This window comes from Saimiri boliviensis, chromosome 14 (genome assembly GCF_048565385.1).
Source record: "Saimiri boliviensis isolate mSaiBol1 chromosome 14, mSaiBol1.pri, whole genome shotgun sequence".
Taxonomy (NCBI): domain Eukaryota; kingdom Metazoa; phylum Chordata; class Mammalia; order Primates; family Cebidae; genus Saimiri; species Saimiri boliviensis.
The window spans coordinates 6,444,300-6,570,926 of record NC_133462.1 but is presented as its reverse complement, the minus strand read 5'-3'; the positions used below and the strand labels follow the sequence as shown (position 1 = coordinate 6,570,926).

At 47.0% G+C, this 126,627-nt stretch overlaps 3 protein-coding genes, 2 long non-coding RNA genes, 1 other non-coding gene and 1 pseudogene across 14 annotated transcripts; 4 read left to right on the top strand and 3 right to left on the bottom strand.

Moving 5' to 3' along the window:
- Nucleotides 1-6,402: 6,402 nt before the first annotated feature.
- On the top strand, nucleotides 6,403-6,506 carry LOC120362906 (small nucleolar RNA U13). Its single transcript, XR_005578697.1, has one exon. It is a non-coding gene; the product is annotated as a small nucleolar RNA U13 (small nucleolar RNA).
- An 18,978-nt stretch (nucleotides 6,507-25,484) lies between these two features.
- Nucleotides 25,485-41,512, top strand: SPACA6 (sperm acrosome associated 6). 4 transcript variants are annotated; one of them, XM_039466849.2, is made up of 9 exons: nucleotides 25,485-25,647; nucleotides 30,547-30,683; nucleotides 38,374-38,442; nucleotides 39,314-39,337; nucleotides 39,503-39,775; nucleotides 39,889-39,998; nucleotides 40,686-40,842; nucleotides 40,928-41,138; nucleotides 41,410-41,512. In XM_039466849.2, exons 1-9 carry the CDS (start codon nucleotides 25,553-25,555, stop codon nucleotides 41,441-41,443), a joined length of 1,110 nt encoding a protein of 369 aa, XP_039322783.1. In that variant the 5' UTR covers nucleotides 25,485-25,552; the 3' UTR covers nucleotides 41,444-41,512. The 4 variants fall into 4 exon arrangements, with proteins under 4 accessions (XP_039322783.1, XP_039322784.1, XP_074242112.1 ...); XM_039466850.2 differs by having other exon boundaries at nucleotides 25,486-25,647; nucleotides 39,698-39,775; XM_074386011.1 differs by lacking the exon at nucleotides 25,485-25,647 and adding an exon at nucleotides 27,000-27,733.
- Nucleotides 41,513-43,106: 1,594 nt separating this feature from the next.
- HAS1 (hyaluronan synthase 1) lies at nucleotides 43,107-50,542 on the bottom strand. Its single transcript, XM_039466389.2, has 4 exons — nucleotides 49,477-50,542; nucleotides 47,255-47,480; nucleotides 46,559-46,691; nucleotides 43,107-44,104 (listed from the first exon to the last, which is right to left on the bottom strand). The coding sequence occupies exons 1-4, from the start codon at nucleotides 50,338-50,340 to the stop codon at nucleotides 43,429-43,431; spliced, it is 1,899 nt and encodes a 632-aa protein (XP_039322323.2). The 5' UTR covers nucleotides 50,341-50,542; the 3' UTR covers nucleotides 43,107-43,428.
- LOC141581245 (uncharacterized) lies at nucleotides 49,792-63,350 on the top strand. 2 transcript variants are annotated; one of them, XR_012513756.1, is made up of 4 exons: nucleotides 49,792-49,857; nucleotides 57,840-58,000; nucleotides 58,306-58,344; nucleotides 63,022-63,350. It is a non-coding gene; the product is annotated as an uncharacterized LOC141581245 (long non-coding RNA). The 2 variants fall into 2 exon arrangements; XR_012513757.1 differs by lacking the exon at nucleotides 49,792-49,857 and adding an exon at nucleotides 50,526-50,601.
- LOC141581243 (uncharacterized) lies at nucleotides 62,480-77,481 on the bottom strand. Of its 3 annotated transcripts, XR_012513755.1 has the most exons (5): nucleotides 77,394-77,481; nucleotides 68,992-69,183; nucleotides 67,982-68,128; nucleotides 63,449-63,523; nucleotides 62,486-63,065 (listed from the first exon to the last, which is right to left on the bottom strand). It is a non-coding gene; the product is annotated as an uncharacterized LOC141581243 (long non-coding RNA). The 3 variants fall into 3 exon arrangements; XR_012513753.1 differs by having other exon boundaries at nucleotides 62,480-63,065; nucleotides 63,449-68,128; XR_012513754.1 differs by having other exon boundaries at nucleotides 62,480-63,523.
- A 5,107-nt stretch (nucleotides 77,482-82,588) lies between these two features.
- On the top strand, nucleotides 82,589-99,354 carry FPR2 (formyl peptide receptor 2). Of its 3 annotated transcripts, none has more exons than XM_074386010.1 (2): nucleotides 82,589-82,655; nucleotides 91,054-99,354. In XM_074386010.1, exon 2 carries the CDS (start codon nucleotides 91,065-91,067, stop codon nucleotides 92,118-92,120), a length of 1,056 nt encoding a protein of 351 aa, XP_074242111.1. In that variant the 5' UTR covers nucleotides 82,589-82,655; nucleotides 91,054-91,064; the 3' UTR covers nucleotides 92,121-99,354. The 3 variants fall into 3 exon arrangements, with proteins under 3 accessions (XP_074242111.1, XP_074242109.1, XP_074242110.1); XM_074386008.1 differs by having other exon boundaries at nucleotides 82,622-82,655; nucleotides 89,304-99,354; XM_074386009.1 differs by lacking the exon at nucleotides 82,589-82,655 and adding an exon at nucleotides 89,304-89,363.
- A 155-nt stretch (nucleotides 99,355-99,509) lies between these two features.
- On the bottom strand, nucleotides 99,510-101,109 carry LOC141581242 (large ribosomal subunit protein eL31-like; annotated as a pseudogene).
- Nucleotides 101,110-126,627: the final 25,518 nt, after the last annotated feature.

Genomic DNA, 126,627 nt, shown 5'->3' with positions numbered 1-126,627 from the left:
ATATATATATATATATATATATGTATTCCTCTAGCCAGACTGGGTGCTGTGGCTCAAGCTTGTAATCCCAGCACTTTGGGAGGCTGAGGCAGCAGGATCGTTTGAGCCTAGGAATTCAAGACCAGCCTTGGCAATATAGTGAGACGCCCCTGTCTCAGGAAAAAAAAAAAAAACAACTCCTCTAACCAGGCGTTTCCTCTTAACTTCATTTCGCACGTGGATCCCGGGAGTCCGGGAGTCGATTGTTGTCCAATTGTGCCCCCTGCTGGACAAGGCTCGCTCGTTCAGCGGTAACTCGTGGAGAGCGTCAGAGTCCCCGTGGAGACGCTCCAGCTCCCTCTGCCAACACGCTTTTTTGACAAGTAATAAAGTAGAAAAACAACATAGCATAAAAATAATTGACAAAAAGTATTTTAATCAATTGTATGAAACAAAAAAGGTGGTAGATTAGCAGCTCCCCACTTACAAGAAAATTAAACTTTCTGATAACATTATAATAAGCAACGCCAAGAGGACAGAAAACAAGGCCAAAAAAAAAAAAAAAAAAAAAAAAAAAAAAAAAAATCTAGCAGAAATAATTAAGGAGAAAATGATGAGAATGAAAAAATAAAATTGAATCCAAGGCGTAAAATATAATACTTGGCACACAGACGACAACAAGTCAGTGGTTCAGAGTCCAGGTTCAGGAAAATCACACAGGAGGGAGGAGAAAGGGCCAAAGGATGAAGTAACTAAGAGGAAAGTTCTCCGAAGGAGGCAGATTCTCAGGAGAATTCTTCATTTAGCTTCTTTCTAATAACTTGGACACTTGGGATAAATTGGTGATTTTTCAGGAACATGTAAATTACAAAAATATTCTCAAGGAGAGACACGCTAAATCGGTTGGCAACTTTGATATATGCAGACAGAATCGTATTAAATGATTTCAAACTAGCAACACACAATTCCGATACAATGTAAATGAAAGAGAAAAATAAAGAGCTTCATAATTATTTGTACAGAGCCAGCATCATATAACATAAAAACCTAGCAAGGTAATACAGAGAAGGAAAAGTATGCAGACAAATCTCCCTACGAATATTGACAGGAAAATTCCAAATATTTGGAATTTAGAGACAGAAACCGAGTGTGAGGGCACAATCTATAGTTCCACCTATTCAGGAGGCCAAGGCGAGAGGATCCTTTGAGCCCAGCAGTTCTAGGCTGCAGTGAGCTATGCTGGGGCCCCTGCACTGCAGCCTGGGTGACACAGCAGGGCCACATGTCCTTCTGAGGTCTTGGAGGCTGAAACACACACACACACACACACACATACACACACACACACACACACACACACACACACATGAAAAACCATATTTCTTTCTTTCTTTTTTTTTTTTTTTTTTTTTTTTTGAGACGGAGTTTTGCTCTTGTTACCCAGGCTGGAGTGCAATGGTGCGATCTCGGCTCACCGCAACCTCCGCCTCCTGGGTTCAGGCAATTCTCCTGCCTCAGCCTCCTGAGTAGCTGGGATTACAGGCACGCGCCACCATGCCCAGCTCATTTTTTTTTGTATTTTTAGTAGAGACGGGGTTTCACCACATTGACCAGGATGGTCTTGATCTCTCGACCTCGTGATCCACCCGCTTCGGCCTCCCAAAGTGCTGGGATTACAGGCTTGAGCCACCGCGCCCAGCAAAACCGTATTTCTTTAAAAATAAAGAAGCTATGTTCAAATGGATATTATCTATGAATAATGGTATGATTACATACTAGAAAATCTATTAAAACAAATGGTATATAGATTAAAAGAGACTATGATACTATTTTATCAGATGCTGAAAGGGCATCTCGTAAAATATAGATAACTTTCCCCCAAAAAAAATCCCTTATATAGGATTATTTGCCTAATCTAGGATTGTATTTACCTACCTGACTACCTAATCAATAAAGCCAAAAGCAAGTTAAATGCTGCTATGTAAAGCATTACATTGTCCCCCACCCGGGGACATAGTCCTAGGATCACTTCTCTGCCATCTTCACACATTCCCAAAGCAATCTCATCCAGTCCAAAGGCTTTAAATACTATCAAATACTGATAAGTACCAAATATACATCTTCATGCTAGTCTTCAGTTTGGAGCTCCAGATTCATACATTTAATTGCCTGTTTGGATATGTCCTCTGTGTCTCAAATTTATCATGTCCAAACCTGACTCCAGACACCCACTCCAAGCCTGCTCTTCCCACATTCTTCCTCATCTTGGTAACATTAACTCCATTTTCTAGCTGCTCAGGCCAAAGATCGTGGAGTCTTCCTTATCACCCTTCCTTCTCTTACACCCCACATTCGGTCAGAAATCCTCTCAGTTCTACATTCAAAATATATCCAGAGGATGGGCACAGTGGCTTATGCCTGTAATACCAGCATTTTGGGAAGCCAAAGTAGGTGGATCACTTGAAGCCAGAAGTTCGAGACCAGCCTAAACAACATCGTGAGACTCCATCTCAAAACATATATACATATATATATATATATAGTTACACATATATATTTTTATATATAACCCAAATATATATATATATTCAAAACTACTTCTTCTCTTCCTCCTCCTCTTCTCTTCTGCCTCCTCATTCTTCTTTTCTTTTCTTCTTTTTTTTGAAATGGAGTCTTGTTCTGTTGCCCAGGCTGGAATGCAGTGGCACGATCTCGGCTCACTGCAACCTCCGCCTCCCGGGTTCAAGCAATTCTCCTGCCTCAGCCTCCTGAGTAGCTGGGATTACAGGCACGCGCCACCACGCCTGGCTAATTTTGTATTGTTAGTAGAGACGGCGTTTCCCCATGTTGTCCAGGCTAGTCTTGAACTCCTGACTTCATGATCCACCCACCGCAACCTCTCAAAGTGCTGGGATTACAGGCATGAGCCACCGTGTCCGGCCACATTCTTCTTTTCTTCTCCTCCTCCACTCTACCCCTCCCCTTTCTTCTTCTTGTCCTTCTTCTCCTTCTCCTCTTTCTTCTATTCATCCTCCTCCCCTTCTTCTTTCCCCTCCTCTTGCTTTCTCTTCCTCACTCCTTCTTTTCCTTTTCTGATCAGTAGAGCCCTGAAGCCAACAGGCATGGCAGAGAAGACAGAGCTGTGCGGAGGTGATGTGAAATGAGGAGCTCCCAGCAGAGCGAGGAGGGTGTCCACCCAGGGATGTCAGAGGGGAGCGTCAGCACCTGAAGAAGGAGGGCACTTCCGCACACAGGGACGGGCCCTCATAGGTGTAAGAGCCTGATCGGGGCGAGTGGAGTTCTTTGCCAGAGGGCATCCCACCAGTGGGAAGCAGGACGAAGGATGAGGGCCCAGTCATGCTGGAGAGGAGCCGTGGCTGAGACGAGGGACTTGTTACACTCAGGGGGTTGATTGAACAAATGAGGAAATATATTATGATTGATGGGAACTGAGATATTTCCCATCAGAGAAGGGATTTACGCATATGAGAAGGCAGAAAACTACAAAGACCCATGTAGAACTGGATTGCAACTGGAGGCAAAGGAGTGAATTCATGGATTTCCGTGTTTCATGAGGGAACTAACACGTGAATGCCAATGAGAGACAGCTTCCAACAAAGTCAGGATCAAGACAGTGGCCCTCAACTGTCACAGTGATTCTTTAACATTCTAACAGTGGGGTTCTTGGTTGCAAAGGAAACCAATTTGGGTTAACTTAAGCAACAAAAAGGAATTCATTCATAGGACCTTGGACAGCTGACAGACTGGATGAAAAGACTAAAGTATCAAGTTTAGAAAGTGGGTCAGAACCCAAGGAATCAATGAAAGAAGAACCATCTCCAAGTTTCCCTAGGGACAGCCTAGTTCAGTGGCATCAAACTGAGCACCGAACCCTTCTTTATGTCTTTAAAAAGTCTCAGTGTGAGTTTAGTCAGATACCTGCATGCTAGCCACTAGGTTTCCAGGAAAGCATGTATCTAGCTTTTAGGTCCTCAGTGGTGGGAAGGAGAGCCTCCTATCACGACTCACACAGTGATGGAACCCCCTAACAGAGAAATGTGATTCAGCTGCGCACTGCAAGCAATGCTGCGAGAGGGCTAGCCAAATGCAGTTACAAAAAAGAACCATAAAAAGGGTATGAACACTGGAAGGGATCTATCTTAATTATCTGCAATTAGCATGATTATATATCTGGGAAATTCCAAATTAACTGGGAAAAGAATTAAGGCAAGGAAGGAAAGGGAGGGAGGGAAGAAGGAAGGGAAAAGAAGGAAGGAAGGAAGGAGAGCGAGAGAGAGAGGAGAGAGAGAGAGAGAGAGAGAGAGAGAGAGAGAGAGAGAAAAGGCAGACAATGTGGCTGTGATGTAACTTTCTCAGCCAAGACAAGAAACCCAAAAGCTGTGGAGAAAAACAGTGGTCATAAGTGACTATGTGGATATAAAAAATTTCTGTATGGTAAAATATACCAAAAACAAATCAGTGTACCAAGGAGTCAGGGATGGTAAATTTTTCAATACATGTGGCAGATAAAAGTCAAGATCTATATTCCAGCAAGAAGTCTTACGAATTGAATTTAAAAAAAAAAAAAAGAGACAAACATTCCAATAGAAAATGAGCAAAGAATGTAATTAGAGAATTCACAGAAAAGCCAATCCAAAAAGCTAAACATGAAACAACTGCTCAAAGTAACCAGCAGTTTGAAAAGTTCTTATCTGAGTCGAAATAAAATGTCACCTTACACCTATGAACTGGAAAAATTGTAACACCCTTAAGCTGGCATGGATGTGAGGAAATGTGACCACCTTTAAGCTGGCGTGAGTGTGAGGAAGGGGGTACCCTTCCCTGTAGAAGCAATCTGGCATCATCCATGAGCTGTACTCACACACATTTCCTTCACCCCAAAATCCCCCTCCTGAGAATCGCCATTGAAACAAAGCAGCAGCACAGAAGGTAAATATACAAGGAGGTTAATTGTTGCATTATTCATGGTGGCAAAACTGGAAATAAAGTTAATGTCCATCAATCTGATAATGGCTGAGTAACTTTGGTTTGCCATGACCACTGAGTACAGGACAAAGGTTTAAAAATCACACAAATTGAACAAAGAAGCAGCTAGGCAAAATCAATTTCCCTTAAGCCAGACATGAAAGAGATTTGCAAAAAACGTAAAACAACATCAGTCTTTACACTGATTTTTGTTTTTGAAAATGTAGGTATTTTTCATGAAATATATTAATTGTGTTAACAATTAACATATAACACGCACGGGGTCAGGTATGGTGGTTCATGCCTGTAATTCTAGCACTTTGGGAGGCTGAGGTGGGCAGATTGCTTGAGCTCAGGAGTTGAAGACTGGCCTAAGCAACATGGTGAAACTCCATCTCCACAAAAAGTAAAAAAACATAGCCAGGTGTGATGGCACACACCTGATGTCCCAGCTACTAGGGAGGCTGAGCTAATTAGAAGAAAATTAGACAACTTAATAGAAAAATTCACCAACGATCTGAGCTGATATCTTAGTCAATTCAGGCTGCTGTCAGAAAGTAGCACGAATAAACAAAATACCACTTCGAGAGATTCATTTCTCACAATTCTGGAGGGTGGGAAGTCCAAGTTCAAGGCACTGGCAGAGTAGGTGACTGGTGAGGGCCCACTTCCTGCTTTGCAGAAATGAGGACTTTTGGCTGTGTCCTCACATGCTGAAGGGGAACCCTGGGCCCTTTTTCATAAGGGCACCAATCCCATCCATGAGGGCTTTACACTGCGTACCTCATTACCTCCCAAAGGCCTCATCTCAGAATATCATCACATTGGTGATTCAATCTCGAGAGACACACACATTCATAGCAGTAAACTTCAGAAAAAGAAAATCCAGATGATCATGAACTATATAAAAGAATTCCAAATAAATTATTTTCTAAATGTAGGGTGAAATTAGCAGTATTGCACCAATATTAATTTCCTGGCTTTGAACATCATGCTGTGGTTATATAAGAGAATAACATTAGGAGAGTTCAGTGAAGGATTGGCAGGAATTCTCTGTACCATTTTCACAACTTTTCAAAACACTAAAATTAGCTCAGCATAAACAGTTAAAAATGTGGAGGAGTCAAATTTTAACATTTTACATTCGAGTATGAGAGCAATGATTTCTCGGTACTTTTAGCTGTTGCTTTTTTTTCTCTTTTCACCTTACTGCACAGTTCTGGTACTAAATAGATGCTCACTTTGCCAGCCAAAGTTCCTATGTTAGTGATATTGCCAAGTTATTAAGCTTCCTTCCTCACGAATAGAAACTAACGCAAAGAAAGGATTACTTCCTCTTTGAGAAGCTTTGGTCAAAGTTGATGATGCAATTTAATTAAAACAATACCACAGACTGAATATTCGTTTACTGCTTGAAAAGCTACTGCTACTTTCTAGATTCTTTTGTAGTTCGTAAGTGTGAGGATTGGGTTTTCAGGCTCATGTATAAGATGTGCCTCCCTCATTCCTTGTTACAGCATGGGCACATTACTCATCTGAACAGGAAAAAAAAAAGCGAGTTTCTGAATAGTTTCAGAAGTAGATGTTAAGAGTCATCTTAAAGTAGTCATATAGGTCAAAAAATGAAACATACACAATATTTCAGAATCCCCTGCACGTGGCTTCCCCAGTAACAATCCATGCCTCCCTCCAAAGTCAGCAACGTTCTAACTTTTTAAAAATTTTGCCCTCACTTTTCTTTTTATTGCTCTTAGTTATGTCGTTTCCTTTATCGATTTTTAAGATGACATATTTACATGCATGGAACAAGATTCTATGTGTTCATTTGATTTTGCAAATGTTTATAATGTCACATTGAAGATAGTATTCCATGTACTCATGTAGCCGTATTTCATTTTCATCTTTTTCATTGCTAAATAGTATTCCATTATGTGAATATACCACACTTCATTGATCCACTTGCCGTAGAAGTGGGAGCTAAATGATGAGAACACATAGAGGGGAACGACACACATTGGGGCCTGTTGGAGGATGGAGGGTGGAAGGAGGGAGAGGATCAGGAAAAATAACTCATGAATTCTAGGCTTAATACCTGGGTGATGAAGTAATCTGTACAACAATCCCCCAGCACACAAGCTTACCTATACAACAAACCTGCACATGCACCTCCAACTTAAAAGTATATTCAATGGTTGAGATTTAACACAATTAATAGCTTTTACTGTTTCATTAAGTGCAATCTTAAATAAGCTGGAATTTTTCTTAACTGTGAGTGTGAAGTGATAAAGAATACAACTTCTAGCGCAATTTAATGCTATTACCTTGTTCCTGCTAAAGCTACAGCCTTTCTATGTACCATTGCTTTTCCAGTAGCAACGTAATGTCAACACAGGGAAAAAGGCAAATAACATCTTTGTATTATTGCTCAAATAGTTTTGACCTTGAAGATGCCCCTGAAAGAATCTTGGGATCTCCTAGAACCCTGTCTTTAGAGTGTGCATCTTAGTGGAATTTCTGTATGTATGCGTGTATGTCTGTGTACAGATGCTCCTTAATTTATGGTGGAGTTTCATCCGGATAAATCTGACATGAATTGAAAATATTATAAGTCAAAAGTAATTTTTTACTTAACAATATTTTCCATTTGTGATTGGATTATATTGAGTGTGTACGCAGTATACTGAGTACTAAATGTGCATGGCTTTTGCACTATCGTAAAGTTGTAAAATTCTAAGTTGAACCATCACAGTCAGGGATGGTCTGTGAGTGTGTGTATACATGTCCTACTTCAGTAGATAAAGCTAAATAATTTTCCAAAATCATTGCATAAACTTACACTCCCCAAAGTGTACAATATGAGAGTCACTATTACCCCACATCCTTGCCAACCCTTAGACTTTCCATTTTTAGCAATCTGATGAATCTGTAATGATACCCACTATGATGTTGATTGGTTTCTACCTCTAAAGAGATCAAGGACCTTTTCTTATACAATTGGAGTTCATTGGATTTTCTTCATGTAAAATCACTTTTGAAGTCATTGCTCAATTTTGCCATTGGATTGCCTGATTTTTTTTCTAATTAGATTTGTATATTCCTCAGTTGATGAGAATTGTTTTGCATGAAGACAGAATTTCATCAGACTCATTTTTCCCTTCACTGGGATAGTCATATTATGTTTTTTCTTGTATTTGTGCTTGTGATAAATACACTAAGTGAGTTTCTAATGTTGAACCGCCCTTGCATTGCTGACATAAACACACATTGGCTATGATGCATTATCATTTTTTATGTCTAGTTCTATTTAATTTGCAAGTTTGCCTAAATATTTGTGCCGCTATATGCCTAATTCAGATTTGCCCATACTTTCGTTTTTTCATATTGTTGAGTTTGAGTATGAATTTTATAATTAGTCACAGTAAATAAGGAAGAGTTTGAATAGGAATAGAATCCTTTCTTCCTTAAGGTTTGGTACAGTTTGCTGGTAGACCTAAAGTTTAGCCATCTTGACCTAAAGTTTGCTTTGCGGGCTGATTTTTACTACTGAGTCTTCTGAATAGTTTTAGAACTATTCAGGTTTTCTATTTCTTTTCTGAGGCTATTATACTAAATTAAATATTTTTATTCATTTCTCCATTTAATCTAAATGTCAAAGTATGTGAAATTGTTCAAAACATTATCTTATTTTCTCAATGTCTGCAACATCAGTGGTTCTGTCCGTTATTTTATTTCTGACATTAGCTACGTGTGCCTTCTCTGTTTTCATTGTTGTTACACTCCCCAGAGGTTTATTAATTTTATTACTTTTTCACTGAACAAGTCAGGGCTTCGTTGATTCTATTGTATGCATTTTAAAACATGTATTATTTTCTACTTATTCTACTGTTTTCTTATGTCTACTCTCCTGATTTTTTTAATCTCTTGAGAAGAAAGACTGAATCCAGTGTATCTTATAAAATCCAGTAATATGATTTTAAGGTATTCATATCTATCTTAGTCCATTTGGTTTTGCTAAAAAAGCAATACCTAATGCTGGATACTTGATACAGAAAAGACGATTATTTGGCTCACAGGGCTGCAGGCTGTATAAGAAGCATGAAACCAGCATCTGTTTCTGGTGAGGCCTCAGGCAGCTTTCAGTCACGGAAGGAGGTAAAGGGGAGACGCCATGTGCAGAGATTACATGAGGAGAGAGGAAGCAAGAGATAGAGACGGCGGAGGCGCCAGGTAATTCTTTAACAACAGCTCTTGTAAGAACTAATCGAGCAAGAACTCACTCATTACCATGAGGACAGCACCAAGCCATTCATGAGGGACCCACCCCCATAACCCCAACATCTCCATCAGGTTCCATCTCCAACACTGGGGATAAAGTTTTAACTTAAGATTTGGAGGGGTCAACTATCCAAATATCTCTCTAAATATTTTCTAATTTCCAACCTGACTGCTGACCCATGGATTACTTAGAAGTGACTTCTTGGCCGGGCGCGGTGGCTCAAGCCTGTAATCCCAGCACTTTGGGAGGCCGAGGTGGGTGGATCACGAGGTCAAGAGATCAAGACCAACCTGGTCAACATGGTGAAACCCCGTCTCTACTAAAAATACAATAAATTAGCTGGGCATGGTGGCACGTGCCTGTAATCCCAGCTCCTCAGGAGGCTGAGGCAGGAGAATTGCCTGAACCCAGGAGGCGGAGGTTGCGGTGAGCCGGATCGCGCCATTGCACTCCAGCCTGGGTAACAGGAGTGAAACTCCGTCTCAAAAAAAAAAAGAAGTGACTTCTTAATTTTCAAGCTTTCAAGAGTTCAATAATATTTTTCTTTCAGATCTCCATCTTGACAGCAAAGTGATTAGAAAATATAATTTTTGTGATACGAATCTCTTAAGCTGTGTTGAGATTTTTCTTAATGGCTCAGTCTCTGATCAAGTTTTATAAACATTCTGTGTGTGTTTTAATAATGAATGTATTGTTGCTGTTGTGAGTGTAGTTCTGTCTTTTGTTTAAGTCAATTTGTTAATAATGTTGTGTAGATTTTCTATATCCTCACTGACTTCTTTCATCTAATTTTCTCATTAATGAAAGAGATATGTTAAAAATCTCCCACTATCATTATGAATTTGTACCTTTTCTGTAGTTCGGACAACTTTGGATTTACATATTTTGAGATTGCATTATTTAGTGTATACTAATTAGGTTTTTAAAATATTCCGATGAAACTGTTATCATTGTGATATGATCTTCATTATTGGTAAGTATTTTGCCTAAACACTTTACCTAGATAAAGTTTATTTTAGCTGATGTTAATGTATCTACCCGGGTTTCTTAGTATTTGCTGCATCATATACCCATTTTCATCTTTTTTTCTCTGATATTTTTGTACCATTATGTTTTAGATGTGCTTGTAAATACCATAAAGTTGGATATCTTTTTGGCCCAGTTTAGAAAACTGATTTTAACTGAAGCCTTACACTACATTTTTTTTTTTTTTTTTTTTTTTTTTTTTTTTTTTTTTGAGACGGAGTTTCGCTCTTGTTACCCAGGTTAGAGTGCAATGGCGCGATCTCGGCTCACCGCAACCTCCGCCTCCTGGGTTCAGGCAATTCTCCTGCCTCAGCCTCCTGAGTAGCTGGGATTACAGGCACGTGCCACCATGCCCAGCTAGTTTTTTGTATTTTTTTTAGTAGAGACGGGGTTTCACCATGTTGATCAGGATGGTCTCGATCTCTCGACCTCGTGATCCACCCGCCTCGGCCTCCCAAAGTGCTGGGATTATAGGCTTGAGCCACCGCGCCCGGCCCTACACTACATTTAATGCAATTACTAACACATTTAGTTTTGAATCTACCGCTTTTAGTACCTTTTTGCGTTCTGCCTTTTTTGGTTTTGTATCGTTTTTCCTTTTTCTGCCTTTTCATTGGTTCCTTTTTTCTTCTTTCTGGCCTATGTTTGGACTGCTGGAGTAATTTTTATTCTTCTTAATCCATTTATTTTCCACTAGCTTAGAAGTTTTACACTCTATTGCTAATTTTATTATTCTTTAAAAATTATAAATTACACAGTTAATAAAATCTAAAGATAGTGAACTTTGAAGCTTCTACAACGTAAGATAGGACATTAGAACCCTGTACTCGATTTGCACATCTCCAATACACTCCTATTTTCTTATTTTATATGTGTCTTATATTAAGCCTCCCACTTATTTTTATTGTGTTACGGTTACTCAAATTATTACCCCTGGTCAAATAACAGAGAGTGTAGGTGGAGGGCAAAGCATTGGGAGATTAAGTGGCATGCAGTCACCTTGGTGAGGAAGGTTATTATGAAGGCTGTGTGGCAGACAGCCTGCCTCTGACCACCTCGAAGACCAAACAAAAAAGGAACAGATCAGTGAGTCCTCACATGACGCATATTAGAAACATCAGAAAGCATCCACGGCTAACTTAAAAGAATCCCTTATTTTTGTTACCTGCCAGGTAAATGCACAACCCCTTCAGGTCCCACACATTGAACAAGAAAATAATTTTAAGGCCAATAAAGTACAATGGTTGGCCTCATTACCCAGAAGCAGGTGATTTGATGTATGTATGGATGACTTACGGAAGGCAAGTCATAGTGCCATCTGGAGGTGAACATTTGGTGAGGTCAGGTGAGGTGCTATCGAACAGTATTCGCCTTAAACCAGCACCAATATACAGTGCCATTTCTCCCAGAGCCAGAATACACCGTGTAAAAACCAAGAAGTGGAGGGAGGACTGGCCCCTCCTCCTATTCCATCTAATCACACACACATGCCATTTCTGCCTCCTAAATTTGCCACCTCGGAGTGGGTGGGTTTGAGAGTCTCAGTGTCTCAAGGAGAAACACCTCCACTAAAGGACCCGATTATGGTTTCAAGCGGAAGCAGAGACTGCCTTTTGGCCATTTTGGGCAATTCATGATGCTAAACCATCAGGCAGAGAAGGAGGTACCTTTACTAAGCTAGTAAAGGTATCAACTGATCCGATTATTGGGAGAAAAACGTGTCGTTGCTATATAGTGCAATCAAGAAGAATCAGGAGTGGAACCCAGACTATTCAGTGGGGAATCTCTTCATACTCTAAGTCCAGAATAATGGTCAATGGACAACTGCAGCCATGCAATAAAGAGGAAACATTAGTGACTTAGATCCTTTGGGTCAGTCCACCAGGTAAAAAATTCCAAGGAACCAAAGTGATGGAAGAAGGTAAGAGGGACATAAAATGGTTATCAATTTAGGCTTTATGACCAGCTATAGAAGCACGAACTGCAGCTATTATGTTTTGTGGTAATTAATCGTTTCTTTCCCACCTCAATTTCACTCTGATATCTTACATGAAGAGCACTTTTCATGGCTGTTGTTATAATTTCAGTTTCAGAAGTATAACTGGAATGACTTCCCTCTGCAGTGACAGGAGAACGAATACTGGGTGACTCTGTGTGAAAGCTGTGAGCTTATTCATCCAAACAAAAGAACATGATGATGCTCATGGGCAAGAGGGATGACCGGTCCCTCTCCAGAACCATTATTCACTCGCCTCTGCTCATTTCCGTGCACTGGGAGGCTGACGTTTCAGAACCGAATCATCAGCTTCCCCTTGCCAGTGGGAGGCACTGGACAGAGAGTGAAGGGTGAGAGAGAAGAAGTCAGGGTTTTTATTCCTCCCTGGTCCCTCCCCACAGTTCTGGCAGTGGCTGCATCCCCCTGAGCCACAAATCCTATAAGGCAGCCCATCCTCCAAGGATACTGCCCTTGCCCCGCCAGGTCTAGGTTGGTACCAGCTTCCCACGGCTGCTTGTCCTTGGACGCTGCCCTATCCCTTTTTGGACCTCTTTGTTTTTTGTTTGTTTTCATTTTTTAAATTACACTTTAAGTTCTGGGGTACACGTGCAATCACGTTTGTTACATAGGTATACTTGTGCTGTGGTGGTGGTTCGCCGCATGCATTGCTCCATCATCTACATTAGGTATTTCTCCTAATGCTGTCCCTCTCCAATGCCCCCACTTCCTGCTATTCCTCCCCTAGACCCCCACCCTCCAGGCCCGGATGTGTGATATTCCCCTCCCTGTGTCCACGTATTCTCATTGTTCAGCACCCACTTATAAGTGAGAACATGTGGCGTTTGGTTTTCTGTTCTTGAGTCAGTTTGCTGAGAATGATGGTTTCCAGTTTCATCCACGGACTTCTAACTCCTGTCTACATCTCTGTTTAGTCCCTTCATTAGCCTATGTTTATTATTTATTTCTTTGGAGATAGAGTCTGGCTCTGTGGCCCAGGCTAGAGTGCAGTGACACGATCTCGGCTCACAGCAACCTCCACCTCCCAGGTTCAGACGATTCTCTTGCCTCAGCTGGGACTACAGGCATGTGCCACCGGGCCTTCTTGTATTTTTAGTACATGTTGGCCAGGCTGGTCTAGAACTCCGGATCTCAGGTGATCCACCTGCCTTGGTCTCCCAAAATGCTGGAATTACAGACATGAACCACCATGTCCAGCCAAGTCTATGTTTAACTGGGCTCTTGAATGAGTCACCAGGTTCCTATTCAAATCCCAATGGATACACCCATATATTTATCACCTGCTTCCTCCTCGTACCTCAGACCATCCACCTGGGTACATTTTCATTCTATGATCAAAGTGCCTTCCCTGAAGGAGCCTTTCAGTTTGCTTTTGCCATGTGCCATAGTAGCACTTGGGTTCCCTCATCTCAGGAGACCGCTGAAAACTACAGCTGATTTTTACAGTCAGAGTTAGCCTATGCTCATCAGTCAAAAGCAGGTGTGAATGCTCTTGTTACTTCTTGGAGTTCTCACTTTCTAAGTTTTAGCTAGGAAATTCCTCACTAGATGGTCCTTCTGTTATTTCATAAACGCTGTTTTGAGTATTTTATCCCACACTTCGAACTACTTTCAGCAGAGGAGTTGATCCACATAGCCTTGCCTGCCATTCTCAAAAACGAGAAAGTTCTGCTCTCTCTTATTTTTTGTTCTCTAAGATTTTTGCCTTTGCTTGCTATTTCACACAGGCTCTTGGGAAGAATCTCTCCTTAAGTCTTGGATGAGAAATATGACAATAGAGAAAGACAATTCACTTTCAAGATATCAAACTAGTATTAATATAACAAACAAAAAAGTATTAACATTAGCCACCTATTATTACCTACGGAATTATCCAAAAACTAAGCATCTTAAAACAACACACAGGCCGGGTGCGGTGGCTCACGCCTTTAATCCCAGCACTTTGGGAGGCCGAGGCTGGTGGACCACGAGGTCAAGAGATCGAGACCATCCTGGCCAACATGGTGAAACCCCATCTCTACTAAAATTACAAAAAATTAGCTGGGCATGCTGGCGCGTGCCTGTAGTCCCAGCTACTCAGGAGGCTGAGGCAGGAGAATTGCCTGAACCCAGGAGGCGGAGGTTGCGGTGAGCCGAGATCGCGCCATTGCACTCCAGCCTGGGTAACAAGAGCGAAACTCTGTCTCAAAAAAAAAAAAAAAAACACACACACACACAATATCGTACAGTTTCAGTGGCTCAGGAATCTGAGCACAGCTTAGCTTGGTATTTGGCTTACAGTTTTTCACTACTGGGCTGAAATCAAGGTGTTGACTCAGGGTCTTCATTCTCATCTGAAGGCTCTACTGGGAAATGACCCACTTCCAAGTTTATTCATTGGCTTTCAGCAACATGCAGTTCCCCATAGGGTATTGGAATTCCTTTCTATCAGTTCTATCAATTCCTTCCTATCAGTTCCTTTCTAGCTGTTGGCAGGGGCTTCCCTCAGTTCTTGTCTCATGGGTCTCTCAAAAATGGCAGCTCACAGGCCGGGCGCGGTGGCTCAAGCCTGTAATCCCAGCACTTTGGGAGGCCGAGGCGGGTGGATCACGAGGTCAAGAGATCGAGACCATCCTGGTCAACATGGTGAAACCCCGTCTCTACTAAAAATACAAAAAATTAGCTGGGCATGGTGGCGTGTGCCTGTAATCCCAGCTACTCAGGAGGCTGAGGCAGGAGAATTGCCTGAACCCAGGAGGTTGTGGTGAGCCGAGATCACGCCATTGCACTCCAGCCTGGGTAACAAGAGTGAAACTCTGTCTCCAAAAAAAAAAATGACAGCTCACAATATAGCCACTTACTTTATCAATACAGGTATTGATCGACTTACGACCTATGCAACTTACGACCATTCAACTTTACGACCGTAATCGCTAGCCATGACTGCTCCGCGTCTGGCAGCTCACACGTTGCCCAGCTGGGCTTAGACAGTGCGGACCAGCTTCCGGCAGCACTACCATCTCCGCGTGCACCATTTCAACTGTTATCCCAGACTCGGAACAGCAATTTATGTTTTGTGTCTTGGATATTTTTCATCAAACCCCTCCCAAGATGTCTACCAAGAAGAAATTGTCTTTGTCTATGCCTCAGCCTGCCAAGAAGGAAAGAAAGGCCATTGATATCGACATGAAAATGAAGGTAATTAAGCAGTACGAAGGAGGAAAGAAAGTGAATGTGATCGCACGTGATACGAAGTTATCACACTCGACTGTGTCGACGATTTTGAAAGATAAAGAATTTGTGAAGCTGTGAAAGGTTCTGCACCCACGTGATCAACAGTTATAACAAAGCAACGAAGTGGGCCCATCCACGAAATGGAGAAATTGCTATATATTTGGATGGAAGATCAAATTCAAAACCGGACACCATTAAGTCTTTTTACTGTGCAGATGAAGCCGAGAAGTCTATTTCAGACTGTGAAGGAGCGTGCTGGAGAACATTACAGTCAATTTGTAGCAAGCACTGGCTGGTTCCAGAGATTCAAGAAAAGATTCCAAATGCATAGTGTTCAAGTGACTGGAGAAGCAGCGAGCACGGATGAGGAAGGAGCATGTAAGTTTGTTGATAGTCTGGATGAATTAATTACAGATGAGGGATATCTAGCAGAACAGATTTTCAATGTTGATGAACTTACAAATGAACAGCTAATCGAACTGGAAGAAGAAAGAGTAGCGGAAGAAGAAAGAAGAGAAGCAGAGAAAGAAGAGGAGCAGCCAGAAAGAAAGTTCACCACTAAGAGATTATCAGACGGTTTATCTTTACTGAATAAACTTCTTATACATTTCAAAGCAATGGACCCAAACATCGAACGATTTGCAAGGATTGAACGGATGGCGCATGATGTGTTTCGTCCGTATCGTGAAATTTATGAAGAAAAAAAGAAACATACAATTCAAAGTTCACCATGTTTATGAAAAGACCAACTCCGGTAACCCCAACTGCTGCCTCAGATGACGACATCAACGATCCGCAGCCAAGCACCAGCAGCCAATAAAATGTTTTGTACATGTTTATATATTTTGATATGTTTTGCAATTGGGAAAATGTTTCCTATGGTATTTTTTACACCTGTATTTTGTATTTTTGTATGCACCTGTATTTTGTAATTTTGTATGTTTTGCAAATATTAAACCAGCTGTACTGGTAATGCAGTGTTTTACTTAAACCTGACGAATGTAAAAATAAGAAACAAAATGGTGTAGAGATGATACAAATGGCATAAAATGAACAAAGAAAATTATGACATATAACAATAATGAAAGAAAATTATGATAAAATATGACTTAAAGATTTTTGTAACATCATTTCACAGTACTGTACTGTACTGTACATATAGCCTACTCAACGTATGACCAAATCGTGTTACAATCCGTCTGTCGGAACCAATCGTGGTCGTAAGTCGAGCACTAGCTGTACATGAAAATCAGAAAGGCAACAGAGAGAGTGTGCTAGCAAGACAGAAGTCACACAGTTTTTTCTGTAATCTAATATTGGAAATGACATTCCATCGCTTTTGCCATACACCATGCGTTATAAGTAAGTCACTAAGTTCAGCCCATACTTGCGGGGAGCAGGTTACGTAAAGACAGGAATATCAGGAAGTAGAGATCATTGGAAGCTATTTTGGAAGGCTGACAATCCCACAAAAATAATTCCTGAATTTCCATCTGTTTCTCAGCATTCAATAGCCATGCACCTACTTCAGCACATTGACGGGAGCAGAACAATACAGCATGTATCACCTGTGAAATACCTCAGCTCTCAAAGCTCCTTCGTTTGGTTATTTCTCCAGTAGGGTCATCAAATAAACCACTTTTTTTCAAACAACCCTCAGTTATCAGTACATCCTTCTAGGTGGGTATTGTAATCTTCTGAGTACAGTACCGCCTTTTTGTTTAAGGATCTCTTAGAGCATGGAGGAGCTGCTATGTCATCCTGTTTAAAAACCTCATAGGAATGCAATTCCAAGATCTCTTGTATGTCATGAGTTTGATTTTGGCTGAAGAATTATGAAAGTATGGCCCAACCATCTTTCTGCTTATGGATGGCAATTCTATTATCTGATACCGAGCTCTAATTATTCCTGGTCACACAATTGAATGTGTGAGCAAATAACATACTTCTAATTTCTAATTCACTCATAGCCGTTGCCATTTTTGCCACATGACTACATTCCATAAGTTATATTCACTATGTTGTTAATTATATGTAAGACCAAGAAATAGCTCTACCACTGAGTAGAAATACAGTGAAATTCATCATAAACCAAGTAGAAGATACCTGATTGTTTCTCTATGTCCAAATATTCAATTATAAGATAGAGTAGTAGTACACAAAATAATTTTGTGCACAGCTTAATATAATTTGGAATAACTTTTCAAAACGTGTTTTCTAGAAAGAACTTTTAAAATCATAGTTTTAGCAAATTTTGAAAATCCATCTTCTTCTACTTCAAAAAAACGGCTGACAGTGTTATGCAATCAATTTTGCAGCTTTAAGATTTTACCTTCACTAACTCAAAACTGTAAAGAATCTTTTTAAAGTATGCTTATAAAATCTGCTGTTTTGAAGTTTGATTAGTGAGAACAAGATGTGTTTGGGTAATCTCATTTCCAACACTTTTCTACTTTCTTTTTCATGCTCTTTGCACCCATTATGATGTCTGGATCAAAGATGATTTAGCACAGAAGTTGTTACACATGATTTTAGAGAGTTTCATCTCCACTTCAATAAATTTAAGCAAAATTGTTGATCTTTTTGAAATTCATCCTCACAAATGGGAACAATTTACAGATAACACTTTTTCTAAAAAGGGCACATGGCCTAAATGTAAATAAATAACTAAAAAACATCAAAGACAGTCATTACAGTTTATCTTCGTTAATAATATGAGTGATAGAATACCAAACAGTTCTACAAGAAAGGCTGCCTATCACAAAAGTTATCTCTGGATTTTCATGGAATCTAATCTTTGCTGTTCTGACTCATGTTGTGATTGATATTTTTACAATCAGTTGCCAGTTCAAAGGAGCGACAATATTCTTTCTAATGCCATTTAACTAAAGCATCCTTAATCTTCATACCAACACTCAGTCTGTTTCCTGAGTTGTATAATTATGTGGAAGTTCTCAGTAATTTGGTGGTGGGTGGGGGTGGCTCAAAGGCGTGGTGTAATGGATAGAGTGCACCCCCAGGACTGAAGCACTGGTTCATCCCAAGCTGCTTGGAATGTTGATGGCAGACAGCTGGCAGCCCAAGTTCTTCCTTGTAAGGATTGTCTTCAGAGTAAGGGAGCTGCCTCACCCTTATTCTGAAGTCACAACTCCTTCCTGGGTCAGCTCACATCCAATGATTGCTCTATTAAATCAGCATAAACAGGAGGCCACGAGCCAAAGATTGTCTCCATTCTTTGAGTTCCTACCTAATAAACAGCAACCTTATTACGTCAACAAATCAAAACCTAACTTAGTTTTATACTTTTTGTAACAAATAGGGAGGAGAGCACCTTGCGAATGGGTAGGAAGGGAAAGGTCAATCAAGGTCAGCAAAGAAAAAAGAAATGAGGATGGGAAAGAAAGCCAAAAAAAATCTTCATAAGGATAAATTGCCCTGTTAATATAAAATTCTGTGCATATGTATGAAGAAATTCGAATAAAGAGCTAGCTCTGTATCAATTTGTAGGGATAACATATGATAATTCTTTTATATGGCTTACTGTGTGCCGGGCACTGTTCTAAGCCCTTCCTATCCATTAACTCCTTTAATCCTTATGTCTCAACCCATGATATAGGTACTAGTATTATTACACCCATTTTACTGATGACAGATCTGAGACATAGCTAGTAAAGTGGCTAAGCCAGGATTCAAACCTAGGTGGTCTGGCCTCAGAATCTGTGCTCTTAATTACCTTGCTATTTATAGTATCATTCTGTTCCTCAAAAACTAAAACAATATACACATGTACACAGATAAACATGGATACTATACTGGTTTTCTAAAGCTGTCATAATAAAGTATTATAAACTGAGCAGCTTAAAATGACAGAAATTGTCCAGGCGCAGCGTCTCATGCCTGTAATCCCAGCACTTTGGGAGACTGAGGATTGGCAGATGACTTGAGGTCAGGCATTTGAGACCAGCCTAGTCAACATGGTGAGATCCCATCTCTACCATAAATACATGTATTTACATTTTAGAAGACATAAAATTAAAGTATTAAGATCAAAAACAAAATCTTGGATTCCAGTCAGCTCTGTCCCAGCTCACAGATGAATGAATGGCAGATATTCTGGTTGGCCTATGTTGTGTCATATACCCAGATGCCCAGACTAAGTTTTTTGGGGGGAGGAGGAGGGGCAATAGTGCTTAGACATTCTTGTCAGAGTCACATGGAGTGGGTTACTCAAAGGAAAGAGAGGATGTTTTACCAGAGGTAGGAGAAGGAGATGGCAGCTGATGGACCTTCAAAAACTGTAACTAGTTCCGTCTCCTTGAACCTCAGTGTAACCTTACCTACCTTTTGCTTAGATGTAAACAGCAGAGCAGCTGAAGGTCCTTCACTCATCAAAAGAGAAGGTATGGCCCAAGGCAAAGAGAAACACTGTAAGGAAACCCTCCCCAAAACATCACACCCATTTGCCCATGCCCTTTGTTCAGAAAATAATGAATTGTGGGAATGACATCTGTTGTCTCCCCACTTCCCCCCGAGACCCAACAAAAATGGGGACCCTGTCTCCATTTCCTACAAGTCCACCAGGGACAAGTTACCATTTGGGGTGATTTAATGGTGTCATGGGGGAATCTGTTGCATTTAATTCAGGAGTGTCCAAGCTTTTGGCTTCCCTGGGCCACACTGGAAGAAGAATTGTCCTGGGCTGAACAAAAAAAAACACATTAACACTAATGATAGCTGATGAGCTAAAAAAAAAAAAAAAAAAATTGCCAAAAAACCCTCATAATCTTTTAAGAAAGTTTACAAATGTGTGTTGGGCCACATTTGAAGCCATCCTGGGCCACGTGAGGCCCATGGGCTGTGGGTTGGACAAGCCTGATTTAGATCATCTCGTGATTTTAGGCTCTGCCAGTGTGGGGATTCTCCCACCTGTAGGGATTATGTGGTGCTCCAGGATTATGTTGGGTTTGGGGGTGATCCCCCCACATGGAAGGATTCTCTGGTGGTGCTATAGGATTATCTTGGTTTTAGGGTTGATCCCTCACATGGAAGGATTCTCTGCTACGCTGATGTTCCTCATGACCGGGTGCCGCCTGTTCCATAGTATCAACGTGTGAATCCTTGACTCAGACCTAGTTCAAGGTAGGTAAAGGGGTCTCCCTGTCTAGCAGTTCCTGTTTCAGGAACTTGGGATGACCTTGTGAAGGGCAGGAAGTTTCTATTTTCCTTTGGAATGCTGGTCCAAGAGGTAGTAACGGTGCCACTTGAGTTTCAGCAGTTGATGAGAATGGTGGCCCCTGTGTCTAAGAAGTATGAGAATTACAATATCGGGTAGCACAGACTGGCAAGGATGATGGTACAGGTTGAGCATCCTTATCCAAAATACTTGAGACAGAGTTTCAGGTTTGATTTCTTTTTTGTATTTTGTAATATTTTCATATATATAAAATCATGTACTTGGGGGATGAGACCCAAGTCCAAATACAAAATTCATCATTTTCACCTCATTTATATATGCCTTCTATACATAGCCTGAAGACAATTTTATATAGTATTTTTGTGCATGAAACAAAAATTTTTGCTTGTTTGTTTGTTTGAAGACAGGATCTCACTCTATCACCCAGGCTGGAGTGCAGTGGCACCGTCCCAGCTCACCGCAGCCTTGACCTCCTGGGCTCAAGTGATCCTCCTGCCTCAGCCTCCCAAAGGGCTGGATTACAGGTATGAGCCACTGTCCCCAGCCCCATGAAACAAAGTTTTGACTGCAATCCGCCACATGAGATCAAGTGATGGATTGAAATTTTTCACTTCTGGTATCATGTTGGTGGTCAAAAAGTTTCTGATTTCGGAGATTCAGACTGGCATTTCAGATTTGAGATTTTTGGATTAGGGATGCTCAACCTATACTTGTGTGCCAATGTCTGATGGGAATGGTGGCCCCTGTCTCAGGGAGTGAAGGGAATGATGGATCCTGAGTCCTGGATATTTGTGGAAATTGCAATAGCTGAGTCTTATGTGCTGAGAGATTTAAAGCCCTGCATTTCAGAGAATGAAGGAATCAGTGGTCTCTGTGACTTGCTAACTGACAAAAACAGAAAAGAGACCTTATGTTTCAGGAGGTAATGGGAATTATGGTCGCTCTTCCTGGGGGCTTAAGCAAGTCCCAGCCTAATCCAGAAGCCATTTATTATTCACTCATCCCTTCATTCATTCAGTGAGCAAACGTTTGCTCTGAGCCATGCCTGGGTGGAGTGATATTGAGGACACAGAGATGACTCAGACCCAGAGCATGCCCTCAGTAAATTCCCAAAGACGGACCCAGACACAGAAAATCACACACAACAGGATCAGGCCCACGACAAGGACTATGATGCAGTTACTGTCCTAATCTGCCTACAGGGCATCCGAGGTGAACTCAGAGTGATAGTAACTCCAGATCCCAAGTGAAAGTGAGGGGTCTGACAAAGGTTTCTTCTTAGTCGTACATGAATCTGTATGCATGACAAGTTTAAATGTACCGAGTGTCAATCCTTAGAAAAAGCATATTTTCAGCCGGTGCCATGGCTCACGCCTGTCATCCCAGCACTTTGGGAGGCTGAGGCAGGTGGATCACCTGCGCTCAAGAGTTTGAGACCAGCCTGGCCAACGTGATGAAACCCCATCTCTACTAAAAATACAAAAATTAACAGGGAGTGGTGAAGGGCACCTGAAATCCCAGCTACTCAGGAGGCTGAGGCAGGAGAATTACTTGAACCCAGGAGGTGGAGGGTGCAGTGAGCCGAGATTGTGCCAGGACTCCAGGACTCCAGCCTGGGTAACAAGAGCAAGACTTCATTTCACACACACACACAAAAGAAATAGCATATTTTCCCAGAGCCAGCCTACCCCAAAGAAGGAGCCAGAGGGGTCTGGGTTTCAATCTCTGGCTCTATCACATACTCTGTGCGCTTGGGCAACTCCCTATTCAGAACCACATCCTATTCAGTATTCCATCCTTACAACTGGGATAATAATCGTTTCTAATAATAAGGTTCCTGTGTAATCAGTCATATAATGTATAACAAATACTCAGTCCAGGAACTGGCTCCAAGTAGTCATTCAATAAAGGGTATCTGGGCCAGGCACAGTGGCTCACACCTCTAATCCCAGCACTTTGGAAGACCGAGGTGGGCGGATCACGAGGTCAAGAGATCGAGGCCATCCTGGCCAACATGATGAAACTCCACTGCTACTAAAAATACCAAAAATAGCCGGGCATGGTGGCACAAGCCTGTAGTCCCAGCTACTCAGGAGGCTGAGGCAGAAGAACTGCTTGAACCCAGGAGGCAGAAGTTGCAGGGAGCCCAGATCTCACCACTGCACTCCAGCAAGACTCCATCTCAAAATAAAATAAATAAATAAATAAAATAAAGGGTCTCTGTTGTCATTACTATGATCCAATTGTTAGTAATTATCAACCAATTTTAAAGGATCTAGAAGTAAGCATTTATCTAATATCTGGGTTTAGAGACTTAAAAGCAATGGACAAAATCACTTTAAAATTCAGCAAATTTGTACCAGGCATGGTGGCTCAGCCAAGGCGGGAGGATCAGTTGAGGTCAGTTTAAGACCAGTCTGGCCAATATAGTGAAACCCCATCTCTACGAAATATACAAAAAGTAGCCAGGCCTGGTGGTGCACGCCTGTAGTCCCAGCTACTTGGGAGGCTGAGGTGGGAGAATGGCTTGAACCCGGGAGGCAGCGGTCGCAGTGAGCCGAGACTACACCACTGCACTCCAGCCTGGGCCACAGAGTGAGACTCTGTCTCAAAAATAAATAAATAAAAATAATAAAAATCAGCAAATTTGAATGTGCATAAGCATTAGTTTCTTGACATAAAAAAAAAAACCTCCCAATCTCTCAATTAATACATTAGGAATAAATACATGAATACAATGGAATATTATATAGCAAATAAAATGAATGAGGAGGCTCTATAACCCTAGGTGTGGGAGGATCTTTGAGTAGCGTGTTAAAAAAAAATAGCAAGGTACAGAATAATTCGATCCCATCTGGGGACAGATAAGAGGAGGCCGGTATATAAGTGCATAGATGTACAAAATTCCTCCGGAAAGATACATAAGAAATTAGTGAATATACGCTGTCCCCAGAGAGAACTGGGTGGCTAGAGGATAGGGCGGGAGGGAGACTCACTGTTGAAAGCCCAGCAGCATTCACCCTGAATGTTTGCCCTAAGGGTCCCTGGCTCATTCACCCGGAATGTTTGCCCTAAGGGTCCCTGGCTCGTCATGTCCCCTGAGTTCTCAGCCGCCCACAGCAGCTCTCTCCTCTACCCTCTTCTTCCTCCTGGTTCCCCACTGGAAACAGCTCCTGCCCCATCCGTTCCTGGGCCAGACTCAGGGAGTTGCAGCTTTCCTACCTGTCCCCTCCCCGCCACCACCCAGCAGTCTCCAGCCATCTCCAGCTCCTCATTCCCGCCTCACCCCTTCCTCTCTCTCCGAGGTCCTAACCCCCCAAACTGCAGGGAGGGGAGCCTCCTCCCCAGCCTCCACCAGTCTCTGCCCCTGCAGTCCACACACATCCCCCGGGGGTCTGACTTTCAGATTTGACCCTGTCCCCACTCCTTGATCACGACCTTCCAGGGCTCCGTGTCACCCTCAGGAGGCTAAGTTCCCAGCGTGGCCCTGAGAAGCTGACCCCGCCCGCTGGCCCCAGCCTCATCTCCTGCGCTCCTTGGCCCCCGGCCTCGGAGGCTCTAGGCAGACTTAAGGGGCTTTGTTATCCTTCCAGCACCTTCTCGGTTTCCTGCCTCCGGGCCTTCGCTGCAGCTGTACCCTCTGCCTGGAAGGCCTTCAGGGGAGGTCATGCCACAACCACGCCTTCCCTGGAGGTCCTCTCTGCCGGCTGCGACCGCCAGGATTCCCCCCCCCCCCGCCCCCCGCCCTGGGATCTCGCAGGCTCTGGCCTCTCCCTCTGCATACCCTTGATCACCCGGGATTGGGACTGTCTGCGGCTGGCTCTGTGTCTTCCATCAGACTGTGAGCTCCATCTGCAAGGGCAGATTCGGGTCTGATTCACCTTTGAGTCCCCAGTGGGTGGGGGCGGGGGGGGTGGGGAGACCAAGGCCGGTGTGGTGGTGGTGGGGGGGGAGGCGCTGGGAGAGCAGGAAGGGGGAGAAAGAGAAGGGCAGACCCTGACTGGTTGGGGGAGAGAGGGGAGGAGAAAGCCAGAGACAGGAAGGACAGAGACACAGACAGGCAGGGAGGGAGAGAAACAGAAAGAGAAAAGGGAAGAATAAATGGGAGACACAGAAGCACCGCAGGCAGAGGAACAGGACGGAGAGGGCGAATGGGAGGACAGACGTGCAGAGACAGAAGGGAGGACAGACGGAAAGAGACAGAGAGAGGCAGCAAAAGCGACCAAGAATGACAGGAGCAGAGAGGAGGAGGGAAGGAGGGAGGGAGGGAGAAAGAGAGAGAGAAGAGAGGGAGGGAGGGAGAGAGGGAGCGAGAGAGAGCACGCGGGGAGCGTGGAGGAGGCGGCGCAGGAGAGAAGAGGGAGGGAGGCCAGCGAGGGACAGGACAGGGCGGAGAGGCGGAGGCGACCTAGGGAAAGCCGGGGAGGAGCGAGACCGGCCGCGGGAGGAGGGCGGGCGAGGCGGGAGCCGGGCCGCCGCCGCCTCCCGGCCTCTTTTGTCCCTTCCCTCCTCTGCGTCAGGCTCCCCTGGCCCGGCCTCCCCCTCCCGCTCCCTCCTCCGCCCCGCTCCTCCTCCCCGGGGCTGGATGGAATTTTTTCCCCTGGACGGGAGCCAGCTCGGGGCAGGGCGGGTGGGAAGCCAGGCCGGACTGGGCAGGGCGGTGGGGAGGGGCCGGGGCGGGGGCCCCCTGGGGAGGGGGCTGGTCCGACAGGCCAGGCCGCCGGCGGGGTCCGGGGAGGGGTAGCCCCGGACCTCAGAGCCGGGGAGGAGTCGCCGGCCAGAGGGAGCCGGGGAGAAGGGAAGGGGATGGCGGGCACGGCGGGAGGAAGGGGAGCGGCCGCGGGGCGGCGGAGGCGGGGAGAGGATGGAGAGCGCTCGCTCAGCGGCGGTGGGGCCCGGCCTGCGGGCCCGGGGCGGCGGAGGAGACCCCGTTCCTGCGTCGCGGGAGCCCTGGGAGCCGTGAGTCTGCGGAAAGGGAGGCGGCGGGCTGGGGCCTGGACTCCCGGGTCCCCGAGGGAGGAACACCCAGGGGCCTGGATTTCTGGGTTCTTGGAGGAGGAGTTGGGGGTGGGGAGGTGGCTGGGCGCCCCGACTCCTGAATCCATGAAGGAGGGGGCTGGGACTTGGATTCCGGGGTCCACAGGCTGGAGAAGGCTGGGGACACCTCCTGGATTCAGGAGCGAGGACCGAGATGGGGGCTGGGGCGGGTAGGATCGTGGGGCTGGAGGAGACTAGGGGCGCGATGCTCGAGCCCTCGGGGGAGGTGGAGGAAGATCTGTCTGGCTTTGGAGTGCCTGCGGCAGTGGAGGGGTTAACGTCTGGCTGGAGGGGCGGGGGAGGGGCAGGGATAGGGCTGCGGGGCTTTGAGGGGTCAAGGGTGAGCCGTGCCAATGGGAGGGGGCCGAGGAGGAGGGGCAGGTTGTCTGGGCTGCCAGACAGGCCAGGGTCAGCGGCGGGGGCAGGGGATGTCTGGAGGAGGAGAGGCCCAGCATCCGTGCTCCCTCGGGGACCCGGGATTCCAGGTCCCAGACCCCTCCTCCCTCAGACCTGGGAGTCCACCACCCAGGCCCCCACCCATGCCCCCATCCATTCCAAAATCCGAGCCCCCAGTCCCCTTTTTTCCAGGATCCAGGAGTCTGAGCCCCCAGTCTGTTCTCTCAGACCAGGGAATCCACACTCCAGCCCCTAACCCCTTTAAAACCTCAGCCCCTCCTCCCAAGGAGCACGGCCCCCAACCCTCTGCTCCTCTGGAACCCAAGCGTCCAAGTTCCGGCATCTTTGCCCCTTGGAAGCCTGCAGTTCTGGGGTCCCCCAGGCCCCTCCTCCCCGGAACCCAGGAGTCCCCACCTCCCCTTTAGCCCCAGCTGGAGTCCAGCCCTCCAGGGGTTAAGGGGGCGGGGCCAGCCGGTTGCCATGGTGCCAGACTGTTTGGGTCTGCTCTCTGACCCTTGGGGGCTCCCCAGGGTCCGCAGAGAGGGGGAGGGGGACCTAGGCCTGGGGGAAGTCCAGAGCCCACCCCTTCCCCAAAGCCGGCCTGTGGGCCCGGGGAGTTCACGTTTCCACCCACGCCTTGTCCAAGTGACCTTGAACAAGTCCTGACATCCCCCCCCCTTCCTCTGTCGGCCTCAGTTTCCCCAAGGAGACACTGGCTGGCGGGTGGGGGAGATGCTGAGGTCCCGGGAATCTTGGCGATTCTCGGCTTCCCTTCTCCCCTCACCCCCCTCCTCAGGCCCCAGGCAGCCCCGGGGCATGCTGGGAACCCGGGCCCGGGCTCGGGGCCAGGGGGGTGGGGGGGTGGGGGGGGCGGGGGGGGCGGGGGGGGCGGGGGCGGCCACCTCCCTTCCCCTTCCTCCCCACCTTGGCCTGACTCTCGCCCCCGCCTGAGGGTCTGGGCGGCTGGGAAGGAGGGAAGCGGGGAGAGAGCTGGGACCGTGGACCCGTCTCCGGCCCCCGCCCCCCCCTTTTCCTTCTCCGCCCCTTTCCCGCCTCTTCTGCCCCTCCTCGCAGGTCGCTACCCCAGCCCGGGGCCCCTTCTCAAACCACCCCCACCCCACCCCCAGCTCCAGACCTGGCTCGAGCTGCGAGGGGGAGGGAGAGAGGGAAGGAGAAAGAGAGAGAGAGAGAGAGAGAGAGAGAGAGAGAGAGAGAGGAGGGAGGGAGACCCGAAGGGAGAAGGGGGGAGGGGAGGAAAGAGAGACCGAGACGGAGGTGAGAGATGGGGGGGGAGAGGAAGTGAGGAGAGCCGTCCGAAAAAAGGGATGGAGAAGGGTGGGAAAGAGAGGAGAGGGAGACAGAGACTGAGACAGGGCCTGAGAGAAGGGGAGAGACAAAGAGGGGGAGGGGGGAGAAGGGGAGGATGAAAGACCGGAGGTAGAGGAAAAGGAGGAAAAAGGGGGGGGGAGAGGGAGGCAAACGGGAGCGGGAGAGGAGAGAGGCGACGGGAGAGAGAGAAGGAGGCAGAGCCAGGGAGGGATGCCTGATGCAGGAGGACGAGGAGGCTGGGAACCGGGGAAGGTGGAAAGGAAGAAGGAGAGAGAGGAAACAGGTAGGGCCGGAGAGCCACGACGGCCCAGGAGGAGGGGCTGGGCGGGGGGGGGGACCCCGGCTGGAGGGGTGGGGAGGCTGGGTGCTGAGTCCACCGCCCACCGCCACTGGGAGGCTGACTTTGGGAGGCTCTTCCCCTCTCGGAGGCTCAGCGCCCTCCCCTGCCTCACCTGCTAAATGGGGATGGTGAGGGCACCCCGATCTCTGGACTGGGAGGTGTCAGACAGAAGACGTGCTCTGGGCCCGCTGTGGTGTCAGCGCTGGGGGCTTGTGGCTGTCATCCTTAGAACTGACCCAAAGAAGGGAGGAGACAGGAAGCAAGTACCCAGGGAGGCTCGGGTGTTTGCTAGCCCCCGGTCCCCGGGCATGGAGTCTGCAGACGACTGACCGGAGGGTAGGTAGGGCAGGTGTGCTCAGAGGGCCGAACACCAAGCCAGCACCCAGGAGGCCTGCCGGGCCAGAGGACGACGATCTGGGGGCTGGGGCTCCTGCGTCTCTGGGGGAGAAGGGGGCTGTGGATCTGGACCCAAGAGTCTGAGGGAGGAAGGGGCTGAGGGCTTGGATTCCAGGAACGCTTGGGGAGAAAAGGGTCAGGGGCCCAGGCTCCTGGGCCTCGGAGTTCTTTAGGGAGGAGGGGGCTCAGGGCCTGGACTCCAGGGTCCCTGATGAGGAAGGGGCTGAGGGCCTGGACTCCCGGGTCCCTTGGGGAGGAGGGGCCGGGGGCCCGGACTCCTGGGTCCTGGCACCCACCCGTAGAACCGACCTTGCGGGGCCTTCGCCGCACACAAGCTCGTGTCTGTGGGTCCGTGTCGGGGGCTCACCATCGCGGCTGGGGCCTCCCCGGCCCTCCCCCCCCCCCCACTCCCCGTCCTCCTGGTCCCTGTCTGTCCGCCTGCCGCGCCCCCCGGGCTGAGGTAGGAGGTTGTATAGTTGAGCAGGACACCCAAGGAGATCACTATACGACCTCCTAGCTTTCCCCAGGCTGCGCCCTGCACGGGACAGGGCCCGGCGGGGACCCCCAGCCCCACTCGGGGACCCTGAGCCCCACTGGGCTGCCCCAGGGACCCTGGGAGGAGGAGCCGGGCTGTCTTTTCTGTCCTAGCCCCTGGATCCCCTCCCTGCCCTGAAGTCTGTTTTACTCCTGTCTGTCTCTCCGGCTCTGCTGTGTCTCTGTGGCTTCTGCGTCTCTTTCGCAGTGGATTCTCGGCATCCCTCTGGTTCTGGCTTTCTAGGTCTCTGACCCTCCCAACATCTTGCTGTGTCTGTTTCTGTCCTTTTTGGTCTCTCTGTCTTCTGGCTCTCGGAATGTCTCTGTGCCCATCTCCATCTCTGACCCCCACCCCAGGGCCTGCGGGGCCACCATATACCATGTTGCCAGCCTCTGGGTCCCTGAGACCCTTTAACCTGTGAGGACATCCAGGGTCACAGGTGAGGTTCTTGGGAGCCTGGCGTCTGGCCCAACCACACACCTGGGGAATTGCCGGCCTGACCCGGAGCCCTGACTCCTCATACCCTTCCTCCAGAGCATGACATTTGGCCACCAACTGAAACCTGACCTCTGACCCCAGACCTCTGGCCCTTCCCCCGCCCTGTGGCGACCTCATAAAGGTTACTAGCTTCTCCCCTGGCCTTGAGACCCACACGATGGCCCTGCTGGTGCTGGCCAGGGCGGTCCCGTCTGCCCTGCTGGCCCTGGCTATCTTCAGGGTGCCCGCCTGGGCCTGTCTCCTCTGCTTCACGACCTACTCCGAGCGCTTCCGCATCTGCCAGATGTTTGTGGGGATGCAGAGCCCCAAGCTCAGGGAGTGTGAGAAGGCCTTCACGGCCGCCTTCCAGGGCCTCTCTGACACCGAAATCAGTGAGGACATCCGCCTTCCTCAGTGTCCTGGGGAGGGCGCAGAGGGAGGGGCGGGAGAGGCCCAGAGGGTCAGGCTGAGGGATAGACAGAGAGAAATCGTCACAGGCGAAAGGCTCAAAGACCATGAGAACAGCAGAGGCTAGGGACAGAGAAACACAGACAGGGGAGGAAAGCAGGGCAGAGACTCAGACGGGGGAGGATGGAGACTCAGGGGAGGATGGAGACTCAGACAGGGGAGGATGGAGACTCAGACAGGGGAGGATGGAGACTCGGAGACGGGGGAGGATGGAGACTCAGGGGAGGATGGAGACTCAGACAGGGGAGGATGGAGACTCAGGGGAGGATGGAGACTCGGAGACGGGGGAGGATGGAGACTCAGGGGAGGATGGAGACTCGGAGACGGGGGAGGATGGAGACTCAGGGGAGGATGGACAGTCAGAGAGGGGAGGAAGGAGACTCAGGGGAGGATGGACAGTCAGAGAGGGGAGGAAGGAGACTCGGGAGGATGGACAGTCAGAGAGGGGAGGAAGGAGACTCAGGGGAGGATGGACAGTCAGAGAGGGGAGGATGGAGACTCAGGGGAGGATGGACAGTCAGAGAGGGGAGGAAGGAGACTCAGGGGAGGATGGACAGTCAGAGAGGGGAGGATGGAGACTCAGACAGGGAGGATGGACAGAGAGGGGAGGATGGAGAGTCAGAGAGGGGAAGACTCAGACTCAGACAGGGGAGGATGGAGACTCAGAGAGAAGGGAGGACGGAGACAGGGCAGAGACTAGGGGAAGCAGGATAGAGACTGATGTTGAGGGAGAGACTCAGGGAAGATGGAGACCCACAGAGAGGTGAGGATAGAGCCCGGGAGGGACTCAGGAAGCATAGAGACTGTGGGGCAGAGAGTCAGCAAGGGGAGGGCAGGGACTTGGGAGGGCAGAGACTCAGAGACAGAATGTTCCCATTAGGGACACGGTGTTTGCGGGGAGCTGCCTCCCCCAGCCCCTGCCCCCTCCTTCACCGCCAGACTATGATGAGAGAAGCCACCTGCATGACGCCTTCACCCAGATGACCCATGGCCTGCAGGAGGTGGCTGCTGCCCAGGGTGAGCGTGTGGGGGTGGGGAGATGGGACATGCGGACTCGGAGCCCCCAAGAGATGGGTATGTGGGAGGGCCCGGGGCAGAGGAAGGAGGCCCCAGAGTTGGGCAGTCATCTGGGACGGGGAAAGCTGGGAAGCTATGAGCTCAGCTACTTGACCAAGCGGAGGCTGAAGGCAGCTCTAAGAGCCAGAGGCTGATGCTGGCGAGTGGGGAAAGGACGCTGAGAAATTGCCTAGACAAGTCCAGGTGGGGCGGGTAGATTCTGACACGGCCGCACGGCAAACACTTAACTGGTAATGAAGTTCTGGGTGGGTCACTGCCCCTCTCCTGTCCTCCACTTACCCATCTGTAAAGTGGGACAATCTCCTTGCCTCCTAGGATGGCCACAGAGCTCACTGTGGGGTGTGGGGCTGCCTGATGAGGCTGACCTCAAGGAGGACGTCTTCCTCTAGGACAGAACTCACCCACACAGTCTCACTCACACACAGCACTCACACACACACTCTCACACAAACACACGGACTCACAGACAGCACTCAGGCAAACATACACGCTTTCACACACAGACACACACACACATACACACACACGCAGATTTCTTATAAAGCGATTCCACATTTTTGAGGTGTGAGGCGATCAGAGGGCAGGAAAACAGAAACAGCAGAGTAGATCACTCCAGTGACAGTGGTGAAGAGAGATGGGGTGTGACCGCCCTGGTGAGACAGGCACACGTGACGGCCTTGAGGTGTGTGGCCGTGCGAAGCGACCTCAGGGCCGGGGGCCGCGCATGGCCAATGGGCAGTGTTGGCAGTAATCATGCCAGGTCACCACGGCCACCATCCCCATGACGTGCCAGAGCCTGGAACTGCGGAACCTCAGAGTTGCAGGAGAGAGGCCACAGAGCCCTGCGCTGTGTCATAAACTGGCTTCCTCTTAGGTACAGGAGCTCAGGGCTTATTCCCACACCCACAGTCACTCCCTTTGCTTCCTGCTTTGCCCACCAAGCATTTTGTCAAAGATCCCCAAAAAGGGGAGGATCCCATCCCCGCCGGGGCATCCAGGGCCAGCCCGGAGAAGGCTTCAGCTGTGGCTCCCCCGACCCCCACTCCCAAGGGAGACCTGAGGCCCTACAGCTCTCTATGGGCGGGTGGTTCAGGATTCCAGGAAATGCCCTTTCCCCCCACGTGGGCTGTCTCGTCACAGAAGCTTTTGAAAAGATCAGGAAACTCCGGATCTGGGAGTGGAAGTCTTCTGTGGGGCCGGCTGTGGGACCAACTTGGGAGGAGAGAGAGAAGAGGCTGGGTAAGGGTCCAGGCCAGAGTGGAGGCCCAAGTTGGCGCTTGGGGCTCTGAAGGTGGAGAAGAGGGGCCAGGGCCAGAGAATGCGGTCTGCTGGGCTGTTTGGGGAGGCATAGAGGGCAGCGTCCGAGACAGGTCCTGCGCCATGCCTGTTGGGCCATGTGTCGTCACTGAAATAAGGAGCCTGAGAAAGAGCCGGGGGTAGATTATGAGCTCGGTTAGCGTGTAGTGACTTTGAAAGGTCCCAGGGATGTTTAGGAGGCAGCTAGATACCTAGGTGCAGAGTTCAGCAGAAAAGTCAAGAGTTTTGAGTCTTTGCCCTCGGGGCACTGGGGAGCCACCGGAGGAATGTGAGCCGTGAAACAGGGGCAGCTCTGAGTGCAGAAGGAGCCCTCTGGGGGCGTGTGGAGGATGGACCAGAGGGAGAGTCTGGAGGTCAGGAGAAGCTGGTGCAATACGTTCAGTGATATTTACTGAAGGTGCAAACCACCTGTCCTCGGGTTGCTTATATTGGGGTGGAGTCTGGGAAGACAGACAATAAACATAATCGATAAAATACCTTACTATCTTAGTATATCAATTGGTGATCCCTGCCGTGGAGGAAAACAGAGAAGGAGAAGAGAAAGGGGTGATAGTTTTATTGTCTTTTATTTTTGGAGATAGGGTCTCACTTTGTCACCCAGGCTGGAGTGCAGTGGCGTGATCATAGCTCACTGCAGCCTCGAACTCCTGGGCTCAAGCGATCTTCCTGCCTCCGCCTCCCGAGTAGCTGGCACTACAGGCAGCGTGCCGCCACCTTTGGCTAATTAAATCTGTAATGATGGTGTCTTGCTATGTTGCTTGGGTTGGTCTCGAGCGCCTGGGCTCAAGTGATCTTCCCGCCTCAGCCTCCCAAAGTGCTGGGATTACAGGCATGAATCACCATGTCTTGCTGGGTGATAATTTTAAATCGGTTGGTCAGGGGAGGTGGAAATGCCAGGGTCCAGTCGAGACCTGAACAAGGTGACAGTGACAGCCATGCAGATAATCTAGGGGGAGAGATTTTTCAGGCCACAGGAAATAGCTAATGCAAGAGCCTGGGGCCCGTGGGGCTGGAGTGAAGGTGAAATCGGAGATAGCAAGAGGCCACCTCCCATAGATCCTCATAGACAGAGGTGGTTCTCAAGCCCCGGCATACATCAGAATCCCCTGGGAGCTTATTTAAAATGCAGATTTCTGTCAAGATCCCAGGCAGTGCTGATGATGCTACTCTGGGAGCACTCAGAATCGCTGTTGTACGTCCTTGGAATGACCTTCTATCTTTTGCTCTTGAAATGGGGGGGCTGTCGGAGGACTTTACACCAAGACACAGGATCTGACCTGGGGTTTACCAGGGTCTCTCTGGCAGCCGTGTGGGGCCTGGGCAAAGGCAGGAAGACTTCCAGTGAGAAGCTGGCTCGTCGTGGGTCAGACAAGTCAGACAAGTGGTCCGGGGAGACCAGATGAGGTCCGAGCAGAGCAGGGTGGGCACAAGGATTTGACTGTGTGCCAGGCCTGCCCATGCGTGTGAGACGCTATGTCTGCCATGCAGAGAGTCATTCATATGAAGTATCCTCCTAAAGGATATCCTCAGCCAGGCGCGGTGGCTTACGCCTGAACACTTTGGGAGGCTGAGGCGAGTGGATCACGAGGTCAGGAGTTCAAGACTAGACTGCCCAAGATGGTGAGACCCTGTCTCTACTAAAATACAAAAATTAGCTGGGCGTGGTGGCAGGTGCCTGTAATCCCAGCTTCTCGAGAAAGTGAGGCAGAGAAAGTTGCTTGAACCTGGAAAGTGGAGGTTGCAGTGAGCTGAGATCGCACCACTGCACTCCAGCCTGGGCGAAGAAGCAAGACTCCATCTCAAAAAAGAAAAGAAAAGAAAGGATATCTTCTACCAGCCCTGTGATGCTGGGTTTTATAGCCCCACTTTTCAGATGGGAACCCTGACGCTCATCTTGACAAGAACAGTAGACCTGGGATATATCTGGAGATAGACTGGACCAGATGGAGGTGGGTGAGGGCAATGGGAAGAATCAAGGATGACTTTTGAGTCTCCGCCAGCTGGAGGAGCAGGGAGTTGGAGGAGCTGATGTAGGCTGACTGCCTCTTGATGATCCCAGGTGGTCTTGTTTGTGTAGGTCTATATATAATCCACAGAGTGGATGACGTGGTACAGACAGCAGGCAGTATGCCACATGCAACGATTAGGTATGGAGGCCCTAGAGCCTGACCACCAGGGTCAAATGTAGCCGTGTGATTTTGGACCACTTCTCTAATCTCCCCATGCCCCAGTTTCCCCATCTCAAGCTTGGAGATGGCAATCGTAAGTTTTCCAGTCTTCTCTAACCCTCACTACGTGCCAGACGCCATTCTACACGCTTAGAGACAACATGCCATACAATCAGTAAAACATAGTCCTCATGGTTCTGTGTGGCTGCTAGAGCTCCAGCCATCAAAACAAATTTTTATTTAAGGATTCAGCCTCTCCCCAGCCCTGCGATACACTGCTCCTGTGATACAGACACTGCTATCATCCCCATTTTATGAATGAGGAAACTGAGGAAAAGGAAGGTGGAGTCACTTGGTCATACGGGGAGGAGGGCTTGTAATTGATACTCAGATTTGAAACAGGTATGCTTAAGACAGAAGCGCCAGGACTCAGAGCCAGATGTTCTAAATCATAGTCGGAGCTCCTGATGATATGCAACTCCTCTAGGGAAGACTTTACAACACCCACCCATGCCTCTTTATGGCCCACTTGATAAAACCCAGGCTCCTTGGTCTGTTTGGAACATTTTACTCCATTCGTACTCCCCTGGTGGGTTATAAACCCACCCCGCCACCATGGCTTACTTGGTATATCCCACAGTCACCCTTTCCCTGAGTCATTTGATTTGGCCCATAGAAATTCTTTGGATGATCCTCTAACGTCCTGGCCTCTCATTTGTGCACCCCAGTCTGACCACATGCTCCTGATCATCCTGCCATCTTGAGACCACACTTCTGCTCTGTGGCCAAGGAGAGACCACTAAGTCCTCACTTGGAACCCACTTCTTGGCATGAGTGCCTTCTCTCTCCAAGTGTATATCCAACCGTCATTGTTTCGGCCACTCTCTTGCCAATATCCTTAGTCCCCTCCCTTTTTGTATGGCTTTACATCACAGAGGAAGCTTTCCCCTGTCCCTGCAATGGCTTAAGCCAATAGGAAGTTTACCTCTCCTATACAAAGTAAGTCTTGAGGTAGGCACTTAAAGTTAGTATGGCACCTCCATTTCTTGGGGACCCAAGCTCTTTCAAGACTGAATATCCCAGGGAATAGCCCTTTGTCCTCATGGTCCTGTGTGGCTGCTAGAGCTCCAGCCATCAAAACAAACTTTCAGGCAACAGGATACAAATTTTCAGGCAGCAGAAGGATGAAGGAATCAATAAGATGGCGCCACCATCTCTTTTTTGTTATTGTTGTTTTTTTAGAGACAGGGTCCTGCTCTGTTGCCCAGGTTGGAGTGCAGTGGTGCAATCATAGCTCACTGTAGCCTCGACCTCCTGGGCTCAACCATCCTCCCACCTCAGCTTCCTGAGTAGCTAAGACTACAGGCACATGCCATCACCCCTGGCCAATTTATAAAAATTTGCTTAGAGATGGTGTCTTCCTATGTTGCCCAGGCTGGTCTCAAACTCCTGCCCTCAAGCGATCATTTCACCGCAGCCTCCCGAGTAGCTGGGATTCCAAGTGCAGTACCACCTCCTTTGTAAGGCCACTTCCGGTGACATATCACACATCTACTTACATCCTATGGCTACAGCGTGGCCACGTGACCACAACTTCAAGGAAGGCTGGGAGATGAAGCCTTTTCTCTGTGTTCTGTGGATATAGATACACAGATACTTAGAGGCAATGGGCAATCCCTGTGTATTGGTTTGCTAGAACCACTGCAACCAAGTCCCGTAGCTGGGTGTCTTGAACAGCAGAAGTTTCTGCCTTCCGTAAGGCTGAGGTCACGGTTTTGGCGTCAGCAGGGTTGGTTTCTTCTCAGGCCTCTCTCTTTGGCTTGTAGAGGCTTTCTTCATGTGTCCCTGTGTGCATGGCTGTGCCCTAATTTCCTCTTCCCGGAAGGACACCAATCATACTGCATTACGGCCCACCCTAATGACCTCATTTTAACTTAATCACCTCTTTAAGAACCAAGTACAGTCACATTCTGAGGTACTGGGAGCTAAGACTTCAACAAACGAATTTGGGGGTAGGGGCACAATTTAGCCCATAAAATCCTGCCGCAATCCTAATTTCCACAAACCACCATGAGATCAAGCCAGCTGTCCACTTTGTTAAATTCCACTGGAAAAAGCCACAAACCCTTACAGTTTGGAGGCCATTACAGTGATCAAAACACAAGGTCAGGCATGGTGGCTTACACCTGTAACCCCAGCACTTTGGGAGGCCAAGGTGGGGAGATCACGAGGTCAGGAATTCGAGACCAGCCTGGCCAATATGGTGAAACCCCGTCTCTACTAAAAATACAAAAATTAGCCAGGTATTGTGCTGGGTGCCTGTAATCCTAGCTACTGGGGAGGCTGAGGCAGGAGAATCACTTGAACCTGGGAGGTGGAAGTGGCAGTGGGCCAAAATCATGCCACTGTACTCCAGCCTGGGCAACAGAGCGAGACTCTCTCAAAACAAAAACACCTACAAAGACCAAGAACAAACAAGGGTAAAAGATGTATTCTATAAATATCATAGAAATGAATATGGGCTGGAGACTACAGAGAAGTGGCCAGTGTGTGCCCCATTTCAAGGGAACGGCTGCTACTAATCTCCAGCTAATTGCTGCCTTATGGAAATGTGATCTCTGTGTTACAGCTCTTCCAACTTTTTAAAAAAGAGATGCCAAACTTTTTTTTTTTTTTTTTTTGAGACGGAGTTTTGCTCTTGTTACCCAGGCTGGAGTGCAATGGCGCGATTTCGGCTCACCGCAACCTCCGCCTCCTGGGTTCAGGCAATTCTTCTGCCTCAGTTTCCTGAGCAGCTGGGATTACAGGCACATACCACCATGCCCAGCTAATTTTTTGTATTTTTAGTAGAGACGGGGTTTCACCATGTTGACCACGATGGTCTCGATCTCTTGACACTCGTGAGCCACCCGCCTCGGCCTCCCAAAGTGCTGGGATTACAGGCTTGAGCCACCGCGCCCAGCGAGATGCCAAACATTTATGTGACATTCCAAATTGTATATGTTGGTGACCGGTTCAATTTCTTTTAAACACTTTCCAGGCCAAATATCACATATCCTAGGGATGGATTTGGGCCATAGGCCACCAGTTGGGGTCTCCAGTTCCAGTTGGATCCTGGAATTCATTCTACAAATACTTAATGAGCACTTCTAAGATTCAGGGCCCTCTCCAGGATTCAGAGGACACAGAGCTAAGGAAGAACGTATTTACGAGACAGACATAAATGATCATCATCTATATATAAATATATGTAATTGCAGACGGATGAGAGCTAGGAACGAAATGATTGCGATGAGAGACAAAAACAGAGAACTTGATTAGATTTGTGGTGATGGAAGGATGATTATGAGACAGAAAAATGTGCTAAAAGCAGAAGCCGGCATGTGCAAAGGCCCTGAGGTGCTATGGAATGTGGTTGTTTTCCTATTAAAGGAAATGAGGCCTGGCTCAATGGCTCATGTCTGTAATCCCAGCACTTTGGGAGGCCGAGGTGGGTGGATCACTTGAGGTCAGGAGTTGGAGACCAGCCTGGCCAACATGGTGAAACCCTGTCTCTTCTAAAAATACAAAAATTAGCTGGGCGTGGTGGTGCGCACCTGTAGTCCCAGCTACTTGGGAGGCTGAAGTAGGAGAATCACTTGAATGCAGGAGGCAGAGATGGCAGTGAGGGAGATGGCACCACTGCACTCTAGCCTGGGTAACAGAGTGAGACGCTGTCTCAAAAAATTAAAATAAAATAAAAAAGGAAATGAAAGGGGGGCACTAGTGATGGGACAGGGAGGGAGGGGGACTAGGGCCAAACCACGCAGGACCTAATAGGCCTTCGTGAGGAATTTGATCCTTATCCACCCCTTCTCCCCTCAACAAGCTACATGCAGGTGATGTCCAGGAGGGCTGCCATCCTGGAGAGATTCAGGAGGCAGAAGAAAGGCGACTTAGGGACTTGTTAGCCTTCAGGTCCACAAGGTGGGAAGAAAGGAGAGGAAGGAGGAGAGGATATGGTAATAAGAGAGATGTAGGGGTGGAGAGGAGCTGGGGAAGGGCAGACACCGTGACAGCACATCCTAGATCAAAATGCAGGACCAAGGACCAAGCCCTACGGGAAGGATTTTACTACACAGGCCGCCCTCCCTGTTACTCTCCAGGATCCTTTAAGGTTGCCTTCCCTGATGCGGCGGAGAAAATGAAGACGGTCATTACACAGCTGAAAGAAGGTAAAGCAGACTCCTGATCTCCTCCCCCCCGACACACACAGAATTGGAAAACCCCACTCCTGGCTGGGCATGGTGGCTCGCGCCTGTAATCCCAGCACTTTGGGAGGCTGATGTGCACAGATGACTTGAGGTCAGGAGTTCGAGACCAGACTGACCAACATGGTGATACCCCCATCTCTTCTAAAAATACAAGAATTAGTCTGGCGTGGTAGCGCATGCCTGTAATCCCATCTACTCAGGAGGCTGAGGCAGGAAAATCACTTGAACCCTGGAGGTGAGGTCGCTGTGAGCGGAGATCTTGCCACTGCACTCTAGCCTGGGTGACAGAGCAAGACTCTGTCTCAAAACAAAACAAAACCCACTTCTGAGATCCCGATCCACTCTCCTGGCCCCATCTCCGAGCCTCAGGCCTTGGGGATCGACTCCCATGTGGACCACTGTGGATTTGGCCTCACCCCTTCGATGGAAGTTTTCCTCTCCAGCTAGGAGCAGTCATGGGATGTGTCTCTGTGAAAGGGTTCGTCTCCTACTGATCCCCTTTCCGGGACTACTTCTAGCCCGCCTTCTCAGCGGGATACAACTGGACTGCCCACCCCGCGTCAGGCCCTCCGGAAAGCCAGTGTCTCCCCCTAACCCCCAAGTAGATGGCTGGCAGCGGGCCTGGGCCTGACCCCTCCCAGCGCAAAGCTCAGGCCTGGCCCCGCCCCCAGGTGGAACGCAGCCGGCTTGACCGCGCCCCCAGGTTGTGACTGCAGCTTGACCCCACCCCCTCGGAGCAAAGCGTCTAGCCCTCTAACAACCGATAGGGAAGCATGGGGTGGGGGGTTCTTCCCACGACCTTTAAGTGGTGATGTTTCCTCTCTCCCTACAGCCCAGGCCTGCATCCCTCCCTGCGGTAAGGAGTTCATCTAAAAGTTGGAATTGTCGGGTAAGGGAGGTGGTTGGGGCCGAAACCTAAGACATCAGGTGGGGGAAATTGGATGGGCTTCCAATCCTTAGGAGGCCAACAAGAGCCCCGGAGAAAAAGTAGTAAACCAGGTGTTGCTCTAAATCCTCATAGAAGGTGGGTGTGAGAGCCGAAGCAAACCAATAGGAATCCTGGAGGGCAGAGAGGAGGAAGAGGCAGCTAAGGACTGCAGGTTCGGCGGGTTTAAGATGCTACCTGGCCAATGGACCCCCGGGAGCTGTATGGATCTCAAAAGGGCCAAAGGGCCCTGGGCAGGTGGCGCCGAGACCCAGCGTTCCCACTCCACAGGTCTCCAGGAGTTTGCCCGGCGTTTCTTCTGCAAAGGGTGCTACTCCAGGGTCTGTGACCTCCCGCTGGACTGCCCAGGTGAGCGGCAGGTCCTCGGGGTGTAGGGGACCAACCTGAGAAACCGGACCAGAGCACCGCGGCGAGGCCAGGCGTGGGCGGGGCCCAGCGAGTGATCCATGCCCTGTCTTCAGTTCAGGATGTGACAGTGACTCGGGGCGACCAGGCTATGTTTTCTTGCATCGTGAACTTCAAGCTGCCAAAGGAGGAGATCACCTATTCCTGGAAGTTTGCAGGAGGAGGTGTGAGTCGGGGCGAAGGCGGCGCAAAGGGTTTAGACGGGCGAGTTAGGCTTCACTATGGGTTGGGGAGTCAGCATGCGGGGGTGAGACTCCGGGGAGCTGCGTCTAGACACAGGCAGCAGCCAAGAAGAGGGCCCCGGGATTTAGGGGAGAGCTCGAAGATTAGAATGCAGGACCAAGGACCTGGCGCGGTGGCTCGCTCCTGCAATCCCAGCGCTTTGCAAGGCCAAGGCAGGAGGATTGCCTGAGCCCAGGAGTTCGAGACCAGCCTGGGCAACATACTAAGATCCCACCTCTACTAAAAAATTTAAAAAACTGCCGGGCATGGTGGTGCACGCCTGTAGTCCCAGCCACTGGGGAGGCTGAATGGGAGGATTGCTGAAGTCCAGGAGTTCGAGGCTGCAGTGAGCTATGATCGTGCCACTGCACTGCAGCCTGGGGGCCAGAACGAGACCTTGTCTGGAAATAAATAAATAAATGCAGGTTCTAGGGGCAGGTTGTGCTTAAGGGTTTAGGCAGCGTGGGGAAAGTGCATTTAGGGCTGGGGAGGAAGTAGAAGGCTGGGGGGGGTCAAGGGTCAAGGCTCAGGGAAGGGACTCAAGGGGGCGTGGTGTGGCTCGGGGGATGGGGCTTGCAGGTTACCCTTTGGCAAGCCGAAGTTGAGAAGCTTAAGCCCGCGGGTCCCGCAGCTCCGGACTCGGGACCTGTCCTATTTCCGAGATGTGCCGCGGGCCGAAGGCTACCTGGCGCGGATCCGGCCGGCGCAGCTCACGCACCGCGGGACGTTCTCGTGCGAGATCAAGCAAGACCAGCGCCCCCTGGCTCGGCTCTACTTCTTTCTTAACGGTGGGGCGGGGCGCGGCGGCGGGAGCGAGCGGGGCGGGGCGAAGGCCGGGGCTCGTGCCCGTCTGACGCGCGCGCGCCCCCGCAGTGACGGGTCCGCCCCCGCGCGCGGAGACCGAGTTGCAAGCCGCGTTCCGGGAAGTGCTGCGCTGGGCCCCGCGGGATGCCGAGCTGATCGAGCCCTGGAGGCCCAGCCTGGGCGAGCTGCTGGCCAGGCCCGAGGCTCTGACGCCGAGCAACCTGTTCCTGCTTGCAGCCCTCGGGGCCCTCGCCTCGGTGTGTGCCACCGGGTTGGTGTGGTGAGTGCTCAGGCCTCCGGAGTCCCAGCCTCGAGCTCCCCGCTTTCTCAGATCCCACCGAGAGGTCTGGGTTCCCAGCAACCTCCAGGCCAGGAGGTCGGGCTCTCAGCCCCTCCTCCCTTACATCCAAGAGTCCAGGCCCCCTGCCCTCCTCCCTCAGACCCAGGAGTCCAGGGTCGGTCCACCTTTTCCACCCAGGAGTCCAGGCTTCCAGGCCCTAGATTTCTAGCCAGCCCCTTCCTGTTACACACATACCTCTTTGTTTCCTCAGGATGTTCTTTGAATGGTACCGCAGTGGCAGCTAACAAAGGTGTCTCTTTCCTCCTTCCCTCTCCTATTTCCATCCTGAAAATAAAGCATATGTTTCAACTCTGGATTGTTTGGTCTCTGAAGGTGGTCACTACTAACTCAGGTAGGAGGAGGTGCAGCAAGCCCACACATGCCCAGGTGAATACGGGCCCCATAATGACAGTGACAGGCATAGGTATCACCGGGCAGGTTTCTGCACTGAGGGTTTAGGTGGGAACCCAGATACCCACCTCCTCAGATTACTGGCTGTCTCCTTGACACTTCCACCTGCAGAAGGCACCCCCAAATAGAGTCCTTGATGTTGCCCTCAGAGGCTCTCTCTCCCCAAGGCTGTCTTCCTACCAGAAAGAGCACCACCATTCAGCTCAACTGAGTTCCAGCTCATTTTCATTTCCAACTCTGACTTTCTAACTTCTAAATATCTCCTGAAGCTGCCTTCTCTGTGGTCCCAGAGAAGGGGATGGGACCACACCCCCACCTCATGTCTGGACCACGGACCAGCGCCCCCCCTGCCTCTCCTTGACCTCTCCCTACTGTAGCCCATTCTCTGCATACCAGCAGGACTTGTTTTTTATTTTATTTTATTTGGAGACAGAATCTTACGCCAAGGCCCAGGCTGGAGTGCAGTGGCGCGGTTGTCAGCTCACTGCAACCCCTGCCTCCCTGGTTCGTGTGATTTCTCCTGCCTCAGCCTCCCGAGTAGCTAGGATTACAGGCATGCACCGCCATGCCTGTTATTTTTAGTAGAGATGGGGTTTCACCATGTTGGCCAGGCTGGTCTCGAACTACTGACCTCAAGTGATCCACCTGCCTCGGCCTCCCAAAGTGCTGAGATTACCGGCGTGAACCACCCACACCTGGTCGAATTGTACACTTTGAATGGGTGAACTCTGTGGGAGAGAAATTGGGGACAAATAGGGACAAGTGTCCCAAAGAAATTTGCTATCAACAAAGAAATGGAACAGTAGTTTATGGGGAAGCTGAGGTCAAGGGGGGGGGGGGGTCTTAAAAATGGGAGAGTAGCAATATGTTTGGATGCTGATGGAAAAGGGTCAAGGGGAAAGGAGAATTGATCATGAGGTGGAAATAACTGCTGGAGTGAAGTCTTTGAGCAGACAAAGAGGTCACAGGGTCTGTTGCCCTAACGGAAGAGGTTGGCATTGGCTTAGAGCACAGACGAGTCGCCCTCCGCAACAGGAAGGAAGTGGAGTGTATGGGCATAGGGCAAGTGAGTGGGAAGAGTGGACATGGGGCTCCAACCAAAGTTTTCTTTTTTAACCCCAATTTTCTCAGTGACACAGGAAGCCAGCTAAGAGGCTAGGGGAGGAGGTGCTGGAGGTTTGAGGAGAAAAGGGATGAGTTAGCCTTCTGAGCAGGTAGACTGCAGAGAAAAGCACCATCCGCAGTGCTTGAGAGCGTCGGCAGGCAGGTGACAGGTGCTTCGGAAGTACCAGCGAATGAGTTGAGTGATGTAACCCTCACACCAACCCTGCCCCATGGGATTAATAATCCCTGTTCTCAAAAGAGGGAATCCCAGGTTCCAAGGAAGGAGAGCGTCTTGTCCAGGTTCAAATGGCTAGCACCCCCAACACTGAGCCCAGTGCTCCCAATTCTCAGTCATCCAATCCCCTTAGTTCCCAAAAAAGGAGGCGGCTCGGGGAAAATAAATAAAGTTCTTTATTACATCCTAATCACACCGTAGAAATGGAGATTAAATATGAAGCCGAGGAGAAAGCAGGGCCCTTTCCCCTCCACTCCTCAAATCCCACATCCTGATCAATAAATACCCCTCCCTAGAGATCCAGAAGTCCCAGTCCCAATATAGTCCAGACTGAAGAATCTTGGGCTGACCCCCCCTCGTTTTGCAGAGGAGGGAAACTGAGGCCCACAGAACCACCCAGCAAGTTCATGGCTCGGGGGCCCTGCAGGTCTCCTCTGGCCTCCCCTGAAGACCCTGGAGACGGCATCCGGGCGGCTGGACTCACACCTGGACACGGTAGCCCCCGGCCCGCCGCCGGCAAAGCCTCCGCACGCCCACCCAGTACAGCGTCAACATGACCACCCAGTAGCCCACGTAGGCGCCGGCCCCCGCGGCCAGGTGGCAGGCCTCGGCGGCGCGGGAAGGGCCACTCCAGTCGGCCCTGGCCTCCTGTGCCACGCTGCGGATCAGGCCCCCAAGCAGCAGCAGCGCCCAGAGCGCCAGGGGCAGCAGAGGGACATAGTTAGCGGCCAGCTTCCTCCGGCCCGACGTGCCCCAGCCACTCTGGTTCATGGTGACCAGCGCCAGGAACTTGGCGGGCAGGAGGCCACACATGTAGAGGGGGGCGTAGAGCGACAGCAGCACCATGCGCAGGCAGCCCCGCAGCCAGGCCGCGAAGGCCGCCTTGGCCAGCGCCACGCCCTGCACGCACAGCAGCACCCACAGCAGCGCCCACGGGCGGCCCGCATAGAACAGACGCAGCACGGTGGTCGCCACAAAGAAGGGGAACAGGCCCGAGACCACCGCCTCGTAGGTCATCCAGGCGTGATGCCGGTGCCACCAGAGCGCATTGTACAGCCACTCGCGGAAGTACGACTTGGACCAGCGCGTCTGCTGGCTCAGCCAGCGCAGGAACGATGCGGGCGTCTCCGAGTAGCAGCGCGACCTGGAGGTGTACCTGCACCAGGGTGGGGAATGAGGGCGTCGCTGCGTGCTCCCCGGAGCCTGGGCAGGATTCTGGGGGCAGAAATGGCCACTGCGGATGGCCACTGGGGGCGAGTTTCCTAACCTCTCTAGGCCTCAGTGTTCTCATGTGTAGACTAGGGTCCATAATGGTTCCTAGGCCTGGACATAGTTCCTCACTCCTGTGATCCCAGCACTTTGGGAGGCTGAGGCATAAAAGGAGTTCAAGACCAGCCTGGGCAGCAGAGTAAGATCCTACGTCTACTAAATAAACAAATAAATACGTAAGCACCAATGGGCGGTCTACAATGGCTCATGCCTGTAATCCCAACACTTCGGGAGGCTGAGGTGGGGAAATCGCTTGAAGCTATGAGTTCAAGATCAGGCTAGGCAACAAAGTGAGACCCTATCTCTAAAAAAATTAAACATAAATAGCCAGGCATTTTTGCTTTTGTTTTTCTTTTTAGAGATGGGGGTCTCACATCACAGGTGGTGCGTGCCTGCAGTCCCAGCTATGTGGGAGGCTGAGATGGGAGGATCACTTGGGCCCAGGAGTTTGAGGTTGCCGTGAGCTGTGATTGTGCCCCTGCACTCCAGCCTGAGCCTAGGCAATGCAGCAAGACTCTATCTCAAAAAAAAAAAAAAAAAAAAAAAAAAAGGGTTCTTCTCTGACAAGGACATTGTGAGGATTGAATGAAGATTAAATGACAAGTGCTTGATAGTATTTGCTCGATAACCGTTAGCTACTACTGTTTTTACTATGACTAATACCATTACTATTGCTGTTTCTAATATCATGTTGGTTACTGACACTATTACTAATACTATCACTAACACATTACTAATACGACCATGCTTACTATTACTGGCAGGCCCTACAGTGAGGAGCAAGATGGGCGTGGTTGCTACTCTGGGTAGTCTGTGTATTCGAACTTCTCAAGGGAGCCATCAGGCCTCCTTCCCGTGTTGTGGCAGACATCATTAATCAGTCCCTGCGCAGTTTCCAGCCAAGCCCACACAAGACTAGAATCCCGGGCATTACTTGACAGTGTCCGGTCTCCTTCCGCTATATCACTTGGCATCCTCAATGGCCCGTCTGCTTCCGACCTTGCCTCCTGCAATCCGTACTCAAAACAGCTGCCAGAGGAATCCCACTACAACATATCACTTCTCTGCTTAAAACCCTCCCATGGCTCCCTCATCTTACAGTCCTTTCGTGACTGGGTCCCTCATTAACTCTCCATCCGCCTCTCCTAATACTCCCCCAGCTCAGTGCTCCCCATCCTACCTCAGGCACTCCACTTAACACTTCACTCCCCACCCGAAAGTTCCTATCCCCCCACCCCCGGCATTACTGATCTCCGTAACACATATCATTAACATACTGTATGTTCTACTTAGTAATTATCGTGTGTCTCCCAAACTGATGTAATCAACTGGTGTCCCGTCTATCTATTGCCGTATCCCTGCAGCTTAAATATTCTAGGCACCTAATGAATATTTGTCCAGTGAATGGATGCATGGATTCCCTTGGAATATCTCAAGTTGTCTCTGGGTCTTTCAGTGGGCCTGGCTTCGCAGAAATCACTCTCCCCTGAACTTCACTTGGTCTAGCTCATACTCCCGAGTCTCATGGAATCATTGAATTACCCGTCTTCTCTTGAAGAACATACTAGAGTTCGGGTACTCCGCTCCTCTCACTTGATTCTTTTTTTTTTTTTTTTTTTTTTGAGATGGAGTCTCACTCTGTCGCCCAAGCTGGAGTGCAGTGGTGCAATCTCGGCTCACTGCAACTTCCGCCTCCCAGGTTCAAGCGATTCTCCTGCCTCAGCCTCCTGAGTAGCTGGGATGATGGGTGCAGGCCACCACACCCAGCTAATTTTTGTATTTTGAGTAGAGACGGAGTTTCATCATGTCGGTCAGGCTGGTCTCATGATCTGCCTGCCTCGGCCTACCAAAGTGCTGGGATTACAGGCGTGAGCCACCGCGCCCGGCCCCTCACTTGATTCTTTCTCCATGGCTCTGTCACTAGTTAGATCCCAGGCCATCCATTTGTTTCTTGCCCTTCCCACTTCACTCCCCACTGTGCTACCTTGGTTTCCATGGCAGAACCAAGTCACCCTCTCTCAATTCTAGGTGGAGTTCTCCACCCTCACCTTCCCTCTCTTCGTGGCATTCACTGCATTCCATGGTTCAATGCAAATGCTGCCCTGGTACCTCATAGTGTCTTCCACTCTCCCCTAATATTTCATGCGGTAGAGTCCATTGGCTCATGGCAAATGGCCCCCCTGCCCCTTATGGTATCTTCCTCTCTCCTCCAGCGTCTCCCTTGGTAGCGCCCATTGTCTAGTGAGTTACTTTGGATTTGCAGAACTCCCAGCATGCACACACACCCGGAGATACTCATTGGCCCCTACACATCCCCGACCACCTGGTCCCCTCAGCTTACTTGGTAGCATAACCCATGCTGAGCATGCGGTTAGTGAGGTGTCGGTCATCACCAAAGGTACAGTGGGTGCCCAGGAACTTCTGGTTGTACCAGGCCTCAAGAAACTGCTGCAACAGGTTGTTCCTGTATAGGCCTGGGTGGAGGGGAGGTGTGAAAGAGTGTCAGCCTCTGCGGTCACCAACGCCAACTCCAATGCTGTCTCCAGCCCCAACCCCATCTCCAGTTCCAACCCCATCCTTGGTCATCAGCATCGCAATCTCAGCACTGCCATCTCCAATCCCGACTCCAGTCCCCATGCTGTCCTCAACCTCATACCCACTCCAACCTGCCTGTCATTGAACCATGCCCACCCCAGTCTCATCACCAATCCCATATCCATTCTCAGACCCATCCAAAACCCACTGCAACCTCAAACCTGGCTCCAACTCTGTCTTTGACTCCAAGCCTATCCCATCTCCTTCCCCAGCCCCAACTTCAATCGCCATCCATATTTTCCTTCTCCAGCCTCACTCCCCACACCAAACCCAGCTTGAGCCCAAGCAGGATCCTCACCACCAACTTCCAGTTTTATCCCACCCCCAGTTCCTGCCCTGCTCCATCTTTGCCCCCAACCCCGGTCACATCCTCAGCCCCATCCGGCTTCCCTTCCCTCTTTCCGCCCCATCCAAGGCTCTCCCAGTCCCTGCTCGTGCTTACCTAGGGGACCGCTGATGCAGGACACGCAATGGAAGTAGCTCTGGCAGGCCCGCTCCACGTTGAAGGCGACCCAGTACCGCAGGCTGCTTAGGAAGCTGACCCAGGAGTCCAGAGGGTTAAGGATGCGCACGTCCCCGCCAACAGCCCCTACGTGGGGGTCCTCATCCAGTACCCGCACCAGCTCCAGCAGCGCCATGGGGTCCAACCTTGTGTCGGAGTCACAGACCTGTGAGGTGGAAAGGGCCAGGATCAACACAGACCCCTGCATCAGGCTGATGCTTAAAGGGGGGCACCAGGGGAGGCAATGCCACTGAGACACTCTGCAACCAATCTGAACGTAATTGTGAGATTTTTTAGTCATTTTGAATGTGTAATCACAGTTTAATATGTACTTCCAGATGCACATCCTTGTATGAACATGAACCATAAGACATATACAATCTCCTCTGGTGTGTGAGACCCCTAACTGGCTACTAAGCAATAGAATATGGCAGAAGTTATGGGAGATAACCGCCATGATTCTACTACCTAATATGGAAATGGTGAATGGGTTTTGCAATGTAATTAAGTCCCCACATCTCTTGACTGAGTATAAGTTAATCAAAAGGCGATTATCCTGGGTGGGCCTGGTCCAATCAGGAGAACCCTTTAAATGCAGAGCTACAAGTCAGAGACTCTCCTTGCTGGCCTTCAAGAGGCAAATGACTGCTACCATGAGTTCTGTGGCTGCAAGAAAATGCATTCTGCCAGCCAACAAATACATAAGCTTGAAGGATAACCCCAAGCCTTAAAAAGACCCAGCTCCACCTGACACCTTGATTGCAACCTGGTGATATCCTGAAGAGAGGACCCAGTTGAGTTGTGCTGACTCTTGAGTCATAGAAACTATGAGAGAATAAATGTGTTTTGTTCAAGCTGCCAAACATATGGTAACTTGTTATGCAGCAATGGAGAGCTAATATAATGCATTAGAATCGCTACACCAGGCCGGGCACGGTGGCTTATGCCTGTAATCCCAGCACTTTGGGAGGCCACAGTGGGCAGATCACCTGAAGTCAGGAGTTTTCGAGATCAGCGTGGCCAACATGGTGAAACCCTGTCTCTACGAAAATGCAAAAATTAGCTGGGCATGATGGCAGATGCCTATAATCCCAGCTACTGGGGAAACTGAGGTGGGAGAATCGCTTGAACCCAGGAAGTGGAGGTTGCAGTGAGCCGAAATCGTGCCTTTGCACTCCAGCCTAGGTGACAGAGTGAGACTCTGTCTCCAAAAAAAAAAAATTGCTACACCAAATGCGATGGATGAATGAGTAAATAAATGAAATTAATCTCTATATTGAATAGATGGTGGAACACATGAATGAAATAATCTCAACACTGAATAAGGGTAAAGGGAAGGAGGGAAGAAGGAAAGAAGAAAGGGAACAAATCTCGACATTTAATAGATGAATGAATAAATGAGTAAATAATCTCCATATTGATAGATGGGTGCATGAATGAGTGAGTGAAGAAAAGCATTTCTACACTGAATGAAGTAAGGAAGAACTTAATTATCTATTGAATGGATGGAAAAGTGGATGGATGGATGGATGGATGGACGAATCTCTATACTGAAGGAATGGATGAATGAATGGGTACGTGAATGAATGAGTGAAAGTATCTGCCTACAATGGGTGGGTAAACAAAGAAAGGAAGAAATGACTCTATATGGAATGCATAAATAAAGGAATTAAAAAATGAACGTTCTCCAGACTGGATGGATAGATGGATGGCTGAATGAGTGAGTGAGGAAGAGTTTCCACACCGAATGAAGAAAGGCAGGACTTAATTTTTCACGGAATGGATGGATAATTGAATCAGTGGATGAATGGATGCTGAACAAACGAATCTCTATATTGAATAGGATGGATAGATGAATGGATGAGTCAAGAACGAGTGAAATTGTCTCTTCCTGGAATGTGCAAGTGAATGAAGAAAGGAAAGAACGCCTCTAAATTGAATGAGTGAATGAATGAATGAATAAATGAACGACTGCTCTCCCTGTGGGAAAAGGGCTAGATGGGTGACGAATGAATGAGTGAAGCAAAGAATCTCTCCACTGCATGGATGAATGAAGAAAGAAAGGGAGAGATTCATCCGAATCCGGACACTGAAGGAAAGACCCCAGGAACGTGGGATTCAGGTGTTCGGGTCACGAGTGGGCTGAGGGCGCCTCCACTCACCTGCACGTAGTCCACGGAGTCTCCGAGCGCCTTGAAGGCCGTGTACATGACCTCGCGCTTGCCGCCCCAGCGCTGCGCCACGCACACGCACCTGCGCGTCCTCACCAGCGCCTCCACCGCCAGCCGCCCGGGATCCTCCGCCTCCACCTCCCGGTAGACTCCGGCGCCCGCCGCGCCCGCCGCCGCCGCCGCCGCGGGTTCCCAGGGCTGGTGGTAGTTGCCGTCCCACACGTACGTGGCGGGGTCCTCGTCGGCGAAGACCTCGCGGAACATGTCGACCATGTACAGGTCCTCGGCGCGGTTGCCGTCCACCACCATGAGGACGCGCAGCCGCGCGCGCGGGTACAGCAGGGCGCGGGCGGACGCCAGGCACTGGCGCAGGTACGCGGGGTCCTCCTGGTAGGCGGAGATGGTCAGGGCCACGCTGCGCGCCGTGGCTGCCTCCGGGGGCCCCCGTGCCGCCGCCCGCCGCGCCGCCGCCGCCACCCGCCGGTGCTCCAGGTACGCGAAGAGGCTCTGCGCCACCAGGTGCGCCGAGAGGAAGGCCCCATAGAGGCCGAAGGCCAGGAGGCCGTGGCGGTCGGAGGCCAGCGGGACCCCGGCGGCGTAGGCCCAGGTCATGAGGCCCAGGATGAGCAGCGCGAAGGCGACGGTCAGCACGCGCCGGGCCAGGCCGGAGCAGCGACGGGCCGCAGGGGTGGGCTTGGGCGCGTCCTGCGGGGAGCCGAGAGGGGAAGGGAAGGGGCGTGAGTCCCGAGGGCCTCCACGGGAGAAGATTACAAAATCCCTCCGTCCCTCCCTCTCCCTCCCTTCCTCACTCCCTCCCTCCCTCCGTCCCTCCCTCCCTCCGTCCCTCCCTCCCATCGCCCCTTTCTTCCATCCTCTTTTTATTTCTTTCCTTTTCTCTCTTTTCTCTTCCTGTGTCTCTCTTTTCTTTCTCTCTGTCTGTCGCTCTCGCTCTCCCTTTCTCTCTTTCTCTCTCCTTTTTCTTTTGAGACAGGGTCTCACTCCAGCCCAGCATCACCATTTCTACGCGCTGCAGCCTTGGCTTCCTGAGCTCAAGTGATCCTCCCACCCCAGCCTCCCAAGTAGCCAGGACCACAAGGCTGGAGTCACCGTGCCTTGGTAATTAAAAAAAAAAAAAAAAATTCGGAGTCTTCCCATGTTGCCCAGGCCCCAGTCTCCCTAAATGCTACCAATACAGGCATAAGCGACCAAGCCCAGCCTGATTTTGTTCCTTCTGATACAACTTTTTTTCCAAGTTTTGAAATCTCTTAAATCCATGAGGACGATTGCATGCAATGGAGTGTCACAATTTAATTACCAGGGCGTTTCCCTCTTCTTTCTTAGTGGCACACAAAATGAGGATTTATCTCCCAATCAAAAGTTCCTTAGGGTTGAGACAGTAATAATAATATGTACTACGAAACCAAAATGCTAGGTACCAGTCCCTGCTCTAAGCCTTTTAGATGAACCAATTTATTTTAATCCTTACAACAGCACTATGAGGTAGGTACTGGTATTGTTATCCCCATTCTACAGATGAGGCAACTGAGTCACACGGAGGTTCAGCAGCTTGCCCAAGGTCATCCCTGGAAAGCAGAGGAGCCAGGATTTGAACCCTAGAAATTGAATCATTAAACCTCAACCTAATACACTGGCTTTGGCCCTCGGGAGAGCCTTGGGGGGTAGATGGTGCTCACTACCACTGTACAGGTGGCCAAACTGAGGACAGAGTAGCCAGGCACGGTGGCTTGACAAGGTCAGCAGCCCACGGTGGAGGAATCTTCTCTCTGACTTTCCAGAGGCACAGCCAGGTTTTCCTTTCCCACTGCCCAACTCCCCAGCAGAACCAGGTGCCCCAGTCAATGCTGCTGGAAGAGCTCAGAATCAGGGAAAAGTACTTTTTGTGTGCCAGACCCTACTCTCCAACAGGAGGCAAGGCACTGTGGCTCACGCCTGTAATCCCAGCACTTTGGGAGGCCGAGGCAGGTGGATCACCTGAGTCAGGAGATCGAGACCAGCCTGGCTAACACTGTGAAACCAAAATTTAAAAATGAGCCGGGTGTGGTGGTGCACACCTGTGGTCCCCGCTACTCAGGAGGCTGGGGCAGGAGAATCTCTTGAACCCGGGAGGTGGAGGTTGCAGTGAGCTGAGACGGCACCACTGCACTCCAACCTGGGTGACAGTGCGAGACTCTGTATCCAAATAATCCTAATTATTATTATTGAGACAGGATCTTACTGTGTTGCCCAGGCTGGTCTCGAATTCCCGAGCTCAAGTGATCCTCCTGCCTTGTCCTCCCCAAAGTGCTTATAGGCATGAGCTACTGCATCCAATCTGTACAATAACCTTATAAGGTAGGTACCTTTACTGTCTCCTGTTACAGATGAGGAAACCGAGACACAGAGAGGCAAATACTTTTACCCAAGGTCAGTCAGGTACTAAGCAGAGTCAGGGGTCAAATTCAGGCAGTCTGGCTCTGGAGTCTCCTCTATGCTAAACTGCCTCCTATGCCACCAGTTCCTGCCTCCTAGGCTGACTGTGGGTTATTTAAGTGCGTCATTAAGGTGGAGACCTTTGTGTCCAATACAGGTACCACCAGCCACGTGTCTCCCGAGCACTTGAAATGCAGCCAGTGTCACTGAGCAACTGTTTTTAATAGTATTTAATTTTAAATCACTTAAATTTAAAAACTCTTATTTGATTCAGTTATTGGAAAGCTTTTAACTATGTTTGGAACAAGTTGCATCTAGGATGCTCCTTTTATAACTGTAAAGTTTATAAAATCTAAACCCAGATTAGGTATTTCCAATGGAAAGGTAACATCGAAGTGAGAAGTGCCATAAAAACACACTGGATTTTGAAGCCCAAGTCTGGGGAAAAGAAAGTGAAATATCTCATTCACATATATTGATTACGTATTGAAATGATCATATCTTATACACAGCAGGGGTCAGCATGCTAAGACCTGCTACTGCCTGCAACCTAAGAAATTTTTTTTAATGTTTTTAGATGGTTTTTAAAAGCCAAAAGAAGAATGTTTGTGGAACATGAAAAATATGAAATTCAGATTTCAGTGTCCTTAAATAAAGTTTTATTTGCACACAACCACATTCATTCGTTTATACATGGTCTGCGGCTGATTCCACATTTACAACATCAAAGTTAAGTACTTTCAAAAGAGACCAGATGGCCCCCAAAAGCCTCGAATATTTAATATTGGGCCCTTTACCAAAAAAAAAAAAAAATGTGCTGGCCCCTGACACACTGGGCTTAATAAAAATACATTATTAATATTAATTTCATAATTTTGTTTTTGTTTTTTCAAATGTGGCTAGAAGAGAATTTTAAATTAGATAGTGTAGATTTTGTTATGTTTCTACAGGACAAAGCTGAGACAGAGTATTTAAGCTCTCAACATTAAACCTTATTCTTTTCTTCCTGATTCCTCTTTCTCTCTCCCTTTGCCTCAAACACGGCCCTGCCTCAGTTCCCCGAGGGCAGCGCAATTCATGCTGGGGACCCAGAAGGTTGTGATCCCAGAAACACAGATGAACACACGTGTAGACACACACCCCCACACGTGAACTCACACATGATGAGCGATAACACAGAATGAAAATATTCGTGTTCTACGGGACGGCCCCAGACACCCACTCAGGCCAAACACAGTGATCCCACGACCTCCACCGACAGCCACACAGGTGAACCTGTAGACACACACCCCTCAGTAGGAAAAAGCACACCAGGAAGAGATGCTTTCGTGGCCACAAACACACAGAGACCCACCTGAGAGTCTGGGGCAATGGGGTGCACAGGGAAGACTGCAACAGAAATAGCAGCTGACTGTCAAGCTGATACTGAGCCAGATGAAACTGCCATTCTCACAAGCTGAGAGCAGCTCAGTGTCAGCAATTTCATTTGGTTCAACTTAGTAGCTATTGAGCACACGAAACAGAAATCCATTCCCATGTGCCACAGGCAAATCCAGCTCTCTCACTCAGTCTCTTTCACTTGCTCTTTCTCTCTGCCTCCTGGGGAACACAGACATACCCGGATTTATAGCAAGATACACAGGTACAGAAATACGGACACGTCACGTCTCACCTACACGTACTCGTGACGGTCACCCACCCACGGCAGGGTATACCGGAGATGGAAACCTGCACACTCAGCCTCACATGCTCACTGTCCCCCACACACATGTGGTCACTGATACGCACATGGATTCACACACACACAGTTCCCTAACACATGGTGGTCACACATATGGCGCGCGCACACACGCGCACACACACACACACACACACACACACACACCTGTCTCATCGCAGTGGGTCTGACCAGGCTCTCTCTTCTCTCCGGCTTGCTCTCCCAGCCTCTCTGTGGCCAGAGAGCTGGAGGGGGGTCATTTGAAGACCAGCGCAGGCGGGGGCGGGAGCCAGCGCTGACGTCAGGCTAAGCTGGGCCAGGGGCTCTGAGGTCACGGCCCAGCCGGGCAGCTCCACCCGCTTCCCGCTATGACTCCCACCCCCCTCAGCCAGGCGGGCCTCCCTTCCCTGGCCCCCCATGTCTCCCCGTGCCCCTCCTCTAGTCCTCTCTGCCATCACTCCCCTCCTCTCCCGGCCTCTCTCCTCTATTCCTTCCCTCTTCCTCCCCTCTCTTGTCCCTTGTCTCCCCTGATTTTCCTCTTCCCCCTGGCTTGCATTTGGGGGTCCCCTCAGCCCCTTCATGCCCTATCCCTGTATCTCCCTCCATCCCTTTCTTTCCCTGCAACCACGATTTCCGCTCATCTCTTCCTTGGTAACTTCATCCGTCTTCCCATTACCCCTTTTCTCCAGGTTTCTGTCTTTCTCTCCATCCCTTTCTTTCTCTTCACTTCTCCTTCCTCCTCTCACCCTCATTTCTTTCTCTTCTTCCTTTAAAGCTCTCCCCACCTCCCCTTTCTCACCTTTCCCAGCCACCCCCACCCTGCCTCTCCCCCCAGCCGCCCCTGCTGTCCCCAGGATCCATCTCTGGGCTGGGCCCCCAGGGACATGTCTCAGCAACTGGTAGACGGAATGCAACACACACACACGTGTGTGCTGTGGGTGTGCCTGTGTGTGCGCTGGCCTGAGCCACGGCTGCCTGGAACCGGAGCTGTGAGTGAACGTCTGTCCGTTCAGTGCCTGACGTGGGTCTGCGTGTTTGCACCAGGGTCTGTGGCGGAGGGCTGGGGCGCCTGGGTTTGTATCCCTGGGGACTCGGGGATGAACTCAGAGAGTTGTCGGTCACGGTCAGCTGCCCTCGGGGAGCCAGCCGGGGTCTGTCAGTGCTCTCACCCGTCAGGGAAACTGAGTCAGAGTAAGGGCAGGAAAGAGATGTGGGACCTGGGGTGCCCGGGCCTCCGCCCCTTGGACCAGAAGATCCGTGATGAATGTCTGTTTCCACACCCTTCTTTCCATGAATCTTTAAAAAGCCCTCTGCATCTAATTCTGTTCTTCTCTCTGCCCCTTACTGTGAACGTGGATGTATAACCTTCTGCCTTGTCACTACCTTGTTATATTTCTCCCTGCCTGTGACTCTGACGACCTTTGGTGTCTGGCGGGAGCCAGCTCCTGGACAGGCTGACGTGGAGCAGCGGGGAGAAATTCCTCTGTCCTTCTCACTCCTCGTCTCTGTCTCTCCCCGAGTCTCTGTCATTTTCTTTCTACGTCCCTGTCTGTTTCTCGGCTGTCTGAGGCTCCGCCTCTGTGTATTCCTGTCTGTTTCTCCTCCTCGTCCCCCCCACCCCGCAACCACTCTCTCTCTGTTTTGACCTAGGAGTATGTCTGCCCCTCTGCATCTCTGACGTGGCCCTGACTTTCTTCTTCCGTGGCTCTCTCCTCTCCCTGACTCGCCCGTGTCCATGTGTGTGTCTCTCTTTCTGTCTCTCCTTCTCCTTCTATCTCCCTCTCTATCTCTGTCTCTATCATCTTCTCTTAGTCTCTCTGCATCCCCGTCTCTTTTCTTTTTCTTTTTCTTTTCTTTTTTTTTATTTTTCTCAAGACAGAGTCTTGCTCTGTCACCCAGGCTGGATTGCAGTGGCGAGATCTTGGCTCACTGCAACCTTTGCCTCCCGGGTTCCAGTGATGCTCCTGCCTCCTCCTCCCAAGAAGCTGTAACTACAGGCGTGCACCACCACACCCACCTAATTGTTTGTATTTTTAGTAGAGATGGGATTTCACCATGTTGGCCAGGCTGGTCTTGAACTTCACACGTCAAGTGATCCGCCTGTTTTGGCCTTTCAAAATGCTGGGATTACAGGCGTGAGCCACCGTGCCTACCTTTGTGAGGCGCTCTCTCTCTCTCTCCCTCTCTCTCCCCCCCCCTTCTCTCTCTCTCTCTCTTTCATTCACTGTTTCTCTCCGTTTCTGTTTCTACATCTTCGCCTCTCCCCGCTGCTCCATCTCTTCCAGCATGTCCTGGAGTTCTCCCCTGCCAGATCCCAAGTCCTCACACCCTGGGTTTTCCCGAGGAGGCAGCCCCGGGCCAAGCCTCTTGCCTGGGCCTGGCTGTCAGGGAGAAGGGACATTCCCAAGGAGCCCGAACACCCCGCCCACCAACCAGGGCTGTGTCTGACGCTGTTGCTGGGAGCCAGGCCGCCTGGTGTCTGGCTGTGTCAGGATGATGGAACCTCAGATGATCTGAGGCCAGCCCAGAGCAGAAGGGGAGGGTGAGTCCTCTGCCCAGTGGGAGGGGGCAGTACAGGCTCCGCCCAGAAGCCAGGCATTTGGCTGCCCAGCCCCCACCCCGCCCTGCCCGGGTGGAGCAGCTGTATAAAACCAGATGTTTCTAAAACCAGAGTGTGGATGAGGAAGGAGAGCCAGGCCTTTAATCCCCAAAGGTTCCCTCCTTCAAGACCCAGGAGTCCAGGCCCCCAGCCCCTCCTCCCTCAGACCCAGGAGTCCAGGCCCCCAGCCCCTCCTCCCTCAGACCCAGGAGTCCAGGCTCAGAGCCCCTCCTCCCTCAGACCCCAAAGTCTCAACTCTCAGCTTTCTTCTACCTTGGACCTACATGTCCAGCCCCCAGAATTTCTTGCAAGAAGAGATGACCAAGGCTGGAAGCAGCCAAGACAAGTGCTGAAGGACAGGGAGCAGTGAAGCTGGGCTCTCCCACCCGAGGCTGGGCTGCTGGTGGAGGGACAGACAGGGGCCCGCACCCCTCACTAACAGTCATCTCTCCCGTGGTGGCTGAGCTCCAGTCCCTGCCCTGGGTCCACAGTGGCCCCCCGAACATTTCAGCCATCGTCAGGAAACCTCAGGGTACAGCTTACAGAACACCTGGACAGAAGGAGCGTAGGGTGGGAGAGGTAAGAAAAAATGAAGAAAGGGCAGAGGCGAGAACATTCATTCATTTTGGGGTCATCTCGTGAGCCCTGGTGGATGGGGCTGGGCTGGGCGATGCCGGGCACACAGAGTTGACTCAGCCCTGGGCCCTGCCCTTGGGGAGATGCCAGTCTGGTCGAGAAGACAGCTGTATAAACAGAGGGCCATGAAACAGTGCAAGGAGGCACCCACCCAGCCCAAGAGTCAGGGAGGACTTCTTGGAGGAGGTGATGCTGGCTGATGAGGAGTTAGCCGTGGCCAGGGTGGGATGGAAGGTGAGGCAAAAAAAAAGGGGCCTCCAAGTCAAGAAATGGTGTGGCCAGTCAAAAAAGTAAGAGTGGATTGATGCTGTGAAGCACACAGGTTGAAACGAGGTGGGGGATTGCAGGGTGCCTAATTTAAAAAAAAAATTTTTTTTTTTGACCAGGCACAGTGGCTCATGCCTCTAATCCCAGTACTTTAGGAGGCCAAGGCAGGCAGATCACTTAAGGTCAGGAGTTCGAGACCAGCCTGGCCCACATGGAGAACCCTTGTGTCTACTAAAAATGCAAAAATTAGCCAGGTGTGGTGACATGCACCTGTAATCCCAGCTACTCGGGAGGCTGAGGCAGGAGAGTCGCTTGAACCCTGGAGGCGGAGCTTGCAGTGAGCCACGATCACTCCACTGCACTCCAGACTCCCATTTCAAAAAAAAAAATTTAACTAACAATTATACATATTAATGGTGTACAATGTGACGTTTGTTCTATATATATATATATATATATATATATATATATACATTGTGAGATGGCTAAATCAAGCTATTTAAAGCATGCAACATGTCGGGTTTGGAATGCAGGAATCAGAGGCTGGTGGCACTGGGGAGCCGTGGAAGGCCTGTGAGCAGGGGAGGGACAGGATCAGCTCTGGGTCTGAGTACGGAACGAACTGGATGAAGAAACGGGGGGCTGTGGGCCAGGATGAGTTGCTGGGTAGTGGGGTTGCAGCAGAGATCCCTGGGGCTTTTCCAGGCTGGAGAGGAAGTGTGAGTGAGGTCGGGCAGAGGTGCAGGATCCCGGGAGCCAGGAGCAAGAAGACTGGGAGATGGACACAGACAGCGTGGGCTAACTCGCCAAGCCCCTGACCTCAGCTAGTGCTGACGACAGTTGCTTCTCTGCGCGCCCTGTCACAGGTAGGTACCTTCCGAGGAACCGGTGCGGGCAGGGGGTCTCTGGGCAGCAACCGGAAGAAGTCCTTGTTTTATTAAATGCTTGAATCCAGGTAGATGGTTTCTTTGCTAGGTGTCCTGGGTGGAGAAGGGAAATGCACTGGGGGGATCTAGATACTGAGAGCCAGAGGAGAAAGGGAGGGAGGGAGAGGGAGGAAGGACGGAAGGGGGCTTCTGCGACCATCTACTGAGTAGCGAAACCTGCCCTAGCCCTGGATTCCAGACCCCCTTCACTCTCCTCTGCTTTTTCCTCTTATTTTTCCCCGTAGCACGGATCCCCGTCCTACGTAATGCATAACTTGCATAAGGTATGTTTAGTCTCTCTCTTTTTTTTTTTTTTTTAAGACAAGAGTCTTGCCAGGCTGGAAGGCAGTGCTGTGATCTCGGCCCACTGCAACCTCCACCTCCCAGGTTCACACAATTCTCCTGCCTCTGCCTCTCAAGTAGCTGGGACTACGGGCAGGTGCCACCACGCCCAGCTAATTTTTCCATTTTTTTTTTATTTTAGTAGAGACGGGATTTCCCCATGTTCGCCAGGATGGTCTCAATCTCTTGACCTCATGATCTGCCCTCCTCGTCCTCCCAAAGTGCTGGGATTACAGGCGTGAGCCACTGTATCCGGCCATCTTTTTGTGCAGTGTGTATCTTCCTGGTTGGAAGGCAGGCTCTGCACAGACGCTGTCTTTCTCTGGCTTGTTCATGGCTCGTTCCTATGGACCTTTTTCTTTTCTTTCTTTTTTTTTTTTTTGAGACGGAGTTTCGCTCTTGTTACCCAGGCTGGAGTGCAATGGCGCCATCTCGGCTCACCGCAACCTCCGCCTCCTGGGCTCAGGCAATTCTCCTGCCTCAGCCTCCTGAGTAGCTGGGATTACAGGCACGTGCCACCATGCCCAGCTAATTTTTTTTGTATTTTTAGTAGAGACGGAGTTTCACCATGTTGACCAGGATGGTCTTGATCTCTTGACCTCGTGATCCACCCGCCTCGGCCTCCCAAAGTGCTGGGATTACAGGCGTGAGCCAACGCGCCCGGCCTTGGACCTTTTTCTAGTACCTGGTAGGTGCTCAACAAATATGTGTTGAACAAATGTGTGGGGTCAGGAGAGGAAGTCAGATTGGCAGATGGAGAAGGGAAAGAAAAAAGGTGAGCAGTCAGGGATGGTGGCTCACGCCTGTAAGCCCAGCACTTTGGGAGCCTGGGGTTGGGTGGATCATGAGGTCAGGGGTTCGAGACTAGCCTGGCCAACATGGTGAAACCCCGTCTCTACTAAAATGCAAAAATTAGCTCAATGCGGTGAGGCATGCCTGTAGTCGCAGCTACTCACAAGACTGACGCGGGAGAATCACTTGAACCCCAGAGGTGGAGTTTGCAGTGAGCCAAGATTGTGCCACTCCACTCCAGCCTAAGCAACAAAGCGACTCTGTCTGGGGGGGGGGGGGCGGGACAGAGAGGAAGGAATGAGGGAAGAAGAGATAAGGGAAGAAGGAGGACAGAGAGAGGGAGAGGAGGAGGGAGGGAAACAGAAGGAGGGGGAGGGAGAGAGACAGGGAAGGATAGGGAAGGGGGGAGGAGAGAAGTTGTGGAGAGAGAGTCCAGCAGCGGGGACCCCCACCCCATCCCTACATGATAATTCTATGGACACCACTCAGAGTGGCCAGTCCTGGGAGAGTGGCCAGTCCCAGGAGGTGGGACCTCAGACCAAAAAGACTCCAGGGTCAGCAAAGACCCTAAGTCTGGAAAGAGGCTGGCTCTGGACTTCCAGGAACTCAGAGCCCTGGGTGGGGGGGGGCGAGAGTTAGACTGGACACGCGCGTTCTGGGAAACACCTAGGCTCCCATGATTCTGCTGAAATCCTGGGAGGGAGGGAGGGAGGGAGCGCGGCCAGCAAGGATGACTGTACCTCCACCTTCTGCCTCCAGCCAGCGCCTCTGGGGGAAACTGTACGGCTTCTAGAGCTGGGAGGAGGGAGAGGAAGAACTGGAGGGGACAGCCCCGCCTGCCTGTCTCCTGTCGAAGGCACTTTCTACCCCAGCATCCACCGTCTCTCCTGCCCCTTTCCCTGGAGAGAAACAGAGGCTGCAAGAGCCAGAGGGAGAGGGAGGGAGAGGCTTCCTTTTGTAAAAGCTGTCTATCCTCTCCAGGAAAGCAAGAGAGGAGCAGATTCATTTTCCAGATAGGGAAACTGAGGCACAAGAAGAGTACTTTACTGGGACAAGCAATACAGCACACAGGCAGCACGACCACGTAACCGAAATCAGGCATTAGGCATCAACGCACTAGACTATACCCTGTCCATCACCGAGGGAGGAGGAAGGAGCTGTGAGCTTAGACTAAGATCTGAGAGCCTTGATTTCTGGGTCTGAGGGAGGAGGGGCTGGGGCCTAGACTCTGGGGTCTGTGGGAGGAGGGGCTGGGGTCCTGGACTCCTGGGTCTCGAGAGAGGGTCTAGTCCTGGACTCCTGGGTCTGAGGGAGGAGGGGCTGGACCTGGACTCCCAGGTCTGAGGGAGGAGGGGCTGGGGGCCTAGACTCTGGGGTCTGAGGGAGGAGGAGCTGGTCCCGGACTCCTGGGTCTCAGGGAGGTGGGGCTGGGGGCCTGGCATCCTGTGGGCTCAAGATGAGGCCTGGGCCCCTGGATTCTCAGCTCCATCCTTTGTATTCTGAGCACGGACAGAAAATTTTCCCAAGCCCAGCTTCCTTTCACACTTGTGGCTTAGCTCCACGGCTTAACCCCGCCCTCCGCAACTTCCCCTTGTCCAACTTGCCTCCTGCATCGGCCTCCACCACAGTCAGGGCAGAAGAGTCTCCATAGAACAAACACGGCAATCTGATTCAGAAAACAGATCTACAGGTGGGAATCCAGGGCCCTGGGCTGGTGGCCTGGACTTCTGGGGCCGCCGGGGAGGAGTGGATTTGAAAGAAAATCCCAGACCAGGCACGATGGCTCATGCCTGTAATCCCAGCACTTTGGGAGGCCGAGGCAGGCAGATCATGTGAGGTCAGGAGTTGGAGGCCAGCCTGGCCAACATGGTGAAATCCCGTCTCTACCAAAAACACAAAAATTAGCCGGGCGTGGTAGGGGGCAGGTGCCTGTAATCCCAGCCACTAAGGAGGCTGAGGCAGGAGAATTGCTTATACCTGAGAGGTGAAGGTTGCAGTGAGTGAGCCAAGATGATGCCAAAGCACTCCAGCCTGGGTGACAGAGTGAAACTGTGTCTCAAAAAAAACACGTAGGGCCGAGCACGGTGGCTCACGCCTGTAATCCCAGCACTTTGGGAGGCGGAGGTGGGCAGATCACCTGAGATCAGAAGTTTGAGGCCAGCCTGACCAACATGCAGAAACCCCGCCTCTACTAAAACTACAAAATTAGCCAGGCGTGGTGGCGCACGCCTGTAATCCCAGCTACTCCAGAGGCTGGGGCAGGAGAATGGCTTGAACTCAGGAGGCAGAGGTTGTAGTGAGCTGAGATCATGCCGCAAAACTTCATCTCAAAAAAAGAAAAAAAGAAAAACAAAAAACTAAAGAAAATAAAACCCTGTTTTTCCACTCCTAACATGTCTGACACTAAAGATGGAAGGCTTCCTTCTCACCAACATCAACTCCCCACCTCTCTGGACAGCAGCTGCATGTGTCACGATTCACTTCAGTTCTGACACAAACTCCCTGCGGTTAGCGCAGCCCCCGCAGGTGGAGGGCTCAGCCCCACGGGAGTGCCCCCCACTTCACCTGCCAGTCACAGGCACTGGGACCACAGGTACCCACATTTCTGCCTGACTTGGCTACAAATCAGAGGTCCCACCTGCTCCTGACATTCAGTAATTTGCCATCACAGCTCACAGAACTCAAGGAGCACTTTACTTCTGTGTAACTTTTGAGACACAGTTTCACTGTGTCACCCAGGCTGGAGTGCACTGGCATAATCTTGGCTCACTGCAACCTTCACCTCTCAGGTGTAAGCAATTCTCCTGCCTCAGCCTCCCTAGCAGCTGGGATTACAGGCACCTGCCCCCCCCCCACCACACCCAGCTCATTTCTCAGTTTATTAGAAAGAGTATTATAAAGGTTAGAGATGAGGGAGAACATGAGGTGGGGTCCAGAAGGGCTCCGAGTGCAGGAGATTCTGTCTCTGTGATGGTGCCATGCAGATGCCTTCACAAAGCTGGGACCTCTCCAGACCCCATTGTTTAGGGTTTTTGTGGATGTTCCTTTACATGGGCATTTTTGTTTTGGTTTGGTTTTTTGGGGTTTTTTTGAGATGGAGTTTTGCTCTTGTGGCCCAGGCTGGAGTGCAATGGCTTGATCTTCGGCTCAGCACACCCTCGGCCTCCCAGGTTCAAGCAATTCCCCTGCCTCAGCCTCCCCAGTAGCTGGGATTACAGGTATGCACCACCACACCCAGCTAATTTTGTATTTTCAGTAGAGATGGGATTTCTCTATGTTGGTCAGGCTGGTCTCGAACTCCGGACCTGGGGTGATCTGCCAGCCTCGGCCTCCCAAAGTGCTGGGATTACAGGCATGAGCCACCCCGCCCAGCCTATCTGGGCATGGTTAACAGAAAAACCAGACTCTATAAAGCACTTTATTTATTTATTTATTGGAGTCAAGATCTCACTCTGGGTGCAATGGCACCATCATGGCTCACTGCAGCCTCGACCTTCTGGGTTCAGGTGATCCTCCCACCTCAGTTTCTTCAGTGGCTGGGATTTCAGGTGTGTGCCCCCACACCCAGCAAATTTTTTAACTTTTTGTAGAGACAGGGTCTCCCTAGGTTACCCAGGATGGTCTCAAACTTCTGGGCTCAAGTGATCCTCCCGCCTCAGCTTCCCAAAGTGCTGGGATTTTTGGCATAAGCACCACACCTGGCCCCTGTAAAATATTTTAAAGTTTATTCTGGGACAATTTGAGTGACTGTGGTGTGCCCAGGGTTGGTCAGATTGTTTGGTTTGATGCTGCAGCCATAAAAAATGATGAGTTCGTGTCCTTTGCAGGGACCTGGATGACGCTGGAAGCCATCATTCTCAGCACACTAACACTGGAACAGAAAACCAAACACCGCGTGTTCTCACTCAGAAGTGGGAGTTGAACGATGAGAACATATGGACACAGGGAGGGGAACATGGCACACCAGGGCCTGTGGGAAGGTGGGGGATAAAGGGAGGGAGAGCATTAGGGCAAATACCTAATGCATGCAGGGCTCAAAACCCAGATGACGGTGCAGCAAACCACCATGGCACATGTGTACCTATATAACAAACCTGCACATTCTGCACGCGTATCGCAGAACTTAAAGTAAAATTAAAAAGAAAAAAAGTTTGGTTTGATGCGTTTTAGGGAGAAAGTCATAAATCAATACATGGAAGACACTTATTGGTTTGGCCTGAAAAGGCGGGCTATCTCGAAGAGGGGTGGGCTTACAGGTTATGGATGGATCCAGGGATTCTTTCATTTGCAGTTGGTTGAAGGAGTAAGACTCTGCTTAAAACCCGGAGTCTGCAAAATGAATGATTTACGATAAAGATGCTGTATAGCAAGATTGATGGCCCATAGATGTGACTTAACACCTGCCTTAGGTCTTGTATGTAATTTTGTATCTTTTTTTTTTTTTTTTTTTTTTTTTTTTTTTGAGACGGAGTTTCACTCTTGTTACCCAGGCTGGAGTGCAATGGCGCGATCTCGGCTCACCGCAACCTCCGCCTCCTGGGTTCAGGCAATTCTCCTGCCTCAGCCTCCTGAGTAGCTGGGATTACAGGCACGTGCCACCATGCCCAGCTAATTTTTTGCATTTTTAGTAGAGACGGGGTTTCACCATGTTGACCAGGATGGTCTCTATCTCTCAACCTCGTGATCCACCCGCCTAGGCCTCCCAAAGTGCTGGGATTTCAGGCTTGAGCCACCACGCCCGGCCTGTAATTTGGTATCTTATCACCACGAAGGCTGTTTTTTCCATCTTACGACCTCTATTTTAACTATAATGCTGTCTGCTGTCATTCCTAAATTCCAAAAGGGAAGGGGTATAATAAGGCGTGTACCACCTGCCTTCAAGTCACGGCCAAGAGCTCAGATTTTAAGGTTTCACTGGGATTCCTTGGGCCAACAAAGGGTCCTGTTGAGTCAGGGGTGGGTGGCGGTGGTGAGGGAGCGAAGGGACGGCCTTAGGATTTTATTTTTATTTTACAGCATGATTGATTAAATCATTGACCGCTGGTGATTAGTCAATCTCCAGCTCCTCTCCCCTCTTGGAATTTGGGGCATGAGGCTAAAAATTCCACTGGAATTACAGGGTTCACCTCTCTGGCAACCATCCGCCCAGACCCGTCTCATTAGTACAAACTCAGGTATGGCTGATAGGGGCTAATTATGAACAACAAAATATGCTCTTCTCACCTCCTTACTCAGGAAGTTACAAGAATTTTAGGAGCCCATGCCAGAAATCGGGGAAAGAAACAAATATATATTTATATTTTTTAGACAAGGTCTCACTCTATTGCCCAGGCTGGAATGCAGTGGGGTTTGGTCACTGTTCACTGCAGCCTCAACCTCGTAGTTTCAAGCAATCCTCCCACCTTAGCCTCCTGAGTTGCTGGAAATACAGGCTGTGCCACTATGCCCAGCTAATTTTATTGGATTTTTTGTAGAGACAGGAGCTCACTATATTGCCCAGGCTGGTCTCAAACTCCTAGCCTCAAGTGATTCTTCCACCTAGACCTCCCAAAGTGCTGGAATTACAGGTGTAAGCTGCCTCACCTGGCCCAAATATTTATTTATTTATTTATTATGTTTTTACTGTGTCATCCAGGCTGGAATGCAGTGGCACAATCCTGGCTCACTGCAACCTTCACCTCCCAGGTTCAAGTGATTCCCTTGCCTCAGCCTCCCAAGTAGCCGGGATTGCAGTATTGTGGCACCACACCCAGCTAATTTTTGTATTTTTAGAAGAGACAGGGTTTCACCATGTTGGCCAGGCTGATCCCCGCCTGCCTCAGCCTCCCAAAGTGCTGGGATTCCAGGCGTGAGTCACTGCACCCGGCCCCAAATACATATTTCTTATTGTCCTAGTCCCTTCTGTCTGCTGTAACAATTACCCTAAGCTGGGTAGTTTATAAACAACAGAAATTTTATTTCTCACACTTCAGAGGTTGGGAAGTCCAGGACCTGGGTACTGGCAGATTTGGTGGCTGCTGAGACCGCTTTTTCTGATTCATAAATTGAATTGCTGTGACCCCACATGGTGGTAAGGGCAGGGGTCTCTCTCTTGGACTTGTCATGCAAAAGCACCACTCCCATGCATGAGGGCTCATAACCTAATCACCCCCTAAACATGCCCACTTCTAATATCATCTCCTTGGGGATTAGGATCTCAGCAATGAAGTGAAGGGGACCCAAATACTTATTGCATCTCAGTTAGTTGCCTCTTCCTGGCATGGAGCCATTTCATTCCTGGGAGCCTCTCTTTTTTCATCTGTAAAATGGGACTATCTCAATTTGTCCTTCATAGGATAGCCCTTAAGATTAAGAGAGAGTCTGTCTGGCACCCTGGAATATGAGGTGAGTTTAGACATTCCTGAAAGAGCGGAGGCTGAAGGTCTCCAGGACTAACTCAGGGGACAACAGGGGGATCCTTCCCTGGACACCCCACCCCCTCACCCTCTCTGGATACCCCACCTCTCTGAGGAGTAAGCCACGCTGGAGCTGGGAGGAGCCCACACTCTGCCATCAGACACCCCTGGATTCCAAGGCGGGCAGCCTTGCAAAAGCCACCTCCTGGCTCTGAGCCTCCCCCTCCCCCTAGGCCACCTGCAGACAAGGAGAACCCATACCCCTGTTGATGCAGGTGGGTGGAACTCTGTTTGGCATCCACTTAATCCCTGGACCCCCAGCATGGGGTGAATAGACCTTCTTCCCCAGGACATAGCAGAAAGCTCCGAACAGCCTGGTGAGCAGCCAGCACAGAGGGTGTGTCACCGAAGGGGCGCGCCTGCGGGCTCCAGATAGAGTCAGAGCTGCAGGCATCCGGCGGCCCCTTTCTGTGACCAAGCCTGCAGACACCCGCAGTCCGGAGGCTCAAAACCACAATGTTGTCATTCCCCGTGAATGCTGTAAGATGAAGAGGAAATGACATGGTCGTGCTTTCCCGTCTATATATTACATGAGACGGTTACATATGGGGATGTTCTAACCCCCAGAACCTGTGACCGCAACCTTATTTGAAAAGAGGGGTTTTGCAAATTTCATAAAATTAAGAACTTCAAGATGAGTATGTCCTAGATTTAAACTGAGCCCCAAACCCTTATAAGAGTGAGGCAGAGGGAGATAGACAAAAAACACGGAGAAGCAGGTGATGTGAAGATGGGGGCAGAGACTGGAGTGGTGAACCCACAAGCCAGGTGTATTCATTTTCTAAGGCTTCTGTAATAACAAAGTACATCTGTCCCTCAGTACCCTTCAATCCACATGGAATGGGTTGGCAGGTGGCCCCCAAAATATACATCTAAGTCCTAACCTGCAGAGCCTATGAATGTGACCTTATTTGGATAAAGGGTTTTAAGAGCTTCTGAAGATGTCATGGAGTTAAGGATTTTGAGATGAGATCTGGCTTTTCAAGCCTGCTACCATCCTGGCCAACACCCTTCTGGTCCTTGGGATAATTTCCATTTTCCAGATGTTGAGAGATAAGAGAGAGTCCAAGGAAGTACCACAAAGCACACGAGACACACCCTCCACCATCGGCTCTTGTCATTGTATATTCAGGTGTTTGCAAAACTGGTCCGTGGACCCCAAAGCATCCACATTACCTGTGTGCATCTGGTAAACACAGCAATTACTGGTCTCCACTGCTGTTTATTCCAACTTTCTGAGCTCAGGGCTATGGAAATGATTTAAACAAATGCCCCACGTAATTCTTACATACAGTTTGAGAACCATCTGATTACGGGTAAAACATGCCTCCCAAAGTGAAATAATAAGACTGAATGTGGTGTCTCACTCCTATAATCCCAGCACTTTGGGAGGCTGAGGTGGGAGTATTGCTTGAGCCCCAGGGGTTTCGAGACCAGCCTGGCAACACAGTGAGACATTGTCGAAAAAAAAAAAATTAAAAATTGGCTGGATGTGGTGGTGTACGCTTACAGTTCCAGTTGCTTGGGAGGCTGAGGTAGGAGGATCACTTGAGCCCAGGAGATTGAGGCCGCAGTGAGCTATGATTGTACCACTGCATTCCAGCCTGGGCAACAGAGGGAGACCCTATCTCTAAAAGGAAAAGAAAGTGATGCAAAGACAGAGGTGGAGATTGCAGTGATGTATCACTGACCAAGTGTACTAGTTTTTAAAAAAAAAAAAGTACAGATCTCCCTCAGTATTCTCTGGGGATTGCTTCCCAGACCCTGTGGATACTAAAATGTACATTTGTTCAAGACACTTACATAAAATGGTGTAGTATTTGCACATAATCTATGAACATGCTCCCATAACTTTATACTTATTTATTTGTGATTTTTTGAGACAGAGTTTCACTCTGTCGCCCAGGCTGAAGCGAAGCAGCAGGATTTCAGCTCCACATCTTGGGTTCAAGTGATTCTCCTGCCTCAGCCTCCTGAGTAACTGGAATTACAGGCAGCCGCCATCAAGCCTGGCTATTTTTTGTATGTTTAGTAGAGACAGGGTTTTGCCATGTTGGCCAGGCTGGTTTCAAACTCCTGACCTCAAGTAATCGGACTGCCTCAGCCTCCCAAACTGCTCCCATATACTTTAAATCATATCTAGCTTAAGATACCTAATACAGTGTACATGATATGCAGTTGTTACAGTGTATTACTAAAATTTGTATTAATTTTTTTTACTGCTTTTTTCAAATGTTTTCTAATTGTGATTGGTTGAATCCTTACCTGTGGAAACCACACATAACAAGGGCTGACTGTGACAAACTCAGGGGACTCAACAACAGACACTTACTGTCTCAAAGTTTTGGAAGCTAAAAGTCCAAGATCAGGATGTTCCAGCAGGCTTCGTTTCCTCCGAGGGTTGTGAGGCAGAATGTCTTCTAGCCTTTCGCCTAGCTTCTGGTGATTCTTCCTTCTTTCTTTGAGACAGGCTCTTTCTCTGCCGCCCAAGATGGAGTACAGTCAGCTCACTGCCCATTAGCCTCTGAGCCAGTGAGCTGACCCAGGCACAATCAGCTCATTGCAACCTCTGCCTCTCAGGCTTTAGCCAGCCTCCCGTCTCAGCCTCCCAACTGGCTGGGACTACAGCCACAGGTCACCATGCTCAGCTAATTAAAAAAAAAAAAAAAATTGGGCTGGGCGCAGTGACTCACACCTGTAATTTCAGCACTTTGGGAGGCCAAGGCAGGCAGATCACCTGAGGTCGGGAGTTCAAGACCAGTCTGACTAACAAGGAGAAACCCTGTCTCTACTACAAATACAAAATTAGGCAGGCATGGTGGTGCACGCCTGTAACACAGCTACTCGGGAGGCTGAGGCCGGAGAGTCACTTGAACCCGGGAGGCGGAGGCTGCAGTGAGCCGAGATTGTGCCACTGCACTCCAGCCTGGGCAACAAGAGTGAAACTCTGTCTCAAAAAAAAAAATTGTAGAGACGAAGTCTCACCACATTGCCAGGCTAGTCTTGAACTTGTGGGCTCAAGCAATCCTCCCACCTCAGCCTCCCAAGTAGCTGGGACTGTGGGTGAGAGACATCTCACCAGGTTAGGCTTATTTTTTAATTTTTATTTTTTAGACAGGGTCTTGGTCTGTCACCCGGGCTGGAGTACAATGGTGTGATCACAGCTCACTGCAACCTGGAACTCCCGGCCTCAAGTGATCCTCCTGCTTCAGCCTCCCTAGTAGCTGGGACCATAGGTGTGCACCACCACACCCTGCTCACTTTTTAATATTCTGTGATGACGGGGTCTTGCTATGTTGCCCAGCCTGGCCGCCAAATCCTGGGCTCAAGCAGTCCTCCTACCTTAGCCTCCCAGAGTGCTGAGATTACAGGCATGATCCACCATGCTTGGCTGCTTCTGGTGCACCACACTGACGATCTTTGGTGATTTGCTGAGAAGCATTCCTTGGCTCGTGGAAGCATCACCGCAACCTCTGACCTCCTCATCACATCGTGTTCTTCCTGTGTGTGCGTCTGCGTCCAGATTTCCCCTTTCTGTAAGGACACCAGTCATATTGGATTATGGCTCCACCCTAGTCCAGTATGACCTCACCTTAACTTAAATAATTACATCTGCCGTGATCCAGTATCCAAATAAGGACACGTTCTGAGGGGCTGGGGGTTGGGACTTCAACGTCGGAATGGAGGGTGTGGAGACGACAAAATTCCATCCCTAACACCGAGGAATGGCAAGGATGGCAGCTGCCACCGGGAGCTAGGACAGAGGCGTGGAAGGGACTCTCCCCCAGAGCCTCCAAAAGCAGCCAACCCTGCCAACGCTTTGATTTCAGACTTCTGGCTTCCAGTACTGTGACATAATGTTTCTGTGGTTTGAAGCCACTTGGTTTGTGGTAATGAGTTACAGCACCCTAGCCAACTAACATGCCAGCCCTGCGCAGGACACATGTGAGCGCGTGATGATCAAGCTGCCCTCTGTGCCCCAGAGAAGCTCGCAGGGACCCTGCGTGCTCTTCTAAGGTGCCTGGGATCACAGCAGATCACTGGAGAGTGTTTGCTCGCCCCTAACCCCAGGTGCAGGGACTTCAGGGTAATACCTACTAAATGATCCCTTACAGCTGCTGCTTGACAAAAAGGGAGGTGCAAGCGGGGAGGACGGGGTAGGGTGGGTCATGCAGGAAGTGTCACGTCAGTGTGATTGCAGAAGACAGACACTAAGCAACCCTGTCTCCAGCAAGTGGAAATGGTCTTTATGTTGATGGTGGCCGTGATAGATATATGTTTTTATTTTATTTTATTTTGAGACAGGGTCTTGCTCTTACCACCCAGGCTAGAGTTCTTTGGCACGATCACAACTCACTGCAGCCTCGACCTTCCAGGCTCAGCCTCAGTCCTCCTGCCTAAGCCTCCTGAGTAGCTGGGACTACACGTATACGCCACAAAGCCTGGCCGATTTTTTTTTTTTTTTTTTTTTTTTTGGTAGAGACACTGTTTCTCCATGTTGCCCAGGCTGGTCTGGAACTCCTGAGCTTTGGTTGGAACTCCGCCTGCTTTGGCCTCAAGTGCTCGGGTTACAGGTGTGAGCCACCGTGCCTGGCCAGCCATGATGCAGATGCTCAGGTCTGTGCTTCCCGTCTCGTCTTCATGAGCTCCAACCAAAAGCCTCCCTCAGGTAGCTATTACTGCTCCCATGTTACAGAGAAAATTGACATTCAGAAAGGGACATGGGCTGGGCGCGGTGGCTCATGCCTGTAATCTCAGCACTTTGGGAGGCTGAGGCGGGTGGATCACCTGAGGTTGGGAGTTCGAGACCAGCCTGACCAACATAGAGAAACCCCATCTCTACCAAAAATACAAAAAATTAACCAGGCATGGTGGCACGTTCCTGTAGTCCCAGCTACTTGGAAGGCTGAGGCAGGAGAATCACTTGCACATGGGAGGCAGAGGTTGCGTTGAGCCAAGATCACTCCATTGCACTCCAGTCTGGGCAACAAGAGCAAAACTCCATCTCAAAAACAAAAACAAAAAAACAAAGAGGGAAATTACTGTCTGAGGTCACACAAGTAGTAACGACCGGGATCTGAACACGACTGTTACAGGATCCAAAGAATGTGTGCTTTCTACATGGTGATGTGCTGATAAATGTTTAACAACTGGCTCTCCAAGGGGAAAAATGTATGTCTGTGTATAAACACATATGTTTACAAAAAATTTTATAAAGATACGTACCACACAGTTTTCAAAGAATAATAATATAATCTACAATTCTCTTTATTGTAAATGCCATACAATTATAACTTCAGGGTGACTTGCTATTTCTTGCAAAATCCAGTACGAGTTTTTATTTTATTTTTTAGGTTTTATGTTTTTGAGATGGAGTCTTGCTCTGTCACCCAGGCTGGAGTGCAATGGCGCAATCTTGGCTCACTGCAACCTCTGCCTCCCAAGTTCAAATGATTCTCTTGACTTAGCCTCCTGAATAGCTGAGATTACAGGTGCACAACCCCATGCCCAGCTAATTTTTGTATTTTTAGTAAAGATGGAGTTTCACCATGTTGGCCAGGCTGATCTCGAACTTCTGACCTCAGGTAATCTGCCTGCCTCAGCCTCCCAAAGTGCTGAGATTACAGGTGTGAACCACCACACCCAACCCAATATTAACATTTAAATGGATAGATTTAGTAACACAGCTTACCCTCTCTATCGTGGGTGAGCCACATGCAATCCGTTGAAGGCCTAAATAGAACAGAAAGGCCAGCCCTCCTATGAATAAAAGGAATTCCTCCTGCCTGACAACCTTTAAGCTGGGACGTGAGATTTTTGTTTGTTTGTTTTGTTTTGTTTTGTTTCCTGCTTTTGGACATAAAATTAAAACATTAGCTCTTTCTGAGTCTCAAGGCTGCCAGCCTTTGGACTTCTCTCCTGATTCTCAGCTCTTCACACTAGGACTGGGACTCACCACCAGCATTCCTGGGTCTCCAGCTCTCTTTAACTAAATCATTTTAGTGTGCTACCTTTTTCTTGAGAGGACCATTACTGACACAGAAAAAGTAACTGATTTCCCCCAGATCACAGAGCTTATAAGAGATGAGGTCTGGATTCCAATCCAGTCAACTTGATAGGATGGTCAGTGTCTAAATTCTCAAAGAAGGATTTTTTTTTCCCCATAGAGGCGCCATTCAGGGGTAAGCTGGATATTGCTAAGATCTGAGAGAAGACAGGGGCTATCATTTATTCTCGTTCTTTGACCGAATCACAGGCCATTGTCTCTCCTCTGTTTGCTGGTTCATGCAAGACTAGGAGCTCCCCCAGTAAGTGGCCCTAAGGGTAATACCCATCCCCCACAAGCCAGGTCTCTCCCCCATTCTCTTGCTCAGCCTCAAGTCACAGGAACCACCCTGTGGTTGATTCATCCTGACATTTATTATGGATACATTAGAAATGGATAGTTGAGTTGTGAGTTGTAGAAACTCAGTCAAGCTGGCTTAAGTTAAACCTCCTGGCTGGCAGAACACAAGGGAATTTAAAGGAAGTTCAACTGCAGACAGTACATCTAGACCTTAGAGGAAATGAAACATAATCTGGGACTTCATCATCTCTCACTTCTCTGCTCAAATCCTCTGCTCCGTTTTCTCTCTGTGACTCTTTCTAGCAAACGATCCAACCTGAGGGTGTCCTGGGGATTCTGCAAATTTGCATCTGGTATCAGAAGCAAGGGTGGTCTTGCATGAAGGCTGTGCCCTCTAACTTTGTAGCAGGTTCCTATTTTACTGTACCCTCCTTCTGGGTCTCAATTTCTCCATCTGTCAACACAGGAAGAAGAACTCAGCTGACTTCATGGAGCTGGTGACCTAAGGGGTTTCCCGGATTTGCAAGCATCATGGGTAATTATAAATGAGGTACAGAAGCAAAAGGTTTAGTTAAACCATCAGTTATTGAAGCCTTTTGTTGGCAAGGAGAAGGCAAGGATCACACAATGCCCTCTGGAAGCTCTGGGGTCAGTGGCATAGATTAAATACATGCATTGGATGCTGATGAGCAAGGCTTACAGAGCTTCATGGGAGTTGTGCAGAGAAAACCATCATGGGAGTCCAGAGAAGAGCTAGATTCCCAAGGACCACATCATGTCATCAAAACTCAGGAATCTCCCCTTGCACTGGAATGAAATCAGCCTTCATCGCCCAGCCCCTCACCCAAAGACAGGTGCTGCTGTAGATGGACTCTGGACCCGCCAGGCTTCTCCTTCCTCTCTTCTTTCTGTTGATTCTCTCTCCTTTTCTCCTCTGTTTCTTGTTTATAATAAAATGACAGTGTCTATAATGGCAACTAAATGATTGCTGCAAGAGCAGGCACCAGAAATCTTCTTAAGGTGGATGCTGTCACCAATAAATGACTTTAGTTGGGAAAGGAGACCTGACGGATAAAGAGTCAGAGTCGGCCGGGTGCGGTGGCTCACGTCTGTCATCCCAGCACTTTGGGACGCCGAGGTGGGTGTATCACTTGAGATCAGGAGTTCGAGACCAGCCTGGCCACCATGGCAAACCTCATCTCTACTGAAAATGCAAAAATTAGCCAGGCATTTGACCATGAAGAGGTTGAAGGTGGCCGTGTCATAATGCATTATGACATAGCCATGTCATAATGCAAAAATTATGGCACATGCCTGTAATCCCAGCTACCCAAGGGATCAGTCTCTTGCCTCAGGGCAGGAGAATCACTTGAACTTGGGAGGTGCAGGATGCAGTGAGCTGAGATCATGACATTGCACTCCAGCCTGGGCAACAGAGAGGGACTTCGTCTCAAAAAAAAAAAAAAAGAGAGAGAGAGAGTCAAAGGAAAGATGGCTAAATTACTCTGGATTGTTAAAAAAGAAAAAAAGCAGAAATCTGGAAGTGAGGAGATAAGAGGGAGAATGGACTTTTAAAAGGGTGTCTCAAGTTCAGCTGGAAGTGTCATGTTTGTCAATTGCTAGCCAGTTGCATATTCCCACACTGCCAAGCTTCTGTAAAATGTGTTCCACATTTGCCGGGCGCGGTGGCTCAAGCCTGTAATCCCAGCACTTTGAGAGGCCGAGGCGGGTGGATCACGAGGTCAAGAGATCGAGACCATCCCGGTCAACATGGTGAAACCCCGTCTCTACTAAAAATACAAAAAATTAGCTGGGCATGGTGGCGCGTGCCTATAATCCCAGCTACTCAGGAGGCTGAGGCGGGAGAATTGCCGGAACCCAGGAGATGGAGGTTGCGGTGAGCCGAGATCGCGCCATTGCACTCCAGCCTGGGTAACAAGAGCGAAACTCCGTCTAAAAAAAAAAAAAAAAAAAAAAAAAAAAAAAAAAAAAAATGTGTTCCACATTTAAATACCTTTTAAGGTAGCTTTTCAGGAAATGGAGGGAAATGTCTGAGTTCCTCTCTGGGTTAATTTCATTCAGGGCAGCAACCACCAGACATGGTGTGAATTGGACTGATTCAGTTGAAGCAAGACTTAGAGTCAGAGGTGAAAACATGGGCACCGGGGGCCCTGCCTTGCGGAGAGGACAATCTCTTTCTCAAAATTTATGATACAAAAGATTAGGCAATCAGGTAGATCTCAAGGGATGAGGGGTCTTCAGCTGACATCTAAATAACTTTATATTTTTACTCATTTGTTGACCAATAAAGGCTGAGGGCTTTATATAAAGTATCTTTTTGTATATCTTGTCTGATTTAAGCCACACTCTTTCACACTTCTCCCTCCTCCTTCATTTACCTAGGATGATGACATAATTTATTTTTCACAGCAGGACACTTTTCAGAATGGAAGTAGGCACTACTAATCGTTATGCCGGAATGATGGGTATCACTCACTACTGATAATTCAGGACTAATAATCACGGGCATCATTCAGGCCCATTTCAGGCAAACAAGGATGCAGACGACAGCTTCTTCCTCTCATTTCCCACCTCTGACCACCCGAGGCTGAGGTCCGAAATCAATAATAAACTCAGATCTGTTTATTCTCCCCAGATTGGGGGACGCAAAGGCTTTTTTTTTTTGTGATAAGTGATAATAAACAATGTGTAAGAAAGTGTTACGTCCAGTGGAGTCTTTGCTAGAAGAAATCAGAACAACAGATTCTGTTTTCACTCTTGCCTCTGGGGTTACCTTGGCCAGAGGGATGGGAGGTGCTTCTCCATTCGCTGGATGGGCTCAGCACTCTTGGGGATGAAGAAGACCGTGATACGAATCGTAGTCCCAATATGTACTGGGTATGACATTTTATTAGGTCAGGTATGCAAAGTGAATGTCGGGCTCTTGCCAAGAGCTGGTCTTCTCTTTTAATGCCTGCAGCAGCCTCCCTCAAATGTGTTACTATGAGGGTGAAATGGGTTAAAACCAGAAAGCATGAGCCCGTGATTGACATGCAGTCTGCACTGATTAACATTAAGTTTTACTTTCTTTATGGTACCCATTTTGCAGATGAGGAAAGTGAGGCTTAGAGCATTTCAGTTAATTGTTTAAAGTCACCCAACAGCCCAGGCTGTCAAATTCCAGCAAATGTCTCTTTCTGCCTCTGCCCTGCCATGCTACTGGTACAGAAGTGCTGTCTAATATACTAGTCACTCACCACATGTGGCTTTTAAGCACTTGAAATGTGGCTAGTCCAGTTGGAGATGGCTGTAGGGGTAAAACACCCAGCAGACTTCAAAGACTTCGTATGAAAAAAAATATTGTGAACCATCTCACTACAGTTTTTATACTGAATACATGTTAAAAGGATAATAATTTGGCTATTTAAGTTTAGGTTAGATATTTTATTAAAATGAAGTTCACTTGTTTCTCTTCATCTTGTTAAAGTGCCTACTTGACACTTTAAAACTATGTATGTGGTTCACATTTCTTTCTTTCTTTTTTTTTTTTTTTTTTTTTTTTTTTTTTGAGACAGAGTTTCGCTCTTGTTACCCAGGCTGGAGTGCAATGGCGCGATCTCGGGTCACCGCAGCCTCCACATCCTGAGTTCAGGCAATTCTCCTGCCTCAGCCTCCTGAGTAGCTGGGATTACAGGCACGCGCCACCATGCCCAGCTAATTTTTTGTATTTTTAGTAGAGATGGGGTTTCACCATGTTGACCAGGATGGTCTCGATCTCTTGACCTCGTGATCCACCCGCCTCGGCCTCCCAAAGTGCTGAGATTACAGGTTTGAGCCACCGCGCCCAGCATGGCTCACATTTCTACTGAACTTTGATACTCCACAATCTCAGAAACAACTCAGAGTTACCTCCCTCCCCTACCACCCACCCAACCACCAGAAGACCCCGAGGGCTGTTTGTCCTCAAGAATCTCTAAGGCAACCAGTTCGAAAGACTGTTGCAGTGAGTGAGGAAGATTCTGCAGTGATGAGCCGGAACATACTAGAGAGGAAAGCCTGTGCGATTTTGTCCAGTTATGATTCAAGGGAGAATCTTGTGATTTACAATGAGCACAGACCATGGTGGTTGCCATCGATGAAGCACCTTATACTTGGCAATCACTGTACCATGTTCTCAACTTTCTTGCCTCTGATCTCAGCAAGCACAGCATTGACTATACAGCATCATCACTGTGTGACAGAAGAGGAAACTAGGACCTTGAGGAGAAGTGACCAGCCTATGTCTCCAAATGCATGACAGAGCAGGGCTGTTTTCTGCTGCTGGGTCCCATGCACCGCGCAGAACCAGTCTCTTTATTCGGAGACTCATCACTGCTCTGAAAGGTGATTCCTTCTGTTTTACACTCATTTCCCCATGACCCATCATCATCATTAGGGCTCTTTTGCTTTCTCCTGAAAGCTTCAAACCAAACAGGCTTTCCCACCCCGCCTCATGCGCTCAAGCTGATGCCCTTGCCTCCTGCTCCGCCAGATTCTCCTTCTGCTGCATCGCTGTTCTCTGCCCTCACCTCAATGACCAGAAAACAAGTGTTCCCATCCAAGAACTACTCTCTACGGATCCTGCAAAATGTACTCCCTCATTCACTCAAGAACTTCCCTCCTTCACTTAGCCCCTCTCTCTCCTGCAACAGCGTACCGTCTATATTCCATCATTCCCATCAGGACCCCAATAAACGCTAGAGCAGGCGTCCCCAAACTTTTTACACAGGGGGCCAGTTCACTGTCCCTCAGGCCATTGGAGGGCCGCCACATACTGTGCTCCTCTCACTGACCACCAATGAAAGAGGTGCCCCTTCCTGAAGTGCGGCGGGAAGCTGGATAAATGGCCTCAGGGGGCCGCATGCGGCCCACGGGCTGTAGTTTGGGGACGCCTGAGCTAGAGCCTATTTATTTATTTATTTATTTATTTATTTATTTATTTATTTGAGATGGAGTCTCACTCTGTAACCCAGGCTGGAGTGCAGTGGCGCCATCTCAGCTCACTGCAACCCCCCACCTCACAGATTCAAGCAATTCTCCTGCCTCAGCCTCCCAAGTCATTGGGATTACAGGCACCTGCCACCACCCCTGGCTAATTTTTGTATTTTTAATAGAGGTGGGGGTTTCACCATGTTGGCCAGGCTGGTCTCAAACTCCTGACCTCAAGTGATCCACCTGCCTCGGCCTCCTAAAGTGCTGGGATTACAGGCATGAGCCACCGCACCTGGCCTATCTAGAACCTCTTTAAAAAACTTATTCTTCAACTCCATATCCTTCTTCAACCAGAGTCTATTGTATTCACCGGTGTATTAAGTGTGTCTGTGTCAAGTTACCCAGTCCCCCGGCATATGTTTCTTACCTGGACTGTCCACCGGCTGTGGTCCTGCTCTGGGCAGTTCTAGGTCCAAGTCGCCTGGGGAGCGTGACTCAGGCTCTAATGGTCTCTACAAAACATACACCAAGGAACAGGAGGAGGGGTAAGGGGACTGAAACCAGTTGGGCAACAGGAAATAGGAAACCAGAGCTTCTGATTTTTGATGATCCCAAGAATTACACCAACACACTACCTCATTTTTTTTTTTTTTTTTTAGATGGAATTTCGCTGTCATTGTTCAGGCTGGAGCGCAATGGCACAATCTCAGCTCATGGGAACCTCCACCTCCCGGGTTCAAGCGATTCTCCTGCCTCAGCCTCCCGAGCAGCTGGGCTTACAGGCACGTGCCGCCACAGCTGGCTAATTTTGTATTTTTAGTAGAGATGAGGTTTCTCCACGTTGGTTAGGCTGGTCTCAAACTCCTGACCTCAGGTGATCCACCCACCTTGGGCTCCCAAAGTGCTGGGATTACAGGTGTGAGCCACTGCGCCCAGCCTATACTATCTATTTTAATGGCATTAGGGCAGTGAACTGGGCCATGTTTAGAAACTCACATACCTGACTGTGTTTCTCAGCCTCAGTCTCTGCGGGATGCAGAGGTTCAACCGTTTCAACATCAAGGGCCAAGAAATGCGGGTGTCCAGGCCCCCCTCTCCCCCCAAGGGCCAAGGTAAGGAAAGGAGCAAGTATGGTGGTGGGAAGAATCAGAGGGAAGCAATGAAAGGCAGAGAAGAGACCGTGAGGGATGGAGACCAGAAACAGAGAGAGGTCAGGGAGACGGGAAGTTGAGACGGTGGTGGGACAGAGCGTCCACACCCATGCACACCACCAAGATTAACCCCGTAGTCCTCTGATCTTGTGGGAGCTCATTTGTAGTCTTCCAGCCCGAAGAGATAACTGCTTTTCTGAAATATTAAGCATCATTCCAAGGGTATCAAGAGATATATGGAGAGATATGGTAAGACAGTTAGAGAGACAGAAATAATGACACCAATCCTGAAAGCGTTATTCCCAAGGCCTTGTTTCATTAAGACTGTTCTTTCTTTTTTTCTTTTTCTTTTTTAAGAGATTGTGTCTTGCTGTGGTGGTGCCGGGCACGTCTCAAACTCCTGGGCTTCGTGATCCTCCTGCCTCAGCCTCCCCAAACACTGGGATTACAGGTGTGAGCCACTGTGCCCAGCTACAGCTGCTGTTTTTCGTTCTAAGTAATTTAAAATTTAAAATTACACCTAACAATGGCTTAAACCAGGGGTGTCCAATCTTTTGCCTTCCCTGAGCCACACTGGAAGAAGAATTGTCTTGAGCCACACATAAAATACATTAACGATAGCTGATGAGCTAAAAAAAAAAAAAAAAAATTCCCCCAAATCTCATAATGTTTTAAGAAATATTATGAATTTGTGTTGGGCCCCATTCAAAGCCATCCTGGGCCATGGGTTGGACAGCATGCCTTAGAACAAAGACAAAATATATGGTTTACTTTACACGAATTTTGCAAGAGGATAATACTAGGTTAGGTTATATCTGGCAACATCATCAAGAACTATATTTATTTTAATCTCTTCTCTTTATTATCCCTAATACAGTATCTTTTATTCCTGGGGATTGCCACTTCATGGCCCCAAGAAAGCTACTATAGCTCCTGACTTCACACTACAGCAGGGGTCCCCAACACCCGGGGCCACAGACCAACACACAGACCGATACTGGTCTGTGGCCTGTTAGGAACTGGGTTTCACAGCAGGTGACTGGCCGGGCAAACAAGAAAAGCTTCATCTGTATTTACAGCCACTCTCGGTTGCGGGCATTACCACCTGAGCTCTGCCTCCTGTCAGACTGGTGGCCACATTAGATTCTCAGAGCAGCATGAACCCTTCTGTGAAGTGCGCATGTGAAGGATCTAGGCCGTGCACTCCTTATGAGAATCTAATGCCTGATGGTCTGTCACTGTCTCCCGTCACCCCCAGATGGAACCATTTAGCTGCAGGAAAACAAGGGCTCCCACTGACTTGATATAATGGTGAGTTGTATAATTATTTAATTATATATTACAATGTGATAATGATAATATAAACAAATTCTAAAATAAATGTAATGTGCTTGAAACATCCTGAAAGCATCCACCCCGCTTCCCTGGCGTCCATGGAAAAATTGTTTTCTATGAAACTGGTCCTTGGAGTCAAAAAGGTTGGGGACTGCTGCAATATAGTATCCCATGCCAGGAGGATGAGGATAAAATGGAGAGTCACTGAAGGTCTTCTTTTTTTTTTTTTTTGAGACGGAGTCTCGCTCTGTCACCGAGGCTGGAGTGCTGTGGCCCAGTCTCGGCTCACTGCAACCTCAGCCTCCTGGGTTCAAGCAATTGAACCCTGCCTCAGCCCCCCAGAGTAGCTGGGATTGCAGGCACGTGCCACCACACCCAGCTAACTTTTTTTTTTTTTTTTTTGTATTTTTAGTAGAGGATGGGGTTTCACCATGTTAGCCAGGATGGTCTTGATCTCCTGAACTTATGATCCAGCCACCTCAGCCTCCCAAAATGCTGGGATTACAGGCGTGAGCCACCACACCCAGCCAAAGATCTTTAATCAGAAGTGTGATATGCTCACTTGTATTTTATAAACGTTTTTGTTATATTATGTCCCCTCTCATCTGGAACTTAGCTAGGATTGGACCTACTTTGACCAAAGAATGTGGTAGAAATGACACCACATAGCTTTCAAGGCTAGGTCAAAAAATGCAATGAAGCATCTTCTGGTTCTCCTGAGATACGTATTCTGAAAGAAGACAGCCATCTGATTCCCCTGAGGCTGCCATGCTGGAGAGGCTGCCTGTAGGCACTCGGTACTGTCCCAGCCTAGAATTGAAACCCAATTCTTGTTCAGACTCAGAATCTACCTCTTTCCAGAAATTTTTTTTTTATAATAAACGTATTCATGAACTAAACTTGTCACTGAAAACATCCTACCTAGCAATTTAGGGTGAAAAGAGAAAATGACTTCTCTCTTCCTCTTAGACTCTTGCTTTTCTGGCTCTCTGTCTTTCGTCTTTATATCCCTTGGGTTTGAACAAGTTTCTGGACCACTCTGATAGTACTGAAAACCTCAGAAAGAGCCTATCTTCTTAGATGATGTCCTACAAATTCTCTAGGAGCAGAATTTTAGGGGGTTAATGTTGGTGATTGCATGGGGTGAAGGGTGTCTCTCATTCACCTCTCTCCATGCTCCTGGTTACTGTTTCTTTTAGCACCATTTTGGTATAACAATGACTATATTTAGTCTTGTCCTTGGTTCTGGCACAAGGTTCCAAAACCCTTGGAATTTCCTGAGTATAGGAATGTCTTTGGTTATTCATAAAGAGCACTTTTTTTTTTTTAGATAGAGTCTCCTTCTAGTGCCCAGGCTACAGTGCAGTGGTGCAATCTCGGCTCACTGCAACCTCCACCTCCTGGGTTCAAGCAATTCTCTTGCCTCAGCCTCCCAAGTAGCTGGGACTACAGGCATGTGCCACCACGCCTGGCTAGTTTTTTTGTATTTTTGGTAGAGATGGGGTTTTACCATGTTGGCCAGGCTGGTCTCAAACTCCTGACCTCGTGATCTTCCTGCCTCAGCCTCCCAAAGTGCTGGGATTACAGGCGTGAGCCATCAGGCCTGGCCAAGAGCACTTTTTGATCAGAGCTGAGTATATGCCAATGAGATGACTTAATGTGGGGCCATCCATATGGCCTTAGGATAGGACCAACAAAAAGACCAAGTGATTAGAAGGTTGGAGCTTTCAGCCCTACCCACCATCATCACGGAAGAGAAGGTAGAGACTGGAAACTGAACTCTGAGAAGTCTTGAACAATGAGATTTGATGGGCTACCATGTTGGTGAACATTTACATATGGAGGAGGGTGGTTCCCTGGAAAGTATGGAAGCCCCATGCATCACCACACCCCTCCCCTCGCTATATACCTGCACTATGCGTCTCTTCTATTGGACTGTTTTTGAGTTGTATCTTTCATAGCAAACTAGTAAATGTAGGTAATGTGCCTTTGTCTTTTCTTTCTTTCTTTTTTCTTTTTTTTTTTTGAGATTGAGATGGAGTCTTGCTCTGTCACCCAGGCTGGAGTGCAGTGGCATGATTTTGGCTCACTGTAACCTCCGCCTCCCATGTTCAAGTGATTCTACTGCCTCAGCCTCCTGAGTAGCTGGGATTACAGGCATGAGCCACTGCGCCCAGCCAGTAATGTGCCTTCTTAAGCCATTCTAACAAATTATCAAAACAGAGGACGGGGTTATAAACATTCCCCCAACCCCAATTTATGCCCAGTCAGTCAGAAGTACAGGTGGCCATCCGGGACTTGGATTGGTGTCCAAAGTGAGGACAGTCTTGGGACAGTGAGCCCTGTAACTTGTGGAATCTGACACTAACTCCAAATAGAGACTGTCAGAACTGAATTGAATTGTGAGATACCCAGTGGTGACCCCAGAGAACTGGAGAATTGCTTGATGTGGGAAAGACCCACACATCAGAACGATTGCATAAGTCGAGAGCTGAGTCTTATTTAACCATATTTGTTCTGTTTTGTTTTGTTTTGTTTTGAGAAGGAGTTTCACTCTTGTTACCCAGGCTGGAGTGCAATGGCGCGATCTCGGCTCACCGCAACCTCTGCCTCCTGGGTTCAGGCAATTCTCCTGCCTCAGCCTCCTGAGTAGCTGGGATTACAGGTACGCGCTACCATGCCCAGCTAATTTTTTGTATTTTTAGTAGAGACAGGGTTTCACCATGTTGACCGGGATGGTCTCAATCTCTTGACCTCGGGATCCACCCGCCTCAGCCTCCCAAAGTGCTGGGATTACAGGCGTGAGCCACCGCGCCCGACCTAACCATATTTGTTCTTTATTGTGTGGCTGTAACTCTTCTCACTTCAGTAATAATTTCTTTCGTTTTCATGAAACTCTGAAGAAGAAAGGGCTGGACATTCAGATTCCTTGGGCTTTGATATTTGGAAGCATAAACTCCAGTCTCCCACAGAAGGCTAGAGGTGAAGGAAAATTCAGACACAGATTCTAAGAAGAGTTTGCTGACAACATATCCAAGGTGTCTTCTGAAAATTATGACATCCTGAGTTTTGGTTAGGGGATTGGCTCTAGCTCCATTGTCCCTCCCCCTGTCCTTCAATAAAGTCTCTGCAAAAGCCCTTAGAGTCTGTGTTGCTCCACAGGAAGCCAAGAAACAGAAACAGGAAAAGGAGCTCAGCTGCTGGTAAGTTGGGGTCTGACCATTTAAAATTTATTGTTGGAATGCCTGCTGTATGACAGATGCCTCCTAAATTCTAGAGTGCTGCTGTCATGGGGTATCCACTTGCCACTTGTGGCTTTTGAGTGCTCATGTTTCTATCTTGACCTGAAATGTGCTTAAGTGTAAAATATACTTAGTGTAGTTTTTTTGTTTTTTTGTTCTGTTTTGTTTTTGAGACAACATCTCACTCTGTCGCCCAGGCTGGAGTGCAGTGGTGTGACCTCAGCTCACTGCAACCTCCTCTTCCTGGGTTCAAGCGATTCTCCTGCCTCCCTCTCAAGTAGCTAGGCATACAGGCGTGCACCACCACGCCTGGCTAATTTTTTGTATTTTTAGTAGAGACGGGGTTTCGGTGTTAGCCAGGATGGTCTCAATCTCCTGACTTTGTGATCTGCCCACTTTGGCCTCCCAAAGGGCCGGGATTACAGGTGTGAGCCACCACACTTAGCTACTTAGTGCAGTTTAATCATTAGTATGATAAAAACAATACAACTTATTTCATTAATAACTTTTATGTTGGTTACATGTTCCAATGATATTCTTTTTGATTTGTGGGGTTTAATCAAATATATTATTACAATTAATTTCTCCCAGTGATTTTATTTTTTTAACATGGCGACTAGAAAGTTGTGAATCACATGTGTTGGCTGGCATTTAAGGATTGCATTACCACATCTCTACTAAAAATACAAAAAAACAATTAGCTGGGCGTCGTGGTGGAATCCGGTAATCCCAGCTGCTCAGGAGGCTGAGGGAAAAGACAGGTGGAGGTTGCAGTTAGCCAAGGTTAGCACTCCAGCCTGGGAGAGAAGAGCAAAACTCCACCTCAAAGGTAAATAAATAAACAAACAAACATGTGAAGGAGCCAGATGTGAGAGGCTTAAGAGGATGAGCACAGTAGGCAGAAGGAACAGAGACGGCAGAAGCCCTGAGATGACAATGAGCATGTTCAAGGAATGAGGGCCCGCTGTGGGTGGAGCACAGTGTGTCCGGTGAGAGTGCCAAGATGAGGTCTGAGGGATGCACAGGGTAGGTTCAGGGGTGCTTCAGGGAACTTAAGATAAGGATAAGTTAGAAGTCTGTGAGCCATTGGAAGGTGTTAAAAATAACATCACTGGCTGGGCGCTGTGGCTCATGCCTGTAATCCCAGCACTTTTGGAGGCCGAGATGGATATATCATGAGGTCAAGAGATCAAGACCATCCTGGCCAACATGGTGAAACCCTGTCTCTATTAAAGATACAAAGATTAGCTGAGCATGGTGGCGCACGCCTGTTCCCAGCTACTGGGGAGGCTGAGGTAGGAGAATCGCTTGAACTTGGGAGGCGGAGGTTGCAATGAGCCAAGATTGCGCCACTGCACTCCAGTCTGGGTGACAGAGCGAGACTCCATCTCAAAAATAAAGTAACATCACCATCTTATTAGACCTTTTAAAAGCTCATTTGGTTTTCTTCTGGAGATTGGATTGTAGGGCAGGAGAAAGCAGGACCAGGAACAAGCTATTTGCGAGGTTGGTGCAAACATCCATGCCTGCACCATGAACATGGGTATGGGAGACGGAGATCGCTCTGGCTGTGTATTCAGCAGGTTCTGTAGATAGAATAAATAGGACTTAGATGGCATTGTGGCGAGAGAAAGGGAAATGAAAGATAAGTTCTAGATTGGAAGCTTTAACAACCAAGTGTTTAAACTCAAATAGACACAAAATATTGGAAGAGCGGCAGGTTTGGGAGGATGAGACAATCGACCACTTGGTTGAGCCACATTAGGTCCGGAGTGTCTATGGAACTCCCATGGGGAAAGGTTATATCAGACTGGAGCACCAGGGTAAGGCCAAAGCTGATCATTTAGATGAGAAGACAGCATGACATTTTAAGCCCTGAGACTGGATAACATCACCTACAGAAAGACTATGCGGAGATAAGAGAGGTGGGGAACAAGTAAAAGCTGTGGGACTCTCCTAAATTTAGAGTCAAATTTAGAGCAGAAAACACTAGCAAAGGGGACTGAAAAGAGGGGATCAATTGAACTTTTAAAGGCAAGTGAAAGTGTGTGTGTGTGTGTGTGTGTGTGTGTACATATATCATCTCACGGCACAAGAAAAGGTGTAATTTAAGGAGAAAGAAGAGATCCAATGGGAAGAAGAGATCCAATGGGTCCTATGTCACTAAGGCACTGAGATAAGAACCAGTATGTATCTGCACCCACTGGATTTGCAGCCTTGAGATCATAAGCATTGTCAAGAAAATGTACCGGGTAGGTGCTGAGGACTGAAGTCAATACGGACTGGATTCAGGGGGAAAGATGAGGTGAGGAATCAAAGGCAGCAAATGCAGACGACGCCTTCCAAAATTTGGCTGTAAATTCTTTTCACAGAAAGAATTCTCTTAGGAGAAGTAGGGTTAACACTGGAAAGGGATATAGTCTAAGGATGTTTTTTGGGTTTTGTTGTTGTTGCTGCTTGGGTTTTTTTGTTTGTTTTGTTGTTGCTTGTTTGTTTTTGAGACAGAGTCTCTGTCGCAGGCTGGAGTTGGTGGTGAGATCTCAGCTCACTGCAACCTCCGCCTCCCAAACTTCAAGAGATCTTCCTGCCTCAGCCTCCCGGGTAGCTGGAATTATAGGCACATGCTACCACGCCCAGCTAATTTTTGTATTTTTGGTAGAGACGGGGTTTCACCATGTTGGTCAGGTTGGTCTCAAACTCTTGGCCTCAAGTGATCCACTCGCCTCAGCCTCCCTAAGTGTTGGGATTACAGGCATGAGCCACAACCCCTGGCCAAGGATGGCTTCTTTTTAAAGGGAGGGGATAGGATAACATTTATGTAATAGTGAGAATGATCTAGCAGAAATAAAATCTTAAGGGTTTGTTTTTGGCAGAAAATGGAAGGACAAATGCAGGAGGAAAGTTAGTGGGAAGGTGAGAGGGCATCCGGAGCCAAGGTAGGGAGGGAAATTATTGGAAAGAATAAGAAGTCTTGGTCGGGCGTGGTGGCTCAAGCCTGTAATCCCAGCACTTTGGGAGGCCGAGGTGGGTGGATCATGAGGTCAAGAGATCGAGACCATCTTGGTCAACAAGGTGAAACCCCGTCTCTACTAAAAATAAAAAAATTAGCCGGGCGTGGTGGTGCACGCCTGTAGTCCCAGCTACTCGGGAGGCTGAGGCAGGAGAATTGAACCCAGGAGGCGGAGGTTGCAGTGAGCCGAGATCGTGCCATTGCACTCCAGCCTGGGTAACAACAGCCAAACTCCACCTCAAAAAAAAAAAAAAAAAAAGAATAAAAAGTCTTTATTCACAGTGACAAGGGCAGGTAGACTGAGGGTTAGGGGAGGAAAGGCTGAGAATTTCACATCTAGTTGTTACCGTTTTCTCATTATAATGTCAGTCAAGAGCATCTGCTAAGAGTGAGAAAAACAGATTAAATAAGGTACTTTTTGGAGAAAGCAGGGCTGAAAAGGTGTGGGATAGCAAGTGCATGAAGAAGTTGAGTAACCTAATGAACTGTTGAGTTCTTATTTGAAATCTGTGGTCATGAATTCATTTGCAACTCTCGATAATTGTGACATTAAGGAAGTCATTTCCCCTCTCTGAGCTGTACTTTCCTACCTATTACGCAAGGATGGCACTTTCCCCAAAGCAAGGATGTTGTAATAATAGATGACAAAATATGTAGCACCTGGCACATATGGAGGACTCCCCAAATGGCAGCCCTCATAATCAGTGCGGGTATCATCACTAGCTGGGCGCTATGGCTCATGCCTGTAAGCCCAGCACTTTTGGAGGCCGAGATGGATATATCATGAGGTCAAGAGATCAAGACCATCCTGGCCAACATGGTGAAACCCTGTCTCTACTAAAGATACAAAGATTAGCTGAGCATGGTGGCACACACCTGTTCCCAGCTACTGGGGAGGCTGAGACAGGAGAATCGCTTGAACTTGGGAGGCGGAGGTTGCAATGAGCCAAGATTGCGCCACTGCACTCCAGTCTGGGTGACAGAGCGCGACTCCATCTCAAAAATAAAGTAACATCACCATCTTATTGGACCTTTTAAAAGGTCATTTGGCTTTCTTCCAGAGATTGGATTGTAGGGCGGGTTCGCAGCTCTCCTCACATTACAACTAGGGTGGACCCGAAACTTTGCAACTTTTGCCTTGTCAACCTGACCCCACCTGTTATTACACAATCATCCTTTCTTGTTGTATCTTTTTTTTTTTTTTTTTTTTTTTTTTTTTTTTTTAATGGAGTTTCATACTTTTACCGAAGCTGGAGTGCAGCGGCACAATCTCAGCTCACTGCAACCTCTGCCTCACAGACTCAAGTGGTTATCCTGCCTCAGCCTCCCGAGTAGCTGGGATTACAGGCACCCGCCACAATGTCCAGCTAACTTTTCTATTTTTAGTAGAGATGGGGTTTTACCATGTTGGCCAGGCTGGTCCCCAACTCCTGGCCTCAAGTGATCCACCCGTCTTGGCCTCCCAAAGTGCTGGGATTACAGACATGAGTCACTGTGCCTGGCCTGTATCAACATTTTAAAATGAATTTGAGATTATGGATAAATCATGTCTTCTAAGTGCCTTGTAGAATGTTCAGAGGGTGGGTAGAGAAAATCTGAGTCTGTCGAGGGACAATGGGGTGAGAGAGGGTTAACAGCACAATTCAGCTGTATTCAATCTGGGTGAGCTCCAGTTCCAACTCTACTTCTTTCTACCTGGGAACACTGAACGCTACATTAATGTAGCCAGTATAAGTCTCAACTTCCTCATCTGTACAATGGTGATAATAATTACTAGGTTGGTGCAAAAGTAATTGCAGTTTTTGCTATTATTTTCAACGGCAAAAACCGCAGTTACCTTTGCACCAACCTAACATCACTAAGGTTAGTCAATATTCACCACGTCTCAGGATGTGCTCAGTGCTTACACATATTAACACAGCCCATCCACAGATCCTATGAGAGGAGTTGTGAGGGTTAAAGGAGAAGCTCTTGGCATGTGGATAACGTTCATAAGTGGAAGTTGCTATTGCTATGAGCTTCTTTCTTGTCCTGACCTTGAGCTTCATAATGGATTAAGCCCCATAACACAGCACACAACCTGGTGAGGGCCAAGCATTCCCATTTGTCACAGACTTACTCAGTCTAGGCTAAAAGATTTCCATGTCTATCCTCACTTAACCCTCACCTGAAAGTTAGACGTCACCATAAAATTGTCCTCTTTCCACAGAGCAGAAAACTGAGGCTCAAAGAGTTATCACCGACCAGGAACTCATAGTGAAGAGATATCACAGATGAGATTAGAATAGAGATCTAGCTGACTCCAGAGCCCAGTCTTCTTTATAACAGTGACTCTCAATTGAGGGTGATTTTGCCTCCGAGGGGAACTTTGACAATGTTTATGGAACCTGTTGATCGTCATTCCTGAAGAAGGAGTTGCTACTGGTATCTGCAGATAGAGGCCAGGGGTGCTGCTAAACATCTTACTCTGTAGAGAACAGTCCCTCACAGCAAAGAATTACCCAGCCCCAAATGTCAATGGTGCCAAGGTTGAGAAACCCTCGGTTACATTAAACAAGGTCCCATGGAACACCTCAGTGAAAGTGACTGGTAACAGCAGGAAGAAAAGGAAGAAATGAGTAAAAGAAAGAGGGTTGGCTGGACACGGTGACTCATCCCTGTAATCTGAGCACTTTGAGAGTCCAAGGCAGGCAGATCAAGGTCAGGAGTTCGAGACCAGCCTGACTAACATGGTGAAACCCCGTTTCTACTAAAAACACAAAAATTAGCTGGGTGTGGTGGCACACACCTGTAATCTCAGCTACTCAGGAGGCTGAGGCAGGAGAATCCCTTGAACCCAGGAGGCAGAGGTTTCAGTGAGCCAAGATTGCACCACTGCACTCCAGCCTGGGTGACAGAGCGAGACTCTGTTTAAAAAAAAAAAAAAAAAAAAGAGGGCTAAAAATAATCAGACTGGGGCATGGCCCTATCCTAGTAATCTTGGGGAACCCCTTTCAAAGGCAGGACTTCAGTATACAAAGGCAGTGGCTCTGGAGTTGTTCATCTTGGTTTGCAAATCTTGCTGCCTCCACTGACTGGCTGGGCACGAGGCTGGAAAAACTACGGAAGTCCCTGGGCCATGAACTCCCCCCAGTGTGATGGCTGCTTCACAGTGTTATGAGCGTTAGATGTGAACAAGTGCTAGGGAATTGCTGCTTCTCTTAAAGATGCTGAATAGCCCAGTCTGAGATGATTCGCAAATTCTCATGGCCGTAACAAATCATCCTGACTTTTACACAGATTCTAGAGCGGGATTTAAGAATATATATATTTTTTCATTTTTATTTTAAGTTCAGGGGTATATGTGCAGGTTTGTTACGTAAGTAAACTTGTATCCTGGTGGTTTATTGTACAGATTATTTCATCACCGAGGTATTAAGCCTAATATCCACTAGTTATTTATCCTCCTCCCACCCTCCACCTTCTGGTAGGCTCCAGCGTTAGCCTCTTTGTGTCCATTGTTCCCATCATTTACCTCCCACTTGTAACTAAGAACATGTGGTATTTGGTTTTCTGTTCCTGCACTAGTTTGCTAAGAATAATGAATACAATTTTAACAGGCAGCCTGGATGTCTCTGATAAAGTCCACACACCACAGCATAAGAAAATGTGCTCAAGTGGTAAGGAACTTTGTGTCGAATCTGAACAAAAATTACAGACGTGCCGGGCACGGTGGCTCAAGCCTGTAATCCCAGCACTTTGGGAGGCCGATGCGGGTGGATCACGAGGTCAAGAGATCGAGATTATCCTGGTCAACGTGGTGAAACCCCGTCTCTACTAAAAAATACAAAAAATTAGCTGGGCATGGTGCGTGCCTGTAATCCTAGCTACTCAGGAGGCTGAGGCAGGAGAATTGCCTGAACCCGGGAGGCGGAGGTTGCGGTGAGCCGAGATCGCGCCATTGCACTCCAGCCTGGGTAACAGGAGCGAAACTCCGTCTCAAAAACAAACAAACAAACAACAACAACAACAAAAAATTACAGATGTGACCCGGACCAGAGGCAGGGACTACATTTTTTGGATTTTTGTTCTTAAAAGAAAAAGAAACGAGATCTGAGAAGCTCTGCAGGTTATATTCTTACAATGTTACTGTCTGCAATTTAGTCACGCGTCCACAACAAAAGCAATCCCTTGCAGAGTAACAGGGATTCCACTTGGTGCTAATTAGACTAGTCAAGTCTAATTCTCTGTGTTTACTCCCAACACAGAGAAAGGACATCTTCTCTGCGGGGTGAGTAACTAAACACAACTGCCAGTTTTTGAGCAGAGAAGAATGGGGAACAGTTGCTGGGTAGGCAATCAGCAATACCTGTCAAAAGTAAGGGTTTCGAAGTCAGGCCAAGCTGAACTGAAGTCCTTAATCTATTTCTACTACCTAAGTGACCTTCAACACATTTCACAATTACCCTGAGCATTGATTTATTCTAATGAAAACTAGAAGTAATGAATATTACAGAGCTATTACATAGGCCAACCTGGATCCCATATGTAGTAATTAACACAATGCATATTCCCTAATAAGAACTTCTTAACTATTAACACAACTTATTATTCTCATAGTCTTTATCCCACAGACGCCAACGCTATACAAATGGGTACTAATTATTTGCATTCCCAACAGAGAAGAGCTCCACATCAAGTGGGGACAGGGAAAAGCAGGGGGTAGACAGGAGAGATGGGACCCTGTTTGCTGACTTCCTCTAGTTCAGAGTCCTCAGGATGTACCATACTACTACACATTCCCAGTGACTGCTCAAAATCCTCTTTGAAAATAACCTCAAGCCAAACCCTCAAATTTTATCTTGAGTACTAGCCAAACAGTAGATCAAGGGTTCTCACAGGTGAGGGACAGGAGCTGGGAGACTGGCAGAACCAGGAGCTTAAAGATATGTTGCAGAGCCTGCCAGCATGTTTGCACTGAATGATGGGGGACGCAGATGTGAACCTTCTGACTGAGCCTTATGCCTTTCTCACAACCCTGAAGCTGCCTCTGCTTAATTCTCCATGGTCCATACAATGTAAGTTCAGTACTTCTGCTAGTGGACAGAGCCTTGTAATCCTCTTGGTGAAGTGATCAGCCTGATAAGTGAAATGCATATTGGTAATGATGGGACTATCGGGGACTATCCCTTCCCGAAGAAACATCCAAGAGAATGCCAATTCTATAGCACCATCGTCAGCAAGGTTTAGTAGATAGAGTGGGTCTCCCGGTAGGAGTGTGTGCTTTAGTGAGAGTTGATGTGAGCTATGAAGACACATGCTGTAAGATGGTTCCACAGCTCAGAAATGGCCATCGTTGCAATGTTTCAGGTGCCGGCAAGATGGAAACCAACTTTTCTACTCCTCTGAACGGAAGTGAACAAGTTTCCTATGAGTCTCCTGGCTACGCTGCTCTGCGGATTCTCTCATTGGTGGTGACTGGGGTCACCTTTGTCTTTGGGGTCCTGGGCAATGGGCTTGTGATCTGGGTGGCTGGATTCCGGATGACACGCACAGTCACCACCATCTGTTACCTGAACCTGGCCCTGGCTGACTTTTCTTTCACTGCCACGCTACCATTCCTGATGGTCTCCACGGCCATGGAAGAAAAATGGCCTTTTGGCTGGTTCCTGTGTAAGGTGGTTCACATCGTGGTGGACATCAACCTCTTTGGGAGTGTCTTCTTGATTGCTTTCATTGCACTGGACCGTTGTATTTGTGTCCTGCATCCAGTCTGGGCCCAGAACCACCGCACCGTGAATCTGGCCATGAAGGTGATCGTGGGACCTTGGATTCTTGCCCTAGTTCTTACCTTGCAAATTTTCCTCTTTTTGACTACAGTAACGCTTCCAAACGGGGACACATACTGTACATTCAACTTTGCGTCCTGGGCTAATACCCCCGAGGAGAAGTTAAGGGTGGGCATTATCTTCCTGACAGCCAGAGGGATTATCCGGTTTGTTATCGGCTTTAGCCTGCCCATGTCCATTGTTGTCATCTGCTATGGGCTCATTGCAGTCAAGATGCATAAAAAGGGCATGATTAAATCCAGCCGCCCCTTACGGGTCCTCACTGCTGTGGTGGCTTCTTTCTTCATCTGTTGGTTCCCCTTTCAACTGGTTGCCCTTCTGGACACAGTCTGGCTCAAAGAAAAGTTGTTCTTTGGCAAGTACAAAATCCTTGATGTCCTGAATGACCCAGTGAGTGCTCTGGCCTATTTCAACAGCTGCCTCAACCCCATGCTCTATGTCTTTGTGGGTCAGGATTTCCGAGAGAGACTGATCCACTCCCTACCCAGCAGTCTGGAGAGGGCCCTGTCTGAGGACTCAGCCCCAACCATTGACACGGTTACCAATTCTGCTTTACCTCCTGCAGAGGTTGAGTTACAGAAAATGTGAGGACAGAGTCAGGAATCTTCTGAGATCTGTCTCATCCTACCTTAATACCAGTTCCAGCTTCATCTACTCTTGAGTCATATTGAGGCACTGAAGGATGAGCAGCTCAAGTATTTATTCAGGAAAAATGCTGTTGTGTCCCTGATTTGAAGCTAAGAAATAGACAGTCCGTCTACTATAATATTGGTATTATTTTTGGGTTTTGGACCTTTGCCTGTACCCTGGGGTAAGTGGAGATGGGAAACATAAGAAGAGAAAGAATGATGGAGATTTGTAAGAGTTAGATAAGGTAGCGTATAATAAGGGGAAGGCTTTCAAGTAAAATGTTTATACCATAAAGTAAAATGCTTGCTGCAGGTTTTTTTATAGCTATTTTAAAAAATCAAACTATGGAAGTTTTCGTCGATTTTTAGTTTGCAAAGAGTTTTCTGTTTCTTTTTCTTACATCATGAATAGAGGTTGCATTTTATCAAATGCATTTTCTACATATATTACAATGATCATATTATTATTCTTTCACGCAAATCATTATAAATTATGTTCATTAAGTTATGAATGTTAAAGTACTCTTGAATTCCTGGAATAAACCACACTTAGTCCTGATGTACTTTAAATATTTATAATATGTCTCACAAGAGTTGGTTAGAATTGGCCGGGCGCGGTGGCTCAAGCCTGTAATCCCAGCACTTTGGGAGGTCGAGGCGGGTGGATCACGAGGTCAAGAGATCGAGACCATCCTGGTCAACATGGTGAAACCCCGTCTCTACTAAAAATACAAAAAATTAGCTGGGCATGGTGGTGCGTGCCTGTAATCCCAGCTACTCAGGAGGCTGAGGCAGGAGAATTGCCTGAACCCAGGAGGTGGAGGTTGCGGTGAGCCGAGATGGCGCCATTGCACTCCAGCCTGGGTAACAAGAGCGAAACTCCGTCTCAAAAAAAAAAAAAAAAAAAAAGAGTTGGTTAGAATTTCTGTGTTTATGTTTATATAAAAATGGCTCTGTTATTTCATTTTTTTCTACTATCCTTGCTAAGTTTTACATTAAACTTGTAATAGTCTCTTAAAAGGAATTGAGAAATGATTTCTCTGATTCTATTTTCTGGTGGTATACCCTTATTAAATATTCAGAAAAATTCACCAGTGAAGCCAACTTGGTCTTGTGCTTTCTTTCTAGGAAGATTTTTAATAACAGGTTTGTTTTCTTTAACAGTCATTAGACTCTTCTAGTTTTTTTTCCCCATATTTGTCAGTTTTGGTAAACTGTGATTTTCAAAGAATTTGGCCATTTCATTCCAACTGTTCAACTCATTGGCATGAAACAGTATAATAGCTGTTTAAAAGTTATAAAACAGTATGAAACTTGATATGCTTTCTTTCATTTATTTATTTTTCCTGATTCTTGTTCTTGTTCTTCTTGTTATTATTCTAGAGCACAGCCTTTGGAGATATGGTTTCTTTTAAACAATGAAAATGTAAGCTCTCTGAAGGCAGGGATTTTGGTCTGTATTGGTCACTGATTAACCCTCATCCTCCATGTGTAAAATACTGTCTGATATGTACTAGGCATTTATTAAATGCTCATTGAATGAGTGAATCGATAAACAATAGTATCACCTAGGTGTCAAGTGAGAACATTGAATGTCAAATCGAAATTATCTTCAACCCTCATTACACAAACCAGACCATGTCCAGTAAACACACACCCTCAAGCACACAGTATTTAGAAATTCCCATGTGGCTTACATTTTCATAAATTTCTGGTTTTGAGCTTCTGCTTTAAGGAAAGTACCATGGCTGTTTCCTCATGCCTTTGTTTTGAAATAAATCAACCACAAAGGTACTCAGCCTTTTACTTTGCTTTCAGGAAATAACCACTCAGACATGGTTCTACAGTACGGAACACACTGTCCTGATGCACTGGCAAAAGACACAACTCTACATGAACATGGGGCAGTCCTGTTTTCAGCATCCTCACTCCACTGCTTTTACTGTCAATTTTCCTCTCCCTTTCCCTCCTATTTCCCCTAAAGTTATTTGCATTTCCAAAGCAGAACAGTTTCCTGAGTTCATTTGCATTCTTGACTCATAAATGCTTTCAGGTTCCTGAGAAAAGTATACTCTTTAATGCTCAACAACGTTGTGGCTACAGAAAATAAGGAACAAGGAGAAAATGCAAGAAGGAAGAGCCAGGAGCCATGAACAGTCTATGACCTCTGGACAGGAGAACTAAGGCTTCTAGATTGGCTCATTAACAGCGTTCCTGCTCTGCCAGGGCAGAGGATTCCTACTTTGCTTCCCATTGGCCTTGGTTAATTGCGGTAGAACAGCGCCTGCTGCACCCTCCCCATTTGTCTTTGCTTCATTGGAAGTTGTCATTGTGGATTCTCACTTCCCATTGCACTCTTGTAGAGTGGGGTCTTCAGGAGCTGAGGAGTTTTTTGTGTTTATGGGACATTCGCCACCAAGACACATTTCCAGACTTGCTTGAATCTGAAAGTCCAAAATAAACTCTGGGGACAGTGCCATTGGGAAAAGATGAGACCACATTTTCTGTTTGGGGAGAAGAGTGCAGAAATGTCGAGTACCCAAAGGCGTAAGCTCCTGTGGAGACTGCCGGCTGCCTACCAAATATTCTTCCCTCTACTTTATTAACAAATGTGGGCAGCAATTTATTCAGCTAAAATAATCCTTTCTCAGTCATCCTTCCAGCTAGATGTGAGTAAATTCTAAGCAGTAAGATGGAATAGTAGTATTAACATCAGTACATAAGGAGCTGCCTCATTATTTTATTAACTGAGTGGGTTTTGTTGATTTATTTATTTATTTATTTATTTATTTACTAAGACAGGGTTTAACTCTGTCACTCAGGCTGGAGCCCAGTGGCACTAATCATGGCTCACTGCAGCCTTGATTTCCTGAGGTGTTCTTCCACCTCAGCCTTCTGAGTAGTGAAACTGCAGACTTGTGCCACCATGCCCAGCTAAATTTTGTATTTTCTGTAGAGACAGGGTTTCGCCAAGTCACACAGGCTGGTCTCAAACTTCTGAGCTCAAGCAATCTTCCTGCCACGCCCTCCTAAAGTACTGGGATTATAGGTGTGAGCCACTATGCCTGGCCTAGAGTTTATTTTTTAGAGCAATTTTAGATTCACAGCAAATTGGGAAGAAAATACAGAGATTTCCCATAAACCCACTGCCCCCACACGTTCACAGCCTCTGTCATTATCGACATCCCCCACCAGAGTAATACATTTCTTACAGTTGATAAACCTACATAGATACATCATTATTATCCAAAACCCAGAGTTTACACTAGGGTTCATTCTTGGTGTTTTACATTCAGTGGGTGATAAGGTTAAGCTCTGTGTCCCCACCCAGATCTCATCTTGAATTGTAATCCCCATAATCCCCATGTGTCAAGGGAGAGACCAGTGGAGGTAAGTGGAGGTAACTGAATCAGGGGGCAATTTCCCCATGCTGGTCTTATAATAGTGAGTGAGTTCTCATGAGATCTGATAACCATTATAAGGGGCTTTTCCCCCTTCACTAGGCACGTCTTCCTGCTGTCTTGTGAAGAAGATACCTTGCTTCGCCTTTGCCTTCTGACATGATTGTAAGTTTCCTAAGGCCTCCCCAGCCATGCTGAACTCTGAGCCAATTAAACGTTCTTTTATAAATTACCCAGTCTCAGGCAGTTCTTTATTGCAGTATGAAAACAGACTAATACAGTGGGTTTGGACAAAAGTATACTGACCTGTATTCACCATTACAATATCATACAGACTCATTTCACCACCCTAAAAATCCTCTGTGCTCTGCCTATTCACTGCACCCTCCTCCCTATTCCCTGGAAACCACTGATATTTTCCTTATCTTCACAGTTTTTCCTGTTTCAGAATGTCATATAGTAGAAATCATGCAGTATGTAGCCTTTTACTCTTGGCATCTCTCATTTAAAGTTTCCTCCATGTCTTTTCATAGACTGAGAGCTCATTCTTTTTTAGCATTGAATAATGCCCACTCTCTGGATGTACCATCATTTATTTATCCATTCACCTACTGAAAAACATCTCGGTTGCTTCCTAATTAGGCAATTATAAATAAAGCTGCTATAAACATCCATGTGCAGGTTTTTGTGTGGATGGAAGTCTAAAACTTGTTTTGGTAAATGCCAAAGAACATGATTGCTGGATTGTACGGTGAGCATGTGTTTACTTGCATAGAAAACCGCCAAACTCTCTTCCAAGGTGGCTGTACCATTTTGCATTCCCACCAATAACAAATAAGGATGTTCCTTGTCTTTGTCAGCATTTGGTTTTGTCAGTGTTCTGGATTCGGGACATTTCTAATAGGTGTAGGGTGGCATCTCACTGTTTTAACTTGCATTTTCCTGATAATATCTCATGTGGAGCACCCGCTCATACGTTAACCTGGCATCTGTATGTCTTCTTTCTTGAGGTACCTGTTAAGGACTGGACCCATTTTTAAAAAGGGCTGTGTTCTTATTGTTGAGTTTTAAGAGTTTTTTACATATTTTGGATAACAGTTCTTTATCTGATATGTTTTTTGCAAGACTCTCCCACAGAGCAGTTTTTTTTGTTTTTGTTTTTTTTGAGACGGAGTCTCACTCTGTCACCCACACCAGAGTGCAGTGGTACCATCACGGCTCACAGCAGCCTCAACCTCAGGGACTCAAGTGATCCCCACACTTACTTCATTCTCTCAAGTAGTTAAGACTACAGTTGTGCACCATTATGCCCACCTAATCACTTATTTTCTGTAGAGATGGGCGAGGGGTCTCACTTTGTTGCCCAAGCTGGTCTCAAATTCCTGGGCTCAAGCCATCCTCCCACCTCAGCCTCCTAAAGTGCTGGGATTACATGCCCAGCTGGAAATTTTCAATTTTATTAAGAATTGCCTTCTTGATTCTTTCTTTCGTGGATTATTACAAAGTTATTGTCAAATCAAACATCATCTAGATTTTCTCCTATGTTATCTTCTAGGTGTTTTATAGTTTTGTCTTTTACATTTAGGTCTGTGGGCCATTTTAAGTTAATTTTAGTGAAGCAGGTAAGGTCTGTTTCTAAATTTACTTTTATGCACATGGATGTCTAGTCATTCTGGTAACATTTGTTGGAAAGATTATCTTTTCTCCATTGAATTGCCTTTGCTCCTTTGATAAAGATCACCTGACTATATTAATGTGAGTCTATTTCTGGGCTCTGTATTCAGTTCCATTGATCTATTTGTCTGCTCTTTTGCCGGTAGTACCCTGTTCTGATTACTGTAGCCTTACAGTATGTCTTGAAATCAGATAGTGTCAGTCCTCCAACTTTGCTCTTCTTTTTCAATATTATGTTGGCTATACAGGTCTTTTCCCTCTCCATGTAAATTTTAGAATCAGTTTGTTATATCCAATTTATTTTAATTGCTGAAATTTTGATTGGGATTGTACTGAATCCAAAGATCAAATGGAGAAAAACTGACATCTTGACAATCTTGAATCTTCCTAGCTCTGTACATGGAATACCTCTCAATTTCTTCAGTTCTTCTCTCATTTCTTTCATCAGAGTGTTGTAGTTTTTCTCATCTAGATCTTGTACATCACTTGTCAGATTTGAATTAAGTATTTCATTTCTGAGGAAGATGATATAAATAGTATGGTGTTTTTAATTTCAAATTCCGTTTGCTCACTGCTGGTCTCTAGGAAAGTGATTGACTTTTTTTGTATCCCGCAACCCTGCTATAATCACTTATTAATTCCAGGAATATTTGTTGTCCATTCTCTTGGATTTTCTGAATAGATGATCATGTCAGTTGTGAAAAAAATAGTTTTTTTTTCTTCCTTTCCAATATGCATGCCCTTTTTAGTTTGTTTCTAATTGATTAGCTAAGACTTCAGCAATGCTGAAAACCAATATAAGAGAAGACACTCTTGCCTTGTTTCTGGCCTTAGTGGGAAAGCTTCAAGTTTCCTGATGTTAAGTATGTTAGCTATAGCAGTTTCTTTTTGCAGACGTTGTTTGTCAAATTGAGGATGTTCATCTTTATTCCCAGGTTACTGAGCATTTTTTAAATTATGAATGGATGTTGACTTTTGTCAAGTACTTTTGCTGCATCTATTGATATAACTGTGGTTTTTTTCATTAGTCTGTTGATGTAATTGATTACATTAATTTCTGAAATTTGAATTAGACTTGCATACCTTGGCATGAATAATTTTTATATGTTGTTTTATACATTATAACAGTTTAGATATTTTGGGGTTTGATTTGCTAATATGTTGTTGAGAATTTTTCCATCTATGTGCATGAGAGTTATTGGTCTGTAGTTTTGTTTTCTTGTAATGTCTTTAAATGGATTTGGTTATTAGGATGATCATGGATTTATCATTAGTTAGAAAATGTTTCTTCTGTTTCTATATTCTAAAAGTTCCTCATTCTTTTTATTTTTTGCATTGTATTTTATTGAATAAATGTAACAACATTTAATCTGACCGGTCACATATGAATGAACATTAAAATTCTTTCTGATGGGCTGGGAGCTGTGGCTCATGCCTGTAATCCCAGCACTTTGGGAGGCCAAGATGGGTGGATCACCTGAGGTCGGGAGTTTGAGACCAGCCTGATCAACATACAGAAACCCTGTCTTTACTAAAAATACAAAATTAGCTGGGTGTGGTGGTGCATGCCTGTAATCCCAGCTACTCAGGAGGCTGAAGCAGAAGAATCACTTGAACCTGGGAGGCAGAGGTTGTGGTGAGCCGAGATTGCACCACTGCCTTCCAGCCTGGGCAACAAGAGCAAAACTCTGTCTCCAAAAAAAAAAAACAAAAACAAAAATTGTTTCTGATCTTTTGCTGGTTGCAAAATAAAAATGCTGCAATGAATACATGTGCCACACACATTTCTTTGCATGAATGTGGGTTTTTCTGTAGAAAAAAATAAAAGAGTTTGTAACCTAAGTGTCTGTCAACAGATGAATGAACAAAAACATACGGTACATATACACAATAGAGTACTACTCTGCCACGAAAAATAATGAGACTCTGTCATTTGCAACAACATGGATGGAACTGAAGGTCATTATTTGAGTGAAATGGATCAGGCACAGAAAGACAAGCTTTGCATGTTCTCACTTATTTGTGGGAGCTAAAAATCAAAACAATTGAACTCATGGAGACAGAGAATAGAAGGATGGTTACCAGAAATTGGGAAGGGTAGCAGGGGTCAGGGGAGAAGTGGGAATGGTTAATGGGTACAAAAAGAATAGAAAGAATGAATGAGAACTAATACTCAATAATAATTTAATTGTATTTTTTTTAAAAACTACAAGAGTATAATTGGATTGTTTATAATCCAAAGGATGAATATTTGAGGGAATGGATACCCCATTTTCCATGATGTGATTACCACACATTGCATAGGTGATATCAAAGTATCTCATGTATCCCATAAATATATACAACTACTATGCACCCACAAAAATTAAAAATTTTAAAAAGTAATACTAGAAAGCATAGTTTGTAAAGGATAGTTTGTCATTTAGTTGATCTCTCTGCTCTTAACGTACTCTCAGAGCTAGGCCATTGCCACATCTTAGGAAGACAACTTTCTGAAAAACGTATAGTGATCTATTTCTCTAACGTGTGGGAGTGCATGAGCATTTTGCTTTACACAAATGTATTAATCGTCACATTTATCTTTTTCTCATTGTGTGTGTGTGTGTGGGTGGGTCGGTGGGTGTTTGTGTGTCTGTGTGTGTAGGGTTGTTATAGTTCACAGTTTAAAAGTTAAGAAAAATAAGTCAGTTGGACACAGTGGCTCATGCCTGTAATCCCAGCACTTTGGGAAGCGAGGCTGAGGTGGTCGAATTGCTTGACCCCAGGAGTTCAAGAGCAGCCAGGGAAACGTAGTGAGACCTCGTCTCTACTAAAAACACAAAAATTACCTGGGCGTGGTGGTATGCACCCGTAGACCAAACTGAGGGATTGGGGCTGAAGTGGGAGGATCACTTGAGCCCGGGATGTGGAGGCTGCAGTGGGCTATGATTGTGCCACTGTACTCCAGCCTGGGTGATGTATTTGACCATCAGCGATTAGTTCTCATCCACATTTACTGTCTGCAGATTTTTGAAAGTGGTTAACAGCTACATAGGTAACCAAATGATGGAGCTTATTTGGTGACTCTTCATCCTCATTATGTTTTCTGGACAACCGCACACGGATTCAGTATGAGACATTCTTTATTCCTTTGGCCCAGACAGCTTTGTTGAGCCTGGTATCAACGTACACACCTGGACTTCCCATCTCCTTCATGGCAAATTTCCGAATCTCTCTGAGCGCCCGCCCGAGGGGCAGGCCTCTTGAAGCCCACTCCATGGAGGCGCTTGTGAATGCTGATGGTGTATCCCCCGGGCACCGCCTGGTTGATGGCAGAACGACCCTTTTTCTTCTCGCCTCCCTTCTTTGCGGGAGCCATTCTGCCGGCTCCAAGTTGGAAAGGAAGAGCGCGAGGGATGGTGGAAGAAGGAAAGCCGGTCTGCAATTCCCTAAACTCATACTTGCTGGGACATGGGGAACTGAGGGTCAAAGGCGGCAGCGGGAAGCCATCCCCGGCAAGATTGGCCTGGGCCTCCAGGGCTCGTGAAAACTAACGCATTAGAAATCGAGCTCCATCTTGTGGCGGCTAAAAAGAAAAAACAAGCAAATGCAAGCCTTTTTTTTTTTTTTTTTTTTTTTTTTTTTTTTTTTTTGAGACAGAGTTTTGCTCTTGTTACCCAGGCTGGAGTGCAATGGCGCGATCTCCCCTCACCACAACCTCCGCCTCCTGGGTTCAGGCAATTCTCCTGCCTCAGCCTCCTGAGTAGCTGGGATTACAGGCACGCGCCACCATGCCCAGCTAATTTTTGTATTTTTAGTAGAGATGGGGTTTCACCTTGTTGACCAGGATGGTCTCGATCTCTTGACCTCGTGATCCACCCGCCTCGGCCTCCCAAAGTGCTGGGATTACAGGCGTGAGCCACCGCGCCCGGCCTGCAAATGCAAGTCTTGCTTCACTGTCAGTTCTAGGACCCTATTGGGAGACGACCCTCAGAAAGCTTGATTATTTCTTGGTTGGCTCTCCCAGAATAAATTTCTAAGCACATCTGTACAAGTGACTTTGTTTTTTTAAATGCAAGAAGCTTGGTTATTTCTTGGCTAGTTCCCCCAGAATAAATTTCTAAGCACAACTGTACAAGTAACTTTGTTTTTTAAATGCAGGAAGTCCCCTTCATTCCAGAATGTACATTCCAGAGACTATGGAGGCTGGAGATCTCTCCTGTATCTCATCCATTCTATGAGTTACGAGCGCCACTAGACGAAAGAAAATCCATGTAAATGCTTCATGACCTTGGGATGCTAGCGACTATTCAACTGTGGTTCCTTTTTACCTTTCCGTCTCATGCCTCCCCCAGCTCCAAATGCCATCTAGTTAACTGCTTCCCAAATGTTGTTCTACACTTGATGCTGTTCCATCAGAATTAATTGGGGAGGTGTTTGTTGTCGTTTAATATGGATTGGGTCACTGCAGCATCAAAGCATCTTGACTGATAAAGTTTGGAGCAGAGGGCAATAATCTATCTGTATTTAATCACAGATTAACTTTGTTCCCTTTATGCATTCCCTAGTAAATTGTAATGTGCAATCAGATTCCCCTTTCTTTTCTTGTTTTGTTTTGTTTTTGAGTCAAGGTCTTACTCTATCATCAAGGCTGAAGTCCAGTGGTGCAATCATGGCTCAATGCAGCTTCAACCTCCCCAGTTCAAGTGATCCTCCCACCTGAGTCTTCTGAATAGCTGGGACCACAAGCACACACCACCACACCATGTAGGGCTTATTTTTGCTTTTCTGTTTTTATTTTTTGAGATGGGGTTTCGTCAAGTTGCCCAAGATGGTCTCAAACTCCTGGGCTCAAGCCTGTCTCAGCCTCCCAAAGTGCTGGGATTACAGGTGTGAGCCACTACACCCAGCAATGATTCCCCTGCTTTCTAGCAGTTGAATAAATGCTTTCTTAACTAGAAAGCATAATAAGAACTAATATTATACCATGAGAATTGGAACTAATATTACCTCTTGGAAACACAGACGTATCTTTTTGGTCCACACTATAGAACAAATGGTCTTTTTCATATGGGGTGATGACACAGCCATTGAGAACAGAACATGAGCAGAAGTCCCAGTTAGGAAAGCAAATCTGAAGAGCGAGGCTGCTATCCCCAATATACTGTACAAGTCCCTCTGGGAACTCTCTGGTCTTGAAATCACAGGTGTGGGCAAGCTAAGCTGTCAACAATTCTGTTCTTTTGAAAGAAGAGTTCTCAGCAACGGTGAACAGAGTCACTAATTCATCAGAGAAAAAGTCCCCCACACCCTTTACACCTCAAATCTTACCACGAATAGTAAACCAACTAAGTCTGGATCCAATTTGTGTATGTATACACAAAGCACATAATAGTTATTGAGAAACAAAATGAAAAAGGAAGCACAGACTCTGATACAAAAAGAGCCAATGTCTCCTCCAATAACCATGTCCCTTACTGTCATTCCTTCAGGTCCTAACACTAACTTCCTGTCCCAATTTGTAGGGAAGTGGTGTCAAATGGTTCCTGTTGGCCAGTGTGTTCTCTTCCAGTTGAAATGGCAATCACAGAGTAACTTTTGGAAGATATAGTCAAATAATTAACTGTGTGGGTCTCACAAAATTAATGGAGATTTTGTGAGACCCACACAGAGTTGGGAGGCTTGCTGGTTGATGAAATTCCTGACAATGCATGATGTTTCACCTGTTCTAAGTCACACCTGAGCTAATATTATACCAAGTTGTCCCCGTGTTAGTTATCAATTGCTACGTAGCAAATTACTCCCAAAGCAGTGGCTTAAAATAATAGTAATCTAATTTACTATCTGTTACAGTTTCTCTGAAATTTGGGAGTTTCTGGGTTGAGTGTTTCTGGCTTGAAATCTCTCATGAGTTTGTAGTCAGATGTGAGCTGAGGCTGCAGTAATCTGAAGGCTAGACAGAGGCTAGAAAATTCACTTCCAGGTGACATAATCCCATAGATAATGAGTTGTTGCTGGAACGTTGCTTTCCCTCCGCAGAACTGCTTGAGTACTCTCACAACATGGCTGACGGTATCTCCCAGGATAAGTGATTTGAGTGAGAAAGTGTTAAATGGAAGTTTCATTCTTTTTATGAACTACACTTGATATAGCATTACTTCTGCCGCAATCCATTGGTCAGGGCAGTCACAAGTCCTGGTCCAGACTGAAATGGAAGGGGAAAAACCCTCACCTCTCTGTGGGAGGAGTGGGAGGAATGGGAAATTACCTATAAAGACAATATGTGGGATGAGATAAATATATAACATAGATATCAGTGGAAAATATAGTCTGCCACAGTCTCTAGAGATCATTCCAGATAGTCAAATCATAGTAAACATTTTACCAGTCATGATGGGTATCTAGACTACAGGAGTAGAAAAGTAATTTCAAGCCCAGTGAAGGGATCATTAAAAAATGTTTATAATAGGTTATGCTGTTGTACATCAAGTACAATTTCTTCTCAGTTGGCACCTCCTATCCCATTATTGTTACAATCAAAATACCATAAGAAGAACTAGATACATTCAGAGAAATCTGATTTCTTTCCTTAAGCATTCCAACATGTTTCCTGCTTCTACAGTTTCAGTGGCAGGAATGGAGGATGTTCCTGGGATCAGCAACACAGACTTTCCCTGGCCAAGGCCAATCTGGCTACAGTCACTCCCGAGTGCCCAATCTGCCCACAGCAGAGATGGACACTGAGTCCCTGATATGGCGCCATTCCCTGGGGTAATCATCCAGCTCCCCAGTGGCAGGTTGGACTCATTGGACCACTTTCCTCGTGAAAGCAGGGCCTTGTTTTTATAGGAATAGACGTTAACTCTGAACATGAATATGCTTTCTCTGTACGTAATGCTTCTGCCAAAACTATCATCTGTGGACTTACGGAATGCTTTGTCCATCATCATGCTTTTCCATACAGCATCGATTTGATTGAGGGATTAAATTCACAGCAAATAAACTGTGGCAATGGGTCCACACTCTGGAATTCCCTGGTCCTACCATATTGTCCACCATTTTCAAGTACCTGGCTTGATGGAATGGTGGGATGATCTTTTGAAGACTTACCCCAGCACCAGCTAGCAGGCAATAACTTGCAGGGCTGGGGCAATATCCTTTAGGAAGCTTTGTATACTCTAAATCGGTATGCAGTATGTGGTGATCTCTCTCCCATAACTAGAATCCAAGGGTCCAGGAATGAAGGGGCAGAAATGGGAATTGCACCACCCATTATTACCCCTCATGATCCACTAGAAAAATTTCTGCCATCCTCATGATCTTATGCTGTGTTGACTCAGAGGTCTTAGTTCCAAAGGAAGAAATGTATCCACCCAGAGACACAACAATGTTTCTACAGAACTAGAAGGTACCACTGCCCACCACTACTTTGGGCTCCTCTTGCTCTGAATCAGCAGGCAAAGAAGGGAGTTACTGTATGGATCGGGTGACTGATCCTGACTACTGGGAAGGAAATTGGTATGCTACCAATTTCTTTTTTTTTTCTTTTTTTTTTTTTTTTTTTTTTTTGAGACGGAGTTTCGCTCTTGTTACCCAGGCTGGAGTGCAATGGCACGATCTTGGCTCACTGCAACCTCCGCCTCCTGGGCTCAGGCAATTCTCCTGCCTCAGCCTCCTGAGTAGCTGGGATTACAGGCACGCGCCACCATGCCCAGCTAATTTTTTGTATTTTTAGTAGAGACGGGGTTTCACTATGTTGACCAGGATGGTCTCGATCTCTCGACCTCGTGATCCACCCGCCTCGGCCTCCCAAAGTGCTGGGATTACAGGCTTGAGCCACCGCACCTGGCCGCTACCAATTTCTATATTAAATAGAGATAATGAAGAACATGTCTGGAATACGAGAGACCCATTAGAGCATCTCTTAGTACTACCTTGTCCTGTCATTAAAGTCGATGTAAAACTACAACTATAACAAGCAGGACTGTTAATGCCCCAGATCTCTCAGGAATGAAGGTTTGGGTTTTCCCACTAGGCACAGATGATGGCTAACTGAGGTACTAGCTGAGGGAAAATGGAACATGGAATGAGAAGTGAAAGATGTCACTTATAAATACCAGCCATAATCATGGGATCAGGTGCAGAAGTGAAGACTATAATTTTAATGAATATTTCTTATTTGGTAATGAGTAAATTTGTGTCTATCAAAAATGTGTTTTCTTTCCTCTTTTATCTCATTATCTAACATAAAATGTATTAATAATAGGTCATTTTACATCATGTTGTTTATTTTAGAAGAGATCAAAAAGAAGAAGGAAGGATGAGCGCAGTGGCTCATACCTGTAATCCCAGAACTTTGGGAAGCCGAGGTGGGTAGGCCAGGTACTTACACTAATTATTTTTATTTATCTATGGAAATTCTGTAATTACGAACTGTGTTTTGAAATGCCAATTATGTCTACAGGTCTACTTACTTTCTCATTGAAATAATAAGGCTTTATATTTTGCTCTATTTCAAGACTGTCATATTACTTTGATCACTTCTGTATTTTCTATTTAAAAATCACATATTCTGAAATAAAACAGGAATGATAAAACATAAACTAATAGAAATGAATAGGTATTGAGAGGAAGAGATGGAGGTGCGCTCTCTCTCTCTCTCTCTCTCTCTCTCTCTCTCTCTCTCCTGTATCATTAAATTTTATTTTATTTCTATCAGCAAATACATACATTCTCTAATCTACTGATTGAAAAAAAAAAAAAAAACTCCTTGTAGTACACACCTCCTCCTAAACTTTACACGCAATTTCTGCTTTCCTCGACAGCAACCTCAAGGGCCACTTCCACTTCAGTTCTCTACTTCCTCATTTCACATTTTCACCACAACCCATTCTATATGGTTTCACGTCATTCCCGAACCGGGACTACTCTTATTACGGACAACAGTGACACCTGCTGCCATGTTACCTCACTGCCGGTTCAGACATTTGGTGCTTGCCTACGAATCCAGTGGTGGGAAATCTACCATCTGTCAGGTAACAATGGAATCTCAAGCCCCTAATCATATATGATTCAGTTGACCAGTCCTTGAACTGTAAAATTTTCTTGGTTACATCACACGTTTGGTTTTCCTCCTACCTCAGTGACTTCTCTTTCCCAATTTCCTTGATTGACTCTTTTCTGATTTTAAATATTGGTGTATCCGAGGGCTCAATTCTAGACTTCCCTCATGTATTTGTATCAATGCAGTCATCCTAGGTAATGTGTTCCTATAACTTGAAATCTCACCTGTCCATTGATGACTCCTCCCAAATCTCCATCACAATCCACAACCTCTTCTCAGAATCCTGACTGGTATCTACCTCCCTCCTCTGCATCTCCACTTGAAAATCTAAATGAAGTATTAAATGTGGCATGACCAAAACAGACCTATCAATTTGATTCTTCCCCAAAAAACTGATTGCCATGTTTTCTATATCATTTCCAAATTTAGAAAAAGTTACCACCCTCTACCCAATATCTTAAGTATCAAATAGGAGTTATTCCTGATTATTTTCCTGTAATGCATCACCAAGTCACATTGACTCTATGTCAGAAACATCAACCAAATCTGTGTGTTTCTTTTCTATGCACTACTATCACATGACTCCAATCCATCACCATCTGGACAACTGCAATAGTCTCCTCATTCACCTTTTTGCTCCCACTCTTGCTTCATAGCAATCCATCTTTATAAAACTTTTTCACAGTGTATCATCATGCTCCTCCCCTGATTAACACCCTGTAATAGCTTTCTATTGTACTAATAAAACAAACATTTAAATCCTCTCTAGGAAAGCCTCATATTATCTGGATCTTCTCTCATGTCACATTTCTTCTCACCGATGATGTAACTACACTGATAATATTTTTATTTCTCAAACAGACCAAGCTTACTCTTGTTTCAGAATCTTTGCACTAACCACTCCTCTGCCTGAAATATATCTTCCCTTGAACTTCTGAAACCACCTTTGCAAAATTTTGACCGAGACAGTGAAAGAGATCTAACTTAATCAACCCCATCTTGCTTCCAACCTCCAAGCTGTCTTTGTTCATTTCTGGGCATGGGCTGAACTAACTTTGGGAAAAACTTATAGTTTAGAACAAATATGATAATAGCCCTTACCCAAAGCAGACCTCCTTCTTGCCTACGGACTAGATTGCCCTGTAGGACTAACAGCCACAAGATTAGAAATTATGGTTTAGAAGTCATGCAGCTGGAGGCTACAAGATTCTGATCCTCCCTAAACTGCTCCAAAGATCAGTGTTTGAGATACTTTGCAGACCCTGCACTTGATGGATCACCTGGCATCACCCAGATGGATAAACTGGCTCATCCAATCTTGTGGCCCCCACCCAGTAACTAACTCAGTGCAAGAAGACAGTTTCAACTCCCTATGATTTCGTCTCTGACCCAACCAATCAATACTCTTGACTCCCTGGCTTCCCCCTACCCGCCAAGTTGTTCTTAAAAACTCTGCTCCCTGAATGCTTGAGGAGACTGATCTGAGTAATAATGAAACTCCAGTCTCCCGCTTAGCTGGCTCTGTGTGACTTACTCTTTCTCTACTGTAATTTCCCCGCCTTGATAAATTGACTCAGCAGGCAAGGTGAACCCATTGGGTGGTTACACTTCCCATTAGCAGTTCATGTAATTCTGATTTTAGCTTACATGTCACCTCCTCAGGGTATGGTTTTCTGAGCCTCTAAAATAAAGTAGCTTCTCAGGCACTCTCCCTTCTAGTCCATGAAACTGTATTTATTCTCTTGATAACCTTCATTGCTGCCTACTGTCAATCACAAAATTACCCTTTTCCCTCAATCTTCGCAGTCACTGATCTGAGTACCTCGTTCTCTGTCTCTTCATCTATTGAAACAGACCCAGTATTCATCTGCTATTCTGTGAAAGGCAGAACAGATTTCCAGCAAATGATGTCTGAGCTAGTTCTAGTAGGGCTTGGTAAGCCTGAGTTTGAAATTTGGAAGCCACTGGAGAATGAAGAGCAGGGTAATGTCATGATTTGATATGTTGTTAAATTTTTTTTAATTGACTCTGAAGCTGAATAGTAACTTTCAAAAGAGTAAACATTTTCCATTTTAATTAAGTCCAATTTATACTTTGTTCTTCTCTGGGTTGTGCTTTTGGTGTCGTGTCTATGAACTCTCTGCTTAGCCTTAAGTCTTCACTATTTCTTCTATGTTTTCTTCTCAAAAGTTAGTTTTGCATTTCATATTTAAATCTGCAATCCGTTTTGGATTAGTTTTTATAAAGGAGGTAAAACTTAGATTGAGGGTTTTTTTGAATGCAATTAATAAGAAGATTCTGCAATGACAGGAAGATTCCTATCAGCGAGAAAAAGCTGTGCCAGGATGACTCCAACATGGTTTGAGGGAGAAAATCTCTGATTTACAAGGAACAAAAACACAGCAGATACCATTTTTTTCTGAAACCCTTCTTTGTGGCAATCAATGGATCACACTCTCATCGTTCTTGCCTCTGATCTCAACAAGCTCAGTGTTGACTATACTCGTGCTCACTGTGGGACAGGAGAGGACCTTAGGGCTGAGAGGGAAGGGGACCAGCCTAAGTCTGCAGTTCTTGAGAAGGAAGAGCTGAATTCTAGTGATGGGTCCCATGCACTATGTAGGACCAGTCTCTTCATGTGGAGACTCATCACTGCTCTGAAAGGTGACTGCTTCCACATTACACTCATTTTTCCATTACCCATAATAATCACTGTGGCCCTTCTGCTCTTCTTTCCAAAGCTGCAAAACTCCTCTCTGACCCCCCGTCATGCTCTCAAGTTCTGCCTCCTACTCCACCAGATTCCCCTCCCGCCGGTTCCTGCACCACTGTTCTCTGCCTTTCCCTGAATGTTGAAAAACACAAGTGTTCCTTCCCAAGTGTTCCCTCTCCACTGGTCTTGGACAACTCACCCCCTCATTTACTCAATGACTTCCCTTCTTCACTTGCTTCCTCTGTCTCCTGCAGTATCAATACTTGGTCTATATCAGGCGTCCCCAAACTTTTTACACAGGGGGCCAGTTCACTGTCCCTCAGACCGTTGGAGGGCCGCCACATACTGTGCTCCTCTCACTGACCACCAATGAAAGAGGTGCCCCTTCCCGAAGTGCAGCGGGGGGGGCCAGATAAATGGCCTCAGGGAGCAGCATGCGGCCCGCGGGCCGTAGTTTGGGAATGCCTGGCCTATATTCTATCATTCCTATTAGCACTCTGATACTCTCTAGAATCTCTTATATTTTAAAAAATTATTCTTCAACTTCACATTCTTCTTCTACTCACTCCAAAGAGTCTACTGTACTCCACGAAGCCCTTAACAAGCTCCCCATTCCCCAGAAATATGTTTCTCATCTGGATTTTATTTTCCACCAGCTGGGTCCTTGCTCTGGGAAATTCTAGGTCCTGGTCTCTTGGAGAGAGTGATTCTCACATAATTTTCACAGCAGAAGTTACCCCAAGGGACAGGAGGAGGAGTAAGAGAACTGAAACCAGCTGGGGAACAGGAAACAGAAGCCAGAGCTCCTTCTGATTTTTTTTTTTTTTTTTTTTTTTTTTGAGACAGAGTTTTCGCTCTTATTGCCCAGGCTGGAGTGCAATGGCGCGATCTCGGCTCACCGCAACCTCCGCCTCCTGGGTTCAGGCAATTCTCCTGCCTCAGCCTCCTGAGTAGCTGGGATTATAGGCACGCGCCACCATGCCCAGCTAATTTTTTGTATTTTTAGTAGAGACGGGGTTTCACCATGTTGACCAGGATGGTCTCGATCTCTCGACCTCGTGATCCACCCGCCTCGGCCTCCCAAAGTGCTGGGATTACAGGCTTGAGCCACCGCGCCCGGCGCTCCTTCTGATTTTTAATGGCCCCAAGAATACACCAATATACTACTTGTTCAATAGTATTTGAGGATTGGGGTGGGTTCATTTAGAAAATAAAGTACCTGACTGTTTCTCAACCTCAGTCTTTGTGGGATGCAGAGGTTCAAACTCTCAACATCAAGGGCCAAGGAATCTGGGTGTCCAGGCCCCTTCTCTCTCCAAGGGTCAAGGTAAACAGAGGAGCAAGTACTGTGATGATGTCAGAGACACTGGAACCAGAGTAACTCCATCTTGAATAGGGGCTGGGTAACATTTGGCTGAGAGCTACTGGGCTGCATTCCCAGATGGTTAAGGCATTCTAAGTCACAGGATGACATAGGAGGTCAGTACAACATAAAGGTCACAAAGACCTTGCTGATAAAACAGGTTGCAGTAAAGAAACGAGCCAAAACCCACCAAAACCAGGATGACAATGAGAGTGACCTCTGGTTGTCCTCACTGCTACACTCCCCCCAGCGCCAAGACAGGTTACAGATGCCATGGCAATGTCAGAAAGTTACCCTACATGGTCTAAAAAGGTGAGGCAAGAATAATCCGCCCCTTGTTTAGCCTATCAACAAAAATAACCCTAAAAATGGGCAGCCAGCAGCCCTCAGGGCTGCTTTGTCTATGGGAGTAGCCACGCTTTAATCCTTTACTTTTTCTATAAACTTGCTTTCACTTTACCCTATGGAGTCACACTGAACTATTCTTTGCACACGATCCAAGAACCCTCTCCTGGGATCTGGATCAGGACCCCCATTCGGTAACAGTGAGAAGAATTAGAGGGAAGCAAGGAAAGGCAGAGATGAAGATGAGAAGGATGGAGACCAGAAACAGAGAGAGATTGAAGGGAAGCAGAGAAGTTGACAGGCAGAGCATCCACACCCAGCACGTTGCCAAGATTAATCCCGTTATTTTTGGCTCCAGTGGAAGATCATTTGTAGGTTTCTAGTGCAAAGAGGTGGAGGGTTTTATGAAATAATAGGTTCTATCCAAGGTATCAGAGTGGCATGGAGAGAAATGAGATGCAGAGGCAGAAATAAAGTAGTCATCCTAAAAGCATTATTCCCAAGGTTTTGTGCCATTAAGGCTGTTTACAATTTTAAGTAGTTTATCATTTTAAAATACACCTAACAATGGCTTAAACCAAAGACATTTATGGTTTACTTTCCAAAAATTCTGCAAATGAGTAGTACTCATTTAGGTTCTGTCTAAATATTTAAAACCCTGTTTATTTTAATCCTTCTACTTTTTCATCACTCTTTGGCCACTTTTTTCCCGGAAATTGCCACCTCACAGCCCCAAAATAGCTGCTATACCGTCTAACCTCACTAATACAGCATCTCATGCCAGGAAGATAGTGATGAAATGAAAAAATACTGAAGATTTTATGTCCAAGGTGAGATATGTTCAGATTTATTTTATAAAAATTTATTTGGCCATGCATGGTGGCTCATGCCTGTAATCCCAGCACTTTGGGAGGCCAAGGCAAGCGGGTCACCTGAGGTTGGGAGCTTGCAACCAGTCTGACCAACAGGGAGAAACCTCATCTCTACTAAAAATACAAAATTAGCGGGGTGTAGCAGTGCACGCCTGTAATCCCAGCTACTCAGGAGGCTGAGGCAGGAGAATTGCTTGAACCTGGGAGGCGGAAGTTGCAGTGAGCCTAGATCACGCCACTGCACTCCAGCCTGGGCAACAAGAGCGAAACTCCGTCTCAAAAAAAAAAATTATTTTGGGGTCCTAATACCCAGAAGGTTTTTAGAAGATTCTCAAGCAAGGAAGGGTAAGAAGTATAGACGTGTCTAAGAGACACAAGGAAACCAAAATATTGTGTGTGTGGTGGTGTGGGGGTGAATTAAAATAAGGGAAGTGGCAGAGGACACCATTATGCACAAAGGAGAAGGACCCATATGTCAAGAGAAGAAAAAGATACAAAGGACCCCACAGAGACTAACTGCCAAACAAATTTGCAAGTCTTTTGAAGCCTGATTGTTCTTCCTAAAACTGGGCTCCTAGATGCCTCTGCATGTTTCCCATTAACTCTCTCTATTAAAACATAAGCAGCCGGGCATGGTGGTTCACACTGTAATCCCAGCACTTTGGGAGGTCAATATGGGTGGATCACCTGAGGTCAGGAGTTTGAGACCAGCCTGGCCAACGTGGCAAAACCCTGTCTCTACTAAAAATACAAAAATAAGCTGAGCATAGTGACACATGCCTATAATCCCAGCTAGGAGGGTTAGAAGGGAGGCTGAGGCAGGAGAATCACTTGAATCTGGGAGGCGGAGGTTGCAGTAAACTGAGATTGTGCCACTGCACTCCAGTCTGAGTGGCAGAGTGAGACTCTGTCTCAAAAAAAAAAAAAAAAAAAAAAGAAGGTTTTCTTCCTTGCTACCAAATGGCCCACAATTAACAAAAATCGCTAGAGGCAAGTAAACAAAAGACAAGTCTTAAAATAAACTTTCACTCTGATGGAACAAAACTCCATGGCCTAATCTGAGTAAAGCTGAAGCGGAAGTGGCTTTGGGGTTGACCTGAGCGGGGAAAATTTCTGCGTATAAAGCAAAAATCCCTGACTCTTTTGGTAGCAGAAAGGTCTAAAATGAACTCTGTGAGCAGCAGAGCCTCTCAGTAAATTACAACGCTGCCATGGCAAAGCCAGACTGGCTGGACTGGCCTCCCAGGCCTACTATTCATGAGCTCTGTGCATGGACAAGCCAGTTAACCCACGGGTCCCAAACATTTCCTGTAAAGGGCCGAAGAGTCAATATATTACGTTTGGCAAGCCAGAGGGTCTCCATCACAGCTCCTTGGCTCTACTGTTACAGCATCAGTACAGTCACAGGCAATATATAAATGATGAGTACTACTGTGTGCCAATAAAACATGATTTAAATCACTACAAATGAATTTTATATAATTTGTACATGTCTCAAAACACTCTTCATTTTCTTCTTCACCCAGTAAGAAATGTAAAAGCCATTCATGGCTCCTAAGCCACAGAGAAACAGGTGTCGGGCCATATTTGACCCCTGATTTAACTGGAGTGAATGAGTCTCCATCACCTCACCTGGAAATGAGAGTAAAGATATTTACAGAGGTCTTTTCTGGAGCAGAGCAAATAAGATTGGTGATACAAGGCACTTAATATGAGTTCCAGTGCAATAAATATCATGGATATCTTAGTAATTACATAAACCTCTCTATCTGCTGTTTCACATTCTGTCTGGTGAACCTATCCATGCTTAAACTGCACTTCAGCTAACATTCCCCAGATCCCTGTCTCTAGCTCAGACCTGCCCGAGACGTCCAGACACATCATTCTGAGCTCATCTCTCCCTTTGGGCTCATCTTCAGCATTCGGTGCCATCATCTCCTCTCATACCTCTGTGCCATGGATGAAATTATGACTCTCAGAAAATTCTTATGTTGACACTCTAACCCTCAGCAGCTCAGAATGTAACTATATTTGGAGATAGGACCTTAAAAGAGGTAATAGTCAAAGCTGAGATCATTAGAGTACACTCTTATTCATTATGACCAGTGTCCTTATAAAACATGGAAATTAGGACACAGACAGGCATAGAGGGAAGACCACATGAAGACATGAGAAGGCGGCATTTGCAAGCCAAGGACAGAGGACTCAGAAGGAACCAGCCCTGCTGACACCTTGATCTTAAAATCCCAGCTACTAAAACCTTGAGAAAATATACTGCTATTGTTTTACCCCCCTTGCTAATGGCATTTTGTTATGGCCACTTTAGCAAACCAAACGCTGCTTCTCCTCCTGAGTTCTCATCTCGATGATGGCTCCCAAATCCATGCAGCTACCTTGGTGCAGTGGTTTTAAAGAAAATGGCCACAAAATTATTTGACATTCCTTCCACGGAAAGGGTCTATGCCCTCTTTTCTTGAACCTGGGTAAGGTTGGGACTACTTTGATCAATGGAATGTGGTAGAAATGACGCCACATAACTTTCAAGTCCAGGTCAAAAAAAAAGCCATGTAGCTTTTTCTGGTTCTCCCGGGAACGTGCTCTGGAGAAAGGCAGCCATCACACAGGAAATGGGATTCCCCTAACTGCGCCATGCTAAAGAGGCCACATGTCGTCCCAGCCTCATTCAGCATCTGAGTCATTCCAACCCAGGTGACTGACATGTGAATGACGAGCTCTAGATGACCCCAATCTCAGCCGTGTAGTCACCCCAAAAACTTGGAGTCGTTGATGGTAGAGACAAGTGTCACTTCTGCGCCTATCCTAATCCCCAACCATTCAGACATTTGCCCCTGAACTTGAAGTGCACCACACCCCACTTCCTGATATACACTGCCAGTTGCCACCCCCTCTCAGCTCTCTTCCTGCCTGTTCTCTCATTCCTCTTAGTGTGGCCTCCAGATGTTTCATGTACCTCCAAAGGTCTGTGAATAGTAAAACCTCTCAAACTTTTAACACTGTGGTTGCATCATGGAAGCCGCACCCACACTCCGACTCACAATGTGAGGTTGCCCCAAAGCAGCCTGGGCAGGTGGATGGCCTCCTGATGTTCTTTTGTCCTGCCTCTGGTGGCTGCTGAGGACAGTCCCTACCAGTTGAGTTGACAGAGAAACGTGCAGAGTTTCATTTAATACCACTGGCGTAGCAGGCAGGATTTTGGCTACGTCTTGGAAACAGTCCCAACGTCTGTGTATGTGGACGGCTCGCACGCTTCCTGCATCAGACGGCCGGGTCGGTCTGGGACGGCACTACTGCTTGCTGGTGTTCGATTTTGCTGCTCCATGCAGCTTAGTACTGCTGTCGTCAGCTGTTGCCTTGGAGATTGTCCAGAAATTCTGGTGGCTGTGGACGGCTCTCTAAGGCTTCAGGCTCCCCAACAGCTGCTGCAGGACAGGTCCTATCGTAATCGGGGTGTTTTTCTATGGGACATCAGACACTCTTTCTGAGATTAGGTCCTTGACACTGGGCCACTAGTGGAGGGCATGTTCTCCCTTAAGCCATACATGCTCCTCTGGTGACCTAAGGCCTTGGTAGTGGTCTGGCTTGCATTGGCTCTTAAGTTGCAAAACACTGGCCTCCAGCCAGAAAGAGCTGGTCAGGATGGTGAGCTGGCCACCGGGTAGCCCGGGGCTCTATCATCAGCTCTACTTCCAACTGATAGAGCCATGGGCCCCCAGGCTCCTGGGGAGTAGCGATTCCCCCATAGTGAAGTTGGAGAGGATGACGGAATGCTGGCTTCACTATGTCCGTGAAGGGGAGCTGGGTGAAAGGATCCAGTCGCCTGACTCTAACCTGTGACAGCGCAACCGCACCTGAGTCCCCATGGCACCTTGCACGAGCAGGTGCTGCTGAGGCCACTGCCTCCTTGGTTGCTGCATTCCTTGCTGCTGTCACTTCTCATTCTCCCAGCCCCTCAGAGGTAGATCGGGTCACCCTGGAAAGAAAAGCAGCTACCTACAAGGCCGGTGCAAGAGGAGCTCATTGCACAGCTTTAAGAGAAGGTGAGGTTAAAGACAGACATGTAAAGAGAGAGAGAGCATCTCAACAGCAAATGCAGGCATTCGTGTCCAGCATAAACCTGCAGTGATGCCAATGCCCACCACTGCTTACAGGCTGGGGCAATTCAGGCCTGGGTGGGAGGGGTCTGGAAGCAGGGCATGGCCTGATGCCTGGGAAAATGTTGATAACATGTTCCCGTGATGAGGCGGTTTGGCATCCGTTCCCACGGAATGTGATAGTGATGTTCCTTGGGCCTTTGCCCAGGAGGGTAGGATAAGGATGTTCCTGTGTCTTATGGTCGGGGTGGTTGGGCAGGATCTTTCTCATGGCCCGAAACCCTGTGGAATGTTTCACTCTGACCAAGGTCTGCAAAACGTTGGGGGGCTTAAAAATAGTACAGTTTGGACTAACTCTCATCCCCATTTTTTTTTCTTTTTTGATAACAATGTGTGAAGTCAAAACAGCAGAATGCTAATCCATACCACTGAGACCTTGTCCAGTAAACATCCAAAGAGTGAGGATAGGAAGTAAAAAGTGTATAAATATTATATGCCTAGAAATGCAAGCCATTTTAAGGGTTTTACTTTAAATAGAAAAAAAAGAGAGGAGAGAGGCTCACTGTCTTGTAATGGGTCCCCCCAGAGAGGCGACTGTCTAGTGGCCTGGGGTTCTTTTCTTCCTTCCTCTTTTTCTCTTATCATCTAGGACAGAAACTAAGAATTTTGGCTTCAAGTGGCAAAAAGACTGATGTTGGGGGGAAACCCCACAAGAGCCAAGGCAAGGGTCTGAAGCCTCAGCATGTTCTCATACAAACATAGAATTTAGAAAAGAATTAGAGATACAGTTATTCCCATATATATTCATAAATAGTCACATAGCTATTCACATGTAGTCATACATATACACATATATACAATTTAATCTTACTAATAAGTCTCAGGTCAAAAAGTATGGGACTGAAGTGGCATTGGAAAAGAGGTGACCCTAAGGCAAGATGCTCTAAGCCCTCTGTCACGCCCGCATAAGGGCTGCTGGAGGACACCTCAGCTGTGTGACAGTGTCAGCGCTGTCAAAGTACCCGCTGTTCAGCAAGCTAGGGAAGGAGACGTCCAAGATGGCCAAGACGTCTCCTTCCTCGGAGGAGCGAGGAGAAAACTCTGTTCTCCCAAGCTCTTGCGGTCAGCCTGACACCTGTCAGGGAGACCCACAGACATCCGGAGACTTAATTGTCTCTTGTGTGGTGCTGCGCTTCAGAGGTCACGTTCCATGTCTACTTTCAAGTTCCGCTTCGGCACCTGGTTCCTCTTTTTCTTAGAAGATAAGAATTAGTAACGGTAACACAAATGTTAGTGACATTGTTATTTCTTGACAAGTATGAAAAAAGTGCCGATGCCTTAGGTTTTCTCGCCTCGGCTTCTTCAAAGTCTTGGGCCTGTCTCCAAGACACATGATTTACCTGACCCTATCACTGACCACCAATACCTCATTCCTACCTGCCCTTCCCCCTGCTTTGTACTCAATAAAAGTCAGAGTGTCCAGACATCGGGGCCACTGCCGGACTTGACGCTTTGGTGGGCAGTGGACCCCTGGGCCCAACCTCCATTTTCTCTATCTTGGTATTTTGTGTCTTTTATTTCTACAGTTTCTCATCTTCACACCAGCAGAGAGGGACTCATGGGACCCTGTAGGGCTGGACCCTACAGACTGATTGGGGGAAAAGAAAATAGAAAAAAATTACAGAGAGACCAATGCTCTAGGCAGTTACAAGTCCAAGGAAAAAGAGAGAAACTTTTAAGTGTTGAGCAAAAACCAGGTCTAGCAAATATAATGCTGGCCCTAGATTCCTTATTAACTTATGAAGAAACTTCTAGATATGGGGGGGGGGGGTGACAGAGAAATTAAATCCATTATATATGCATACAAAATTTTAATGTAAATATATAATAGATAAATTATGTATATATAATATAAAACCAAATCAAAAGGGTTTTATAAATTGATTTGACTGGAAATTCAAAATCCACATATTAATTTTTGTAGTAAAAGTTTATGAAACAAAAACACAAAAAGGACACTGAGTGGCTTTTGTTCCTCTACAACACAGGTTCTCACTTAACTTTTACCATTAACTGCCGGGCGAGGTGGCTCACACCTGTAATCCCAGCGCTTTGGGAGGCCGAGATGGGCAGATCACCTGAGATCAGGAGTTCGAGATCAGCTTGGCCAACACGGTAAAACTCCATCTCTACTGAAAGTACAGAAAATAGCTGGGCGTGGTGGCAGGTCCCTGTAATTCCAGCTACTTGGAAAGCTGAGGCAGGAGAATTGCTTGAACCTGGCAGGTAGAGGTTGCAGTGAGCCAAGATGGTGCTACTGCACTCCAGCCACACAAACTGACAAAACTTTTTGGACTTAATAGCGGGACTCAAATTATAGTTATACATAGGGATCCCATTAAATTTACTTACTCTACCCCATAATCTTGAGAAGCTAACTGAAATCTTGAAAATTGAGACCTCACTTTATCTGTAGCATTGACTGAATTTCCCATAGTCACACACTCATTGCTCTAAAATAGTCTACGTTGAACATAGATTCTGTGACACAATTAATAATAAATTAATATTTTTCTTTCTTTTTTTTTTTTTTTTTTTGAGATGGAGTTTCGCTCTTGTTACCCAGGCTGGAGTGCAATGGCACGATCTCAGCTCACCGCAACCTCCGCCTCCTGGGTTCAGGCAATTCTCCTGCCTCAGCCTCCTGAGTAGCTGGGATTACAGGCACGTGCCACCATGCCCAGCTAATGTTTTATATTTTTAGTAGAGATGGGGTTTCACCATGTCGACCAGGATGGTCTTGATCTCTTGACCTTGTGATCCACACGCCTCGGCCTCCCAAAGTGCTGGGATTACAGGCTTGAGCCACCGCACCCGGCCACAAATTAGTATTAAAGTAAGCTTTTGACACCTACAGATTGGCTTGATCAAATGGGGCCCCTTAGTCCCCCAGTTAATTTATTATGGCCCAACAGAAGTTGAAACAGCACCTTCAAGGATTAAAATTTATGACATAAAACCTAATTAATAAGAGTAGTTATCGACACCACATCTCCACTTAGCAACCCAAAAGTTCTTCGTGTTCCCAAATCTAAAAAAAAAAAAAAAGTCATAAAGATGCCTTATGGGGGCCGGGCGCAGTGGCTCAAGCCTGTAATCCCAGCACTTTGGGAGGCCGAGGCGGGTCGATCACGAGGTCAAGAGATCAAGACCATCCTGGTCAACATGGTGAAACCCCATCTCTACTAAAAATACAAAAAATTAGCTGGGCATGGTGGCGCGTGCCTGTAATCCCAGCTACTCAGGAGGCTGAGGCAGGAGAATTGCCTGAACCCAGGAGGCGGAGGTTGCGGTGAGCCGAGATCGCGCCATTGCACTGCAGCCTGGGTAACAAGAGCGAAACTCCGTCTCAAAAAAAAAAAAAAAAAAAAAGATGTCTTTTGATGAATGACTACAGTAGCTGGGCTGCTGAGGCTGCCTCAACCAGACGTTCTGTGTCTTCATGAACCATAACTTCTGAGAGAGACCCATCCACTCCCTGCCCGCCATTCTGGAGAGGGCCCCGACCCAGGATTCAGCCCGGACCAGGGTCAGAGCTATCAACACTGCTTCACCTCCTGCAGAGGTGGAGGTACAGGCAATGTGAGGAGGGGGTCAGAGATATTTTTTAGTTCTTTCTCATCCCACCTTCATGCCAATCCCAGCTCCATCTACCCTTGAGTCCTATTAAGCCATTCAAGGATGAGTGGGTCAAGTTTTTAATCAGGAAAAAAAAACTTTTGTGGCCCCTGATTTGTGAGTAAGAAAGAGAAAATGAGGGCCGGGCGTGGTGGCTCAAGCCTGTAATCCCAGCATTTTGGGAGGCCGAGGCGGGTGGATCACGAGGTCAAGAGATCGAGACCATCCTGGTCAACACGGTGAAACCCCGTCTCTACTAAAAATACAAAACATTAGCTGGGCATGGTGGCACGTGCCTGTAATCCCAGCTACTCAGGAGGCTGAGGCAGGAGAATTGCCTGAACCCAGGAGGCAGAGGTTGCGGTGAGCCGAGGTCGCGCCATTGCACTCCAGCCTGGGTAACAAGAGCGAAACTCCGTCTCAAAAAACAAAAAAGAAAAAGAAAAAGAAATAGAAAATGAAGGTATTGTGAGTGTCACTTCTAATTTCTAGACCTCACCCTGGGGAAAGTGGAAGTGGAAAAAAACTACAAGAAAACAGAATGGTGGGGATTTGTAAGGCTTAGATGAGATAGTGTGTATTAAAGGGAGAACTTAATTACTTTACCCTTAAGTATAATGTTTGCTGTCACCTTTTTGTATCTTTCTCTTTTTAATCAGACTATTGAAGGTGTCCTCTATTCTTTTTATGAGTTTTCTTCTTGTATTGCTTAAATCATGAATGGATGTTAAATTTTATCAAATTTCTGCCAATATTAACATGATTATTTTTATTCTTTCATTTACAACAGTACAAATTAGACTGATGAATTCTTTAATGTTAAGCTACCCTTGCGTTTCTGAAATGAACCATGCTTGCTCATAATGAATCTTATATATTTGTACTTGATCTCCTAGATTTGTTTAGAATTTCTGTATTTATGTTTAAGTAAAGATGGCTGTTGTTTCACTTTTCTCTACTGTCCTTGTTAGGTTTTACATCCACTTATAATGGTCTCCTGAATGGAACTGGAAAGTGATTTTCTGATTCTCTTCCATAGTATTATATTCTTTTAAACACCGTTACACTTTAACTTTTTTTTTTTAATTTTCAAAAAAAATTTTTGTGACAGAGTCTCACTCTGTTGCCCAGGCTGGAGTGCTGTAGCATGGTATCAGCTCACTGCAACCTCTGGCTCCTGGGTTCAAGCGATTCTCATACCTCAGCCTCCCAAGTAGCAGGGATTGCAGGCATGCACCACCATGTCTGCTAAGTTTTTGGTATTTTAAGTAGAGACGGGGTTTCACCATGTTGGCCAGGATAGTCTGGAACTCCTGACCTCAAGTGATCCGTCCGCCTCCGGCTCCCAAAGTGCTGGGATAACAGGAGTGAGCCACTGTTCCTGGCCTCAAAATTTATAAAAAGTGTTTACTAAAAAAACTTTTTAAAAACATTTACATGAAGGCAACTAGGTCTTGGGTTTTCTTTCTGGAAAGGATTGTAAATACAGATTTAATTTCTTTAACAATTATTAGATTGTTCTGTTTCCTTCCTCATATCTTTCACCTTTGGTAAACTATTATCTTCAAGAAATTTGGCCGTTTCATCCGAACTATGAAGCTTATTGTCATGAAGTGGGATAACAACTGTATACAAACTTCATATGGTTCTTTTCATACAAGAAGAACGTGAGCTATCTGAGGGCAGGGATTTTGGTCTGTATTGTTTGCAGATGGATCCTCACCCCCATGTGTAAAACAGTGTCTGACATGTGGTAGGCACTCCATAAATACTGAATTAATGAATTAATAAAGAGTAGTGTCACCTAGATATTTAAGTGAAAAACATTTGTTGTCTAATTAAAATTATCTCCAGCCCTCATACCATGAACCAAGTCATATCTACTAAATTCTCATACTCATGTGAACAACATTTACAAATTCCCTGGTGGCTTCCGTGTTCATAAACACCTTAAATTTTGAGTTTCCACTTCAATAAAATACTCTCATTAACCACTGCCTAATGACTTTGCATTTAAATAAACTCATAACTTAGCCCTATACCTTGCTTTTTCCACAGAAACACTCAGAAATTGTCATTTTTGTAGTGTGTAACATACTTTCCTGATGCAAAGGCGAAAGACACCACTCAGCATGAATATCGGGCAGCCCTGTTATCGACATTCTCACTCACCCCACTGTTTCACTTCCTCCTTTCCTCTCCCTTTACCTCCTGCCTCCCCTAAATTTCTGTGCATTTCCAAGGCAAAGTAGTTTGCCAGTTTGCCCATTCCATTCTCACTTTTGACTCCTATAAATGCTTTCAATTTCAAAAAAAAAAGTATATTCTTTAATGCCCACTAAGTTGTGGCCATAGAAAATAAGGAACAAGATAAAAAGGCAAGAGAGAAAGTCAGGAGCCATGAAGGGCAGCGTGTGACCTCCGGATGGGCTAAGAGACTTCCTCCACTGCCAGGGCAGGGAATTCTTAGCTTTCTTGCCCACTGGCCTTGGTTAATTGCAGTAGAACAGTGCCTGCGACATTCTCCCCATTTTTCTTCTCCTCATTAGGGATTTCCATTGTGGATTCCCAATTCTCATTGCAATGTGGTATATTGGGGCTTCGAAGCTGAGTATTCTTTTACGTTATGGGACACGTACCACAAAGAGACTTCAACATAAAATGTTGGGAATGTAACCCTTGGCAAGGATGGAGCTACTTCTCTGTTTGGGAGAAGAGTGTGAAGGGATCTTGAGTACCCAAAGGCATAATTCTGGCCGAGGCTGACAGCTGCCTACCCCAACATTCATCACCCTTCCTCACTGCAGTGAATGCTTATAAGGGTCTGTTGCCTCAGCATCCAGTCTGAACACAAGCTTAATTTTCTCATATGAGGCACAGGGCTCAGTCATCCTTGACAGAGTTTCCAGTTCTAAGCCACAAGTCCAAGAAAAAAAAAAAGAGGAGCTTTAAATTTAAGTACTGAGCAGAATCCAGGTCTAGGAAACATAATCCTAGCCCTAGAATACTTACGGATTTATGAACCAACTTTTTTTTTTTTTTTTTTTTTTTGAGACGGAGTTTCGCTCTTGTTACCCAGGCTGGAGTGCAATGGCACGATCTCGGCTCACCGCAACCTCCGCCTCCTGGGTTCAGGCAATTCTCCTGCCTCAGCCTCCTGAGTAGCTGGGATTACAGGCACACGCCACCATGCCCAGCTAATTTTTTGTATTTTTAGCAGAGACGGGGTTTCAGTATGTTGACCAGGATGGTCTCGATCTCTTGACCTCGTGATCCACCCGCCTCGGCCTCCCAAAGTGCTGGGATTACAGGCGTGAGCCACCGCGCCCGGCCCCTGAACCAACTTTTAAAATAGGGGTGATAAAAGGAAATTAAATATGTCATATACATATATATACACAATATTTTAAAGTAAACATATGACAAATAGATGAATAATGTCCATTTAATATATAACCACATCAAAACAAAAATTTTACAATTTGATTTGATTGGGAGTTCATGTATTAATTTTTACACTAAAAAATTTATATAACAAAAGGACAAAAAGGCATGATTTGGTTTTGTGCCTTTACAACATAGGTCCTAACTTAACTTCAACAACAGCAAAAATGCTCGAACTGACAAAAATTTATGGACTTAACATTAGGGCTCAAATTACAGTTACACGAGGATCCCACTGAATTTACACACTCTGCCCTTGAGAAGACAACTACAGATACCATTTTGAAAAATAAGTGTATCTCATTTTAACTACAGCCTTGCCTAAATCATCCATACTCATACCTATTGTTCTAAAATAGCCTATGTTGGAGGTAGGTTGCTCTAAGTTGGAGGTACACATAATAAATAATACATTAAAATTAAAGTAAGTTGTTGGCACTTAGAGATTGGCTTGATAAAATGGGATCACTTAGTCCCCCCATTAAGACAGTTAATATGGCCCAATGTAGGGTGAAACATGGCCTTCAATAATTAAGTTTTGTTACACAAAACACAATAAAATGGTGACTGTCCATGCTGTGTCTCCATTTAACAGCCCAAAGTGCTTCCTGTTCTCATATCTGAGAATAAAAAATATTATAAAGAGTCCCTTATGATGGATGACCACAAACATTAAGGAGGTAGTCCCATCTATCAGGGACCCCATACATAACACCTAATATTATTAAAAATTGCTAATACTATTCAGTCAAGAACTGGTAAATATTTTGTTCTCATCCATTTGGCTAGCATGTTCTGTTAAGTGCTTATTTCTACAGACCCTCAGCTACAGTTGCCTCTACCTCTGAAGAAACACAATACACCTTTCCAGGCTACCTAGGGGTACCCTCATAGCTTTGTCATCACACACAAGCTTTGCAGACAACAGCTTAATGACATCCACAATCACCATGAGCACAGATAACAGCATTACGTTGAGGACATCCTCCTCCAAGAAGAGTCACTTGATACACACATTACGGTCATTTAGGCTAATTTGTCTCTTAGTCTATTCAAGGTACTACAATAAAATTTATCATACAGGGTAATTTGTAAACAACATAAATTTAAGCCAGGCATGGTGGCTCATGCCTGTAATATCAGCACTTTGGGAGGCTGAGGCGGGTGAATAACCTGAGGTCAGGTGTTTGAGACCAGCCTGGTCAACATGCTGAAACCCTGTCTCTACCAAAAAATATAAAAATTAGCAGGGCATGGTGGCACACCTGTAGTTCCAGCTACCAGGGAGGCTAAGGTAGGGAACTTGGTTGAACCCTGGAGGTGGAGGTTGCATTGGGCCAAGATCATGCCACTGCATTCCAGCATGGGTGACAGAGTGATGCTCTGTCTCAAAACAAACACACACACACACACACAACATAAATTTATTGCTCACAGTTCTGGGAAGCTATAAAATTCAAGGTCAAGGTGCTAGCAGATTCAACATATGCTGATGGCCATTACTCACAGACAGTGCTTTCTATGAGTCCTCACATGGTGGAAGGGACAGACTAGTGCCTATAGGACTCTTAGAAGGCACTCACCCTAATTATGAGGGCACAAAAATCATAATATAATCACCTACTAAAACCACTACCTTTTAATACCATCACCTTGGAGATTAGAATTTCCCATACAAATCTGGGGAGGGGAGAAACAAACATTCACATCATAGCAGGTGAGTTATAATAAAGCAATCATAACTTTAGGAATGTGGGATTTACAAAGAGTACCACCCTAACCGCATCCTCGCTATATACTTGCCCTACGAAGCTACTTTATTTGGTTAGTTTTGAGGTGTATTCTTTTGTTTCCTTTTTTTTTTTTTTTTTAAGACAGAGTCTCATTCTGTTGCCCAGGCTTGGAGTACAGTGGCATGATGTCAGATCACTACAACCTCTGCCTCCTGGGTTCAAATGATTCTCGTGCCTCAGCCTCCTCAGTAGCTGGGTTTACAGGCATGTGCTACCACGCACAGTTAATTTTTATATTTTTAACAGAGACAGGGTTTTGCCACATTGACCAGACTGGTCTCGAACTCCTGGCCTCAAGTAATCCACCCACCTCAGACTCCCAAAGTGCTGGGATAACAGGCATGAACCATCATGCCTGTCCTAAGCTGTATTCTTTAGAATAAACCAGTAAATGAAAGCAAACTGATTTGTTGTATTGTCTGCCATTCTAGCAAATTATCAAACCTATGGAGGGGGTTATAAGAACCCCTGATTTACAGCCCATCAGTGAGAAGTACAGGTGGCCACATGGGACTTGGATTGGTGTCTGAAGCAAGGACAGTCTTGTGGGAGTGAGTCCTTTAACTTGTGCGATCTGATGCTAGCTCCAGCCAGCGTCAGAACTGAATTTAATTGTAGGACAGACAGTGGTGTCTCCAGAGAACTGGAGAATTGCTCTGTTTGGGAAAAAGCCCACACATATGCTGTTAGACGTATGTGTGTAAACAGTGAGTTTTTGCTTAATTGTACATCTTTGTTTATTCCTTTCCTCTCATTCTTCTCACCTAGGTAACTGTTTCTTTCATTTTCCTGAATCTCTGAAGAAGAAAGGGCCTGGACTCACAGATTCCCTGACTCTTGTTATTTGGAGAGATGAACTCCAGTCTCCCACAGAAGGTTAGAGTCGAAGGACCATTCAGACACATAGGTTTTTAAGACAAGTAGTTTCATGACATCTCCAAGGTATCTTCTGGGAATGGTAAGAAACCCTGAGTTTCTGTCGCTGGATTGATTCCAGCTCCACTGTCCTTCAGCAAAGTGCTCTGCTGAAGGCTATCATGTAAAAATCATAGGACAACATTGGTTTAAACTGAGCTACCGTACTACACCCGACAAACAAAACCAAAATAGAGTCACTCAGACTAAGGTTCTATGCCACCAAACCAAAAACTAAGTTGTTTATCCTGCTTCCCAAGAAATTCATAAAGAGGGAGAGAGAGGGCCGGGCGCGGTGGCTCAAGCCTGTAATCCCAGCACTTTGGGAGGCCGAGGTGGGTGGATCACGAGGTCACAAGATCAAGACCACCCTGGTCAACATGGTGAAACCCCGTAAATACAAAAAATTAGCTGGACGGTGGCACATGCCTGTAATCCCAGCTACTCAGGAGGCTGAGGCAGGAGAATTGCCTGAACCCAGGAGGCGGAGGTTGCGGTGAGCCGAGATCACGCCATTGCACTCCAGCCTGGGTAACAAGAACGAAATTCCATCTCAAAAAAAAAAAAAAAAAAAGAGGGAGAGAGAGAAAATAGCCAAGTTCCCAAACAGGTCACTTTCAGTAGGCATGAAAAGGCCTCTGCTTTAAGCCTTCCAAAAGAAGTAACCTAAGTAACCATGTCAGTCAATCTGGTTTTTTTTTTAATCATTATTGTTTCCCTATTCCCGGTGCAGAAGAAGCAACTTTAAAATGACCATTCAGCTTTTTATCCTTCGTTTCTGCTTTCTTTAGCCCTCCTCTCCCTATAAAACCAAACTTCTCTGTCCTACTCATCAATACATGCATTTTAAGGGATTCGGTGTTGTCAAATTCTAGAATTACAAATAAAGCCAACATAAACTTTACGCTAAGTTTACCGTGATTTTGTCTTTTGACAAATCGTTAGAGCTGGTGTTGCTCAACCGGAAGCCAGGAACTGGCCACAAGAAAAGGAACCCAGCTGGTGGTAAGTTGGGGTCTGGCGATTTAAAAATTGCCAATTATTGTTGGAATGCTTGCTCTGAGGTATCCACTTGCCAAATACAGCTTTTGAGTGTTTGCGATTTTTCTCATT

Excerpts from the sequence above, each read along its gene's own strand:
- SPACA6 (XM_039466849.2), top strand. The coding sequence starts at position 25,553 with ATGGAGAGCGCTCGCTCAGCGGCGGTGGGGCCCGGCCTGCGGGCCCGG. Across the intron at positions 25,648-30,546 it reads TCGCGGGAGCCCTGGGAGCC|GGACACGGTGTTTGCGGGGA; the intron begins GTGAGTCTGCGG and ends TGTTCCCATTAG. Across the intron at positions 39,776-39,888 it reads CCTCCCGCTGGACTGCCCAG|TTCAGGATGTGACAGTGACT; the intron begins GTGAGCGGCAGG and ends CCCTGTCTTCAG.
- HAS1 (XM_039466389.2), bottom strand. The coding sequence starts at position 50,340 with ATGGGAGGGAGGGACGGAGGGAGGGAGGGACGGAGGGAGGGAGGGAGT. Across the intron at positions 46,692-47,254 it reads CTGCATCAGCGGTCCCCTAG|GCCTATACAGGAACAACCTG; the intron begins GTAAGCACGAGC and ends CCCTCCACCCAG. Across the intron at positions 44,105-46,558 it reads AGCATGGGTTATGCTACCAA|GTACACCTCCAGGTCGCGCT; the intron begins GTAAGCTGAGGG and ends ACCCTGGTGCAG.
- FPR2 (XM_074386008.1), top strand. The coding sequence starts at position 91,011 with ATGGTTCCACAGCTCAGAAATGGCCATCGTTGCAATGTTTCAGGTGCC.